Below are 144179 nucleotides of genomic sequence, written 5' to 3' on the forward strand. Positions count from 1 at the left end.
ACACGTTGTCTTCCACTGGCTGGCTAACTTCAAAATTCAGTAATAATTGTGCAATTAATTAGTTTGCATTGTAATTCAGAACCCCAGATATACTCAAATTTTCTATGAATATTTACATCTGCTGGCAACTGGGGCTGAACTATGTTGCACAATGGTTAAGGCACTGAACTCGTATTAGATACTTCTGCCCTCGTACTTTACCAGCTGAGCTAATGCTCTGTCTTTAATGACCTCAATTTCACTGAAACTTTTTCCTTTTGTTGCTTCAAACACAGCAAATTAAGCAATCAGTGCTGTCACAACTTTTCATTTCTTTCTTAACTGTTCCCTGTACATTCCAGCCAGTCTTCTGCCACTTATCATTTGTCATTCAATGTTTTAGTTCTCATTCACATGCACATTTTCTTGTCTCCCATAAAGACAGGAAATGAGTACAGGACATGAAACTTAACAAATAACAGTAGTTTGCACATTTAGTCATGTTTGCAGCAATTTTTTAATATGGCTACTTAACCTAAAAATAAATAAACATACATATATGAATCTAGTATTTTGCTACGAGACTCCTGTTCTATTATAATATGAAAAATATCACACCTAAATAAATACTGTAAAAAACTGAAACATATCACAATTTTTTGGCCATGTAACCTTAGAAGATAACATACAAAGAATGAAATCACAGCTTCAAATATGAACATAACAGCTATTATAAAAGTAACAACAATCTTTGGTACATTAACATTAGATAATGTCATTGTATCATCAGGTAGCAGCTGTACTTGTTGATGGCCTGCTTAGATGCTCTGCCAACCGCTTCTCTGTAAATTAAATGGCCATCACAGAATATTTGTGTGGTATAAAGTTACCTTAAAATTAATTACAAACACTAACTATGCTGTATTGTATGCAATGACAATGTAAATTAAAAACTGTATGAAGGGTGTTTGATATGTCCTTGCAAAGTCTAAGAGATCGCAAAACCGGCACGTATCGAGGTTATGTTTAGTTAGTAGCATTTTTGTAAAGAACACACACCAAGTTTCAGCCATATTGGTCTATTTCTTTGTGTTTGGCATTCATGTGAATCAAGGAAGTCAAGTGATTGCCAAAAATGGACGAAAAAGAATTCTTTATGGTGATTAAACATTACTTTATGAAAGGCAAAACGCCTCAGGAGACTAAAGAGAAGCTTGATAAACAGTACGGTGACTCTGCGTCTTTGATTAGAACAGTTTATACGTGGTTTCAAAATTTTCGGAGTGGTCATATGGGCACAAGTGATGCTGAACGTTCTGGACGCCCTGTGGAGGTTATGATTCCAGAAATCATTGATAAAATCCATGATATGGTGATGGATGACAGAAGAGTTAAGGTGCTGTGGGCATCTTGAATGAATGAGTACATAATATCAATATAATGGAAGGAAACATTCCACGTGGGAAAAATTATATATAAAAAACAAATATGAGGTGACTTACCGAACAAAAGCGCTGGCAGGTCGATAGACACACAAACAAACACAAACATACACACAAAATTCAAGCTTTCGCAACAGACTGTTGCCTCATCAGGAAAGAGGGAAGGAGAGGGGAAGACGAAAGGAAGTGGGTTTTAAGGGAGAGGGTAAGGAGTCATTCCAATCCCGGGAGCGGAAAGACTTACCTTAGGGGGAAAAAAGGACAGGTATACACTCGCACACACGCACATATCCATCCACACATACAGACACAAGCAGACATATTTAAAGACCTGCTTGTGTCTGTATGTGTGGATGGATATGTGCGTGTGTGCGAGTGTATACCTGTCCTTTTTTCCCCCTAAGGTAAGTCTTTCCGCTCCCGGGATTGGAATGACTCCTTACCCTCTCCCTTAAAACCCACTTCCTTTTGTCTTCCCCTCTCCTTCCCTCTTTCCTGATGAGGCAACAGTCTGTTGCGAAAGCTTGAATTTTGTGTGTATGTTTGTGTTTGTTTGTGTGTCTATCGACCTGCCAGCGCTTTTGTTCGGTAAGTCACCACATCTTTGTTTTTTATATATAATGAGTACATAATATTTTGCATAAACATTTGGACATGAGAAAGCTATCCACAAGATGGGTTCTGCGATTGCTCACACGTGACCAAAAACGGAATCGTGTGAAGTTTGCAGCTGTTCAGGAAGAATTTGCAGGACTTCAAGTGTTGTTTCGTCACTGTGGATGAAACATGGATACATTACTATACTCCTGAGACCAAACAACAATTTAAACAATGGGTTACCAAGGGAGAATCTGCACCAAAAAAGGCGAAGATCATTCCTTCGGCCAGAAAGGTTATGGCGACTGTCTTTTGGGATTCGCAAGGGATAATCCTCATCGACTATCTGGGAAAGGGTAAAACTATTACAGTTGAATATTACTCATTGTTACTGGACTGTTTGAAAACTGAGCTGCAAGAAAAATGCTGGAGACTGGAACGCAAAAAACTCCTTTTCCATCACGACAATGCATCAGCATACACCTCAGGAGTTGTGGTCGCAAAATTAATGGAAACAGGATTCCAACTTGTTTCACAGTGCCCCTATTCTCCAGACTTGGCTCCCTCGGACTACTATTTGTTCCCCAATTTGAAGAAATGGTTGGCGGGACAAAGAGTTTATTCAAATGAGGAGGTGATTGCAGCAACTAATAGCTATTTTGCAGACTTGAACAATTCCTATTATTTGGAAGGGATCAAAAAATTAGAACAGCGTTGGCCAAAGTGTGTAAGTCTAAAAGGGAGACTATGTCGAAAAATAAAGGTTTACCCCAAACACATAAGTAGTTTTTATTTTTGCACAGACTTTTCAAATGCTCCTAGTAAGTGAGATATTATCAACAATTATACTGATTCTAAGAAAATAATCTTACAAAGATATAGCAGGGAAATGCGAAACTACCAAAAGGATGGAGTCAACAACATTAAGGTTTAGGGCAAGAGAAGAACAGATAAAATACTTAGTTTATTACAGACACAAATCTAGAACGAGAGACCAGGCAATTCAAGAGAAGCAAAATGAGCGACTGCCAGCAATGATATGATATACAGAATGGAGTTCTCAGTTGGCACTGAGCCTGAATGGTACAGTGATTATGAGATGCCTTACCACCTTGATATTTCATATAAATGCTCACACTGAGGGAACACTGAAAACAGCACAGTGACAGTGCCTTTCAACAGACTGGAATAATATCACACTATGTTTTTGTATGTGTGTGTCAATGCCATTCTATTTTTCTCTCTGCCTTTCCTCTATACATGTCATTTCAAAAATACAACAGCTTCCATTTTTTAGTCTTGATCTGTTCTCTTGCTTTTTTTGTCATTCTTTTATTCATCCTACCATTTTTACCCCATAACATTGCTATCATTGTTAATTTATTGAATACGAAAAAGAACTCTCATTTAACATCATAAATGAACTCACCAACACTGGGGTGTTAAATGTTAATGGACCTCCTTTACTTTTCATTATCCCTTTCTTTGTTTTCCTCGACTTATCACAAACCTAACTTCAGTGCCAGTTCAGAACTACTATTACTTTTGGTAGTAATGGTGTACGAAATGTTCTTTTTGCTGTTTTCCATTTATATATTCTTCTGTTGTTAATCTCATTCTTTTTTTTTTCTTGGCCCAACTAATCTCACTTCATACACCTTCACCAGCATACTAGCATTCACTACTGTATGCCAAGGTTTTATATCAAGTTGAAATGAGGTTTGTATGATATTTATAACCTTTCCTGTCAGTTCCTATTTCTGTAGAAGTGAAAGAATGTTCTACTGCTCTCAGTTTCCTGTTAATTTTTATTTGTCTCAGTTTTGTAATAGTTTCCACACTGAAAAGTACAGTAAACATCTTTTCAGTCCAACAAACTTCATACAGTATTATATCTTAATGCCAAAGGCACAAAAGATTGAGGATTTTAAAGTATTATGGACTACAACAAAACAATTACTGCACTGCTGCCATTAGTAAGCACTCCACTCCATCTGGTGTTTCAAATTACAGTTTTGAATTTTCATACTAGGTGGACCACAGTGGGAAAGGCAATGTTTGTCATACATATCACTTCTTAATACTTTCAAAGATTTTCAGGCCTACTTTCAAACTTGCTCTATTAATTTCTTCTATTCATTATTGAAATTTATTATGAATAGAGCTAAATAATAGTACATACAATAAGATCAGTAAAATGCAGTCACATCAAGTATGTTCCATTAACAATTATTGTTACTTCTTTTCCCAGTTTAAGGTAAATTCCTTTAGAACTGCAGATAATAGCTTCCATGCCATGTAATATCCTTGCTTGACTCTTCTTTCAAATCTGAATTTCTTACAGTTATGGTGAAGTTTAACAGAATCTACAACATTTACAAATATATACTCCTCAGTATGTATATTAAGAGGAAAAAATCAGTGGCTTCTTTCTCGTCGGCTTTTACAACAGATTTTGTTGAAAATTTGTCAAAAGCTTTTCTCAAAATCTTTGAATGTCAGACAAAGTGGTACTTCACACTCATTGCTCAGAACTATAATTTCATTTTCACATCTTGCAAATGGTCCATGTGCTATGTCCACTTCTAAAATCAGATTGTTCCTTTGGCTAATAAATATCTAATGCTTTTTCTATTGAATCAAACGGAAAATTCATTGGAGAAAAGTGTAAATTTAGAAGGAAACTGTTGACTGGCTGAAAATGGAATGCTTGGAACATTTTCTCTCTACTGTCAGTTACGGTTTCATCTTTAATAATAAAATGTGACTTCTACCTAACATAAGTTTCTGTCTTATTTTCACGAACTCATTTTTCTGTCAATTGTTTCCCTTGGTAAATTCCCACTGTAAATTCTCAAATGCATTTTAGGGCATTTCCAGATAGTTTTGTTCAAGTCAACATATTCTAACATGTTCCTATTAGCATTTGTTTGAAACTAATGCCTTCTCTTAAATAGCTGCCTTGTTCTACTTGAGGTTTCCTTAATTTAAATACCATAATCTCAAAGTTTCTTTCCTTCCTTTGAAATTCCAAAGGTTTTACGCACCCCATCTGGCATCGTCATTCCAGCAACATTTGCTTACAGAAATATCTTTGTAAAATAATTGCTTCGTTTCATCTGCTTATGTATATCCATCATTACATATAAAGTTCAACTTACAGCTTGATTTAATTTGGTACCTCTCACTATTAAATAAATTCTCAAAACAGCTGTATTTCTATTTGAGATTTTCTTAATTGAAAGACCATAATATTTTTTTATCAGACAACTCTGTTTCTTCCCAGATTTGTATCCTTTTTTACTCAGGATCATATTAGTACATTATCAGTTCAATATTTAAGGTATGTGAGGCTCATCACACCCTGTACAATTTCTTTATTATTTTATTAAATACAGCAAAGTTTATTTTTAATTCCATTTCCGCTGCTGCTATTCTCGGCAACTTCAATGAACATATAACCTCTGCCATATTGGATAACACACTCAAAGTGTTCCATTGAAGAATAGATCTTTAATCTTATTTTCACAGTCAAATGCCCATTGTCATATTGAAGTCGGATTTGCTATTATTTATGTTTCTGCCTCTTTTTAGAAGCCTTCTATCTTCTACCTCATCATTAGATTCTGAGACAATAATGCACAGATTTAAATGATGTTTTTTTTTTATATTTTTAATATAAGCCTTGCTATTTTCATTGAGATTTCTCCAACATCTCACACCACAACTATATCCCAGTTGATCTTTTTAATTCCCTTCCCACCACTAACCTGTCTTTGGATACAAAAGTTCTTTAATTTACTGCCCCTAAGCACAAATTATTGGAAACAGATGGCTATTTAGCCAAACTTCAAGAAGATAGAAGCAACTGAGCATAGCCCATGACCTTACCCAGATTTCCTCAGTCCACTGCTCCCAATATTCTTCCCCAGGGGCCAGAATATCAACATTCCAGTATTTACATGTTGCAGCAGGGCTACCAACCACCTTACCAATAGCCTGACAAGGGTTAAATACTTTGGTAAGTCATAGGAACAGCATTAAATCTCAGTGGATAATTGCTCATAGCAGATTCAGCACAGGTCTGAGTCCTGGATAACAGTGCCTGGAATCAACATGACTAATTTGCATTCTGACTCTGAAGTGAATAGAATTATTTAGCAATCAGTCAGTCTTTGTGTGATTCATATAGCATCCAAGTCTCTGACTCAAGACACCAACTCACCATCTGTCTGCAGTGCAAGTTGTTAAGCACCCAACCCATATTTATTCCCAACAAAGGCACACATCAAGAGTGTTAACTTAAAGGTACTAACAGCTGTGCTGTACAGAAGTCTGCATTGACAGTAGGATCTGCCTCCACAGAACAACACCAACAATGCTATAATTTTTAAACTTTTAGCTTACATCACAAACATTTCCCAAACAGAAAAAAATAAAAGTTTTTGCCCTGCTCCATTACTTATCATCACACACCACACATCTGCAAATACATAATCATTTGCTGTCTATTTCACTTGCCACTGCTGTAAGGCCCCCCTACACACACACACACACACACACACACACACACACACACACACACACACACACACACACACACACACCATTAACTATTCTGCACAGTTCACATAATTTATATAACACGCCCAGTATGCAAGATATATGAGAAAGAAGAAATACTCTTGCACATTCTGATGCCAAAGAAGGCAGATGCCAACAGGTGAAGATATTTTCTAGATTTAGAAAGAGCTTTTGATAATGCTAACTGGAATATACACTTAAAAATTCTGGAGGAATAGGCCATTTATAGCTTGTACAGGAACCAGATTGTAGTTATAGAAAGTTGAAGGACAAAAAAGATTAGATTAGATTCAGTTTTTGTTCCATAGACCCAAAAAAATGAGATGATTGTTATGGGTGTGGAATATGTCACAAAGTATAACATAAAATATGTAAAACATTTGAATATAATACTTACTATCCTGATCATTTGTCAGGAGATTGTCAGAATGGGTGAATACATTACAGTAAACTGTAACTGCTAATATTTACAGAATTAATACACTGTCAGAATGAATAAATTAAATAAATTTATCAGACACAAAATTCCTAATCTTGACTGTTGTGACAAAATGCTGTCAAAACTTAAATTTAACAGACATTTTATTTAAGCTGGTCTAACAGTCCCTGTTAAGACATTTCTCTATAGAGTAGGTGAACTTGCCTTTCAAAAAGTCTTTCAAACTCTGTTTAAACTGTGCTTCATCATAATCCATGTTTTTTAATGGTTGCTGGCAATTTATCGAAAATGTGTGTTCATGAATATTTGACCCCTTTTTGTAGCAATGTAAGTGATTTTAGGTCTTTATGTAGATTGTTCTTATTCCTAGCATTGATACTATGTATTGAGCTGGTGGCTGGAAATATATTACTTGCAACAAATTTCAATAAGGAATAAATGTACTGAGAAGCAGTGGTTATAATGCAAAGTTCTTTGAACAGGTTTCTACATGATGTTCTTGAATTAACACCACAAATGATCCTTATCACACGCTTTTGCACGCTAGAAACTTTTACTCAGTTTGATGAGTTGCCCCAGAATATCATCATGTATAACATAATAGAATGACAGTAAGCACAGTATGCAAGTATTTTTATATTTATATATCTCCTACATCTGACATCATTCTCATTGCAAATACAGACTTGTTCAGGCGCTTCAGAAATTCTGTGGTATGCCCCTCCCAACTCAATTTATTATAGAGTCGTAACCCAAGAAATTTAACACTGTCAACCTTTCCAATCGGCATGCTGGAAGGAGATCTCTTACAGGTTCTGAACTGCATGTAGTTAGTATTTTCAAAGTTTAATGACAGTGAATTAGCTTTAAACCATTAATTAATGTCAGTGAAAATTTGATTAGCAGCTATTTCTAAATCTGTACTTGATTTGCTACTTATTGCAATATTTGTATCATCTGCAAACAAAACGAACTTAGCATCTGGCAATGTAACACACGAGAGGTCTTTAGTGTACACAAGAAAAACCAACGGACCAAGATGGAACCTTGTGTAGTACCACACAAAATTAATTCACAATCAGATGAAGACTGACTGCTTACTGCATGGGTACTTCACAACAACACCCTTTGTTTCCTGTTAGATAAGACTCAAACCATTTTGCAACACTCCCGGTGACACCACACTATTCTAATTAACTTAAGAGAATGCTGTGGTCCACACAGTCAAAGGCTTTTGACAGGTCACAGAAAATGCCAGTAACATCTAATTTACTATATAATGAAGAGATGTGACTTACCAAACGAAAGTGCTGGCATGTTGATAGACACACAAACAAAAACACAAAATTCAAGCTTTCGCAACCAACAGTTGCTTCATCAGGAAAGAGGGAATGTTTCCCTCTATTATATTCATATCTTTACTATATAATGAATTAAATATATTCTCACTGTAAGTGTAAATAACTTTCTCTATATCAGAACCCCTAAGAACCCCAAACTGTGACTTGGACAATATATTATTTGCAGTCAGAAGCTTAAGGAGACATTTGAACACAACCTGTTCAAATATTTTTGAAAAAGCCGGCTAAAGTGAAATTGGTCAATAGTTTGATGGTACCTATCTATCACCCATCTTGTAAAGAGGCTGAACTTCAGCATATTTTAGCCAGTCTGGAAATATTCCACTGATAAGAGATTGATTACACTTAAGAAAGAACTCAACTCGCATGAGCACTCTTTGGTTAACTTCGTTGATATGTTACCATATCCACCAGAATATTTACATTTTAAGGATTTTATGATGAATGCTACTTCTTTGGGAGATGTGAGTGTCATTTCCATTTTACTGAAGTTAATTTTAAAGACTGGTCTCAGATACTCCATTGCACTGTTCACCGAATCTGATAACCGCAAGCTGACAGTAACAGAAATAAAGTACTTCTTTAAGAGTTTTGCAACACAACATGCACTTGTTACCAATCTCTTATTTATTTTTAGAGCTATCTATTTCCCTTCCTTTTTGGCCTCACCTCTCTCTCTTCACTACATACCATACAGTTTTCATTTTGTTGCCTGATGTAATGATCTCTTTCTCATAACAAATTGCTTTTATTTCTGGATTACTTGCTTCAGTATTTTGCAGTATTCTTTATAATAAATTACAATTCTAACATCAGAGCTGTTCCTAGACAGTAGATACAGTCTCCTTCCTGTCCCACATATCTTCATTCCTTGTGTAATCTTTTGTTTATTTTTTGACTTCTGTGTGACTTAAGTTACCTTTCGAGGAAAGAAATTTTCAAAAGTGGAGGTAACTTTATTAACGAATGCTTTGTACTTTCCCTTTGAATCAGAAGTATTGTAAACATCTATCCAGTTCATTTCTTTGAGCAATTTCCTGAATTTCTCAATTTTCGACTGATTTATTACCCTCCTGTATTCAGATTTAACACATTTTTTTTATCCAGACAAGTTTCACCATTTAACACGAGATGCTGCATGTCATGATCAGATTGCCCATGTACCATTGGTTTTGTGATATGACTTTTGTACCTAGATTTGTCTAAAAAGATATCATCAAATGCAGTCTCAGAGCATTTACATATCCTAGCTGCAAAGTTCACAGTACCTACTAAACTAAATGACAGTGTTACTGACTGCAACAATTGTTCACAGGCAAAGCTTTTCAATAAACCCACATTAAAATCACCAGCAACCACTTTTTTTATGTGAGATGGGACAACAGAGCTTCCAGATTTTTTATGAACAGGTTAAAATTTCCTGAATGTGATCTGTGTACACTTACTATTATAATGAACTTATTATGAAACAGTAATTCTGTTGCAGAAGCTTCTAAGTGCGGCTCTGAGCAAAATTTATTACTATCAATATTCTTGAAATCAAAACAGTTTCTGGCAACTCCTCCTTTCTCCATATTTTCTCTACAGATGTAAGAAGCTAACTTGAATCCTATAACATTTAACATATCTATACTAGTGGTCAGTGATGTTCAGAGAGGCTGATTATATCAACTGGTTTGCTCAACTAATCCTTCAACACAAATAACCAACTCATTAAGCTTACCCCTTAGTCTTCGGGTATTCTGATGCAATAAGGATAAATGATTCTGTGCACTGGCTGAATTACAACTGGATGAACCTAACTTTCCAGTCAATTTTTGAGTATCAAGTTTAAATGAGAGGCTGTCTGCATGAACTGTGTACATTAAAATTTGCTTTCTGGCTGCCTGTTTTATTAATGTGAATGTCATTTTCAGCCTGACCCTGAACATCTTTCATTTCTGCCCTCCCTACCCTAAAAAAACTGCTGTTCTATCACTTGTATCCACTGGCACTTCACACTTGTGATAGTGTCCCCCTTAAATTACTTGCTATTAGCCCGAACAATTTTCCCTTCCCTCTCCTGTTGAGCTGAAGGCCATGCGTAGTATAGTTCCACCTGCTGATAGAGTCAACAGGAACCACACCAATATGAGACCTCATATCTGATCCAAGCAGCCATTCCACCTCTAAATTAACTCTCCTAACAGATGAGTTTAAATGAGGCTGGTGTTGGCGCCTCAGAACAGAAACAAGCCCAACAACAGTATGTCTCACTGCTGGAGCTGAAGCAGCAGTTGAGAAGGTAGTGAGACAGGGTTGTAGCTTATGCCCATCATTAATAAGTATGTACAACAATCAGGCAGTACAGGAAACCAAGGGGAAGTTTGGGGATGGAACTAAAGTTCAAGGAGAAAAAAGAAAAACGTTGAGGTTTGGCAATGACAATATAATTCTGCCAGAGAGAGTGAAGGACTTCAAAGAACGGATGAATGGAATGGACAGTGACTTGAAAGGAATGTGCAAGATGAACATCAACCCATGTAAAAAATAGGGTAATGGACTGTTGCAAAACTAAGTCAGACAAATTAGGTGACAATATATCAGGAAATGAACACTCACCACTGGATATGCAACAAGGTAATAAAGTTCTCTAATTTACTGCCCTACAGGAAAGTTCTCACACTAAAATTATTCTTAGGACCTACAGCTGGCTGAAACCCAAAGTGGGAAGCTCTGAGATATTTAGTGAGTCTTGGAATGTATATTGGATAGACGGATTAGAGACTAGAGGAGGGAGAGTGTTCACTGCAGCTGACAAAAATACTGTCTCTAGTGAGGTCGAAGTTTAGTATGACACTGAAGTTATCTGGTCACGTATAACAAATGTAGGAGAAACCAAGTTAATTGTTGAATGTTTTTACCAGCAACCCGTTTCCACTGTGTCCGTTCTAGAGTTGTTCAAAGAAAGTCTAGGGTCAGCAGCACTTAAATACCCAGATCATGCAGTAGTAGTTGGAGGCGACTTTAACCTACTGAGTACAGACTCTGACGTCCATGGATACATTGCAGAGGGTGGGGGTACAGACAGAGTCGTGCGAAATACTTTTGAACAAGTTTTCTAAAAACTATCTTGAGCAGCTAGCTTGGCAGCCCACATGCAATAGAAAGCATTTGTAGCTACAAACAGAACAGACCTTATCGACAATGTCAGTATGGAAACAGGGATTAGTGATCATGAAGTTAATGAACCAGTCAAGAAGGCTAGGAGAGTGTTTCTGCTAGATACAGCAGATACGTGGTTATTAGTACATCATTTAGTCAATGAACTGGCATCATTTATCTCCAGTAAGATGCATGTAGAGAAATTATGGGCAAAGTTTAAACAAATTGTAAATTGCGAACTGGAGAGTTATGTGCCTAGTAAGTGGATAAAGGATGGAAAAGACCCACCATGGTTTAATAATGAAATTCAGAGGATGCTGAGGAAGCAGAGGTTGTTGCACTCTTGATTCAAAATGGAATGCACAAATGACGGCAAGTGAAGGTTAGTAGAAATTCAGGCATCTTTGAAAAGATCTACGTGCGAAGCATACACCAACTACCATCAAATCTTAGCAAAAGATCTGGCAGAGAACCCGAGGAAATTTTGCTCTTGTGTAAAATTGCTAAGCGGGTCTAAGGCTTCCACTCAGTCCCTTCTTGACCCGTCTGGTAGGACAACTGAAGACAGCAAAACGAAAGCCAAACTTCTAAATTTCACATTCAAGAAATCATTCACAAAAGAGAATCATACAAACATACCTTCATTTGACCATCAGACTGACTCCCATATTGACGACATAGTAATTAGCATTCCTGGCGTAGAGAAACAACTGAAAGATCTGAAAGTAAATATTTTATCAGGTCCATTTTGATTTTTCAAAGAATACTCTACACCACTGGCACCTTACCTAGCTTGCATTTATCAAGAATCTCTCGCCTAGTGCAAAGTCCCAAGTGACTGAAAAAAAAAGCGCAAGTGACTCCAGTATATAAGAAGGGTAAAAGAACGGATCTGCAACATGAAGACCAATATCCTTAATTTCCGTTTGTTACACAATCCTTGAACATATTCTCAGTTCGAAAATAATAAATTTTCTTGAGACTGAGATGCCTATGTCCACGAATCAGCATGGTTTTAGAAAGCATCGCTTGTGCGAAACTCAGCTGCTGTGAATATACTGCGAACTATAGATGCAGGACAACAGGCAGATTCCATATTTCTAGATTTCCAGAAAGCATTTGACACAGTGCCCCATCACAGACTTTTAACGAAGGAGTTAGCATATGAAATAAGTTCACAGATATGTGAGTAGCTCTAAGACTTCTTAAATAATAGAACCCACTATGTTGTCCTCAATGGTGAGTGTTCAACAGGGGCAAGGGTATCATCAGGAGTGTTCTAGGGAAATGTGATAGGACCACTGTTATTCTCTATACACATAAATGATTTGGTGGAGAGCAATCTGCGATTGCCATGGTGTACACAGAAAGTGTCTAAGTTGAGTGACTGTAGAAAGATACAAGACTACTTAGACAAAATTTCCAGTTGGTGTGATGAATGGCAGCTAGCCCTAAATGTGGAAAAGTCTGCGAAGTGATATGAGAGGAACAAGCTTGTGAGAACTGCAGTAGGAAAGGCGAATGATCAACTTCAATGTATTGGGAGAACTTTAGGAAAGAGTGGTTCACCTGTAAAGGAGATCGCACGTAAGACGCTGTTGCAACCTATTCTTGAGTACTGCTTGAATGTTTGGGATACATACCAGTTTGGATTGAAGGAAGATATCGAAGCAATTCAGAGGTGGGCTGCTATATTTGTTACCATAGGTTCAAACAACATGTCAATGTTACAGAGATGCTTCAGGAACTCCAATGGGAATCCCTGGAAATCCTTGTCGAGAAACACTATCGAGAAAATTTAGAGAACCGGCATTTGAAGCTGACTGCTGAACGATTCTACTGCCACCAACATACATCGCACATAAGGACCATGAAGATAAGATACAAGAAATTATGGCTCATACGGAGGCATACAGACAGTAGTTTTTCCCTAGCTCTATTTGTGAGTGGAACAGAAATGGGAACGACTAGTAGTGGTACCCTCCACCATGCACCGTATGGTGGCTTGCAGATTATCTATGTAGATGTAGATGAGTAACTGAAAGTACTAGATGCGTTTTGCTATTTGGGCAGTAAAATAACTAATGATGGCCTAAAAGAGAGGATATAACATGCAAAGTGGCTGAAGCTTCAAAAAAATTTCTCAAAAAGGGGAATTTGTTAACATCCAATGTAAATGTAAGTGTTAGGAAGTCTTTTTTTTAAGGTATTTATCTTGAATACAGCTGCAGTATCCCCACGGTACCACCTGCGAGACAGCCATCAACTATACTGTAAGTTGCCAAAGGTTCGGTCCACTCTGGATACTGAATGAAAACTATACGACACCAACACAAACATACCGCGATGTTTTCAATCAAGCCTCCACCAACTGCCATGGTACTATGGGGAGCCAGCCTCACCACTAGAAGTGTAAGCTTAGACATAAACCGTATTTCCATCACAGGAACTACCTACCTTTTGAAAACCATGTGTCTGCTCTATGCTGCATCTGGTGTCCATCCACTGGGTATGTATTTAGGAAGCCGTACAGCTACTCTACAGTTAGTTTGCAGTTTGCTGAGCAGAAAGGGGATCATCCCAGTGCAGCATCCAAGCCTTTGCTGAGTGCATCTGCCATTCACTGTCTCTCTGGGCTTTGTCTTCAACAGCTCTCAGCTCACCGCCTCACTGGACCTCATCTTCGATCCTTCCTCAACCTCACCGCATCGTATGACCACCTTCAATCCATCCTCAAGCAGCTTACTACTCTGTGCTGACTATGGCCTCAGAGACTTGGTCTATATAAGATCATCCCAGTGAAACTTCTGTGATTGACATTCAGTCAAGAACATTCCAGTGCAACATCTGAATGACTTTTAGCCTGCACCAAGCAATGCAGACCGACATCCCAAGAAACTGAGTTATTGTATTCTGTTCCTTAGAATTAACAGAAGTACTACTGCTCCTTGCTACCTGGGCTCATCAATTGTGTCATGATGCACCCCCCAGTCATGAACACTACGATAGCCTTGTGCAGAAATGAAACACTGATGATAAGCAGTTCAGTCAAGAAGAGAACAGAAGATTCTGAAACAAAGTGCTACAGAAGAATGTTGAAGATTAGATGGGTAGATGAGGAAGTACTGAATTGAACAGAGGAAAACATAAATTTATGATACAATTTTACTAAAAGAAGGATGTGCGTGATAGGGTGCATTCTAAGGCATCAAAGAACTGTCAGTTTGGTATGGGGCGGGGGTACAATTGTAGAGAGAGATCAATTTATGAATAGAGTAAGCAGGTTCAAATGGATATATGTAACAATAGTTATTTAGATGTGATGAGGCATTCAGAGGATAGACTAGTATGGTGGGCTGAAGACCACAACTTATGGTAAACATTAATTTGTCTCCCTCTGGTAACATAATCTGCTCTGTTTACCTATCTTTCTCCTAGCCTGTCTTCTATCCCCCACCTCTCATAGTTCAGCACAATTACTGAATTATATGCTGCTAGCTGAGTAACTGGCATTGCCCGGGTATGCATCTATTCCAATCTTCCACTAGTCCATCTCCTCATTTTCCCATGTCTCTTCGTCTTCTCCTCCCACCTCTCTCTGCTTATCTCTTCCTCTGTCCCCTTTGTCCATTTGCTCCTCCACCTCTCTCTGTTTATCTCCTCCTTTCCCCTCATGGACTGTTCATTCCCTCCTTCCTCCTTCTGACTTCACATTATCATGCTCACCCCAATAGCAGGCTGGTGGTTCTTACCCCCACAGTATTTCTTCCCACAATGTATCAAAATTGGTTGAAATTGTTCCAAGGGTTTAGGATGAACTTTTTACCTATGGGTTTGACTGTGCGCATACATGTCAAATGTATTTCACATACATTTAAAACATGTCAGATGTATTTGTACATGTACTGCACCTGTACCTCTAGCAAATTTCATCCTGCAATTTCCTTGTCACACAGCTCAATGTTTATGAGGCCTTATCTCTTGAACTACATGCTATACAATGATGTAATCTTGCTGTTACATTCAGTGGCATACATGAATACTGTCTGCAGAATATGGTGCAAAATACAGTTAATACTAAAGATGCAATAAGTTAGAACATCACACTACATGTGGCAATTTTACTGCATAAGCAGTGAAAATGTAATAAGTGATAACTTTTTTCCTGTCATCATTTTGTTGGATCTGTCAGCAAGAAAAAGTTCCATAAAGATGTGAAGTTAAGAGTAAAGTTTGTCGAAAGTCTCTAAGGGCTCTCATTCTCAAATACTGGTTGACCAAATTACGGGTGTTTGCACATTGTGGGCTACACTGCCTTTACTTTGATAGGTAGGTGGTCCTTACCTCTGCAGTGATAATTTCCAGTCGATAAGTGATTTGTGTGCCAAGTTTGGTTGAAATCTACCCACTGGTTTAGGAGGAGATGCGGAACATACTACAAAAATGGACATACGCGTGTGTGTGTGTGTGTGTGTGTGTGTGTGTGTGTGTGTGTGTGTTTATTTTTGTTTTCCAAGTCTCCTCCTAAACTACTGGACAGAATTCAACCAAACTTGGAACACACATTCGTTTTTGTCTGGCATCAATCACTGCTGGATTAAGATCCACCCACCTATCATAGTTCAGGAGATATGACATCACATATGAAGTTTTAATACATTTATTCTTTACTACTGAGAAACTCTTACAGTTGAGTCAACTTGAGGAAATCCTTGATACCTGGCAGTGCTTTTGGCAGCTTTCACTGTGAAGCACACACAGCTGTGGGCAACAACAAAAGCCACCTCTTGAGATATGAAGAGGTGTTGCCATAAAGATGTTTACAAAATCAGGTTTTATAAATGCAAAGAAGCTGCACCTAGCATATAGAAGTTGACAGCATCATCCCACACTGAATTTAATGGAGGAGTACAAAGGCCATTTAATTATTCCTTACCGACATCGAATGTAGCACTGCCATCTGTGTAGCTAATCACTGATATCCTTCCACCTGAAATTTTAATCCTATTTCTGAATCTTCCTTTTATTTTCTATATTAGTCCTTTGATATACAGGCTGAACAGTAGATGAGGAAGGCTGTATCCCTCCATTATGTCCTTTTTAATCCAATCAGTGTTCTCTTGATATGCCATTCTAATTGTTTCCTCTTTATTCCTGAATGTATTGTACAAGGGTGACTCCAAAAGAAATGCACACTATTTTTTTTTAATCCATCTTTTATTCTATATGTCTGAAAGTGTTACAGTGTGTAGATACATCCTTTATGAACAATATTCTCATTTCTCCACATAATTTCCATCCCTCTCAACTGCCTTACGCCACCTTGGAACCAGCGCCTGTATACCTGCATGGTAAAACTCTGGACCAACCAATTGGAGCCACTGTTTGGCAGCGTGCACAAGGGAGTCATCATCAAACCTTGTTCCACGAAGAGAGTCTTTCAGTTTCCCAAAGAGATGATAGTCACATGGAGCCAGGTCAGGACTGTAAGGCGGGTGTTTCTGTGTTGTCCATCCGAGTTTTGTGATCGCTTCCATGGTTTTTTGATTGACATGTGGCCGTGCATTGTCATGCAACAGCAAAACATCCTGCTTTTACCAATGTGGTCGAACATGATTCAGTCGAGCTTGAACTTTCTTCAGTGTCGTCACATATATGTCAGAATTTATGGTGGTTCCACTTGGCATGATGTCCACAAGCAAGAGTCCTTCAGAACTGAAAAACACCACAGCTTAACTTTTCCAGCAGAAGGTGTGGTTTTGAATTTTTTCCTTGGGTGAATTTGCATGATGCCACTCCATTAATTGCCCCTTCATCTATGGTGAAAACTGATGGAGCCATGTTTCATCACCTATCACAATTCTTTTAAGAAATTCATCTCCACCATTCTTGTACTGTTCCAAAAGTTCGCGGCGTACCGTTTTTCTTGTTTCTTTGTGAGCCACTGTCAACATCCTGGGAACGCACCTGGCACAAACCTTTTTTAGTGCCAACACTTTCAGCATTCTGCAAACACTTCCTTCGCCTATCACAATGTGGCGTGACAATTCGTTCACTGTGATGTGTCTGTCAGCAGTCACCAATTTGTTAACTCTCTGCACATTGACAAACTGCCTATTGGCTTCTGTCTCGGGTTCTTCGGCCGACGTTCATCTAATGATTTTTCTGACGTTTCGCCAGCATGAGTGGCTGGCATTGTCAAAGCTTCACCCTCCATTGCCGGTGGTGAACTGGAGCCCAGCTCGCGGCCGCAGACTATATGTACCTGGCGCGCCAACGTCCGACGGCTTCTCCGCAGTCATTTCCGGTGCGGTTCTCCTCTTGCTACCTGCGATGGTCATTCGCTGCAGTACAGGAAGCCAGGATCTGTTTACCTTAAGGCTTTCCTCTTTCTTGTTCAAACTGTTCGCGTGTTTTTGTATTTCTACAGCTTCTCTGAACAAGCGTGTGTGATAGTGCTTCTCTACAGCCAGAACTTTTGTGTCGGCGAATTTTATTATGTGGTCGGTCTCATTCAGTGCGTGCTCTGCCACGGCCGATTTCTCCACCTGCCCCAACCTGCAATGTCGCTTATGCTCTTTGATCCTGGTGTTAATGGATCGTCCAGTCATTCCGACATAAACTTTTCCGCATGTGCATGGTATACGGTATATTCCCGGCATTCCAAGTGGGTCTCTTTTCTCCTTCGCCGATCTAAGACACTCTTTGATCTTCCTTGTTGGTTTGAAAATCGTCTTTACACCATGTTGCGCAATATACGGCCGATTCTGTCCATCACTCTGGGAATGTATGGCAGAAAGGCCATACCCGAGATTTCTTTTTCTGGTTCCTTACTTCGCCGAGTGTTTGGCTCCGTTACACTTCTAATATAATTTGTGGAGTACCCATTGCTCCTCAGGACAGTTTCCAGGTGTTGCATTTCTGGTTTGAGGTGTTACAGCTCACATATTCGTCCTGCTCTCGTTACGAGCATACTAATCATGCCTCTTTTCTGGCTCGGGTGGTGGTTTGACAGTTTGTGCAGGTATCGGTCCGTGTGTGTCGGTTTATGATACACGCTGTGTCCCAGGTTTTCGCCGCCCTTGTGACCAGCACATCTAGAAATGGCAGTGTCTTAGGAAGTCACCGAGCTGTTCTTCATCATGGCTCCACACCACGAAAGTATCATTGATGTACCTGTACCACACCTTAGGTTTGCAAGTCACCGAGTCCAGTGCCTGTGCTTCGAATTGTTCCATGAAGAAGTTGGCCACCACTGGACTGAGAGGACTACCCATGGCGACGCCTTCCAGCTGTTCATAGAAATCGCCATTCCACGTGAAATAGCTCGTGGTGAGACATGCGTGGAAGAGCTTTCTGATGTCTTGTGGGAAAATAGAACCGATGTGCTCCAGAGCGTCACTGAGTGGCACTTTCCTAAATAATGAAACAACATCAAAGCTGACCAGGATGTTGTTTGGTGCAAGTTTCAGTTTCTTCAGCTTCTCAATGAAATGTCCTGAGTCCTTAATGTATGTGTCGGTCTTCCCCACATGTGGCTGGAGCAGAGAGGCCAAGTGTTTTGCCAGTTTATATGTCGGTGATCCAGGAGCGCTAACGATCGGTCTCAGTGGAATGTTGTTCTTATGGATCTTGGGTAATCCATACAGCCGAGGTGGTAGGGCTTCTGTGTTGCGCAGGTTTCTCTGTATGTCCATCGGCAGAGAAGACGCCTTGATCAATCGATTCGTATTCCATGTGATACGCTGCGTCGGATCGGCGCTTAGTTTTCGGTACGTCGTCGGATCGAATAGGTCTCAGATCTTTTGCTCATAATCTTCGGTCTTCATTATGACGGTCGCATTCCCCTTATCGGCAGGCAGTACCAATATACTCTTGTCGGCGTTGAGATTCTTGATGGCTTGTACCTCTTCTTTCTTCAGATTGCACGCTGGTGGTTTTGCTCGGCGCAGTACCCTGGCTATTTCAGTGCGTATTTCCTCTGCCCTTTCACAAGGAAGGGTCCGAATGGCTGCTTTGGTGTTGGCAATGATGTCCTCCATAGGTATAGTTCTCAGGATGATAGCGAAATTCCCTCCTTTTTGAAGAACAGACACTTCCTCTTCGGTCAATTGTCGTTCAGTGAGGTTGACCACTGTGTGTGACATGTCGGGAATCGCCTTGTCGGTCTGCTTCCGGCATCTTTCAAACTTTTTCTTCTGTCGCTCGGTGCAGCGCTCGAGTTCGTTCTGCATGCTTCTGTGAGTGATGCAGTCGATCTTGTCCCAGTCGTCTCGATGCATTCTGCTACTTAGTTGATAGAAAATGTCCAGAAGTTCCTGATCCATTCTTGCCAAGTCTCTCCGTGTTGTATGTATTCGCACATGAAGAAAAGCTCATTCCATTCTGTCGTAGATACAATGTGCTTGGGCAGTGGTGAATAGGTGCTTACATCTCAAGAACTTCGGTGTAGCACATTCATCTCGGCACCGTGACAGAAAGGCGAGAGAGGACATATGTCGCGCTTTCTTCTTCCGTCGTTGGTCAAGGCGTCGGTACAACCTGCAAATCTCCTCCCCGTAGAGGCATAATACAAAGTTGTTAAGGCTTTCGTGGCCACTTGTTGACAAACTTCCTTAACAATTTTGTGTCTCTGCACATTGTCTGGAGTGTGTGCAGTACGAGGCCTGCTGCTGCGAGGACAATCCTCAATATTGCCATGCCCGCTTTCATCACGTAACCAGCTTGACCACCGACTAACTGCACTGTGATCGACAGCAGCATCTCCATACACCTTGTGGATGTTTCCCACTGTCTCGTTTTCACAGCACAGGAATTCTATGACGGCACATTGCTTCTGACGAACGTCAAGTGTAGCAGCCATCTTGAAGACATGCTGTGACGGCATCACTCACGGGAACAGGTTGAGCTAAGTTTGAAAACAAGCGGGAAGGATACATCTACACACTGTAAAACTTTCACACATGCAGAATGAAAACTGTATTTTTACAAAAATAGTGTGCATTTCTTTTGGAGTGACTCTCATATATTATATCTCTCAAATTTATTTTTGAGAATGTCAAACATTTGGACCGCTTTACATCATAAAAATTCTTTCTTGGTCAAAAAATAATAGGAAAAGTCTTGATTTTCACAAATTTTGCTTCCATTATCAAGATTTTGTCAGAACTAACACACTGATGATTTACCACCACTAAACTATCAATTATATTTTACATTTTTTCCTGTGTATTATTTATTATTAATTTTTCTGTATATGATTCTTGTAAGCATGAGATATCAAGCTACCATACAATAGGTCTAGTATTTATCGGTCTTACTGTCGTTGAGTGTGTTTGAGCAACATCCCTTCTGAAGTCCAGTGGTATGTATTCAATCTCACAGACTCTGCAAACTAACTTGAATAATTGTTTGGTTACCACTTGCCCCAAAAGATTCTAAAAATTTCACAGCTGAGGTCCAAATCTAATACCTGATCCCCTGTGTCCTACAAAATGTGACCCATTTCTTCTTCTACCAAGTTAGCAGGCAGTTCCTTGCTCTTACAGAAACCCTCAAAATACTCTTACACTTTTCCACTCACTTCTCTGCATATGACAGTGGAATTTATTTTGCATTCTTAACATAGACATCATTGCTTTTTAATCGCACAGAAGTTAATTGAATTTTCTGTATGCTGAATATGCATATCCAACAACAATACCTTTTTCAATTTTTCTCAGATGTGTTTTGCTGCAATTTCACATTGGCTTCCTTCTTCTAATACTAAGGTCACTCCAAAAGAAATGCACACTATTTTTGTAAAAATACAGTTTTCATTCTGCATGTGTGAAAGTTTTGCAATGTGTAGATACATCCTTCCCGCTTGTTTTCAAACTTCGTTCAACCTATTCCTGTGAGTGGCGCTGTCACAGCATGTCTTCAAGATGGCTGCTACACTTGACGTTCGTCAGAAGCAATGTGCTGTAATAGAATTCCTGTGCTGTGAAAAAGAGACAGTGGGAAACATCCACAAGAGGTTGAAAAAGGTGTATGGAGATGCTGCTGTCGATCACAGTACAGTTAGTGCACCTGACACATAGTCAGCTACCTGAGTAGCAGTCTCTGATATGCAGTGCACATCTGACCTATTTAGGGGACCCTACAGTGCTCAACCTTATGGTGCAAGTCCAGGAAGTTGCATCCTAGCTTGCCACAGGACTTTCGAAGTGTATGGTTCAGTCCTTCCACTCGACTCAAAACCAAGGGGCCACGATCAGTTCTGGGGAGATTGCTCCAAATTGTGAGCTTCACTGAAACTCCATGCGCAAGGTTGGTCTTCTCAGCCTTCTCTGCCAGTCAATAGAGTGACACGAGAATGACCTCAGAGCCCAGACAACAGGCATCATTTGTTCCAACATGCGGCACAATCTGCAGCTGATTGCACCTTGTTCTCTCAATGGCTGCCGGAATAACATCTTCAACATGCTGAATGAGACCCCCCAGGCATACACACTGTGTGCACCTAGTGTCCTTTCCTGTCCCTTGCTTCCATTTCCCTAAGGGGTACCTTAATTCGTCATACATCTGAACTGCTGATGATTAATAGATCCATATCCTTTTGCATCTGCCTCCTCCTGACACCGGACAAAATAGGTTTCCCAAAATGAGTGAAATGAGTCCCACTGGCTCAGCTTCAAAGTCAATGAAAGACAGCACTCAAACTTGTTGGATAGGGAGATCAATACAACACTCTAGGTCCTTTCTGGCCCCTGTCCACCCTAGATCTACACTTGACATGTCACTCGCAGTCAAGTGGATGGGTAATGACAGATTCTGTACTTACTGCAGAGGAGACAGGAAAGGATAGTATTTGAGGTATTCTTGTACTGGTATCACACAGGTGCATTAATGACTCTCGGGAGCTCTTCCAAAACACCAATTTGCAGCAGCGCCTATTATTTAACAGTAGTCAGGGCAATCTCCAGCTTATTACAAACATCAAGCAACTTGTTCTGTGTTTGAGAACAGCATTCATAGTGGGCTGCATTTTGGCTGGTGCAATGTACTACAATGCAGTGAACATATAACTTTCAATTAAACCTGCTGATTATCTTTTAATCTGTTGAGCTAAGAAGTTGCTAATTTCCTATAAGAATTCAAGCAGATGCACAAAACAAGATCTCTATTAAGGCAACATGAAAACCTGTGGTAAAAAGTAACGGTGTCCGAAAATGTTTTGATATTAATTACAGTTGTTAGCAAACTCGAAAACAGAGTTAATTTATGACAAATGCAGGTAATATATAGGACATCTCACAGTGATGGGACCAGGCTTTGAGCAGGTATTGTGCTCTACTTATTAATTATCCTTATCCTAGACAGAAAACTTCCATAAATCAGTTCTTTGGACCCTGCCATAACATTAATAGCTTGTTTGCAATCTAACCTGCTAGCAGGACTGAACAATTCTTTTTGTTCCAGTTTTTATGCAGAGCTTTCGAGAATGTCACATAGCCAAGATTTTCTCATTCTGTGCTGCATTGCTTCCCTAGGTAACGCATTCATCAGACCATCAAACATGACTACTACACCAAGTAAGGGCATTGCAGGTGTATAAAACAGCATATCATTACAAAATTCCTAATTCATCTATTAAGTAACTCTGATGAGGATCTCAATAAGTAGGAAGTCAAGTACAGGATTAGATATGGCTGATAATCAAATTTTCACTGACATTAATAAATGGTTTGAAGCTAATTCATTGTCATTAAACTTTCACTATATGCAATGCAGTACCTGTAAGAGATACCTTCCAGCATGTGTAAAATATATGAAGACAATCAGATCAAAGAGGTTGACAGTGTTAAATTTCTTGGACTACAAATCGATAATAAATTCAGTTGGGAAGAGGATACCACAGAATTGCTGAAGTGCCTAAAAAAGTCTATTTGTAGTGAGAATGGCGTCAGATGTAGGAGATATAAATATAAAAAAAAAAAACTTGCATATTTTGCTTGCTTTCATTTTATCACGTCATATGGGGTAAATCATCAAACCGAGCAAAAGATTTTAGCGTGCAAAAGCACGTAATAAGAATCATTAGTGGTGTATATTCAAGAACATTGTGTAGAAACCTGTACAAGGAACTTTGTGTTCTAACCACTGCTTCTAGTATATTTATTCCTTAATTAAATAATTTTGTTGCAAGAAAGTCTCTGTTTCCAACCAATAACTGAATACATAGTCTCAACACTAGCAATAAGAGCAATCTACATAGATACCTAAAATACTTAACTTGGTCTGAAAAAGAGGTCAAATATTTAGGAACACACATTTTCAATAAACTGCCAGCTATCATTAAAAACTTCATTTCAAACAAAGCACAGTTTAAACAGAGTTTGAAAGAATTTTTGAAAGGCAACTCCTCCTACTTCATAATGAATATCTTAACAGGGACTGTTAGACCAGCTTAAATAAAATGAGTGTTAGATTTCAGTTTTGACAGCATGTGGTCACAACAGTCAAGATTAGGAATTTTGTGTCTGATAAATTTATTAAAAAGTGCATAACAATCTTTCATTCTGAAAGTGCATTAATTCTGTAAATATTAGCAGTTCCAGTTTACTGTAATGTATTCACCTATTTTGACAAAACCTGACAAATGATCAGGGCAGTGTTGGATCTATGGAATGAAAACTGAGTCTAATGTACTAGGACGCTCCATACTCAAATTTTGGTCTGATTAATTTTAGGTATGTTAATTCTTTTGTGTCTTTCTAGCTACCTATCAATGTTTATTTGATTCGTTGACTGAGAGACTAATTGATTGGGATGGAGGGGGTAGGGGGGGGGGGCAAGGGACCAAACAACGTGGTCATCAGCCCTTTGAGCCAAGACTGGTGCATCTGGAAGTAGAGATGTCCACTGAGGAAGTTTTCTGATTTAATCAGGAGATTTGTAACAGTAAAAGAAAGAGGCTACAAATGTACAGGACATCTTTTGTACCATCAACAATAAAAGCAACATGAAGGAATTAGGAAAGTCAGCAGGTGGGCATCCCCGGAGCTTGCCATGTGACAAGAAATATCCCATCCACAGCTGTCCCATCCTTGATCCATTACAATCATGAGTGCCAACTACTCAACAAAGTGAGACAAACAGAACTGAAAATTCTGTGTGCCAGAAAAGAGGCAAACCGAAACTAAAAGTGATTAAAACAGAGTAAAAGAATGATGAAAGAGTAGCCAGGTCAAGGAGGTCAGGTCTGGGATTCCTTAGACATAGCATACAGTGGGAGATAGCCCATCTCCAACCACCCTGTCCTTGCTCCGGAGGTAGGTTACAACCTTACAAAGTGAGGATAAAAACCACTTTCATGAAACAAACTTACATCCAGTACAACCACCCTCGAATTGTCTGCCGGTATTAGCGGCAATGGATCCTTAAGTCCGTTTTAGTGTGGAGGACCACCAAGATATGAGCTACAGTCTGTAAGGTTCAACAACCACATGTGGGGGTGACACAAGAAAACTAGCAGTTAACCTGGTATGATCACCCACGAGAAGCAGAAGGAAGAGCGTGACACTGCAACAGTCATCTCAATTGTACAGAGTTTATTAAATGGGGCAGTAGCCCAGAGACCAAAGGGTGACACGAATCACATCAGTCAACAGGTTGGAAACTGCACACTGAGTCAGTACATATTAAAACATGGTCAAGGGAGGCCCGTTTAATACAACGGAGGGCTCTGGTAACGGCTGTCATCTCTGATGTAAATACACTACATGTTCCTGACAACAAATGGTGTTCCACACAGGAGGAGATGTAAATGCATATCCCATCTGATCCACAGTTATGGTGATCGTATATGAGATCAAGATCTGATACCATTACATCAGAAGAGGAAAGATCACCACTTTGGCAAAAAGCTTGTCTACAGGGCTAGTCCGAAAGGCAGACACACGCCCCGATGGTGAACTGAGAACAGTTTCAAAGCTGACGAAGCCACAGAGCCAATAACCTGGCAATCATAGTCCAGTCGGGATGAAACCACTTCTCAGTAAATACATAGAAGAGTAGCACGATTCGCTACAGTAAGCTTTCACATGCAGCTAGTCTTCAGGTGATGAACACGAGGCAGCCAAGAAAGCTTTTTATCAAAAAGGAGGCACAATAAATGGGACTGTGGTGTAACACTAGGTGCTGAGACCTATGTAGAATTCCAGGTCAGGATGGACTGTGGTACAATGGCAGAAATGTATGATTTGCATTTTGTAAGAGAGAATTTGAAACCATGGGAAACAACCAATGCACAGGGCCACCAGATGGCCATTGGAGCTGATTTTCAGCAGAGGCTACCAACTTGGAGCTGTACCAAATGCAAAAGTTGTTGATGCATAATGCAGGAGTGCCCAGTGGCCCAATACAGGTCACTAGCCCACTGATGCCAATGAGAAGAGAGTGATACCCAACACAGATCCCTGTGGGATGCCGCTCTCTTGGCCCTGTGGGGAGCTGAGTAAAGTGCTGATTCTAACCCAGAACAACTGTTGGGATAAAAACTCATAAACGAAAATTGGTACGGGTCCTCAAATGTCCCAGTCATTTAGGGTGAGTAAAATGTGCTGATGTCAAGGTGTTGTAAGCCTTATGCAGGTCAAAAAAGACTGCGGCAAGATGTTGGCATTTAGAAAAAGTCTGGCGGTCTGCTGTTTCCAGTCCAAGCAGATGGTCAGTTGTGGATCATCCCTCCCAGAAAGCACACTGATAGGGAACAAAAGGCCCTGAAATTCAAGAACTCAGCATAATCTGGAGGCAACCATCCTTTCAGGCAGCTTACAGAGTACGTCGGTCAGGCTAATCGACCAGTAAGTATTAAGAGACACTGGGATCCTGCCTAGCTTAAGGATTGGAACAAATATGCTATCCTGCCATTGCAAGGGCAAAACACCTTGGAACCAAAGAAAGATGAAGACCCTCAGAAAATTTTGTCTTTGGAGAACATTTAAGCATTGAATCATCTGATTTTGAATTGAATCAGGGCACGGAGACTGTGTTGTGGGATGTGGCAACAGCCTGATGAAGTTCCCAATTACTGAACAATTAATTATAGGATTAAGCTTGATGGGGAATGGAACATAGGGGAACATCTTCAACTTGCTGCTTCTGCAGTAGAAAGGTAGTCAGATGGGAAGAGGACACTGATTCCGTCACAAAGTGAATCAGTACAAAGACCACATCGTAGGACAAGACCCAGAACAGCTGTTGAACAGTGACAACCCGTAAGACCAGAGGACTTGGCCCACATCTGAGGTGACAAGGCAAACGAGCCCAGGGAGGAGACATGGCAGTCCTAGCATTGCTTCTTACTGTGACTGATTAGGTAGTGAGCCTTAGCATTTTTCCAGGTAGCATCTGGCTCCTTGTTACTACTGCTGATATGGCTAACAGCCACACTTCAAGTAGTCAGAAGTGTGAAAATGTACTGCCCATACCCAACTCAACTGTACATGTGCGAGCCCACTGGCAAATGCTCTAACAAACTTAATGTAAACAGCTGTGATGTCACTCTCATCGGCAGCACTTTATTTTTATGAAGTATTTCATAGACTTCATCCTAAAGCCTTTGACACATTTCGTAGTTTATCAGTTCTTGCCAGCCAAATAACAAAAATTTAACTGAGGACTGAAACAATGAAAAATTCCCTGAATTCTAAAAAAATCCTGAGTTTTTCCCAGTTTTCTCCTGGACAAAAAAATTCCCAAGTTTTTCCTGGATATACACCCGGGTTGCAGGGCTCGTCAGAAATCCCGAGCAGATATTTCAATGTCCTTGATCCATTATGGCACTGGCCAACATAGAGGGGGAGCGGGTATCTGTAGAAAGGGGAATAACAATTGCAGCGGTGTAGATGATGGCATCTGAGACACATTGCACAATCTCATCAATACAATAAGACAGATGCAGTGAATGTAACACCAGAGGCATACAAGGGGAGTTGGTCCTGTGAAATTCCCAATGTGTTAAGACGGTCTGTCTTGCGGTGGCAAAGAAATGACAACATCACCAGAAAGCAATCACTGTCACAAGGTCATCATATAGTGAGCAATGAAGTGAAGCCATAGGGTTAGGAGAAGAGATTGTTAGCTGAAAACATGTCATGGGTGGCACTGAAGCAGGTGGGAGAACCATAATTAAGGAAGCACAGATCATGGTCTGTGAGAAGTTGCTCAATTAGAAGGCTCCCACCAGATGAACTGGTACTTGGTACTCTCCCACAGGTGGTTGTGCACAATGTAGACCCCAAGCAGGAGAAAACAGGTAAATGGGAGGGAGGCAGGGAGTAGAAGTTGAACTGATGGAGTCAATTCAACACAAGTAAGTGACCTGTGTGAATGTAAGTAAACAATGCAAATGGCAATCGCTGAGGTTGTTTGCACTCGCACCGCTACTGCCTCCAAATAGGTACACAGGGAAATCCACTCACTGACAAAACCTGTACGAACCCAAGTACAGATCCCTCCAGATGCTCTCTTGGGATCAGCATGGTCCCGATAGAGCACGCGACAACCATGGGATGTTGGATAATGGTCATCTGTGAAATGCATTTCTTGGAGAGCAATGCAAACCACAGAAGAAGAGGAAACAAGATAGTGCTGTGGCAGGGAGCAGTAGTACCCATTCCATTCTACTGAATGGTCATGTGCCTGGAGGCCAGGTCAGGTGTGAAGGGGCTAAGAGAACCAGTCACACAGCAAGATTACTGCCTGTCACCAATGGGGATGGAATCATGTCCACTAACACAGCTCTGAATTAGGTGCAAAGAAAGAAAGACGCAAAAAGTGGCACATAGGTCACACTGTGCAACATTCCCTGCACAATCTGCACTTGTGTAAAATTTGGAAAAGGAGTAGCATAGCAAGTCAGACCCAACAAGAGGACCACATAGTTATGAATGAAAGTTGCAGAATGCTGGAAGGGAAGAAAATGAGTGACCAAATCACAAACCAGATCCAAGCACCACTGCCACCAAGAAGACATCCAATGGAAAGGCAGTGAAGAGAGACGAAAAAAACAGCAGAAGGACAGACCTCAGCATAATCAAAGTTTCTCATATAGTTCCTGTTTATTATGCTTCTAACATAGTCAGCATAATCGAAGTTTCTCACTACTGCAACACTCAGTTATTTGCATTGTTCACCAGCAATGGAGTACAGTCTCCCTTTTACACATATTTTCCTTGTAAACTGAACAATTTATTTTTGGCATTAATTTTCATTGTATCATCTAGCAACCATTTCCACAATGTGTTGAGATCAAGTTGTAGTGTTAACTTGCCATTACTATGGGAAATCTATTTCTAAACAAAACAGTTTCAGTATTCAAGGTTGACAATGCCAAATTAAGTAAATTACAATGAATAAAATGAGAATAAAACTGGAGACTACAACTGTGAAGCCCCTACAGAAGAATTGAAGTTGATTAATTATCATAAATCATGATACATAGTAATTTTGTCACAGCAATGTTTTGTGGATGTATTTCAGTATATGCAGATTGTTGATGTACATTGAAGTAGGTCAAGTCACACATTTTCAAAGAATGTACATAAGTTACAAATATAAGTATTTGAAATTACATTGTTTGGTATCAGTTCAAGATACTTACGAACAAGTAGTTTGTGTTCTGTCTTCCTAACCAGAGACCGCAAAGATGTGTAAAATATTACAGGTATTATTGCCATAAGTGTAAACAGACACACCAGATACACATCAACTGAATGATTCTTTCTATCACAACCCAGTCTTCCACTCCAGAAGGAACGTGTTCTGTTCATCTGTATAATTAACAGGGAAAGATTGATATATTAATATAGAATCATTTCAAAAATAAACTTCATATAATATAACCTCAACTAACTTTTCACTCATTAAAGATATTTTCAATCTGCTTCCATCTACATGTATAGTGGTCAAGGGGTCACAAAACAAAGATGAATAAGTTTTTACAGCTTCGTTAATCACTGAGGTGTACACACCACTTATTTATTTTTTATGGACCTATGATATTATTCTATGCCAGAATAGCAACTATAGGAGACAAGCTCAGTAATATCATCCTTTTGTACTGTGTGCCATGTTTCAACTGTTTGAATGGTGTGCCACGTGGAAGTTTACTCCATTCTCTACTCTCTGTCAAGAGTGGTATGGACACTTTACATAATTTGCATCAGTATTGCTATTTTCCACCAATAGAAGTGTGAATTTCCAATTTAATGTACAATAATTTGGAAGTTACTTAAAAATGTTGTGGTTTATATAAGGTGCCTCAGGGGGAATGGTCAATGTTCAGGGATATGACTGGAACAGTCATTCAAAGCAAAAGCCTGGTAAACATGAGCTCTAAAATCCATACTGCAAAGAACTATCAGCATTTGTTCAATGGAAGAGACATGTTTCACAGTAGTGAATATGAACAAATGCCCATAGCTCTAGAGGTATTCGCTTTAGAGTTCATGTTTACTGGACTTTTTTTTCTCCTTCTGGTCCACACTATCACCTCTCAAAATACAGAAAGCAACAAGACTGCAATAAAAGATATTCATTTCACAGTTTTGAATGCTGAAGAATTGTTCATAGCTCTTAAGGTATACACATCATAACTCGTGTTCATTGCACGTTTTTGCTTCAAATGATTGTTTCTGCCATATCCTTGAACACTGACCATTCCTCTTCAGATACCTTGTACAAAAATGTAGTAATGACTACTGCTTAAATGTTGATTCTAAAAAGTATGGCACAGATTAATTTATACTTAAAAGGGCATATGAAACACTGTGAAATATGAGAAAATGCTAGTAATCTTATGTTACGGATCAAAATGATGTGACCAAAAACTGTATGAAATGAGCCATTTAAGGGGAGCTGGATTTCATGGTTCGTAGTTAGCACTAGTATTTGAAATTTAGTAACTCAAAAACTGAAGAGACATTGAAATGAAACTTTAACCAAATTAGTATTTTGTGACCTCTATGTGAAAAAAAAAAATTTTAAATCTGGGGACTACGTATCAAGAGTGAATTATTGATTTTCATCTTATTCACTGAATTATGTGTAGTTTTCATGTTAGCTACACTCTACTTCCACACTACTCACAATAAAATGCAAAAACAAATTTTATTCTTTTAATTATTTTTGAAACAGTAAACCAGGTTTGTTTTGTATATTTTTAAGAAATATTTTTTAGAAGTCAATTTTTTCCTAATAATTTAAGGACAGATGACATGCTCAAGCTTAAAATATTAAATACATTTTTGAATAATGTGGTTCACTGTGTAAGCAAGCACTAGATTATTATTCATGCTTTTTTTTTAAGAGATAATGACTCACAAGCATACAAAAATGTTGATTACGGAAAACAAACTAAAGATCTGAATGTCATTTTCTTCTCAATGACAACATGTCAAAACTTTTCTCCTCCAAAACTTTGTTGATTCCAAGTGTCCTTTTCACCGTCTTTAGTTTTTTTTTTTTCTTTGTTATTCTGACCTCCGTCATGCTTTTAACAGCTGTTTCAACTTCAGCCTGTCCACTCATACCACCCCACTTTTCATGTTGTCTTCAGTTTTCGTGCCTCCTCTGTTCATGGTTTTTAATCTGCTTGTTACTCCAACATGAAAACATATTATGGTGTCCATCACACCAATCTGAAAAGCTGACTGCCAAAATAACAATTTCTGGCACGCAGTTCCAAATGCAACAATTGAAGCTTTCATTTGGAGTGTATGTTTTGCCATGTAAACATTTTTCCATGTGTTTAGCGTCTGAAAGATCTCAATATCTTGACTTCAGTTCTACCATAACAGTTTCTGGCATGGGGTGTTTTGTGTATGATTTGTCCATTATACTTGCACCACGAAGTGTTTCCTTTAGGGCAGAGGACTTACTGTGGGTGCTCATCAGTTGATATTCTGTAAAACAGAGTTGCCCAAATTGCTTCTCTCATCTCATTAACAGTCTTGCATGGGACTAGGTCAAGAGAGGAAGGTGGTTTGTTGTGCTGAGGAGGACCAGATGAAGTGAATGGGGAAGGTGTTGAGGTTCTGGAGAAATGCAGACAACAAGTCCTCGTCCTCAGTCCAGATCATAAAAATGTACTCTATGAATCTGAAACAGGTGGGGGTTTGGGATGCTGAATGGTTAGAAAGGATTCCTCCTGATGGCCAATGACTAGGTCGCCATGAGATGGTGGCCTGCGGCTGCCCATTGCTGTACCACAGGTTTTTTTGTACTTAATGCCTTCAAAGGAAAAGTAACTGTGGGTAAGGATTTTAGTTTGGTCATGGCAAGCAGGAAGCAGGATATAAGATCAGAATCAGTTGGGCATTGGGAAAGATAGTGTTCAATAACAGCAAGGTCATGGGCAATGGCAATGTTAATGTAGAGGGAGGTGGCTTCAATAGCGATAAACAGGACAGAGGGTGGTAAAGGAACAGGCACTATGGAGAGTTAGTCGAGTAAAAGTTTGGTGTCTTTTATGAAGAAGGATAGATTAAGGGTAACGGGCTGAAGGTGTTGGTCTGGAACAGCAGAGATTCTCCGTCAGGGAACAGTAACCAGGCACAATGGGGAGTCCTGGGAGGTTGGGTTTATAAACTTCAGGAAGCATTTAGAAGGTAGGAGTGTGGGGAGTGTTAAGGGTAAGGAGAGAGACAGACACAGTGACAGCTTCTGAGATGAGCCAAAGGATTTGAGGAGGGACTGGACACCCTGTGGGATTTCTGTGGCAGGGTTTGCAGGTGGAGGTATTTGACAGGCGATAGAGTCCTCTGGCAGGTAATCTTTATGGTAAATAAACATTGCGGTGGAGCCTTTGTCAGCAGGTAGGCAGGTCAGCATCAATTTTTCAGTGATGGATCGGGGTTCTTATGTGGACTTAAGGTTGGTTCCATACTAACATAGCTTAGTTCCAGTAAAATGGACACAGAATAATAATAATAATAATAATAATAATAGTAATAATAATAAACCATGGTCCGAAAAACTATGTGCCTAGTAAGTGAATTAAGGACAGAAAAGACCCACCATGGCTTAACAATGAAATTCAGAACATGCTGAGGAAGCAGAGGCTGTTGTACTCTTGGTTCAAAAGGGAAGGCACAAATAACGACAGGCAAAGCTTAGTAGAAATTCGTGTGTCTTTATATGAAGTGTACAACTACCATCACCATACTTTAAGAAAATTATCTGTCAGGGAACATGAGAAAATTCTGCTCCTATGTAAAATTGCTGAGTGGGTCTAATGCTTCCATCCAGTCACTGGTGTGGCAGCAAAAAACAAGCCAATGTTTTCATTCTGCATTTAAGAAATTGTTCATACAGGAGAATCGTACAAACATACCATCATTTGACCATCAGACTCACTCTCGTATGGATGACACAGTAATAAGCATTCCTGGTGTAGAGAAATAAATCCTGGGCGTTGTAAATAAATAAGTCAGCAGGTCCAGAAGGAATCCCAATTTGGCTTTAGAAGTAGTTCTCTACAGAATTGGCCCCTTATGAAACTTGCATTTATTGCTGATCTCTTGCGCAACACAAAGTCCCAAGCGACTGGAAAAAATCCCAGGTGACTCCTGTATATGAGAAGAGCAAAAGAATGGATCCTCAAAATGACAGATCAGTATCCCTCACATTTGTTTGCTGCATCATACTTGAACATATTCTCAGTTATTAATTTTCTTGAGCCCAAGAAGCTTATGATCACGATCAGCATTGCATGCTCAAAACTCAGTTTGCCCTTTTTTCAGGTGATACACCACAAACTATGAATGAAGGGCAAGAGGCAGATTCCGTATTTCTAGATTTCCGGACACGGTACCTCTCTGCAGACTGTTATTGGAGGTATGAGCATACAGAATAGATTCCCAGATATACGAGTGGCTTGAAGACTTCTAAAGTATTAGAACCAGTACATTATCCACGAAAGTGAAGTGTTCCTCACAGACAAGGGTACTGTCATGAGCACCCCAGGGAAGAGTGATAGGACCACTGTTACTATATAGTAACACTGACCCGTAGAGAACAGCTTCCCTCCTCTCAATAAAAGTTACAACATTAAGTTTAATCAAACAATGGAAAATTCAGGATGGAATGTAACAATATTACGAAAAGGAAAGTTGCTACACACCATATAGCAACTCTCCTATATGGTGAGTAACAACTTTCCTTTTCAACATTAAGTTTCATAAATATTATTGTTTGGTTTTATTAATTAATCAAAATATGTACTTTAAGCAAACATGCACTTCACCAGGTAGTTAAAGGCAATAAACACTGACACATATAGCTTTTTATTTACTCCTTTTCATGTAGCTGAAACAGTCAATATTGAACTAAAATATGAGGCTGCATCTAAACAGCAAGTGATAATGGCTAAAATTGAAAATGTCATGGGGCATATATATATAAAATAGGGAAACATTCCATGTGGGAACAAAGATGATGTGACTTACCATACGAAAGCGCTGGCAGGTCGATAGAAACACAAACAGAAACATACATACACACAAAATTCTAGCTTTCGCAACCAATGGTTGCTTCATCAGGAAAGAGGGAAGGAGAGGGAAAGACGAAAGGATGCGGGTTTTAAGGGAGAGGGTAAGGAGTCATTCCAATCCCAGGAGCGGAAAGACTTACCTTAGGGGGAAAAAAGGACAGGTATACACTCGCACACACACACATATCCATCCGCACATACACAGACACAAGCAGACATTTGTAAAGGCAAAGAGTTTGGGCAGAGATGTCAGTCGAGGTGGAAGTAAAGAGGCAAAGATGTTGTTGAAAGACAGGTGAGGTATGAGGGGCAGCAACTTGAAATTAGCGGAGGTTGAGGCCTGGCGGATAACGAGAAGAGAGGATATACTGAAGGGCAAGTTCCCATCTCCGGAGTTCTAACAGGTTGGTGTTAGTGGGAAGTATCCAGATAACCCGGACGGTGTAACACTGTGCCGAGATGTGCTGGCCGTGCACCAAGGCATGTTTAGCCACAGGGTGATCCTCATTACCAACAAACACTGTCTGCCTGTGTCCATTCATGCGAATGGACAGTTTGTTGCTGGTCATTCCCACACAGAAAGCTTCACAGTGTAAGCAGGTCAGTTGGTAAATCATGTGGGTGCTTTCACACGTGGCTCTGCCTTTGATCGTGTACACCTTCCGGGTTACAGGACTGGAGTAGGTGGTGGTGGGAGGGTGCATTGGACAGGTTTTACACTGGGGGCGGTTACAAGGGTAGGAGCCAGAGGGTAAGGAAGGTGGTTTGGGGATTTCATAGGGGTGAACTAAGAGGTTACGAAGGTTAGGTGGATGGCGGAAAGACACTCTTGGTGGAGTGGGGAGGATTTCATGAAGGATGGATCTCATTTCAGGGCAGGATTTGAGGAAGTTGCATCCCTGCTGGAGAGCCACATTCAGAGTCTGATCCAGTCCCGGAAAGTATCCTGTCACAAGTGGGGCACTTTTGTGGTTCTTCTGTGGGAGGTTCTGGGTTTGAGGGGATGAGGAAGTGGCTCTGGTTATTTGCTTCTGTACCTGGTCGGGAGGGTAGTTGCGGGATGTGAAAGCTGTTTTCAGGTTGTTGGTGTAATGGTTCAGGGATTCCGGACTGGAGCAGATTCGTTTGCCACAAAGATCTAGGCTGTAGGGAAGGGACCGTTTGATGTGGAATGGGCGGCAGCTGTCATAATGGAGGTACTGTTGCTCGTTGGTGGGTTTGATGTGGACGGACGTGTGAAGCTGGCCATTGGACAGATGGAGGTCAACGTAAAGGAAAGTGGCATGGGATTTGGAGTAGGACCAGGTGAATCTGATGGAACCAAAGGAGTTGAGGTTGGAGAGAAAATTCTGGAGTTGTTCTTCACTGTGAGTCCAGATCATGAAGATGTCATCCATAAATCTGTACTAAACTTTGGGTTGGCAGGCCTGGGTAACCAAGAAGGCTTCCTCTAAGCGATCCATGAACAGGTTGGCGTACGAGGGGGCCATCCTGGTACCCATGGCTGTTCCCTTTAATTGTTGGTATGTCTGGGCTTCAAAAGTAAAGAAGTTGTGGGTCAGGATGAAACTGGCTAAGGTAATGAGGAAAGAGGTTTTAGGTAGGGTGGCAGGTGATCGGCGTGAAAGGAAGTGCTCCATCGCAGCAAGGCCCTGGACGTGCGGAATATTTGCGTATAAGGAAGTGGCATCAATGGTTACGAGGATGGTTTCCGGGGGTAGTAGATTGGGTAAGGATTCGAGGCGTTCGAGAAAGTGGTTCGTGTCTTTGATGAAGTGGTTTGGAAGTGGGTTACGTATTATGCAGTCTCCCATCCTTCATCAAATACACCAAGGCCAGACATACCAACAATTAAAGGGAACAGCCATGGGTACCAGGATGGCCCCCTCGTACGCCAACCTATTTATGGGTCGTTTAGAGGAAGCCTTCTTGGTTATCCAGGCCTGCCAACCCAAAGTTTGGTACAGATTTATTGATGACATCTTCATGATCTGGACTCACAGTGAAGAACAACTCCAGAATTTCCTCTCCAACCTCAAATCCTTTGGTTCCATCAGATTCACCTGGTCCTACTCCAAATCCCATGCCACTTTCCTTTACGTTGACCTCCATCTGTCCAATGGCCAGCTTCACACGTCCGTCCACATCAAACCCACCAACGAGCAACAGTACCTCCATTAAGACAGCTGCCACCCATTCCACATCAAACAGTACCTTTCCTACAGCCTAGGTCTTCGTGGCAAACGAATCTGCTCCAGTCCGGAATCCCTGAACCATTACACCAACAACCTGAAAACAGCTTTCACATCCCGCAACTACCCTCCCGACCAGGTACAGAAGCAAATAACCAGAGCCACTTCCTCATCCCCTCAAACCCAGAACCTCCCACAGAAGAACCACAAAAGTGCCCCACTTGTGACAGGATACTTTCCGGGACTGGATCAGACTCTGAATGTGGCTCTCCAGCAGGGATATGACTTCCTCAAATCCTGCCCTGAAATGAGATCCATCCTTCATGAAATCCTCCCCACTCCACCAAGAGTGTCTTTCCGCCGTCCGCCTAACCATCGTAACCTCTTAGTTCATCCCTATGAAATCCCCAAACCACCTTCCTTACCTTCTGGCTCCTACCCTTGTAACCGCCCCCAGTGTAAAACCTGTCCAATGCACCCTCCCACCACCACCTACTCCAGTCCTGTAACCCGGAAGGTGTACACGATCAAAGGCAGAGCCACGTGTGAAAGCACCCACATGATTTACCAACTGACCTGCTTACACTGTGAAGCTTTCTATGTGGGAGTGACGAGCAACAAACTGTCCATTCGCATGAATGGACACAGGCAGACAGTGTTTGTTGGTAATGAGGATCACCCTGTGGCTAAACATGCCTTGGTGCATGGCCGGCACATCTCGGCACAGTGTTACACCGTCCGGGTTATCTGGATACTTCCCACTAACACCAACCTGTCAGAACTCCAGAGATGGGAACTTGGCCTTCAGTATATCCTCTCTTCTCGTTATCCGCCAGGCCTCAACCTCCGCTAATTTCAAGTTGCTGCCCCTCATACCTCACCTGTCTTTCAACAACATCTTTGCCTCTTTACTTCCGCCTTGACTGACATCTCTGCCCAAACTCTTTGTCTTTACAAATGTCTGCTTGTGTCAGTGTATGTGCGGATGGATATGTGTGTGTGTGTGCGAGTGTATACCTGTCCTTTTTTCCCCCTAAGGTAAGTCTTTCCGCTCCTGGGATTGGAATGACTCCTTACCCTCTCCCTTAAAACCCGCATCCTTTCGTCTTTCCCTCTCCTTCCCTCTTTCCTGACGAAGCAACCATTGGTTGCGAAAGCTAGAATTTTGTGCGTATGTATGTGTCTGTTTGTGTTTCTATCAACCTGCCAGCGCTTTCGTATGGCAAGTCACATCATCTTTGTTTTTTAAAAAATATATATATATCTGTATCTGGAATGTTTCCCTCTATATATATATATATATATATATATATATATATATATATATATATATATATATATATAGAGAGAGAGAGAGAGAGAGAGAGAGAGAGAGAGAGAGAGAGAGAGAGAGAGGGGGGGGGGGGGGAGACTGTGAGTAAAATTGTGTTAAGCACGTAGAAAAATATTCTTCACTCTATTGAAAACTTCCAAGTCCTTCCTTCTTGAATGAAAGAAAAAGAAAAGTATTGAAATATTTTGCAAATATGTGTTTAGGTTAGCTTTTTATTATTTTTATTGTACAACACATTTTTATATATTCCATATCTAACACAGTTTGGGTATCTTATCATTTGACTTTAAATTTGTCAAGATTCTGCTGCTTAAAAAATTCAATTTTTTCACTGAATTATGCTTAAAGAACTATTAGGGTCATGTCTAAAAGTGAATGACCTTTGCTTTTCCAAATATTTTTATTAATATAATGAAAGAACATATTTTGATAGCTTATTTATTTTTCTATGTAGACTCTGTTCCAATTATACACGTCGCAGCATCCCACAAGCTTTCCTATGTCTTCTTCACTCTCAGTAGTTGTCATGTTGTTGAAATATTCACTACCATCCTCTTTCAGTTCATTGTCATCTCCAGAGAGCTTTCCACTAAGAAAGTCCTTCAATTCAGGAAAAAAAAAAAAAAAAAAAAAAAAAAAAAAAAAAAAAAAAAAAAAAGTAGTAGACAGTCGGGGCCACGTCTGGGCTAAGGAGGAAGTTCAAAAACTTCCCACTTAAACTGCCAAGGCAAATCCTTTGTCAACACAGCAGAATGCAATCAAGTGTTATCATAAAGAAATGCAGTGTCGCTTGACAACAATCCACAAGGTTGGTCTGTAACAGCATGGTGTAGTTGAAGTGTCTGACAATGGGCCGTTGCAGTTCAGTCTCTTCCCTACGCATAAAGTCTATGAGTAGCCTCCCCTTTCAATCCCAAGAACCTGTGGCCATAACTTTTTTGGCGCTCAGAATTTATTTGGCTTTGTTTGGTTTCATTGAGGATCATGAATAATGCCATTCCATCGTCAGGTGTTTTGTTTCTGGACTTTTGATGTAAAATGCAAGTAACTGTGTATAAAGACTCCTCGCCATTCTTCTTGTACTGGGTGAGAAAAGTCAGAGGAGCTTCTATTCATTTTTTTATGTTAATCTGTCAAAAGTAGAGGAACCCATTTGACACACACTCTTCTATAGCACAAATCAGCACCAATATTTTGATAAAAAACAGATCATGAAATTTAAGGAAAGCTGAAGATCTGTCAGTCAAAAATGAAATGTTTATCCAATCAAACTTTTTCCACAATCCTTCATTTGTGCTCATCAGTTACGACTGAAGGTTGGCTTGACAGTTCATCATGAATATTCATCCACCCACCATTTTCAAACTGCAGCTTCATTCATCACATTTCCACAAACTTCAGTTATTTGTCTGTAAATTCTGATAAGGTGAGCTTTTTTGCATTTATAAATCTTATTACACTATGAACCTTACACTTAGTGGGATTGTTAATACTGTCACTTATTTTAAAACTGCACAAATGATCAGTAAAACATCATTCCTGCTCACTGCTAGCTTCATACTGGTGTCAATAATTAAGATAGGTCTACGACACAGAGAGGGTGACGAAAGAATCACATGGCTTGTAAAATCAAAATGTTCTCTGCTTTTAGAATGATCCCCATAACAGATTTATAGTTGTATTTTCATAACAGCAGAAATTTATTACATATTGTTTGATTCAATTACACAGACTTTTCTTCCACTGGATTATCCAGTTTGCTACACTCACAAGGGAACCTCCCCATCGCACCCCCCTCAGATTTAGTTAAAAGTTGGCACAGTGGATAGGCCTTGAAAAACTGAACACAGATCAATCGAGAAATCAGGAAGAAGTTGTGTGGAACTATGAAAAAAATAAGCGAAGTATACAAACTGAGTAGTCCATGTGCAAGATAGGCAACATCAAGGATAATGTGAGCTCAGGAGCGCTGTGGTCCCGTGGTTAGCGTGAGCAGCTGCGGAAGGAGAGGTCCTTGGTTCAAGTCTTCCTTCAAGTGAAATGTTTACTTTCTTTATTTTCGCAAAGTTATGACCTGTCCGTTCATTCATTGACGTCTCTGTTCACTGTAATAAGTTTAGTGTCTGTGTTTTGCGACTGCGCTGCAAAACCGTGCGATTAGTAGACAAAAGGACGTGCCTCTCCAATGGGAACCAAAAACATTTGACGGACGGATGGACAGCTAATAATTGTCTGAAAATAAAAAATTAAACTTTTCACTCGAGTAAAGACTTGAACCAAGGACCTCTCCTTCCGCATCTGCTCACGTTAACCACGGGACCATGGCGCTCCTGAGCTCAGATTCTCCTTGATGTTGCCTATGTTGCGCATGGGCTACTCAGTTTGTACATTTTTGCTTATTTTTCTCATAGTTCCCCACAACTTCTTCCTGTTTTCTCGATTGATCTGTGTTCAGTTTTTCAAGGCCTATCCACTGTACCAACTTTTAACTAAATCTGAGGGGGGTGCGATGGGGAGGTTCCCTTGTCAGTAACTATCTGTACAATCAAAATAGGTTAGTGGAGCACTTTCATTTGCTCCTGTGTCACTCCTAAAATAAGTAAATGCTATTTTTTTTCTTTTTACAAGTATATTTTTGGACTAAAATTTATCAAAATTATGCCTTAGGTTATTTTTCCAATTTCTTGTGAAATCAGACTGTAATTTATATTTTGCTACTTCCTAGCACTATGTGCTCTAAAAATTTCAACTTTGGTAATAATGTTTTGTTATAACACTGACCTATACTGATCTTAAAATACTTAGTTTCTTGATTCTTTTTAACTAATACACAATAATTTGGAAGTTATTTGAAGATGTCATTGTTTATGTAAACAAGTTATATGAATATTGCGTAAATTCTGCCCCAGAAATGTAGGATTTGATTAATTTATGTTTAAAGAGACTATGAATTACCGAGAACTACAAGTAGATAAGCGTTACTGCTGTTATGTTAGGTTTTAAAATTACACGGCCATAAACTGTATGAATTAAGCCTAGTTCAATAATTTTTGAATTCCTGCTAGAAATTCAATCCAACTTATATATATATGTATAGAGAACAACCAAACAAGGCAGAAGTGGAGTTGAAGAGTTTATAGGGATATAAGGTTAAAGAATGAGTTGAGAGCAATTGTTGAATGAAAAGTCATTATTAGAAACAGTATGTAATTGTTGCATGGCATTTTGAACTATTAATAGCACTTGCAACTCAAGTCAACAGTACTCTTATTGATGCCTGGTGGAAGTTCTGAGATCTTTCGGGACAGAATTCTGTAAAAATGCATGGCGTAATTATAACAACATACAGAAAGCTCTTGTTGAGAATTACGAATTATTTAGGAATAAAGGAGATGTCTCACTGAAAGGCAGAAGTGCCGCTTCATCGATAGGTACACAAATTAAAGGTATGGAGCTTTGATAGCTTTTGGAATGAACTTCCTTTTTCAAGCTTGTTGCAAAAACATGTGTGCATGTGCTCACACGCGCGCGTGCACACACACACACACACACACACACACACACACACACACACACACACACACACACAGAGAGAGAGTCTACTGGATAGGTGGTGGGAGTACAGTCATTGAAATCTTGCATGTTGAGCTCCGCTGCATGTTGTGTCACTGGGTGGTACCTTGTTTTTGGCAACAGTTTGGTGGTGGCCATTAATTCTAGTTGACAGTTGGTTGGTTGTCATACCAATGTAAAATGCTGTGCAGTGGTTACAGCAGAGCTGGTATATAACATGGCTGCTTTCACAGGAGGCCCAGCCACTGATGGGGTAGGGTAAGCCTGGAAGGGGACTGGAGTAGGTGGTGCTGGGTGGGTGGATTGTGCAAGTCTTGGATCTGGTTCTTCCACAAGGGTATGAACCCTGTGGCAGGGGACTGGGGGAGGGAGTGTTGCTTGTGTACCTATTGACGAAACAGTGCTTCTGCCTCTTGGTGAGTCATCTGCCTTATCTTTACATGGTAATAAATTAGTAATTTTGTATACAGTATAAAGTTTCAACATGTTCAGTTTCATACTATTGTACATGTTAAGTTTCAGGCTGTTCTGCACACTATGTGCATAATTATAAGTACATGTCAATAAAAGGCAAGGGTTACAAGACACAGAATTTATTGTTTATGAAAATCTATAGTGCTGAGAAAAATATATTAGACTGGAACCAGCCACACACATCGAATAATGCCTTAATCATGCAAGCAATCTCATTTCTTGTGTGTATAGCAAGTAAACATCACCAACTTGACCTCATATTTGAAGGGAGAAGAAAGCACAGCATCAGCCCTATCAATTGATCCTGCTTGGAAATTAGGGACATAATTCTGATAGCACACAGTTATGGCCTTCTGAAAGGACAGCTTTTAAACTTTCACTTGCACCGTCATTAAATAAGTAGCATAGCACTATTTAATTATTAACATTGCTGTTGTGTGTTACCTACTTTGGATTTTAAAATGATGATGTTTCGTTTGTGGGGCACTCAATGCGCAGTTATTGGCACCCGTACAAATTCCCAACCTTTGATCAGTCCAATCTTGCCACTTTCATGAATGATGATGAAATGACAAGGACAACACAAACTCCCAGTCATCTCAAGGCAGATGAAAATCCCTGACACCCCCCCCCCCCTTCTCCCTGGGAATTGTACCCGGGATCCCGTGCTCGGGAAGTGAGACACGACCGCGAGACCACAAGCTGCGGACTTGGATTTTTAAACTGGCACTGTTGAAGCAGCAGGAGATGCCCAATTCTTCAATGTGATTGGCAGGATAAAAAGTAAATAAAACATCATTAATATCATTTCATAAGATACTCGTTTTGATTTTCTCTCTCTCACACACACACACACACACACACACACACACACACACACACCAATAAGAGAAATATATACAGGCTGATTCAAAACTGTACACACTTTGTGGAGGTAATATATGCCTCAAAATAAGCATAAAATGTAAATAAATTTTTTGTCTGAAATTGCTTTATTTCAGATTTGTGCAGTAGAGTAGAGACCAATGTGCAAGACAAGCAACACAAACTTAATTCTTCTCAGAAAGCAATGACATGAAGGGACTCGAAATTCAACACAACTACGAAAATTACATTTACCACAGAACATGTTCAAAATGATGTCTTTGTAGACGAAGACAGTGGCTTGCTCTACATCTTGCCACTCTCTGAAGGTTGCAGGCTCTGTTTATCTCAGTCTTCAAAGCTGCAAAGCCATTTCAAATTCACTGCTGTAGTTGTGCTATTTTTTAAATTCCAACACCATACACAAGCTCCTCGAGACGGCCCCAAAGCTAGAAATCCACAGGATTAAGAACTGGAGATCTGGTGGGCCAGGCAACTGGGCCTGCATAACCTATCCACTTATTGGGTAAGTAGCATGGAGATACTCTCTTGCCTCCCAACTGAAATGTGCAGAGCCAACATTGTACATATACTTTAAGTTGGTTCATGTAGCGAGTGTGATATGATGAAGCAGACCACCCAATTCATTATCTAAAAGCTCTCGACACACTCTGCCAGTCAAATGCTACGGATAACATGCAGTCCGAGTAACTGATTGTCCATCATACCACCCCAAATGTTCACTGCAAAACAATGTTGATATCGGCATACTGTAGTTACATGAGGATTCTCATGTGCCCACAAATGACTCACGGTGCCATAGAGTACAATGGACCACACTGAAGTCAGGTAAACAAAGATATTTCACGCCAGAATCATCAGAGCATGTAGAGAGATGTAAAAAGCAACATCGATATGCAGACTGGGCTCTATACATAGACAATGAAAAAAATTTTCCAGGTTTTTGTTGAAACTCCCAGTTAAGAATACACTAACACACATTTGTCCAAGTGAAAACACACTTTCTCCATGTTAAGTGACAGTATACTTTCAATCGGAAGAAGTTTATTAATCCTTTGACTAGTAAAGATATTATACAATGGCTTAGAACTACCTGTCACTTTATGACATGTTTTCGAAAGATATTTGATGTGCAACAACATGTACACTGCATATTTTCATACTATGAAAGTATAAATAAGAATTCAACCAAATGCATTATGTTAGTTTCTGAAGCTCTGAAATTGAGACTGTGATGCAATTTCATCAGCCAAGCATAGCTCACATCACGTTATCTCACCAGAAAATGACCGCAGATGATAGCATATATTGTGCATAGGACACTTGATGTAGTCAGCCAACAGCAACATCATTGTTAAATAGCACGAACACACAAACAGGAAAAGTTCATGGTTTACATTAATATACATGTAATATAGCAAGAAGAAAAGCTAACATTTCACATATAATAATGGTCTTTTTTGCATGTTTTACCCTTTCAGTGATAACAAACACAAATGTGCCAGTAAAATTTTAAATGATGACAAATGTCTGGTTTTCGGGGCCCAAAATTTTTTGAATGGCTGGTCATCAAAGTATTTTGAATGAGAGTCAAATGCTCTGTAATTTACGAAATTCACTGCACATTCCCATGGTTAACATAATTCATCTTGCATAAAAGGAAATATACTTTGAAAGTAACACCTCTCCAACCACTATCCGCAATATTTTCCCACAACCTGCTAGAAACAGTTGCAGCTGCTACAGAGCACCTGAGGACAGGTGTTACTGAGCATGCACAGCTATGACGACAGAGCAAGACCGTGCTTGATGTTTGCTCTGCTCGTACACTTTTCGTCACATCTCTGTTAGGAATTTAATGTTTAGGGGGGCATCAGACGAGCATGTGCAGCAATGTGGCATATTGTTTGAAGTGGGCATATGAAGTTATTGCACTTAGGACAATTAAGGAATGCAAAATTAGAAAGCAGTCCTTAGCACAATATTCGTTTCAAAACTAGACTCTACAACTAATAGTAGCCTTATATTTTGCTATGTGCTGAATTGAACAAGGTGTTCCACCCTCCCTCCCCCCACCCCTACCCCTACCCCCACCCCTCGTACTCGGCAATAGTGTTACTTAACATTTCCACTCAAGTTTACATCGACACAGCATTGCAGAAAGCTAGTAAGAAGGAATACAAATTTCTCGAAAAAATAAAAAGAACAGTTGTTTGTACACACCAGGACTTAGAACAATAACCGATTTATGACTTTTTCAAACTGTATAAAAATTAATAATGTTGCTTGTGAAATAAGGAAATGGTGTAACTGTCGGTTTATATCCTACTCCAGTAGCAAATATGAAGTATCGCAGGGAGTTACAGTGATAAAACACAGTGTGCTACCAGTGTATAATTTACCGAAGAATGGCATTCTGTAAATTTAAGACATAAACAACACAAATTAAGAAATAATGTCAGGCCTAGAGGAGGAACCAGACAAATGTTGAAAGATGTCTTGCAATCAGAAAAGATAGTATTTCATGAAAGGCAGATATTTAAAATTCCGCTAAAGCTTTTCAGTGAGATTTTTGGGATGCCAATTTATTTGGGTCACCATTACTGTATTATCTCATGTTTCATTCTTTATTATGGCATAATGTCATACATGCCAGAAGATGAAAATGTGCACTTCAAATTCAGTGAACAGTTGAAACTAACTAATAGCTTGGAACAAAACACTTCCTTTCAAATAAATTGTCTGCCTGTGTGGAAAAGATTAATAAAAGCCACATTTCCTTAGCAAACAAACAAAAATAAATTCATTGTTCTGCAAAGTGATTAATGCTTGACAGTCAATAACGTGGAAATAAAATGAAGTCAGAAAACCGAAACTAATAGCATATTTTAGTCTTCCATAATTGCGTGAATATATTTTAATTCATTTGATAGTTCCCAGCCAGAGAAATCTGTCTTGTTTTCATCTGTCTTGACTGTAAATGAAGAGAGCAGCAAAATCATGAAACGTACATACGGCTCATGTGGAGACTGCTCCTCCCTACAACTATGACCGCTCTGCACACGTGCAAATCTGGCACCTTGGACGTGCCAGAAAATTTTTTACAGGTAGCTCTGCACATCTCACGAGCCCACTCACATCTGCTCAAACGAACGTAATTCAAACAGTAATGATGTCTTGCTCTCTTAAAGCAGGTTGTTGTTACAAAGTACTGAACAATCTTTGTCCTAAAGCCTTCATAGCACCTAGCTTTCGGCACACACTCTTGTGCACACTGTGTTTTGTTGTTGCAAATGGCACATTTTCTTTGTAATTTAAGTTTTATACTGGTGTTTTTCTCTCTTATGCTTTACTGCTGCAGTATTATTCTGCAGCAGCGAGCTACAGTAAAATTCTTTGTTCGAATATCAGTTCTTACTAGTTAAAATTACAAGAATTTAACTCTAAACTAAAACAATGAGAAATTCCCAGAATCCAAAAAGGTTCCCAGGTTTTTCCAGGATTCCCAGTTGTCCCGGGGCGTATACATCCCTTAGATGAACATGAAATGCCAAAAGCAAGATGTAATGACTACCACAAATGACATTATGCATCATAGCTCAGAAATAAAATTATTTCAGTCAAAATTTTATTTAACATTCTACTCTTAATTTGATGCACATATTACACCCATGAAGCACGTACAGTTACTTTTGAATTACCCTGTATAACTGTAGAATGTCAATATGAGAATATTGTTAAAATAATATGGAACATATATGTGTGTGACATTGGCACATTACACACTCATATTACTTACTACTTTTCTCGTACAATAATGTGTTCTCAAACAAGATTTCCAAACACGTTGGGAAAATGTATCCACCTTCTCCATACTCTTCCTTAGCCTTCAATATTCCACAAACAGAATAGCTCTGGTTGCCACTCCTACATACTGTGCTTCGTACTTGGGCATAGGGCAGTTGAAGTGGGGCAGAGCAAGCACCAAACAAACAGTGCATGCTAGACTTTAAAAACTGTACTTTTATGTTAACAGAATCTTGCATTGCCTTGGTAGAACAACATTATAATAAATGAAAAGCACCAGTTCGCTTTTGTTCTACAGTATTAATTTTTATTGTGTTAGCCGGTTTTTGACTTACAAGGCCATCTTCAGACATTTACTGAGTATTGTCACAAAAGAAGTTACAATGTTTGCAAACAACATTGGAAGAGAAGTAACACGTATAGACTGAAGCAGAAACATACAGTAAGTAACATATTTGACAGTGTGGTGGTAATGCAATGAAAAAGTAAAAAAAGTGAACTGTAAATAAATAAAGTAAGTGGAGTAGACAGGAAAACTCAAACACTTTTAGGTCATAATTGTGCACTATCAGAATTACGGCACAAATTTTCAAGTGGTGTTGATTGCTAGGTCTGATATCTTGCAATTGTGCTTTTTTCTCCAAAAAATACAAAGTCAAGTTGGTGATGTTTCTTTGTAAGTATTGTACTTCTCTGTATTATGCAATGTTTTACCTCAAAACATACACTTGTAAAATTCTCATTATAACTGAAAATAAATTTATTTTAAGTGAAATCATACTATCTTCATTACAGTTAAAACAATTACCAATTAGAGAACTAAAATTAAGGTATAAAATAAGCTCTGGAGATTTACATGTAATAACGAGTATGGCCCTTTAAGACAAATTAAATGGAAATTTCTCAGCAAACTTTTCAAATACTACCAAAATTACCAGATTTCTGTATTTCTAAGGTCTCTATGATGCAAGGCATCTAGGTACTAAAAGAGCGAAATTAAAAATTATATTTCTTCAAAATTGATTTGAAGACATTTCATATACTGTAGAGTACAGACTTAAGATACTACATCATATTAAGAAACTGCACAATACAATCAAAAACAAACTGCTGAAGACATTTCATTCTACTTACAGTATCAACAATATCCACACAGACTCCCATTTCCTGTTCTTTCTTGAGACGATCATAGTAATCATTCATCTCACAATACGACTTTTCACAGTCTGAACATACATTTTTGTCAAATGTTTTATTTGTCACATAATAATGATCTAGAAAACATTTGTGTGTTTTATCGTGGAGATGCTGAAATTCAACTGTGGTGTTTGACAGTTCTTGGGTAAGGCTGCCATTGCTCATTTTCACAAAACAACCTGTAACATAAATTAAGTTTCCTTTACTTATGAGTGTTTACAATAGCAATCAGTTGGTAGCCCATACTGAGCCAATGATTCATTTTTCCTCAAGCAGCATAAAATGCTAGAAAATGGGTTAGAATTCAACTTCTAGAGAATATCAAGGCCATAAAAGATTAATTCAGTAACTCAACTGAACAAAAGTAAAGAGCAGAACCAACTGAAGACTTGTAGATAGTAAGCCACAGAAAACACAGACATGGGAAAATTTGGACAGCATCCAAACCTTATTCTCCTGTGGTATGTGTCCAGTGAGAAATAGGGTCCAGAATGAGATTTTCACTCTGCAGCGGAGTGTGCGCTGATATGAGACTTCCTGTCAGATTAAAACTGTGTGCCGGACCGAGATTCGAACTCGGGACCTTTGCCTTTCAAGGGCAAGTGCTCTACCAACTAAGCTACCCAAGCACGACACACACCCTGTCCTCACAGCTTTACTTCTGCCAGTACTTCGTCTCCTACCTTCCAGACTTTACAGAAGCTCTCCTGGTAGGTGTCATCTTCCTCAGTGGAAGAAATCTGTAAACCAACTACAGATTCAGTCATTTCGTATGCTCAGAAACAGCTGCATCGCCTTCGTCAAGCTCTGATCTCAATCCAGACAATACAGCGGAAAACTTCAGCAACTGTCATTACCAAAGTTAGAGAAGTGGAACTCACAAATCCTTGGGAAATCAAAGTAATGGATAAACAATTCCTTGGGAAACCAAATCTACTGACTGAAACCTGTGAGACATACCACGGAATGGTTGAGATACAAGCAAATAGCACATCAAAATTTATTTATTTATTTATTTATTTTTTGTTGATGTCTCTCACTTTGTTACAATGATTCAAACGTTTAAAACATTACATACACTGAGAAGCAGAAACGAATTGTGGCTATGAATAACGAAGTGGAGAAACATTTACTATGGGCATTGCTTTCATGTCAACCAGCAACCCAATGAAATCTCTTCTATAACAAAAAGTCGCACACACACTCTGTTGCAATTTCAGAGCATTTTTTATCAGACGAATTTCACTTTTATTTACAAAACATCTTCAGGAGTCATTGGTATTTTTGCTTCTTTTTTACATGTTCTGAAGACCACTGCTTTTTCCTTCATTGTTAGTGGAGGCTGAAATTGGGAATAGGTGGGAGTCGGGGCGATGAAAAAAAAATTATATATATTTAAAAAAATCTATGTAATCAGGAAAGGCTATAGAATTTAATAAAGTCATTAAATTTTTTTTTTGATTTTTCCACCATTTATAAGTACCCTGTATCCTTGAGCATTCGAATGGAAATAATATATTGTCGAAATCGTAGTTTGAGTTTCTTAAGGGTTCTGATATAGAGAAAGCTATTTACACTTACAGGGAGAATGTACTTAATTCATTAAACAACAAATTACAGGCTACTGGCATTTGTTGTGACATGTCAGAAACCTTTGACTGTGTGAATCACAGCAGTCTCTTAAGTAAATTAGAATATTATGGTGTCACCAACAGTGCAGCGATACGGCTAGAGTCTTACCCAACTGAGGGGAAACAAGGGTGACATTGTGAAATACCTGTGGAGTGAGCAATCAGCCTGCACCTATTTGGGAATTAATCACATTCCTCAAGATTCTATCTCGAGTGCGTTGCTTTTTATTGTGTACATTAATGACCTCTCGTATGTTACATTACCAGATGCTAATTTTCAATTGTTTGCAGATGAAACAAACACTGCAATAACTAGCAAGTCATGTACAGATTTAGAAATGACTGCTAAACAAATCTTCACTGACATAAGCTAATTCACTGTCATCAATCTTTGAATAGACCCACTATATGCAGTGCAGAACCTGTTAGAGATTTCCTTCCAGCATGTGTGTAATGTATGAGGACATGTAGATCAAAGAGGCTGACAGTGTTAAATTTCTGGGATTACAACTAGATAATAAATTCATTTGGGAAGGGCATACTACAGACATGCTTAAGTGCCAGAACAAGTCGTATTTGCAGTGAGAATTGGGTAAGACGTAGATATAAAAAAAACTTGCATATTCTGCTTACTTTCATTGCATTAAATCATACCGGATCATATTCTGGGGTAACTGGTCAAACTGAACAAAAGTTTTTAGTGTGCAAAAGACTCATATGTGGTGTAAATTCAAGATCGTCATGTAGAAACGTGTTCAAGGAACTTGGCATTCTAACCACTCCTTGTCATATTTATTCCTTAATGAAACTGGTTGCAAGTAATATATCTCTATTTCCAATCAACAGCTCAATACATAGTATCAATACTAGGAATAAGAACAATCTACATAGAGACCTAAAATCACTTACCTTGGTCCAAAAAGGGCTCCAATATTCAGGAACACACATTTTCAATAAATTGCCAGCAACCATTAAAACATAATTTCAGATAAAGCAAAGTTTCAACAGAGTTTGAGAGACCTTTTTGATAGGCAACTCCTCCTACTCTACAGATCAATACCTTAACAGGGCTGATGTGCCAGCTTGTCTGTTAGATTTCAGTTTTGACAGCAATTTGTCACAATAGTCAAGATCAGATTTTTGTGCATGATAAATTTATTAAAAGGCATAACAATCTTTCATTGTGACAGTATATTAATTTACTGTAATGTATTCACATATTTTGACACACTCTTTACATGTGATGAGGGTAGTGTTATTCAAATGTTTCGTGTTTTTTATGTTATACTTTCTGATTTGTTCCATGTCCACGAGAATCATGTCATTTTTGGGTATCTATGAAAAAATTGTATCACATTAATGCCTGGATGATTCTGTTAACTATATTGTGGCCAATTACTACCTCTGATCTTCCTCAATCAGTGCAAGTGATTCATCTCTATTGACCTAGTTGTAGATTAGATTAGATTTACTTTCATTCCAATTGATCCATAGTGAGGAGGTCCTCCAGGATGTGGAACATGTCAGAAAAACAACAATACATGACAAGTATTTACAACTCAAATAAATAAGCTAATGTACTATTCCACAGGTCCCAAGTGGAATGATCATCATTTTTTAATGAACACTATATGAAAGAATCATTTTACAAATACTAATGCACTGAATTTAAAATAAAAAAGTTTTTTATTTATTTATAAGGTAACAAACGTGTAATACAACTACTGTAATACTTATTTACAATGAACACATTACTGCACTGAAATGGTGCAGAAGTTAGATTTTACTTGCACACACACACACACACACACACACACACAAATCAGTTGGTTCTACTGAGAAATTCATCAATGGAGTAGAAGGAGTTGCCCACCAATAAATCCTTTAGGCTTCTCTTAAACTGAATTTCATTGGTTGTTAAGCTTTTTATGGCTGCTGGCAAGTTATTGAAAATGTGTGTTCCTGAATAATGCACACCTTTTTGTACAAGGCTAAGTGACTTTAAATCCTTGTGAAGATTATTCTTATTTCTAGTATTGATTCCATGAATTGAGCTGTTGGTTTGAAAAAGTGATATATTTTTAATGACAAATTTCATTAAAGAATAAATATATTGGGAAGAAGTAGTTAGTATCCCTAGTTCCCTAAACAGGCTTCTGCACGATGTTCTTGAGTTCACACCACATATAACTCTTACTGCACGTTCTTGTGCCCGGAAAACTTTAGCTTGGCTTGATGTATTACCCCAAAAAATAATCCCATACGACATTATGGAATGAAAGTAGGCATAGTTGCATAGTATGCCAGCTTTTGCATTTGTATATCCCCTAAGTCCGACAATTCGCATTGCAAATAGAGATTTGTTAAGATGATTCAGCAGTTCTGTGGCGTGCTTTTCCCAGTCGAATTTATTATCAAGCTGTAATCCCAAGAATTTAACACTGTCCACTGCTTCTATCTGCCTGTCATAATATGTTAGGCACATACTCGTGGGACACCCCTTACAGGTTCTGAACTGCATGTAGGGTGTTTTTTCAAAGTTTAGTGACAAGGAATTGGCTAGGAACCGGTGATTAATGTCCACAAATATTTTATTAGCTGATCTTTCTAAGACTACACTTGATTTGCTATTTATTGCAATGTTTGTATCATCGGTAAACAAAACGAACTTGGCATCTGGCAATGTTGCTGATGAAAGTCATTGATATACACAAGAAAAAGTAAGGGCCCTAAAATGGAACCTTGTGGGATCCCACATGTAATTCGTTCCCAGTTGGATGATGCCTGATAGCTTGATAGCTTGACACATGTCTCTTTCCTAATAACACCCTTTGTTTCCTGCCAGAGATATAAGATTTGAACCATTTTGCAGCATTTCCTGTTACACTATAATATTCTAATTTACTTAAAAGGATATTGTGATTTACACAGTCAAATGCCTTTGACAGATCACAAAATATACCAGTTGCTTGCAATTTTTTAGCTAATGAATTAAGCACATTTTCACTGTAAGTGTAGATAGCCTTTGACAGATCACAAAATATACCAGTTGCCTGCAATTTTTTAGCTAATGAATTGAGCACATTTTCACTGTAAGTGTAGATAGCCTTCTCAATATCAGAACCCTTTAGAAACCTGAACTGTGACTTTGACAGTATGTTATTTGAGATAAGATGGTTATAAAACCGATTGTACATTACTTTTTCTAAAATTTTTGAGAATGCTGGGAAAAGTGAAATTGGACGGAAATTTGATGCTATTTCTTTATCTCCCTTCTTAAACAGTGGCTTAACTTCAGCATATTTTAACCATTCAGGAAATATTCCACTGATAAACGACTGGTTACACAGATAGCTTAATATGTTACTTAAATCAGAATCACATTCTTTAATTAGCTTTGGTGATATTTCACCATACCCACTAGATGTTTTTGATTTTAAAGATTTTATGATGGACATTATTTCTGCTGGGGTAGTGAGGGTCAAATTCATATTATGGAAGTTACTTGAAATGTCTGGTCTGAGGTATTCCATAGCAGCATCTACTGAACCTGACAACTCCATCTTTTCAGTAACAGTTATGAAATGTTTGTTAAAAAGCTCTGCAACACTATGCACATTTGTCACCAATGTATCATTTACTCTTAATGCTATTTGTCCCTCTTCATGCCTGGTTCTACCGGTCTCCTCCTTCACTATATCCCATATTGTCTTTATTTTGTTATCTGATATGACTATCTTTTCCTTGTAATATATTTGCTTTGATGTCCGTATTAGTCTTTAATACTTTGCAGTATTTCTTGTAATGTGCTATAGCATCAACATCAGAACTGTTTTGGATTGACAGATACAGTTTTCTTTTTGTTTTACAAGATACCCCTATTCCTTGAGTAATCCATGGCTTCTTTGTAGACTTTGCTCTAACCTTGGTAAGTTTTGGGGGAAAACAGTGTTCGAATAAGGTAAGCACTTTATTAGCAAAAGTGTTATATTTTTCATTCATGCCATGAGCACTGTAAACATCAGTCCAGTGAATGTCTCTGAGGAGTGTCCTAAAATAATCAATTTTTGGCTTATTGATTACCCTCTTGAGCTCAGATTTAACAGATTTTATATCCTGTTCAATGTTAACTTTTAACAGAAGGAACTGCATGTAATGATCTGAGAGACCATTGACTACTGGTTTTGTAATATAATTTTGTTCATTGGACTTTTCTATAAAGATATTATCAATGGCAGTTTGTGAGCAATTGGCTACCCTAGTGGGGAACTTTACAGTGGGAATTAAGTTGAATGATAGTGTTACTAACTCAAATAAGTTATTATTGGGAGAGTCTTTAAGGAAATCTACACTGAAATCACCAGCAACCACTATTTCTTTGTTTTTGGTTGTTAAATGGGCCAGTACAGCTTCAAGGTGGTTTATGAATAGATTAAAGTTACCTGCAAGTGCCTGATATACACTTAACATTATGAAAGATTTTTTGTGAAATTCTACTTCTGTTGCACATGCTTCCATATGCTGTTCTAGGCAAAATTTATGAATGTCTATGTTCTTAAATTTATGACAGTTCCTGATGAATGTGGTAACTCCTCCTTTCTCCATTTCTGATCTACAAAAGTGAGATGCTAACCTAAACCCTGTAACACTTAAAGGTTCTATATCAGTGGTCACATGATGTTCAGAGAGGCAGATTATGTCAGCTGGATTTGAAGACTCTAATTCATCTATGCAGATAATTAATTCATTAATTTTATTTATCGGTCCTCTAATATTTTGATGCAATAAAGATAGCTGACATTTCACATTGACTGAGTTAAAATTGGGCAGAGTTAAAATATCTGCTGACTGTTGAAAATTCTTAACCAATGGCTGTTTATGCTGATGTAATAAGCTAGAATTATGTTTTTTGGTTTCTTTCTCAAACTGAAGGATTGTCTCAGTCGTAACCTCTCTTAAAATTTGATTTCTTTCTGTCCTCACTATCCTAAAAAAGAGTCTTTTCTGAACCCTATAACCACTGGTATTCTATCACTCATGACAGTGCCTCCCCCTTTAACTTTCCTGCTATTTTCCCAGCCACTTTACCCTTCCCCTTCCTGTTGAGGTGAAGGCCGTGCCTAGTATAATCCCACCTATTGAGAGAATCAACAGGAACCATACCAATGTGTGACCCTGCACCCGACATAAGCAACTGTTCCAACTCCAAATTAACTCTCTTGACAGAAAAGTTCAAATGAGGTCAGTCATGGCGCCCAAGAACAGATACAAACTCAACACTAGTATGCTTCGATGCTGATGCAATCTTTGCCCGGATACTGTACCCAGGATCTCTGTCAATACTATTACCTGCCCCACCCACTATAACCACGGTGTCTTCCTTAGTGAAATCTATGCAAAGTGATCCTGAATCCTCTGTCACCTGCTCCAGACCAGCACTAGGTTTAAAAAAATTGGTGACCTGGTATTCTGACCTTAGTTCATCCTGCAAAAGTTGGCCAACACCTCTTCCATGGGAACTACCTAACAACAACACTTCCTTTCTCTTTACTGATTTCCCTACTTTCTTACTTTTCAATTTGCTGCTGAAAGTTTGCTGTGCCCTGTCTACACCTGCAACTGCTTGATGCTCACCAGTTTCTAACTGAAGCAACAGGTCAAATCTATTTTCCACATTCACCATGAAGCTGTCAGATAAAGTTCTAGGCCTGTTCCTCCTGTTGCCACTTCCCACTTCTCTTTACCCTTCTCCCTCCTTAACCTGTCAAGATCTCCCCTGGCCTTGTCTAACTCAGCCTGAAGGGCGGCGATTTTCCCCTCCTGTTCTAGTATCTTCCTATCTGTACTACAAATCCTACAAAACCACTGATGAGCCTCATTTACTTCCCCCATTCCCACACCACTACAGTCACCCACATGGAAAAAACTACAGCACTCATCACACCAAAGCCCCGACCTAACAATTCTATGGCAAGTCAAGCACATTTCACTCATGATTAACGTAATACTTTATTAAGAATAAGTCAGTTAAATTACAGATAAACACGGAAATATGGTTCCATAAATTTGGCCTATTCGCAACTGTATGTAAATGTAATGTTAAACACTAACTGTCCTTTGTGAATGAGAAAATAAGAATCAGTAAGAGTGAAACTTCCTGCCGGATTAAAACTGTGTGCTGGACTGAGACTCGAATTCAGGACCTTTGCCTTTCGTGGGCAAGTGCGGTCGGTAGAGCACTTGCCCGCAAAAGGCAAAGGTCCTGAATTCGAGTCTCAGTCCAGCACACAGTTTTAATCTGCCAGGAAGTTTCATATCAGCACACACTCCACTGCAGAGTGAAAATCTCATTCTGGAATCAGTAATAGTGATTAGAGATTTCATACCCATGTAATCTTCCATTTGAGTCATGCCCAGTTATTATAAAATGATGTGTCTTTTTTCTATTACTGTCCATTGTTTCTGTGCCACATTTGACTGCAGACAGAGTGTCCTCAACAGTTTTCACATTTAGCTCGTTTTTGACTTCTAGTGGCAAAGATAAGAAAAATGGTGTGTGTCTCAAAAATGACCTAACATTTGACAACATTGCAGTGGAAGGTGGGAATGATTTGTGTTCTTTTTATGCAGAACACTTATCGGGATGTAACAGAGATTTGTGAGAAGAATGGTTCTGTGACACAGTCACTATAAAAATGAAATGCTCAAACACTTGTGACAGAGAACAGTGCCAGAACGAAGTATTAGAGCAACATGAAGAAAGAGAAATTCTCAACCAAACTCACAGTGGTAAAACCTTTATGATGGCTGGTTACGGTAAGCCATAGTTATCAGAGCATGTGATCTGTGAATAGCGTCCATAGAGTGTAATGATACTAAATTATGTACAACAGCATACAGTGTCATAAATGTAATATACAGAGCAAATTATTATTAAATGTACCTCAGTGAAGGTAAATACGAGTGGCCAACTATAGCTATAAATGTACTCCACATATTAATTAGCCAGATAGTTGACATGAGATGCACTGATGTGTCAAAGTTAGGACCAATTTTTAAAATATGTTTTTCCAAGTGCATCCATCCCATATTACAAGACGTGGAGTACATCAGCAGAACAAGAGTGCCACTGAACTGATACATGGTGAAGTTACTAGAGAATGTGCTGACATTTAGTGCCATTGGAGGTCACTCATGTATTCATGTCATCTACAATTGCAAATATAAATACGTAATTTTAATAAATATATAATGATGTATACATGTATAAATTTATTTTTGTTGCAAGAAAAGCTGAAATATTGTCTAGAAACAGAAAGAGCATACGTAACCTTACAAAATTAAAACAATAAGTAAAAGAAGACAGCATACCATTAAGATGGCAACCGAAGTCACGTTTCAAATTCTGTCTTTGTACAACAGCAGATACAAGACAAAATAATCACACAGTAATATTTATCGACAATATGCTCGCACAAAAGAAACCTATTAGATGATGAAATTGCACACTATAGAGACCCCATATGTAGTTCATTATGAAGGTAACAAAGAGGCTATCCTTCTTTAAGTAAATTCAAAATTATTGTCTTTAATATATACTTATAGTGGTAAGCACACTACAGGAGGTCATCTGTGAAAAAAAAAAAAAAAAAAAAAAAAAAAAAAAAAAAAAAAAAAAAAAAAAAAAAAATAACCTGATACATACACAACATGATACATAGCCTGAAGTCTAACTATGATTTTGGACTCTCAGCAACTGTTACAATGGAAAAACATTAAAATCTCAAAACCGAGATTATAATATGACAGCGGTGACAGTGAATGTTCACCAACACATTAAGAGAGTTAGATACAATAGGTATATAGTCATAAGTATGAAATGTTATTAAGGTCGTGGATATAAGCAAGGACAAAATATACGAAGCAGGTACATAAAGGTCGTAGCAAAAAGATTAGTCCATGCATAATCCAGCTTAAGACAGGTGAAACAAGGTAATGTTCAGCCCTAAGGTAATGTGAAATGTTAACATTATCCATAGCTCATGATCTACATGTGGTGACACTAGAAAACTAAAATAGCTTTTTAGTAATTTAGATTCAGTTCTCATTCCATACACCCAAAAATAAGATGATTCTCAGATGGGCATAGAGCGAGTCAGAAAGTATAAAATAAAAATTTGAATATAATACTCACTACCCCCCCGATCATTTGTCTGGAGACTGTCAAAATAAGTGAACACATTACAGTAAACTGGAAATGCTATTATTTACAGTATTAACACACTGTCAGAATGGCATACAATTATGCCTTTTAATAAATTAATCATACATAAAACAGCTAATCTAATACGGGCTCAAGATGGAACCTTGAGGAAAACCCCATTAATTACTTCCCAATCAGATGAAGACTGGTTGCTTACTCCACAGGTACTTCGCAACAACACCCTTTGTTTCCTGTTAGTTAGGTAAGGCTCTAAGCATGTCACAGCACTGCTGGTGACACCATAATATTGTAATTTACTTAAGAGAATGTCATGATTCACACAGTGAAAGGCTTCTGATAGGTCACAGAAGATGCCAGCAGCCTCTAATTTGTTATTTAATGAATTAGGTATATTCCCGCTGTACGTGTAAATAACTTTCTCTGTATCGGAATCCTTACGAAACCCTAACTATGGCTTGGACTACATTATTTGCAGTCAGATGCTTAAGGAGACGCTCGAGCACAACCTCTTCAAATATTTTTGAAAAATTCAGCAAAACTGAAACTGGTCGATAGTTTGATGGTATTTCTTTATCCCTCTTCTTTAAAAGAGACTTAACTTCAGCAAAGTTTAGCCAGTCTGGAAATGTTCCGCTAATAAGAGACTGATTATACAAATAACTTAAGATAGAACTCAGCTCGCATAAGCATTCTTTGATTAACTTTGTTGATATGTTATCATAACCACTAGAGCACTTAGATTTTAAGGGTTTTATGATGGATGTTACTTCCTTGGGAGACGTGAGTGTAATTTACATTTTACTGAAGTTACTTGTAAAGACTGGTCTCAGATACTCCATTGGATTAATGAACCAAATGACCCCAAGTTGTCAGTAACAGAAACAAAGTACTTGTTTAAGAGGTTTGGAAAACTACAGGCACTTGCTACTGATATCTCATTTATTTTTAGAGCTATCCGTTCCTCTTCCTTTTTAGCCTCACTTGTCTCTGTCTTCACTATGTTCCATATAGTTTTTATTTTGTTGCCTGATGTAATTATCTTTTTCTCGTAATAAAGCTGCTTAGATTTCTGGATTACCTGATTCAATATTTCGCAGTATTCTTTGCAATGCATTGCATTGTTAACATCAGAGCTGTTCCTAGATGGTAGATACAGTCTCCTTTTTGTCCCACATGGTAGCTTTACTCCTTGTATAATCCATGGTTTATTTTTAGACTTCTGTTTGATTTAAGTTACCTTTAGGGGAAAACAATATTCAAAAGTGGAAGCAACTTTATTAATGAATGCTTTGTAATTTACATTTTAGTCAGAAGTGTTGTAAACATCTACCCAGTTCATGTCTTTGAGCAATCTCCTAAAATGTTCAATTTTTGACTGATTTGAGATATTTTATCCTGACAAGTTTCAACTTTTAGCACAAGACGCTTCATGTCATGATCAGATAGCCATTTACTGTTAGTTTTGTGATGCTCACCAGAATCCTTGTAACCTGAACTACATGACTGATTATATTCAGTTTTTCTCTATAGCGTGAATACTTACTATCACAACTTGCATCTGACCAGAGGTTGGAAACATAGTGGTATGCACTATATATAACTTCCAAGCGGTCTTGATTGATCAGCTTCGTTTTGCATTTTTCACCATGTTCATCTTTCATCTGTTGGAGGTAAAAAAATAAGCTTAAGAAATTCAAAAAGTTAAACCATACTTACAGAACATTCGTTAATTTTTATAGGTATTCAATTGTGAGATATTTATAGGGAAAAGAGATTGCTGAAGTGGAGGTTAACATATAGATGTCCTCACATGAAGGTTGCTTTTAACAACACAGTGCTTTACAAACCAACTATAGCAGCACCTACAGTTTAATGTGGACCCTGAATCATAGTGCAGCTTTGATATTTTCCCTGCTCATATACAAGGTGTGATTGGAAAGTTTTAAGAATGGGCTTGTATTTGTACAATGGTAGTATTTCCATGCTACTGTGATGCATCTTCTTCAAAATTGTCCCCTTCTGGCTGAACACACCAACTCCAACGGTGTTTCCACTTTTGGAAACATTCCTGGAAATATTTTCCCTGAAGTGTGTTAAGGATGCTCTCCGTATTTGACTGGATTTCTTCAATCGAGTCTAATCACTTCCCTTTCAGTGAAAATTGCAGTTTAGCAAAGAGGTAGACGTCCACAGGGGCCAAATCAGGGGAATATGGCAGTTGTGGAAGCACAGGAGTTTTGAATTTGATCAAAAATTCAACGCTGGAGAAGGCACAATGAGCCAGAGCATTGTCATGGTGTAGCACCCAACTCCTGCCTTTCCAAAATGCAGGCCTTTTCTTCCACACCTTTTTGTGCAAATGCTCAATGGCACATTTATAGTATTTCTGGTTAATGTCTGTCCTCCAGGGATAAATTAATGATTCACAATACCGGTAGAGTAAAAACAAAATCTCCAACATTTCCTTCACCTTCGGCTGACTTTGATGTACTTTTTTCGGTCGTGGTGAAACTGGAGTCTTCCACTGTGAAGACTGCACTTTGGTTTCAGGATCATATCCATATACCCACGATTCGTAACCTGTAATTATCCTATTTAACAAATCTGGGTCATTTTAGTCCGATTAATCAGTTCTTGGTACACTTCAAGTCGGTATTGTCTCTGGTCACTTGACAACACTTTTGGAATAAATTTTGCAGACACTCAACGCATGTTCAGATCTTCTATTAAAATTGACTTATCTGCAATAGAAACAAATTAAGTTCATCAGCCATCTCCCTAATCGTAAGTCTACAATCAGCACACACCAAGTCGCGAACTTTCACATTTTCCATGTTTTTGAGGTGGAAGGACAGCCACACCATGGTTCATCATCAAATGATTTGCGGCCATTTTAAATCTGTTGAACCAGACAAAAACATTTGACTGGTTCATACAGTTATCTCCAAAAGCTGTTTTTAATAGTTTGTAAGTCTCAGAAGCTGATTTCCCAATTTTAAAACAAAATTTCACACAAACTTGTTGCTCCATTTTTAGGTCCATGCAGACAGAATCTGGCAGCAAGCCCTAACAGACCAGCACTCAACCAGCTGCCACAATGAACTGAATAAAGGAAATGCAGTTTCCTGTCAGAGGCATTCAAGGACAATGCAATGACTCACTCCCCACCCTCCGTGTACCTGCCCGCCAAACCAGAAAGCAGTAGCGGATCCATTCTTAAAACTTACCAATCACACCTCGTATAAATCACACTCACAGGCAAAGTAAGCAAAAAGTGAGTGAAAAGACCACAGGACGAATTAAGGAGTGAACCATCAACCTTCAGATTAGTGGTCTGCCATTTATCCCTTAGCCAACAAAACAAATATACATTAGAAATGGTAAAGCAAATAAGGAGTTTAACACTCAAAATATTTTAGAGCTATTTATTTACCCACTTTCTTAGATATACATGATTTTAAGATCATATAGTTTAAGTCCTAGGCTACAGTAACTTTCTCATCCACTTAATTAACATCTTTTGCACAGCATATACTGTATTCACACGAATCTAATACACCATCATATGTACTGTGCACCTCAATTTTAAAAATTATAGTTATAAAAGAAAAAACAATTTTTAAGTGCCTCACTGTTAAGTGACACAAGCATAACTACAAAAGAATGCCTAACTTGATTACCTACATGACAGGCAAATGAATACATCATAAATCACAGGCATTACTCATAGTTCACTAATGTCATCATCAGAGGTATCCTCGTAGAAGTCTACGTCAGAAACAGATTCATTTCTTCTTTCTTCATCATCCTTGGCGTAGTTCCAGAGCACATCATCTTCATTGCCTTCCAGAGTATTTGAAATACAGCATTTCTTGAATGACTTTACAATAATTGGTGCTTTGATGCTTTTACAGGCAGCCAAAACCCAGTGTGCAATAATGTGGAGTGCAGCACGATTAATCTTTCTGTCTGAGTCAGTTCATGATTTGGTTTGCAAAACCACTTTTCCTAATGTTCCTGAACTTAACCTTTGAAAGATTTATTTACACTAATGTCCAGGGGTTGTGACACAAAAGTCACTCCTCCAGGAACAATAATGAGGCCATGGGCTAGGATGTGGATCTCTCTCTCTCTCTCTCTCTCTCTCTCTCTCTCTCTCTCTCTCTCTCTCTTTTTTTTCACATCATCGTGGTCACAAAATGTATCAAGACAAAGCATTGATGGTAGTCCGAAAAGCACTCCAGGACAGAGTTTCCATACATTTTGGAGTCAGTCAATCATTAAAGTTTCAGTTATTCATCCCTTCTCTCGATTTCGAACAATAACATCATCAGGGAACAGTTTTTCATTTTTAGGGATCTTGGGGCTCATTTTCCACATGAAGATTAAGAACGGGAAAAATTTGTGCCCACCTCCTGTGATTGTCAACATTACAGTTATGTGCATCCTGATTTTTGATGGTAACTTCTTTTATCCCCTTCTTATTAATTATGTGGCATTTCAAACCGAATTGGCGTCTCATCAGCATTGCCTACTCGGCCCACCAAAAAATGAGGCAAAGTGTGATGACATACAACTGAAAATCTTGCAGTTTTTTCTCAAGATCCTGTGGAAGTTTTAGCATACTGTTGTAGGGCATTGTAAAGAGAAGCCCACCCATTTCATAAAGCAGTCATCCCATCCATGGCCAACCTTTATCTCATGCCTTAGCATATTAAGAACTGCAGCCACAGCATGATTTATTTCTAATGGTGTCACTAGTCACAGGTTGCTCATTATTCCTCTTTTCGCAGACGAATCCCAAAATTTTTACTTTACTTCAATGTCAGGATGTCTTCCATTGCGAGGGACAGTGAATTTCTTCCTAGTAGCGGTAGTTGCAAATAATGCCACTTTCTGTTTCTTCCACAAGCAAATGTTACTGTCAGCTACAACTCTCATTATGCTTTTCTGTTGCCATATTTTTCAACATAACGTATTACTTTACATTTGAAAGTGAACAATGGATTAAAGTCTGTACTCAAATGTAATGAGGCGAATTTCACTACTATTTTAATGTGTTTTCTCTTTTGTCATTATTTTCTAAATCCTTTCAAGTTTTTAAACTACTTGGGTAATTTTACTTTCTCACATTTAAACAATGGAAAATCTGGGATGGATTAACAAAAATATGAACTGGGATAGAGTAGGTATTTGTTCCCCACAAAGTGCCATTAAGTCCTCCTTCAGACAGATCCTAAACTGACTTATTGCTTAGAGACAATTTGTGGAAGTTGTTTTCATGGTAAGGAGAGAAATGGTTTGGCATGTCATTGACTCTGGAACAGCAAATAAGGCTAGTGACATATTTGCTACTGGAAAGGTGGCAACTCTATGATAGTGTAAAGAGGATAGCACTCAAGTCTACACTGTTTACACACAGCCGGGCACTATCTCAGAAATGCCAAATACGACAAGAAAATTTTAATGGAAGTTGGTAGATTGCCTCATAAATTGTATTCTCACCATGTTGTAGAATACGTGTTTTGTAAATCGAGGAAAACCACCATCAGGTGTCGACGAAGTGCGAAGGGCTGCCTGACAAAAGACTTCACCCATAAAAGGTGGTTGGTTACAGATCTGGATCTTTGAAAAATTTGCTGAAATGGTGAAAGGAAATTTCCTTGTTTCCAAATACTGAAAAAGCCTGTGACTGACCATCCGTTCCAAGAGTTTGCATAATGCTGCCATTAAGCTAATCGGTCTACAGCTGTCTGTATTATGGGTTTTACATTTTTCTTTGCCAGATTTCAATATTGGTACAATAATACTTTCTGTACACTGGGTAGGATACAGCTCTCATCTTGCCACTTCTGGTTAGACACTGTCAGGATACTTTGTTTGCTAGTCACTGAAGTGGTGAAGCATTTGATTGTGTATGGCATCTGGGACTGAAGAAGGATCTCTGTATTGTGCTACAGTACTGTTTAAATTCTAGTCTGTGAAAGGAACAGTATATGACTGTCAAGTGTTGGAAGATAGAACATTTTGTCTGTTAAAAACTGATGTCAAGTAACATCTGACTGAAACTTGTTTGAAGCGGACATTTTGGTGTAGTATGTGGCCAGTTATTAGGCTATCTCGAAAAGATTGGTATGAACTAGGCCCTACTAGGGTAGCAGAGTACATGTAGCACACAAATGCGATGTTCTTAGGATAGAAAAATTCTTCCACATGCCAACTAAGACATATTCTGATTTTAGAATACTATCCACATTAATTCAAGAGAGTAGAATTCATAATGGCACATCAGTGGGGAAAAAAAACATTAATGTCATACTAGCTAACTGCAGGAATGTCTATGGAAACTTCGAAAAACTCTCACTCGTAAAAGGCAACAATGTAGCAGAAGGGTCAGAAACTCTGCTGAAACCAAATGTTAATAGCAAAGAAGTTCTAAATGCCCAATGGAATGTACATCACGAAGCTAGGTTGAACATCGGTGGTGGAGGTATGTTTACAGCTGTAAAAATATGATACTATCTAGTCAAGTTGGTCCAGATTATGAATGCAAAATAGTTTGGGTGAAGATATGTGTTACAGGTGGTTCAAACGTCGTCACTGGATGCTTTTATAGACCCCCTGCCTCAGGAGCAGTAGTGGCAGAACATTTGAGGGGAAGCTTGGAGAATATTTTGCATAAATTTCCTGTTCATGTTATATTACCAGGGGGAAATTTCAACTTCCCAGGTGTAGATTAGAAGACTCATGTGATTAAGGTGAGTAGTAGGGACAGGGAATAGTGTGAAACTGTTCTGTCTTAGCCAAAAAACATCTTAAGCAGGTAATCAGGGAAATGACTTATGAAAATAGCATGTTGGATCTCCAGGTCTCCAACAAGCCTGAACTTTCTGACTCTGTTAGTACAGAACATGGAATCAGCTATCATAAGGCCATTACAACATCACTGAATATGGCTGTAAATAAGAGTATAAAGAAAGGTAGGAAGATATTTCTGCTTATCAGCGACAAGAAACGGATTTCAGATTACTTGAGTGGTCAACAAGAAAATTTCATCTATAGCAACCACAATGTTCGGCACCAATGGACAAAGTTCTAGAGCATTATACAATACATGTTAGACAATTACTTGCCAAGTGAAGTTGGTAGGTATGGGAGAGACCATCCATGGTTTGACGGCTGTGTTAGAAAGTTGCTAAGAAAACAATGGAGCTTCACAGCGAATTTAAACATAGATAAAACCTCACAGACAAAATGGAACAAGCCAACATTAGTGTAAGGAGAGTCATGTGTGAAGCATTCAGCGAATTTGAATGTAAAATTATATAAATATCTTTTTTTTCAAAACTGTTACACTGAGGAAGATTGTATTGTAAGTCCTTCAAATCACTGCACAAATGTAAAAATGACATACATCAAAATAAGTGACCAAGGAATAGAAAAGAACCAATTAACAGAGGATAAGACACTGGACATAACTGTATGAAAATATGAATTGTGAGAGAGGTTGCTCCTCTTCTAGTAGTAGCGTGCTATAAATTGATAGAGGACCAAAACTTTCTACAGATTGGAAAAAAGAGCGCAGGTCATTCCGGTTCTGAAGAAGGGTTGTGGAACAGATGCACAAAACTATAAGACTATACCCGTAACGCCACTTTGATGTACAATTCTGGGAACATATTTTATGCTCACTAATGGGTAGATCACATAACTAATGAGGAGGTATTGAATAGAACTGGGGAGAAGAGAAATTTGTGGCACAACTTGATTAGAAGAAGGGATCAGTTTGTAGGACATATTCTGAGGCATCAAGGGATAACTAATTTAGTTAGTATTGGAGGGCAGCGTGGAGGGTAAAAATCGTAGAGGGAGACCAAGAGATGAATACACTAAGCAGATTCAGAAGGATGTAGGTTGCAGTAGTTACTGGGAGATGAAGAAGCTTTCACAGGATAGAGTAGCATGGAGAGCTGCATCAAACCAGTCTCGGGACTGAAGACCACAACAACAACAATTATGACATTTCTCTGGAGACCAAAATGCTCTCCTGTAGGAATCAACATAGATTCCAAAAACAACAATCATGATAAACTCAGCTCATTCTTTTCATCTATGAAATCCCCGAAAGCAGTAGATATCAGCACCCAGGTTAATGGCATATTCCTTGACTTCCGGAGGGTGTTCGATACGGTTCCACATTGCCGCCTAATGAACAAACTACAAGCGTAATGAGTATCAGACCACTGTGCGATTGGACTGATGAGTTTGTAACAAACAGAACACAGCATGTAGTTCTTAATGGAAGAAAATAATCAAATGTAGGAGTAAATTTGGGGGTATCATGAGGTAGTGTTATAAGACCATTACTTTTCACAATATAGTCCCATGAGACTCTTTGAATGTAATGCCACTGTACACATAAGTTGTAATGCTAGGAAATTGTAGCGAAATGCAGAAGGAAGGGAGATTACAGTTTAATATCCTGTCAACATGGAGGATGTCAGAGATGGAGCACAAGCTCGGGTTGTGGCAACGATGGGGGGGAGGAATCAGCCATGCCTTTGCATAAGAATCACCTCAGCATTTGCCTGTAGCAATTCAAGGAAATTGCAGAAAACCTAAAACTAGGTGCAGAATTAAACAGCTGGCCTCCCAAACGTGCTGAGGACTGATGCTTGGTGCTGGGACGGCAATTGACCCTCTACATGAACAGCTGTAACATACTACAAATAAGTAGGCACAAATGCCCATTGTTGTATGATTACACAATTATGGAGCAAACAGTAGAAGCAGTCACATCCATAAAATATCTAGGAGTATGCATACAGAGCAATTTAAAGTGGAACAACCACATAAAATTAATCCCAGATAAGACAGATGCCAGACAGGATCATTGAGAGAATCCTCAGGAAATCTGGGCCACCAACGAAACAAAGTACCTTACAAACCCTTGTTCAACAAAAGCTTTAATACTGCTCATCAATCTGGGATCCATATCGTAGAAGAAATGCATAATAAGACTCAAATAAGGGCAGTCTCATTGCAGGTTCATTTAGTAAGTCTGAAAGCATCATGTGCCAGGCAACTCCAGTGGCAGATGGTGCAATAGAAGTGTTCAGCATAATGCTGCAGTTCAATGTTATAAGAGCATAAGATTCTAAAAGAGGCAACCAATATAACGCTTCCTTCTACATATATCCTGCAAAAATATCACTGAGGTACAAGTAGAGCTATTCTAGCTCACGTGGAGAGTTACCACAAACTCTTCTTCCTGAGAACCATTTGTGACTGGAAAATGAAAAGTGATAGTGGTACACAAAGTACGCTCCTCCACAAATCGTAAACAAGATGTAGCAGTAAAATTAATGCACTTTTGCTCATAATCGTTTATATAAAATGACATTATTTAGCTGAGGGATTTATTTTGTCACCATAAAGCTTTTCATCTACTTTTTATGGCGTCACGTGTTTCCTGAGACCATTTTTACACAAACTTGTTCTGAGATGGTCCAGAACAGCTGGATACCAATATTACATTGTTTGTGCCATAGGTAATCAAATTTGTTGTTCCTTGCACTACCTCGCCAACATCCTTTTCATGGGACTTAATGACAATGGCTTTAAAGTATTTATCCCAGGTGGTTTTTCATAGGGAACACCAAAGCAGTATGCTAGTGGGTCTCAAATGTTGTGTCAATAAAGTGACTGCGTAATGGTTGCTGTCACACAAAATACTGAGGCCGGGCCATAGTACCACACAAGAAAGACAGACTGTAGAAAATTAAGCTGATTGCAGAAAAGATGCCACAGATGCCATTAAAATGCAATGGTATTCCTGTATTCACCAAACAAAAGATAAAACACAGGGTGAGGCACTTGACTACTTGAACTCTACTACTTCTATAATCGCTACCACAGATAAATATCAGTGTCAAAATCATCCAGTATGATAAAGCAATGTGTAACTGATGTAACGTATCATCTTTCTCCTGATAGGACATATCTATATCAAATGTTTTTTTATTCCAGTCTTTGATCACAATATCAATTCTTTTGATGATGACCAGTGGGACGATGGCAGTGGGAGACATATCATGATGTATGTAAAGCCCTCTAGTGGTTAAGTACTTATGATCAGTGCGTGCCTACATAATGCCCAGGCAGCCGACCCAACAGAGGGCACTGATCACTGATCTGTCTTTTCTTTAGCTGTCATATAGACATTTTATCTTTGATATGTAATTTATAGGTTGCTACAGGCAATGTATTACGTATATTAATTTTTGACCGCAAATTCACCATAAAAGTGTCAAACCTATTATCTTTATATATTTCCTTTTAATAATTTTATATGGGTAATTGTATTCATCTTTTACTGTATCACAATTGGTTTCTATAATAGTTGCAAAACTGATCGGGTGGACAACGTGGCCTATTCCACACCTGATTTTAGATCTATGCGACGATGCTGTACTGAGTATATTTATTTGTTTTGACGATGCCGTTACAGCCTCATCACTTTAAGACATGGTGTAAAAAAGGTGTGTTTTACCATATTTTATCTGTACATTTCCCTGGTTGTATGATAGTATATTGTGATATGTAATGCTGCATCGTGTTGAAGGACTCACTGCCACTAGGTGTATATATTTTATATTGTAGATCTGAGGATGGTCTTTACTGACTGAAACTGGTCATCATCAAAAGAATTGACATTGTGATCAAAGACTGGAATAAAAAACATTTGACAGTATTGGATCACTGTTCATATACGTGACTATGTCACATCTGGTGAAGCATATCTCTATCTGCTGGGAGAATACGATGCAAATCTTTAAAGCAGCTAGATTCAATAGCTATGGCCTCTATTTGGCGCCCAGTAATACTAGTTTGTTAAAATTAGATGATCATACCAATGTGTGAATGCCTTTTGAAGTCCTCACTGAGTTAGTTCACTTGTTTTCAATAAAACATGGTGGTTGCATGTCAGATTATTCCAATAACAATGATTCTTGCAGTACAAAACATACAGTAGAGAAGAGGGATATCACCAACAACTTCAATTCAGCAGGCGGCACTTATAAGCATTACAGTTCCACTGTACCATCACTGAAAGACAGGGTGTTGGACTAGCTGAAAGTGAATGGTACTTCGGTCAAGTTGCTGTTCCTTCACAGCTTCATGCATGACTGGTGCAATATCTATATCAGTAGGCAGATGGACTGTAGGGGAAGATTCTACGTCAAAAGTTACTGTCAAAAAGGTTTCTGATTTAATGTTTTTCCTTCCCTTCTCTCTCTCCATCAGGAGATTTTAATTCTTGTAGATGCATCATGTTTACACTTAGTATGTGCATAACACTTCACATTGTAAAACTAATAGTGACACATGTCCCAGCAAAATTAGATAATAATTTGTTGCTTAGCAAAACTGTCTTATGTTTGGGAATTAACATATTGTATGCTTCGTCATTGTGGAGAATGTCAGGAACAGATGCCCTGAAACTATATCTGGAAGATGCAATTGAACTTGAAAATACTAATCCTGAGGGCACAATTCAATTTAAGTGATGAAGTCACATTGACCAGGACGCACATGAAACAATACAGTCAATAGGGGAAGGAAGGATTTATTAAGAACTAGTAATCCCCAATTTTGGCCCTTTCTAACCATCACAATTGTTAAGCAATAATGTAAGTATATGATTGAGAAAATCTCAAATTTGGTAGCTGGTTATACTGAGGGGCTTCCCTGAAAACTACTCCTTTATTGTTCAGGATGCAGTTCAAGAATTTCACTGGCAAAACAGTCAAGTTATACTACAACCATTTGTCACATACTTCCAGAATAATAAAGAATTTAAACAATATAAGTTACTGCATGATCAGTGATTAGTTAAAACTCCATAAAGCTGTAGTGCATGCCTATTTTATTGTCCAAATCAACACACTTAAATGCCTTATAACGGAACTAAAACACATTCACTATTATAGTAATGGTTTCCACTGCCTAAGGCACACATTTTAAGAACTTTCTCAATATTCAGAATCATTACAGGGATTTTAACATCAGTGAAGAAGATCAGATTTTTCTGTTCTTCTCATGTGGCTCAAACAAACCTGTGATCATTTCTGCCGCCCTTCTCTGTAAATGCTAAAGTTTCCACTAATCTAATCCAGTGCAGCTCCAAACTCAATCAGTACTCTAGGATGGGTCACACAAAAGTTCTGTAAGCAATGCTTTTTGCATACTGATTGCATTTTCCCAATATCTTACCAATGAATCTTATCAATAGCTAACTGAATATTTGTGCAGTCTTTTTCTGACAGCACTTTATTATGGATAATTACATCCTCTGCAGAAAGTCTGTGGTTACTATTAATATTGCTGGCCAGGTCACTGAGATGCAATATAAATAGCAAAGCTCCCAACACACTTCTCTGGTTCACACTTGAAGCAACTTCTAGTCATGAAGGTGATCCCACATCCAAGGTAACACACTGACTCCTACCTACCAAGAAATGCTCAATCCAACCACAAATTTCACTTTATATTACATATGAGTACTTTCACTAACACATTTTGGTGCAGCACTGAGTCGAATGGTTTTCAGAAGTCAAGAACTACTCCATAATCCAGCTGCCTTGCTCCATGACAAAGATAAGTATCTTAGTAAAACTTCACAAAAAATTGAACATGGTTCAAATGGCTCTAGGCACTATGGGACCTAACATCTGAGGTCATCAGTTCCCTAGACTTATAACTACTTAAACCTAACTGACCTAAGGATATCACACACATCCATGCCCAAGGCAGGATTCGAAGCTGCGGCCGCAGCAGCAGCAGCAGCGTAGGTTCCGGACTGAAGTGCCTAGAACTGCTCGGCCACAGTGGGCAGCTAAAATAGAAGAGCTCAGTGAAGAGCAATGAGATTTGATATTGCTGTGATCCAATGCAAGCTTTCCAGAAGATCAAGAAAGAGCTACTATGTGTGAACATCAAAGACATTATTACTTAAAAGTTTTTGAAAGCCATCACAGAACTTCTTGTGATCCTGTAAAAAAAAACACAAACAGTTAAAAACCTTTGAGGTCAAACTGCTTGTCTTTGTCTAAAACATTAAGTGCTATAAGAATTTATGTAAAACCAGGCCAAAAACTGTGCACAACATGTCATAAGATTTGTGAACAGAAAACTAACATCAGTGATAGAAATGAAAGAGATGTAGATGAGCAGGAGGTGACATTTCATGAATCAGTACTAAACAGTAAAAGTACAGAGGATGTAAAATTTCACTCCATTCAAAATCACAGCAAGGCTTCATGTGGCAAAAACAAGGAAAAAAATGAAGCATGTTTTGGAAAGAAAAGTGTGCTGGGCATTAGACTGGAGTATCTAACATTCTAACCACAGAAAGCCCAAGATTTTGATGCCATGGAATTGTTAATGAAAGAAAAAGTGACTGGTGTAAGAGTACCTGAAAAAAAAAAATTAAATTTAGGTTCACCCTCTTGGTCAAAAGAAAACAATGCCAGAATTCAACGTTAGTGAGAATGTGACTTAACAAGTAAGAAAACTGAAAACAGAAATGGGTATTTTATCAATTCCGAAACCAAAAATGGGGAAAGTTCTTGCTGATGAAGTGGTGAAGATTATCACTGTTCTCTACTAGAATGATGAATGTACTCAAATATTACCAGGGACAAAGTTAGCATTCAGAAGAATGTACAATGCAAACGGACTCATCCTTTGCAACTTAAAGAGAACTGTACTCTTGCTTTAAATGGGAGAGTCCAACATTAACATTGGTCTTTCTAAACTTTGTTCACTAAGACCGAAGTAGTATACTTTTGCTGGTGCTGCTGGCACTCATTCAAAGAGAGAGAGAGAGAGAGAGAGAGAGGTATTCACCAAAATGCATAACTGCTTTTGGTTGCAGAACACACTGAAGAAACATACAATGAACTTACAAAATTTCTTGTACGTAACTCTGAAAACTACGAATGCATGCTTAATCACTGTGATGATTGTCCCATAGATGACAAACTGTCAGAATTATTAAAACAGAAGTTAGCTTACAAAGATGCTGATGATGAAATTGAGTTCAGCCAGTAGATAAGCACAGACCATCGGGCAGAATTGGTTAAGTCCTGCAACTGTTGGTGAATACATATACCTGTAGGTAACAAAATTACAGGCACTTAAACAATATTCATTTATATCTAAGTCTCAGCCAAAATTATTGAAAAAACTGATAGAAAATCTAACCCCAGAAAAAGCGATTCTGTTTATGGACTTTGCAGAAAACTACAATTTTGTAATTCTGAACAAAATCCAGAGTTACCACTGGACAAGAAGCAGCTGTACAATCCATCCATGTGTGTTTATGTGGTAAATGAAGGGCATAAATTGGTAATGGAGAACCACTGTTTTGTAAGCAGCGACATGGAACATGATGTAGGATTTGTAAATGCTGTCCAGAAAGAAATTGTTAAGTGGCTGGCAGAGCATTACCCACAAGTGAAGAAAGTGCATTATTTCATTGATGGATGTGCTGCTCATTATAAGAATAGGAAAAGCTTTAAAAATTTGTGTGCGCACAAAAACAATTTTTCTATCGATGCTGAGCATTCCTTTTTTGCTACTAGCCAAGGTAAATCGAGTGCAATGGTTTGGGACGAAGTATAAAACATGTATTGAGAAGAGCTAGTCTTCAACTAGCAAATGATGCACAAATATCAAATGCATCTGGTTTTCACAATTTCTGCAAAGCTCGTACTGACAAGCCGCCCCCCCCGCCCCTGCCCCCACTTCTTAGAGAAATCCAATGTAAATTTCCTATGCAAGAACCTTGAGAAGAGATTTTTGACAACCCACACAATACCAGGTACCAGCAATTTTCACCATTACAAACCACTTTCTTGTGATTATTTAGAGATTAGGAGAGTAACTTCTTCTGAAAAGCCTTCCTTGATTTTTTTTTAATTCAATGAAAATGCCTCACAATGGACATGCACTCATCCTCAAAAAGCTTCTTTTGTAGCAGCTGGACATGATGACAGGCGGTACTTTGTCCTCGTAAGAAATATCTGCGATGAAGATGTTGAACTACTTTTTCTCCACCCACCTGGACCAACAGTGTCATTCTTTTGGCCTGAGAAACAAGACTATAGTTTTGTGTCTTTGGAAAACATTTTACATGCTGTTGGTGTGCCTAAATCAACATTATTAGGCTGAATGTATTACTTTAATGTAAAAGATACGAAGTTAACAGAATGTAATTTGTCACAGTCGATTAAAGACAGAGATGTTTTTAAGAAGTTTCGAGGATCTTCATGCTGAAAATGTACATTTTAAATTAACATTAGAGTGGCTAGAATAATTGTTGTTTAAAGATGCTAATTTGACAAGCTAAAGAAAGTTAACCCGTGAAATGGAAATGTTTCAGTTAAATTTATAACTTTTGGCTCTGTACTTTCATGAAGCAGCCTTACTATGTGTTGTCAGTTTACATAATCTGAATATGAATGACCTTCTGAACAATGATGTGATACATGCTAAATGGACATCCAATATCTATCAAAACTCAGGGTGCTGCTTCTTTTCTCTTTCCTTTTTAAATATCTTGTATCAGCTATCAGAAAGTGTTTTACATATTTAAAAATCACTGTTCGGACCACAACAGCTTAAGTTGATTTTCTATATTCCCGTAAGTTATTAATTTTTTTCCAATAAAGATACATCCCTTCTGTGATATCTGGGGAAGTATGTCAGTGATGTGTTGAAAATAAGATACTTTCTGTTATTATTATTTTTGTATGAAGTAATGCAACCCAAATGACAAATTTAAGTTGAGGCATTTATGTTTGTAAAATATTTCCATTTTTCCCCCTCAACTTAAATGAAGTATGTGGAGAAATTTTGCAATGACTATTGCCATGCAGAAAGCAACAGGTAAAAAAAGTTTCATGAAAATCTGAATCAGTTGGTGTCACGTATGAATGATCTTACTTCGAATTATTGTTTTTCATCACAGTACAAAGTCTCGTGATTTCAAATTTATTTGTGTGTCCATTCGTAGAAAACCCATTAATAACTATTTTATTACAATGTGTAGTGTCCTGGGAATTATTTAAGACCAATTATAAGTTCTCACCAGGTTGGAGAAATGTGATATATGCATTATTCAATGTATCTGTCCTTTTTCTGGAAATTGGAAAGTGACACACACTAATTTTTTTGCATTGTTCTTTCTTTCTACTTTCTAGCTTTATTGTTTAAATAATTACATGTCTGTTAAGTATGTGCTTCTCTTAAATTATGAAAGAAAATTCCAAATCAAAAGCTTCATAAGCATCTGAGTTATGGGCATTTATGTAGATAAGTACCGTAATTTTGCATTGGCATTCTTGCTGAGCCCAGTTATCAGAATACCACTACATTTAAATTTTGATATAAAAAAGTTCTTCTGTTATAAGTATAAGAAAATATGCAAAGTTTCATGAGAATATGAAATGATGGGTGACATTACCTGCGTGATTTGATGTGGAATGGCCCCTGTCACCTATGAAAAATGTGAGTTGGATTTTGCATGAGCAATTTTTTCAGGTTCTATGCTAGCTGGTACTGAGTAGGTCATTCAGTTTCAGATACCTCACTATGATTAATGGCAGAATATGTTCATAGGTTCTGTAACAGATTTCAGTGCTATTTGGTGGTAATTCTGTGGAACGCTTCTGTCATCCTTCTTACAGATGGCTTTTATTATTATTATTATTATTATTATTATTATTATCATTCCCATGAACCTACTATGCTGTCATAGTAGGAGGAGAGGTGATACTCCTACGTGGCGCATCCCAGGTGGCGGATAGGGAAGTCCTCACCGGTTTACTGGCGGACTTGAGTGAAATAAAATAGCTCTCGCGGACCAAACACACCCTCTGCAGTTAACAACCGGAGTTGTAAATCGGAGCTTGCTCCAACTAAGGTTGACAACCTTCGACAGTCAAAAATGGAAAGGTCTTTTAGGAAAAAAATTCCACCGTCCTGCTCAAAAAGGCAGGAAAAGGCTACATCGGATTCGGTGGGTAGTCAACTAGAAGACAGCAACGAATCGGAGCGTTTGCAACCATCCAAATGCACACTAAAACACAAAAAGAAGATTAAACATGAGCAAATAAATTATATAGCAACACACAACATAAAATCACTACTTCAGACCAGAAAACTCAAGGAGCTCACAGATGAACTAAATAAACAAAAAATTTTAATAACAGGAATCCAAGAAATGAGAAACACCACAGAGGACCCATTCGAATCACAAGGATACAGAATTTATAATGGGAAACCAGGACCGAGGGCAATGAAACAATGTCCCCAGTTTGGAACAGGGTTTTTAGTAAACATAAAAATAATAGATTCAGTAACGGATTTCCAAGCAGTATCACCAAGAATTGCGACTCTAAGCTTTAAAACAATGAATAAAACCTATACAATAATAAATGTTCATGCCCCAACAAATGAAAAAAATTGTCTAACAAAAACAAAGGAAGAGGTAGATAAATTTTGGGACCTTCTAGAACAGACTGTGAACAGAGTAAATAAAAAGAATGTAAAAATCTTATTGGGAGATTTCAATGCTCAGTTGGGAAAAGAAAGGAAATATAAAGATATAATTGGAAAATGGAGTCCACATAAATTTACAAACAAAAACGGTCAAAGACTTGTGGAACTCTGCAGAGAACACAACCTTATATCTAAATCAACATACTTTAAGAGGAAGCCAAGTAAACCTAAAACATGGAAAATCCAGACTGGAGGAAGGGCGAGTGGCAGCTAGACCATGTCTGTATGGACAAAAATTTTCATAAGGAGATCCACAATGTTAAAGTACTGAGAGGAGTAGACACAGGCTCAGACCATTACATGGTTAAAATTAAAATCAAATTCACACCGTTAAAGAAGAGGACCGGAAAAACTAATAAAATAAAAAGGAGGTTTCACCCACATCAGCTAATTAAAAATAATAAGTACCAACAAATAACACAAACCATCAAATTAACAGATGATCTAGAACAACTAGTGCCTAATCTTAAAAAAGAAGCAGAGAATCTAGCTCCCTTGAATCCACGAATGAAAGATGCATGGTGGACATCAGAATGTGACAAATTCCATGAAGATAGACACCAAGCATGGTTAAAGTTTCAAACACATAAAACTGAAGAAAATGCCATCAACCTAAAAAATGAAAGAAAAAAATTCACTCAAAATATTAGAAGAATCAAGAGAGGATTTCATAAAGATATTATAAAGTCTATAGAAGGTAATTATCATAAAACCAACTCCAGGAACTACTACAAAATCTTTGGGAAACAACTACAACAATATGAGGCCCCTACACTAATACTGAAAGATGAAGATGGAAGAATGACACACAGTAACAAGGAAAATGCAGAAATCATGGCAAAAGCATTTTACAAACTTCTGAATTGCGAGGAACCCAAAGAACACTTACAAATCAACATAAATACCCCAATAAAAACCAAACCTAACAAACTAGACCCTCCAACTTTCCAAGAAGTAGAAGAAATTCTTAAAGAACAAAAAAATTATAAGGCATGTGGAGAAGATCAGGTTTTTGTTGAAATGTGGAAATATGCAAGTGACACAGTCAAGACCTCCTTACACATGGCTCTAACAAAAATTTGGGTAACAGAACAATTTCCCGAACATTGGACCACAGCTATCATCCACCCACTACACAAAAAGGGAGATAAGAGCAACCCAGACAACTACAGAGGCATCTCTCTCCTAGATTGCACATATAAAATTCTATCCAAGATCCTATATGAAAGAATCAAGGAGCAATTAGAACAGGAGTTAGGGGAATATCAGGGAGGTTTCAGACCATGGAGAAGCTGTGCAGAGCAGATAATTAGTTTAAAATTGATTATGGCATACTACAAGAAACGGAACAAACCTCTGGCAATAACATTTGTAGATTTTAAGAAGGCATATGACTGTCTTCACAAACCTTCAGTATTAAAAATTTTAAGAAATCTAGGACTCCATCCAAAACTAATTAAAATAATACAACTCACTCTAACCAACACCAAATCAAAAGTGAAGTTTAGAGGAGAAATTTCGGAACCATTCCTCATAAAAACAGGCTTAAGACAAGGTGACTGCCTATCACCATTACTTTTCAACTGTGCACTGGAATACATAATGAGAGAATGGTACAAGGACAATCCAAAGAGGATAAGAATTGGAAGTGTAAAAGATGATATTAGCTTAAACTGCTTGGGATTCGCTGATGATCTTGCTCTCCTAGCCAACACCGTTCAAGAAGCCAGGCAACAAATGAAATCACTACAGGAAATAGCAGAGAAAGTAGGCCTTAGAATATCATTTGAAAAAACGGAGATTATGCTAACTGATCCACCACTTGCAAACCAAATTACAATAGGAGAACAGGAAATCAAAATTGTTGATAAATTTAAATATTTAGGCGAAATAATAACATACAATCTAAATGAAAAGCCATCATGGCAAAATAGAATAAAAAAACTGAACTATGCAAATTATATTACCAAAACTACATACAACAACAAAAAACCTATCTATAGATGCAAAATTAAAACACTATAAAACAGTTACACAACCAGAAATAACATATGCAGCTGAAACTATCTTCAAAACAACTAATACAGCAGAAATTGACAGAATACTAAAAATAGAAAGAAGAATAATTAGGACATGTATAAATAAACAGTATAAAATAAATGGACATTGGAGAATAGCATCAAATGAAACAGTATATAAGAAAATAGAACCAGTCATGAGCACAATCAGGAAGAAACGCATCTCATTCTTTGGACATCTGATGAGAACTCCAGAAAACAGAATTAGTAAAAAAATAATACAAAAATTGTGGAATAGCAAGAGCGACATTAAATGGATCACAGAAATTAAGGAAGATATAAAAGAACTTCAAATTACAGTAGATGACCTAAAAAACAAGACAGAGAAAACCAGAATACTGCAAGACCCGCAAACCAGACTACAAATGAAAATCAATAAAAGGAGTACAGGAAGAGTTGTCTCAGATGAAGAAAGAAAGAAAATATCTGAAAGAATGAAGAAATATTGGGCAGACAGGAGAGCAAAACACCTTTCATATAAGAATAGCCTCTAATAATTATATTACCTAAATATATTAAGTTATTGTCGAACCAAATTGTATCTATGTGTAACAACTTGTTTAGAACTTTGTATTTTTGACTACAGTGGTCCAATGAAGGCCATAAAATAAATAATTATTATTATTATCATTCATGTATGGGCCCAATAGGACTACACAAGGTACAATCAACCAATGTCACTTTTGATGGTTAGACTTCCATTGTGCTCAAATTTGTTTCATGCTTTCAGAATAAAATCTCTAATTCATCAGAGCATGGTGTTTTCTAATTTTCCTCTGACCAACTTTCCAGTTACACATCTTTTGCCTGAATGGTTTTCTATCTGTAATGCCAGTCTGAATTATACCATCTACTTTAAGATCCTCCTAAAACACAGCGAACCATTTAATTGGCTCAGTTTTGACCTTACTTCTGTTTTCGCATAATTCTACTTTTTGTCAGCCTAGTGGGTGCCATTCACATAAAATTTAAGTCTGTTTTCTCCTGTCACAATGTATGTCTATTCTTCTATTTCCTTATTACTTCTCGGCCTATAAGTTCCTCCATCAGTAATTTTGGGGCCTAACATTTTCCTAATCTTTTTTTCTTTCTTTTGAATTTCTTCAATATGCCTATTTCAACTTAAAATTGGATTTTCTGTTTCATAAAGACATTCAGCTTTGATTAGTGCTGTAATGCCTAAATTTACTGAATTTAGAAACTGATTTTCATTATAAATATTTGTGTTAACCTGAATGCAGTTGCCACATCTCGACAGCGAAATTCATTTGCAGCTTTTCCCAGAGCATTTTCTTGAACGATTTGCCACAAGTATTTAAATTGAGAAACCTTTTTTATTTTTCCACATTTTTTTGTTCAACAACTCTGGTGCTTGTTTATTGCACGTCATATATTCAATTTTTAATTATATTTGAGTGCCATTTTTCCACAAGTTCTTTAAGAATTTCAGTTTGTTTTTGAGCTGTGGTAACATCCTTCGTCACAATTCCCAGATCACCTGCAAAGGCAAGGCAATCTACTCTAATACTACTTCTACCTAAATTGATTGATTGATCTATATTTTGACATGATTTTTGCTCTTGCCACTCTGTAATAACATTTTCCAGAACACAGTTAAACAGTAATGGGGAGAATCCATCTCCCTGTCTAACACCAGTCTTTATATCAAATGGTTCAGAAATTTTTCCCATGAATTTAACTTTAGAGCTAGTGTTGATTAGCATTTCCTTACTCAATGTTAGAATTTTACTATGTAGCCCTTGTTCCTTTAAAATCTGGAAAAGAGATTCATGACCAACTGAGTTGTAGACCTTTTTAAAATCCACAAATTTATGTACAGTATTGTTACTAGAAATCCTTTGGTTCCTAAGGATTAGTTTTAAATTAAGAATTTGTTCTGAGCAGTGTCTCTTTGGTCTAAAGCCTGCTTGGTATTCACCAATTTTAGGTTGAAGCTGTTCTTGAGCCAGATCAAGTAAACATTCTTAAAGAATTTGGTATGTGTCCTTGAGGAAAGAGATTCCTCTTTAATTATTAACATTGTTCTCTCCCATTTTTTATGCAATGGATGAATTAGAGCAGTTTTCCAGTTCTCAGGTACTTTCTCAGGTTCCCAGATATGTGTTACTAGTTGAGCGATGTCTTTTATAGCGTTAGGACCTGCTGATTTTTGTGGTTCTGCAATTTTATAGTCTTCTCTGGGTGCTTTACTGTTTTTAATTTGTTTAGTTATTTCAGTTTTCTCAGCTTCTTTAGAGTTAAGGTTGGTGTTGTTGGTTTGGTGTGGTTGGAATTTATTTGCTGGTTCTGGACAGTTTAATAATTTTTCAAAATAATTAGTAAGTACCTTACAATTTTCCTGGTTGTTAGGAGCCCAACTGTCATTCTTATTTTTGAAGCAAAGGCTTTGAGTTTGGTAACCAGTTAGTTTTGTTTTTAAAGTTTTATGAAAGTTTCTTGTATTGTTCTCTTGGAAGTCCTTTTCGATTTCTAAAAGTTGGGCATTTTCAAAGTTTCTTTTAGTCTGTTGGATTAATTTAGATATTTCTTTTCTTACAGTTAGAAAGATGGTGTACATATATTTTCAGTTTTCAAATCCCTCATGTCTAGAGTTTGTGCTGTTCTGATGAACTTTTCTTTAAGGCTTTGCCAACTGTCAAGTTTGATTTTTAGAGTTTCGGTTATTTTAGCAGTGTCAAATTTTGGGATAACATTTTTTGTTTTGAAGAGTTTTTGAGGTAGAAGTTTTCCTTTTATTCGCATTAAATAATGGTCAGAATCAATATTAGCCCCTTTCCTCACTTGGACATTTAACATTTTTTTGTAGTTGTGTGTTGAGTGGTCTCCAACGTTTTTTGTTTAGAAGAGTTCATTTTAAAATCTGTTGACGTGATTTTAAGGTCAAATTTTTTTACACATTTCGTCAAATCTTCGGCTATTTTGGTTTGTTCATTTATGTGCAGAAAAACCACCTACCAGTTTCTTATATTTTTTCTCTTTACCTAACTGTGCATTAAGATCACCCATTAAAATTTTAACACCATTTGAGAGCACTTTCGAGGTGATTCTTTCTAACATTTCCCAAGCTTCATTAACTTCTTCAGGTTTTTTACGGCTCTCCTCACTGACTGGCATATGAGCATTAATTAAAGTGTATGCTTTATTTGCACATTTAATAGAAATTGTCGTTAGTCTACTATTAATGGGTATTACCTCTGTTATTGAATTTAAAATATTTTTGGAGACTGTAAAGCAACTCCCAGATGTGGTGTATTATTAAGTATTCTTTTATCAGTCTTACTTTTAAAAAGATAACTGCTGAAAACCAGGGTGTTATTGTCCGACATGTGTGTTTCCTGTTCTATTAATGTATCTCTCAATTTATGTTTACTTGGTTGCAGAAGTGTGTGTATGTTAAGTAGTGCAAAAACTGTGTTTGTTTTGCTTTTAAGTTGCCCAGAGGACTCCGGCTTCGTCTGTTGAATCACATCACATTTTAACCTGGCCACCCCAGAATCCAAAAGACCAGTTGTGCCAGTGATACTGGCTGTAGGTTGACCACCTGCGGTAATTGTGATTATCAAAATGTTCCTTGATGACTGTGCCTGGAATCACGTGGGGTTGTGTAGACTCGCTGAGGGAACTCAAGAGTGGTAAGACTGGAGAGGTTAGTTCCAGAATATAAATTTCAGCTGCACCACTGGTGAAAAGACACTGATCACTCTGCCACTTGCTACCATACAGACAGAAAGTGGATTGGGTTTTATTTTGTTTGGTTTTTGGTATTACTTGTACAATGTTTTACACATAAGAGATCTACAGTATATTTTGGCTGAGAGATATGGTAACTTAGTTGCAAATTCTCTGGCAATTCCACTGAACCATGGGGCTTCGTTCAGATTTATATGTTTCAACTGTTCACCAACATCACTGGCACTAATCTCTACATAAACCATCTTTAAATTGGGGCAGTAATTATATGCCTTCTTTTGTAAAGAAACATTTGAAAATGGAGTTAAACATTTCTGCTTTTGCTTTGCTGCCTTCGGCTGTAGTTCCTGTAATATCAAAGAGTGGGTGGACACTGATTTTATTGCCATTGGCTGCTGCTACATCAGTCATTGCAGCCTTCATCAACTGTCCAATTGACTGCCAAATATGTTTCACTCAGCATCTCTTAACATTATAACTATAATCTGTTATAAGTGTCAATACCATTGCTCAATATTATTGGGACCTGCAATAATACTGAACGTGTGTGGGTTAGGTTCAGAGGTTGTAAAATAATACTGATGGGATAAAAAACTGCAGTATTTCGTATAACCTGAAGAATATTGTGCCATCTGGGAAATATTGTGCCATCTTTGGGCAATATTGACAGTATCCTTGCAGTCACTTAAGTCTCTTGGCTTCTTTGTATTCACTTGTGTTTATACACTAAAATGAGCTCAAAATAAGAAGACAGATCACATCAGAACCAGAAAATTAATAATGATTGTTATGAGTTGTTTATCACCACACATACAGAACTGTAGCATACAGCTACAAGAGAGAATCTCTTTCTTTAAATTTGTTTCTTTAAGTTTAAAATTTAGAAATTTTTTGTTCTCAACTCTTCATTTACTTTTTTTTCTTCTGCTTGCTACAAAGTAAAGAAGCAAATACCACAGCAGCAGTGTCTTGATTTTCCAACATTTCAGACCAGACAAACAGTGCACAACACTAATGAACATTTTTACTGAGCAGTCGACGGGAAATATTGAAAAATATTACTGAACAATAATATTGACTCTGTACAGTGTGCTTAGCACCTATTGTGGTTAAAGTTGTGTTTCTTTAGCAGGTTCTTTACAGATACCGTATACCATGGAGGGCCTGTCCCTCACGAATTGTTCTATAGGGTAGCTATCTACAATTCTGGCCATTCAAATTGCAGCACCATAAAGATGACATTCAACAAACATTAAATTAGCTTGAAGTGCACAACATGCTTGGATATGCAAATGATTAGCATTTCAGCTCAACTGAGCGAATTAGGAAGGTGTAAAGGTATCTACAATCCATAAATATGGAAAGATTATCTTGCTAGTTTCTCATTCATTAATTGCATTTAAATATTGTTTTTTGTGTAAGAAGACTGCATCATGCCTAGTGTAAAAAGAAGAAATGTCTACAAGCATGAGCTGGAATTCGACAGTGGCTAGATTGTTACATATTGAGTCTGCAGCTTATCATTTCGCGATATTGCTAAATGCATTGTCTGGTTCCGACGACTGCAATGTGAATAAAAAAATCAATGGATTCTGCAAGGCTGCATCAGTACCATGCACTGTCTCAGTGGCCTCTCATGCCAAGCACCCCCAAAGTATACAAATGCTGTTTGCTCGGCCATGCAGGATTGTAGAGCCACATCACAAACCTTTAGTTGGGATACAGGCTTCTTTGCAGTGTCTACAGTGTGGCAACAAGGAGACGTGAGCCAACAACAGAGTACCTTATGACAACAATGGAAACAGGAGTTGCACCAAATAGTCTCTTCGGAAGTGTCCTGGTTCCATGTACAGGATCACAATGGAAACACACATTTGGCAAGCCCTGAGGATACTGAACAATTCCATATGGCATTCCTGATCAACACACAAGCAAAGTACCTAAATACCTGCTGGGCTGAAGTGCAAGTTACGGTGTCTGTGGCTCTACCATTGTGTTCACACCTTGTTATCTTTAGTCACAGCCAATCAGGTGATAGTACACAGCTGCCACAGAGAATTTCTATGACTTATAATCTTTGCTGTCATAAATATCGGACTGTTCTTTTCCGAATATGTAACAATTTCTGCTTACATTGCTGTAAGTGAAAGGAACAGCAATGAAATTTATAATTTTGATGGTTACACTTATCTGGCTGTTTTTGGAATACCTCACAATTTCTTAGGTGGTGCTTAGGGTGGGACCTGAGAGGGCACATCTCAACCCTCACTATAGCGGAGAAGGGGGGGGGGGGGGGGGGGGGACAACACTTATACCCACTGCTTGAAAATATTGTAATATAGTCATGTACTTTGTATTTTAAAAATTTTGAAAAAAAATATTGTTTTTAATAATTTCTTATTCCGGGTTCCATAACTGTTTTAAATTAATCAGTAAAATTTAACCCAAAAATTTAACTCACAGTAGTGAATGTGACTTTTCACAACAAATCCCATATTTCTATTTTCAGGTTCAGGATTCTTCTTATATATAAGTATCTTTAAAAAGTATGTTGTGAATAAAAGTCAACAACGGTTAATGAAATTTGTATTTTTTAAATTACCCCCCCCCCCCCCAATGCGGTGAAAACAATGCGAAAAATGCACTGGTATTCCTAAAATTGTGCTAAAAGATATTTTCATATTCTGGACCCTACTTATACAGCAGTAACTATTTAAAAAGTGTATTGTCAATAAAAGTTAACAACAATTAACACACTATTTTGTGGTGGGCATAAAGACAGCCCCCCGGATACTCCACGTTATCAAAAATTGATTGATATGCTAGGGTTAAATTATTTAAAACTAAACTCCACCCGAACAGGCTATGAAGGTCAAACAGCTGCCGTGTTATCCTCAGCCCAAAGGTGTCACTGTATGAGGATATGGAGGGGCATCTGGTCAGCACACCACTCTCCCGGCTGTATGTCAGTTTATGAGACTGGAGCTGTTACTTCTCAATCCAGCAGCTCCTCAGTTTGCCTCACAAGGGCTGAATGCACCCTGCTTGCTAACAGTGCATGGCAGACTGGATGGTCACCCATCCAAGAACTAGCACAGCCCAGCAGCACTTACCTTTGGTGATCTCAGAGGAACTGGTGTTACCACAGTGGCTAGGCAGTTGGCAGGGTTAAATTATTGATGTGAGTGAAATGAGCAGCAAAGGTGCTTACAATCAGTTTTATCAAACTTTTCATGTTTTTAGTAGTATATAGTGAACTCAGATTGTGGTGAGGGGGCGGTTGCCTAAAAACTCAACTCAAATTGCTGAAAGTGAAATAAAATAGCTGCTAATTTCTTTTACCAACCATGGGACACTACAGACAGACATTATAATTAACTATCCAAACCTCACTCACGATCTGTCATGTTCACTTTTCATCATTCATAACATGAACTATTAACAACAGCTGCAGTATGCAAAAAGGCATAGACATTGTAAGTGGACTTTTACCACCTGCCAGGATTATTTGCAGGGGGGATGCAACGGATACATGACGCAATTACCTACGGTTTGCACAGCCAGTAATTTGATAGAAACTATTACTTTTCTGATTGTGTCAAGGCTTTCGGCTGTACTCTATTTCGAGGCCTCTATCACATTATCTTCCAGCGAGACTGCACGTTTCCTGTGCTGTGCTGTCCTGCCCTGCCTAAATATAGTGTTGTGTTCGACTGTTGCCCTGGCCAGCATGTTGATCTGGATCTCCCTTGCAATGAAAACATCTGGGCACAGGTTGCAAGATGCTGGCATGCCACCACTTGACAGGAATTCGAATGATGAAATCAGACACAGTGTTTCAATAGCACAGAGTGATGTACCCTTATTTATCAGCCAAGCTGTGTTAGACTCTATGCCCAACTAGGTTACATTCAATGTTGCTGTTGGAGGTGGCAGCTCTGTCTGCCAAGTTTCACTTCCTGTATACCACTCAAACCGCCAACACATTTAATCACGTATTTTTCCTGCTACACTAAGTGCACAACAAGAAAATATGTATGGCCAGCAGTGTAATAGTGTTAAGTCAATTATCGCTCAATGCTTGAGCCACGGCTCCTCCACATTCTCTCGCCAGAGCTAAGTGTTTCAAAGCCTTCCTCGAGGAATAATTTTGTGCTAATTGATAAAACAAGACTTCGGAATAACAGTGTGTGAAACAATAGGGTACTGTTTTGAGACCAATAATGATTTGCACACTAGTGCAACATACAAATATATCAACATTACTTAACTCTACGATGGCCATTGTGTAGGTTGTGTCTACAGCAGAAATTAATACAATGGAAAAATTTGAGAAATTTCATGTGATAACACCAATTAATTGTTTATGTCCTCTATCGCAACTGTTCAATCCTAAATCAAAATGCACTTACAGTGTTGGCAGCTCTGCTGTTGGCAATTTTTTTCTGTTTATGATTACTGATTAAGCCAGTATGGATTGTAATTGGTAACTGTTTTTCATACGTATTTCTCAGACATATTGTGTATTTTTCTGAATATGACAGGATTTCCTGGGGTATTAACAATATTTCGAAAAGGACAGATTGCTACTCACCACACGGAGGAGGTATTGAGTCGCAGACAGGTACAATTAAAAGACATTTACACATAAGCTTTCGCCCACAGCCTTCGTCAGAAAAAGAGAAACACGCACTATTCATTCACGCAAGCAAGCATACCTCACACACACACACACACACACACACACACACACACACACACAAATGATCGCCAACACCAGCAGCTCAGGCCAAAATGCATCTATCACGTGGAATGGAAGCACCAATCTGGAAGGGTGGAGAAGGAGAAGGAATAACAGTGTACAGGTGGGGGGAGAATGTCGACAGGCATAGAGCCAGGATGTTGTGGGACAGAGAGTTGGGGAAAACAGACTGAAAAAGGAAAGGATCGGGGAAATATGGGTGGCTGCACAGGCAGAGGTCAACAAACAAAGAGGGTGGGAGATGAGAATGGGGAAGACGTGATAGGAAAGAGAGGGTGGAAAGTGTTGGGTGGAGGTTTCAGGAACAGCATATTACCGTAGGTTGTGGCCAGAATACTTACGGAAGAGGAAAATGTGTTGCAAGGGTAACTCCCATCTGCACAGTTCAGAAAAGATGGTGGTGAAGGGGAGGATCCTTGTAGCTCGGATAGTGAAGCAGCCATTGTAATCATGTTATGTTCAGCTCCATGTTGTGCCACAGGTGGTCTACTTTGCTCTTGGCCACAGTTTAGCAGTGGCCATTCATCCTGATAGACAGTTGGTTGGTAGTCATACCAATATAAAAAGCTGTTCAATGATTGCAGCAGAGATGGTAAATAACATGGCTGCTTTCACAGTTGGCCTGGCCCCTCATGGGGTATGATAAATCCGTGACAGAACTACAATTGGAAGTGCTGGGTGGATGGGTGGTTGGTTTAAAGGCAGGAGAAGAGAACGAACTACGAGGTCATCGGTCCCTTGTTCCTTATAAAACAATGCCACAAGTGTAAGAATAAAATGGACAAAACATATAACACAAAACAGAAAGAAAGGAAAAGCCACAAGAACGAAGTGAAGGCAACGATCACTAAAAGGAACAAAAGAGGACATGAAAACACAGAGAGACACTAGAAACAGAAGAGAGTAAAGCATGAAAGCACATTACAGTGGCTGGCCAACCACGAGAATAAAAAGGGAAAGCCAGCCACTCTGCAATACATTAAAACCCCCACCCTAAAAGCACTAAGGTGGAGGACACACAGGGACAAAGGACATGTGCTAAAACCTACACAGAAGTATATAACCCACTCACACAGATAAAACGTAAGACTAAAGCTGCTGTGGAGGCATTGTCACCCAACACCGATGGCAGGGTGCTGGGAAAGTTAAAGTCTGCCGCACAGTGGCTGAAAGTGGGCAGTCCAGCAAGAGGTGGACAACTGTCATTTGGGAGCCACAGCGACACTGAGGTGGGTCCTCGCAATGGAGTAGGTAACCACGCATTAGCCATGTATGGCCAATACCGAGCCGGCAGAGGGCAACTGATTCCCTGTGAGAGGCCTGCATGGGAGACTTCCACACATTCATAGTCTCCTTGATGACATGTAGTTTGTTGTGTGTGCTGATATGCCATTCTGTCTCCCAAAGCCAGGAAACCCTGAGGTGTAAGACAGAATGCAGGTCAGCTTCGGAGATGTCTATCTCCAGAAGCCGTTTCCGCGTTGCCTGTTTGGCCAGCCTGTCGGCAAGTTTGTTGCTGGGGATTCCGACATGTCCTGGGATCCACACAAACACCACGGAACGGCGGGACTGTTGCAGGGCATAGATGGACTCCTGAATGGACGCTACCACAGGACGGCGAGGGTAGCACTGGTCGATAGCTTGTAGGCTGCTCAATGAGTCAGTACACAGGAGAAATGACTCACCAGGCCATGAGCAGATGTACTCAAGAGCACAAGATACGGTTGCCAGCTCTGAAGTGAAAACACTGAAACCAACTGGCAAGGAGTGCTACTCAATATTTCCTCCATGAACATATGCGAAGCCTATGTGACCATCAGCCATTGAGCCGTCAGTGTAAACCACTTCAGAGCCCCAGAACACATCAAGAATCAAGAGGAAGTGACAGCAGAGAGCAGCAGGGTTAACGGAGTCCTTAGGACCATGAAAAAGGTCCAGACGAAGCTGCGGACAAGGCGTACACCATGAAGGCGTACGTGAATGGACCGCAAGTAGAGGTGGTAAAGGGACGGACTCCAGTTCGGAGAGAAGGGACCACATGTGAACCGCAATCGTTAGACCCGATTTGGGCCGCCGATGCGGGAGATGGACTGCCGCGGGCGAGAAAAGGAGACGGTAGATCGGATGTTCAGGGGAATTATGAATGTGTGCTGCGTAACTGGCGAGCAGTTATGAATGTGTGCTGCGTAACTGGCGAGCAGTTGCGCACCTGTACGCTGGTCACCGGACTTGTCCTAAAAGCTCCTGTCACTAACTGAACCCCACAGTGGTGCACAGGGTCGAGTAAATGCAATGCTGAAGGCACTGCCGAACCATAAACCACACTCCCACGGTCAATTCTGGATTGGACAAGGGCTCTGTGGAGCTGCAGCATTGTACAGCGATCTGCTCCCCAATTGGTGTTGCTTAGGCAACGGAGGGCATTGAGGTGCTGTCAGCACTTCTGCTTAAGCTGACGAAAATGAGGGAGCCAAGTGAATCAAGTGTCGGAAACCAGTCCTAGAATTATTATGTCTCCACTACATTGAGTGATTCGTCATTAAGGTAAAGTGCGGGTTCCAGATGAACGGTACAACGTCGACAGAAGTGCATGACACACGACTTTGCAGCTGAAAACTGGAAGCCATGGGCTAGAGCCCATGACTGCGCCTTGTGGATGGCTCCCTGGAGGCGCTGCTCAGCAACAACATTACTGGAGCAGCAGTACGAAATGCAGAAGTCGTCTGCATACTGAGAAAGTGAGATGGAGGTCCCAATAGCTGCTGCTACACCATTAATGGTCACTAAAAATAGAGAGACACTCAATACAGAGCCCTGTGGAACTCCATTCTCCTGGATATGGATGGAACTATAGAAGTCACCAACTTGGACATGGAAAGTACGGGGCGACAGGAAGTTTTGGATAAAAATCGGGAGTGGTCCCCAGAGACCCCACTCATACAATGTGGCAAGGATATGATGTCGCCAAGTCGTGTCGTATGCTTTACGCAAGTCAAAAAAGACGGAAATCACGTGTTGCCGTCTGGAAAAGGCTGTTCAGGTGACAGACTCGATGGACACGAGATTATCTGTGGTAGAGCGACCCTGGCAGAAACCGCCCTGACATGGAGCCAGCAAGCTACGTGACTCCAGGACCCAACCCAATCGCCGACATACCATATGTTCCAGCAGCTTACAAAGAACGTTGGCGACGCTGATGGGCCGATAGCTATCCACATCAAGCAGGGTTTTACCTCATCTCAGCACCAGAATGACGGTGCTCTCCCGCCATTGTCATGCAAAGACGCTATCACACCAGAGCTGTTTGAAGATGACAAGAAGAGGTGCCTTGTAGTCAGAAGAGAGATGTTTAATCATCTGGCTGTGGATGCGATCAGGCCCAGGAGCTGTGTCGGAGAAATGTGCAAGGGCACTGAGGAGCTCCAACTCTGTAAATGGGGCATTACAGGATTCACTGCGGTGTGTAGTGAATGAGAGGATGTTCTCTGACGCAGATGCTTGAGCAAAGTGCTCAGCAATCGCGTTTGCCTTGGTACATAACTCACCATTTATGGTAACACCAGGGACAGCTGTTGGGGCCTGGTACCCGAAAAGACGTTTGATCTTTGCCCAGACTTGGAAGGTGACGTGTGGCACCCAATGGTGGAGAAGTATCTCTCCCAACACTCCTCCTTCCATTGTCTGACAAGGTAGCGAACACGGGCACAGAGCCATTTAAAGGATATGAGGTGCTCAAGGGAAGGGTGCCGCTCATGCCGCTGTAGAGCTCGCCGACACTCCTTAATTGCTTCAGCGACTTCCGGCATCCACCACGAGACTGCCTTTCGCCTTGGGCACCCTAAAGAGCAAGGGATTGCGTTTCTGCCGCAGAAACAATTGTGCTAGTTACCTGCTCAACCATCACATTGATGTTACCGTGTGGGGGAGATTCAGCGGTGACAGCAGAAGTTTAAGTTCCCCAGTCCGCCTTGTTCAAAGCCCATCTGGGCAGGCGTCCATGCACCTGACGCTGGGGCAGAGACAGGAAGGCGGGGAAGTGGTCACTACGACACAGGTCATCATGTGCTCTCCAATGGATAAATGAGAGAAGTCCTGGGCTGCAAACTCATAAATCAATGGCCAAGTAACTACCATGAGCCACACTGAAATGTGTGGCGGCCCCAGTATTTAAGAGGTAGAGGTCGAATTGCGACAGTAAAGTTTCGACATCTATGCCTCGGCCAGTAAGCATGGTACCACCCCACTAGGGGTTATGGGCATTAAAATCTCCCAGAAGTAGGAAAGGTTTACAGAGTTGATCAATTAGTGCAGCTAATACATTCAGGGGTACTGCACCTTCTGGAGGGAGATATACATTGCAGACAGTTATTTCCTGCGGCGTCCTTATTCTGACAGGCACAGCTTCAAGAGGGGTTTGAACGGGAACATGTTCACTACAGACCAAGTTTAGGACATAAAGGCAAACTCCATCTGACACTCGATTATAGTTGCTACGATTCCTGTAATAACCCTTCAAGCCGCGGAGAGCAGGGGTCCACATTGCTGGCAACCAGGTTTCCTGGAGGGCAATGCAGAAAGCAGGTGTAAAGCTTAACAGTTGCCGTAGCTCAGCCAGATGATGGAAAAAACTGCTGAAATTCCACTGGAGGATGACATCGTGAGACTGGGAAGGTATGGAACATTCAATGAGGCAGTTTACGCATCATAGTCACCTGCCGCCACCGATTTATTGCCTGAGCAGTCTATATCCATCGTGTCTGAGGGTCTGGCGAGATCTAGGTCCTCAGCGGACGCCAAAATCTCCACCCCTTCCTCAGACGCAGAGCTTGTAGGTAGCGGTGGTGTGGGTGCCAACGCAATTTCCTTGGTCTTAGGGGGTTTTCTTTGCATTTCTCTCACTGCTCCTTGGGTTTCCCTGGCTGGGAGGACTTCACTGGCTCAGTCTCCGGGACTGAGGATGAGCACGAAGCCCTACGCTTTTGGGCTCTTCAGCCACTGGTGGGTGTCGTCTTTCCCACTAGAAGAAACCTGGGAAGGGAGTGACACATGGGACCCCTTCCAAGCGAAAGAAGCTGAAGACATGCTTCTCCAGCTTAGAAGTGGGGCAGACGTCCCCGATGGTTTGGGGGGGGGGGGGGGGGGGGGCGCTCCCAAAGTAGGTGGTGCAGGAGCAACAGGGAGGGAAATGGCCCCCACCATCAAAGGGGCAGGTGTAGTCTTCTGGCTCTGAGAGGTGACTTGGGTTGGCGGAGCTGATGGTGCCAGAACTGTTGTAGCAGTGGTGTAAGACGATGTCATATGCACAGGATGTAGATGTTCAAATTTTCTCTTACCCTCAGTGTCGGTCAGTCTGTCCAGGGTCTTGTACTCCATGATTTTTCTTTCTTTCTGGAGAATCCTTCAGTCAGGCAAGCAAGGCAAATGGTGCTCTCCGCAGTTGACACAGATGCGAGGCGGGGCACATGGAGTATTGGGATGTGATTGGAGTCCGCAATCTCGGCATGTGACGCTGGAAGTACAGCGGGAAAGACATATGGCCGAACTTCCAGCACTTAAAGCACCGCATCGGGGGAAGGATATAGGGCTTTACATCACACCAGTAGACCATCACCTTGACCTTCTCAGGCAATGTATCACCCTCTAAAGCCAAGATAAAGGCAAGATAAAGGCAATCTGATTATCCTTCAGATCCCAATGGACACACCGGACGAAATGTACACCTCGCCGCTCTAAATTGGTGCGCAGCTCATCATCGGACTTCAAAAGAAGGTCTCTGTGAAATATGATACCCTGGACCATATTTAAGCTCTTAAGGGGCGTGATGGTTACAGAAACATCCCCAGCTTGTCACAAGCAAGTAACTCCTGTGACTGGGCAGAGGATGCTGTTTTGATCAAGACTGACCCAGATCTCATTTCGGACAAGTCCTCCACCTCCTCAAACTTGTTCTCTAAATGCTCAACAAAAAACGGAGGCTTCCTCATCATGAAAGATTCCCCATCAGCTCTTGAACATACAAGGTAATGGTGCGAATAAGATCCACTGCCATCCTTAGCCTGACAATCCTCCCATGGTATGGCCAGGGAGGGGAACGATTTGGGGTTGTACTTCTGTGCATTGAATTGAGCTCATGATCGCTTAAAGACTGCTGGTGTTTCACCACCAGCAAGAGATGACGGACTAAGCTTCATCGCGTGTCACCCGCCCTGATGCCACCCACTCTGACCAAGGCCCTCCCCACGGGCGCCACCCAGCTGCAGCAAAGCCCACCTGGCAGGATGGCTGTTGCCGGGAGTCCCGATGCCCCTGGGAGATGGGCATCTACCCCTTGGCACATGTGAGGAGTTAACGACGCAGGCATCAGCAGACTGATCCCTGTGTAGTCAGGGGGCTACAACCAACAGGGTACATGGTGGCCCCACCACAACAGACTGGCTACCATGCTGGATATCAAGTGTAAAGAAGTCCATGGTCATTGTCGTCGCAGAAATCAACACTGCATAGTGCATGGTGGAAAACACACCCAGGAAGGTTTCCTTGCCCGAGTTATGGAGAATGGGCAGGACTGCAATGCGACAATGAGAAAGTGGGCTAAAGATCTCAATGCACGATGGACACCTTGTAAGGCGCCCTTCCCCAAGTGGCTCGCTCTTCGGGAAAGTTTTGAAGCGTGGAGGTCAAACCCTACAGGGGACCATCACATAAAGGCCGAAACATGTGAAACTACTTTTAGTCGCCTCATACGACAGGCGGGAATACCTTGGGCCTATTCTAACCCCTGGAGCTAGCAGGGGGGTGTATTGGGCAGGTCTTGCACCTCAGTCTTCAACAGGAATATGACCCTTGTGGCAAGGGGTGGGGTTGGGAGTGGCATAGGGATGGACTAGGATATCGTGGAGGTTGAGTGGGTGACAGAACACCAGGATTGGGGTTGCGAGGGGAAATACCACAAGAGATCTGTCTGTGGACTAGGTCATGGCATAGTGCCTGTCTGTGCAGGCCTTGGTGACACCCTCAGCATACTGGGTGTGGGATTTCTTGTCAGTGCAGATATGCCATCCCAGGGTGGCCTGGCTCTGTGAGGGGGAATTTTTAAGGGTGACGGCTGTCAAAATGCAGGTACTGTTTGTGGTTGGTGGGTTTAATGTGGACAGAAATGTGGATGGAGCCATCAGAGGGAAGGACGTCAACATGTAGGAAGGTGCACGCTGGGTTGGCGGAGACAAGGTGAAGCGGATGGAAGAGAAGGTGTTGAGGTTGAGGAGTCATGATTATGAATATGATATCAATGAACCTGAACCAGACAAGGAGTTTGGTGCTTTGGGAGGCTAGGAAGGTCTCCCCTAGATGGCCCATACAAGGGTTGCCATAGAGTGCCATGTGGGTGCCCACGGCTGTGCTGCAAATTTGTTTTTATACTTTCCCTTCAAAGGAGATACAGTTGTGGGTTAGGGTAAAGAAAGTAAGGTGTACGAGGAATGAGGTAGTGAATGTGGAGTCTGAAAGATGTTGGGAGAGGTAGTGATCAGTAATGGTAAGACCATAGGCTGAGAGGGATGTCGATGAATGGGGAGGTGGTGTCAAACAGTGACGAGTAGAAGGGGATGGTTGAGAGTCGGTGAAGGAAGTGGTTGGTCTCTTGCATGTGGGAGGCTAGATTATGGGCAGCTGATTGAAGGTGTTGGTCAATGAAGGCTGACATTCTTTCCGAAGGGGCACAATAACCAGCCACAATGGAGTGTCCAGGATTGTTGGGTATGTGCCTTCACATCCATTCTAAAGAGGTGTTCTGTCCCCACACAGCTTTCACAACTTCCTAATCCATACCTATGCCACTTCCAATCGCATCCCCTTGCCACAAGAATCATACCCATGTGGAAGACCCATGTGCTAGGCCTACCCAATCCCACCATCCAGCACTTTCTATTCCAGTACTGTCACAGTTTCATCCTACCACATCAGACGTCAGGCCACCTGTGTAAGCAGCCACGTCATTTACCAGCTTTACTGCAATCATTGCACAGGTTTTTCTATTAGTATGACTACCAACCAGCTGTACACCACAATGAATGTCTACTGCCAAACTGTGGCCAAGAGCAAAGGACTGGCACAACATAGAGCCAAGCATAACATGCTTGATTTCAATGGCTGCTTCACTACCTGAGCCATGTGGATCCTCCCCTCACCAGGAGCTTTTCTGAACTGCACATATGGGCATTATCCTTATAACACATTCTTTGCTGCCATAATTATCCTGGTCCCAACACCATCCACCCAACAGTTTTCACTCCCCCTGTCCTACCACCTCCTCCATATTCTCGTCTCCCACCCTCATTATCTGTCACCCTCTGCAAATGGACCCACCCATCTTTCCTTGCTCCTCTCCTTTTCCACTACGTTTTTCCCCACCCCTCTGCCCCACAACCTCCTGATGCTGTGCCTATTGGCATTCTAGTCCCTGTGTACTCCGCCAGACAGCACTCTTCTCTTCTCCCCACCTGTACACTCCTATCCCTTCCGTTCCACACCACTCCAGATTGCTGCTTCCATCCCAGGGCGTAGCTGCACTCTGGCCAGAGCTGCCGGAGTTGGAAGTCAGTTGTGCATGAAGTGTGCTTGTTTGTGTGAATGAATAATACGAGTTTCTCTTTTTCTGACAATGGCTGTGGCCGAAACCTTATGTGTAAGAGTCTTTTTAATCATGCCTGTCAGCAACTTAATGTACCATCTGTAGCAATCTATCTTTTCATAATATTGTTATTTCATCCTGGACTTTCCATTTCTTAGGATAGTGTTTTGTATTCTAATGCTATAGTTCGGTTGTGAACTGGCAAAGCCAACAAATATAACTGGAGGAAAACTGGCTATAATGACAAATTGGTCTGTAACATAGTCCAATAATTGTTTTGAAAACTTTTGCGGGCTAGTTTTAAAATGTTCCGATTTCCAAGGTTGTGGTCATGCAGGAACCAAGGAGTACAATTTAAATTTTACAGAATACTCTGCTTTATATGACGACATTCTACAGATTACATCCCATTCTGCTGTCACATAATTTTGTACACTTCACATACTGACAACCATTATTGAACACTATTTTCTCATTGGTTCTGACAATGTCTACTCATCCAACTCATCATTTGTGATGTTTACCTCCAATTATTCATCGTATTCATCTCAAATTATTCACTGCACAAACAGTGACCAACTGCAGCACGCAATGCAAAAGCTGACAATGAGGTAAGTTCACTTTTACCCAACCATTCTTCTGATCTGCTAGAAGAGAAGTTCGCTGGACTCCAGAACACAAGATAATGAAAATATTTCCAGCTCAAATGGGAACTGACTGGGTGACTATCATACGCCAGAAGAGGCTATTAAAGATATGAGTAATAACTTCAGTTTGTTTGTTGGTTGGGGTTAAGGGGCTAAACAGCTAGGTCATCAGTCCTTCGATCCAAGGGTAGTCCATCCAGAATTAGTACTGTTTGCGAATTGTGTGTTCTGATGATGAAAGCAGGTAGGTGGGATAAGACCGAGCCATTGAAGGTGAGACTGATGCCAGAGCAGAGAAAAAATTGAGTCAGGCTGATATGTAGGCCAAAGCAGACGAAGGGTCTCCCAGGCTAATGATAAGAAAAGCCTACTCCACATCCAACCCCTGTCCAGAACAAAGAATGTCTTACCGTCAGCAGATTCAGAACAGTGAAAGTGAGAAGGCTAGAAACGTAATCGTATCAGTTGGACTGTCAATAACAGAAGCACGAGAAGAGCTATAGGTAAGGCAGCAGGTGGGCATCCTGAGCTCTGCACACAAGAGGGGTTGTCCCACCTCTGCTCCAGTCATTAAAGAGCACCCAGTATCCAAAAGAATGCTACCTCTAAAATAGTTTAGGATGTAGCAGAATAGGAGACACAAACCATATCTAAACGTGATTTAAAGAGAATAAGATACAGATGAAAGGGGCAAAGGGGACAGGGTCGAGGGTCCCCCTGACCAGCATGCAGCAGGAGATGCCCCAATCCCAACCACGACACCCTTGCCCTGACTGTACCTGAAAACCTTATGTCTGGAAATAAAAACCACTTTCATGGAGAACTAGTTCAACCATCTATTAATCATCAGCTAATATCTGAGGCGAAGAATTTGAAAGCCCATGCTTAGCAGGGAGAGCCAGAAGAAAGTGGCATCCACCAGAAAATGAGCTACTGTCTGTAAGGCTCCAAAGTACAATGTGGGGGCGGCTTGTTATGTAAAATAAAACTATGGGTTAGTCCTGCACAACCAATGTGGGGGCAACATAGGATGGTGGATTCCTTATACGAAAAATGGAAGGAAGAGTGCTACGCAGCAATAATCTCCTGGATGGTTTGGAGTTTATTGAAGGAGAGAGTAGCGAATCAGATGTCATTCCATCTACAAGTAAGCAGAGGTTTTATACACACCTGCAAATCAGCATGTGGGGTCGGCAAAGCAAATGGCAGGTGAGTAGTAGTTGGTCTTCTAGCCAAATGACAGTTAGTTAATTCCCTGGGATACCAACATGATTCAGAACTCAGGGAAACAAAACTGAACACTTAATATGACCAAGTTCTTTGAGGCTGTGATGAATAGCTAAGACCCAAGGATGACATGAGCAACATCAGAAAATGACCTGAGGACTACTCATTGAGTCACTACATATTAAAATGCAGTTACGGGACGCTCCAAATCTACCAGCTTCACTGTGAAAACCCTACATGTTCTGGCCACAACAAATGGAGTTCCTGACTAGAAGGAGATGTAAAAGCATATCTTTTCTTTGTAGTTAGCAGTAGTGGACATCAGAAGATCCCAAGGGAGATCCCAGCAGAGGGGTCGAAACATCAATCATTTTAGTAGAAATATGATGCGGCCTAATAACCCAGAGGATTTTAACTACAGTGACAACGACCACTGGGGGTGCAGAATTGCATATCCTGACTTATTCACAGTTTCAGACATGTCAGTATAAAAGATGGTACCACCCTGAAACTCCACAAGAAATGAATGTAACAGATGCTGGAAGGTCACGGGAGTGACAGACTAAGACCTAGAAATAGATTGCCCTAATATGTAGCCTGGGATACAAACCTGGGGGGGGGGGGGGGGGGGGGGGGGGCTGCGAGCAGAAGAAAACATGGGGAGTCCATTTCTGGGAGCAGAGGTGGAGGTCCTGGCTGACGGTTGTGAGCTGCATTCCACCCGGTAATCCATTCGAGGGAAGGTATCAGGAGGCTGATGTCTCTCGTACGCAAAAAGAATGGAAATGAAGACACAAGATCCCCACCTTGACAAGGAGGCTGTCTAAATGACTAGTCCACAGGGCACCAGTGGCCAGCCAACTCCATGATGATGGACTATGTCTTAACAATTTCAAAACTGAAGGTGCCAACGAACCATAAACCTTGCAACCATTGTTCCGGTCGCGATGAGGCAAGGACCGGTAAATACAGAGAAGAGTAGCAGTGTGATATGCACCCCAAGAGTGTTAAGCTTCCACATGCAACTAGTCTTTTTTATCAAAAAGGAGGCACTAAAATGGGATGTACAATAACTTCCACATTCTGGGTCCCCGAGTAGAGTTCAGGATCAGGATGAACCGTGGATGACAACAGAAATGTGTGACCTGCATTTTTGCAAGAGAAAAATGGCAATTATGAGGAAAGGTCCACACAGAGACCCATCGGATGGCGCCTTGACACTGGTGTTCAGCAGAGGCTACTGAGTAGCAGCTGTACCAAATCCAAAAGTTGTCAACATATAGTGCATTGGTGACCAGCAGCCAACAGGTGTAACTAACCCACGACAAAGAACTATGTGACACAGTTCTCTTGGACCCTTGAGAGAACTGAGTGAAGTACCAGCTTAAACTCAGGACAAACACTGGGATAAAAACTGATGTGAAGCGTTGAAAGCTCCACACATGGAGGATAAGTAAAATGTGATGGCACCAAGCAGTGCTGTATGCTTATGTAGTCAAAAAACATTAAATGAGGTGCTGGCATTTCGAAACAGCCTGTCAGACTGCTATTTCCAACTGAACCAGATGGTCAATTGTGGATCACCCCTCCCAAAAACAACAACGATAGGGGTCAAAATAACATGACACTCGAGAAACCAGCATACTCTGCAGGCTATCACCCTTTCAAGCAGTGTGCAGACCATGTTGATGAGGCTAATTGGTTCGGTTTTTACCTGGTTTAAGGTTTGGGATGACAATACTACTCTGTCATAGCAAAGGGACAATACCTCCAAGCAAAATGCGACTGAAGACCCTGACTAGATGTAGCCTTTGAGTAACATTCATGTGTTGAATCATTTGATTATGAACTGACTCAGGGTCTGGGACCGAACTGTCAAATAAGGCAATAGCCTGAAGCAGTTCCAAGTCAGTTAAGAGTTCATTATAGGTTACAGCTTGGTGGGAGTGAAACATGTGAGAATGTCTTCAACTTACCATTTCTGCCAATGCTGTTGCAAAGTTGGTTGCAAGTTATTCCGCAAAAAACTATGCATCGGTACACGGATCACTCTGAAGGCCCAGACGACTACAGAAGTTGAAGGGACATATGTTCCCAGAGAGGAGATGTAGTGCTCCAGCATTCTTTCTTCCTTTATTTAGTTAGAGAGCAAGTCTTAGCACAAAATTGCTTGAAAGTGTTAACATTGGTCCACAAAGGCTGTTGCTTTAAATGTAGTAGGGCCTTTCGGTGATTCTGAACGGTTATGTTGCACTGTCTGTTCCACCATGGTAAGAGCCAATGGTGTAGGGCTCCTGTGGACATGAGTATAACAGTTCCCGTAGTGTAGTTTATCCTGTCAAAGACATCTTGAACAATTTCACTTATACAATCTAACTGACAGCAGCAAAGGTAATGGCAGAGGCATGCAACTATTTATTTACTCTTCAAAGTACATAATGTGGTAGTTGGTCTCTCTGTTGGTGGCAAGAAAGTGACAGGATCACTGGAAAGTGCCACTGCCACAAAGATCAGCATTTAGTGGCCACTGCAGTGAACCAAAAGACAGGAGGAGGAAATCGTTAGATCAAAATCTGACAAGGGCCATTACCAGTTCTGAAGTGGATCCATCACTGAGGAGAGACCGCTCATGGTCGGTAAGAAGCTGGTCAAGTAGCAGGTCCTTACCAGGTGAAGTGGTACTCCTCCATGGGGAGTAGTGTGCACTGTTATCCCGAAGTATGAGAAAATGGGGGAAAGTTACTGGCTTAAGGTGGTTAGCACAAGGTAAATAAGTGGCCTGCCTGGAGATACATAAACATTGCAAATGGTGATTGCTATTGCTTCCAATGTGGTTCGTAGGGGAGTCCAATGCTGTTATCGTTGGGACCTTGTTGGATGTCTTGAACAAAATGTATGCACCCCACTCCTCATCTGTTTGGAGAGTAAGGCCTAGGTGGAAGATGATTACTTGGACAGTATTCAGGCCATGAGGTGAAGGGCGGGGAGGGGGGGGGGGGTGCAAAGGTCGACATAATAAAGTTTGCCACCACGAGAAAGTCAAGAAGAGAAGGAAGGATAGTCAGTGAGGAGACAGGAGACATTGTAGCACAGAAGGGAAAGGTGGTGCTTGGGAACCCATGCTTACCACACATGTACTCACTGATGGGAACAAAATTTCAGGCATTGAATTGCTTAAGAAAGAATATGGCTTCGGAATAAGAAAGAAACCTAACCACATCCTGGTAACTAATTGAAAGTGTGCTGGTTGACATAGTCACAACAATGAAATATTAAGGCGTAAACTTTTGCGAAGCAATGTGAAATGGAATGAGCACATACAATCATTAGTAGGGAAGCCAAATGACCGACTTTGGAATTTTAGGAAAGTAACTCACCTATAAAGCAGTCTGCACATAGAGCATTTGTGCAACCCATTCTTGAGTACTGCTCCAGTGTTAGGGATCCCCGTCATTTGTGCAAAGATACTTCGTAAATCCCTGGACGGGAGAAGTAGTTCTTTTCATAAGGAGCTACCAAGAATATGTGGAGAACTGGGATTTGCAGCTAACTTCTTAATGATTCTATAGCTGCCAACATACATTCTATAAGGCCAGCTAAGCAAGGTAAGAGAGATTGTTTGAAGGCATATAAAGAGTAGTTTTTCCCTTGCTACATTTGCATGTGGAACAAAAAAGGCAATGACTTGTAGTTGTAAAATGTACCATCTGCTATGCACCCATATGGTGGCTTGTGTAGTATGAACACTTAGTCACGCTTGGGAACCTGATGAACCTATGGCTGACCTTCCTTGGCCATCTGACATGACCTTTTGGTGACAGTGGTCACCATTCTCAAATATAAGCCAAATTTTTGTGCCATGGATGAAACAACACCATAATGAAAACAGAGATTTTCTTTTTCAGCTTTTAATTGATTATACTTGTGAATTTGAAACATGATGTCAAAGACAGGCAAAATTTCATGCATTTGATATTTTTGGTAACTTTAAAAGCTGATATCATAGTGAATATAGTTGTTGCAAAGTTCATAATTCACTAATTTTCTGATAGGCAGTCAGTCAATACATTGAACAATTTACTGACTGCCTGTTGAACTATCTACCTAGGGGAAACCAAGCTTTTTTTAAAAACATTCTTGATTACTGTAGGCACTGTAGAGTTAAGTTGCCTACAATGTATAAAATACACCTTGGAACACCATAATTTCTTTGTAATTCCAGATGCAAACTTAGATATCTGTTAATAAAAATGCTTTTGTTAATTCTTTTGAACAACAGTTCCAGAAGGCAAGTTTTCTAAGGTGTATTGTGATTAATTCACTGTTTTTGTAAAATCTTTAGTACTTTGATCACAAAAATTTAGTTGTGTTCAAATGTGTGTGAATTCCTAAGGGACCAAACAGCTTAGGTCATTGGTCCCTAGACTTACATACTACTGAAAATAACTTATGCCAAGAATAACACACACACGCATGCCCGAGGGAGGACTCAAACCTCCGGCGGGAGGGGCCGCGCAGTCCGTGACAGGACGCCTCAAACCGCGCAGCCACAAAATTTAGCTGTGCTGTAATATAAACAAGCCTTTTAACATAATAAAAAAAATGTATTTTGTCCCATTCTGCCAAACTGAAAAATAAATGTCTAGAACGTTAAAAAAAATTATAAATGATGTTGTCAATGGAAGCATGTTTAAAACATTAGAAGTGCTACAGCTGGAATCCAGAACAATGGCAGTTGAGTTTAGGCTCATTCTGCGCACCTATGTCACACATTCTCTGGCTACCAATGGGCGTTCTGTTCTGAGTGCTCTGCTGGGAATGTTATAGCCAGTTCGAGCATTTAACGTGTTGTAGTCAGTTATTTAGTGATGATGGTGGTGGTGGCAAGCGACAAATTCTACATAAGCAAATGCGAGACATAATTTGCAGGATATATGCTTTCTCCAAGTGCAAAGCACGTTTATAGCCATACCGCAACAATGCAAGCCTAGTCTGTCGCTATCTGCCCGACCTGCCACTGTGAATCTCACATATGCCATCAATCATCTTAAAGCTTTAACTCTGAAATTCATTTTTTATGACTAATGTTCTTAACTTTACTAATACTTTCATCACACTTTGGTTTTAAATACAGCTCAAGGCATTCTGGAGATCTCTCATACTTTTACCGCCCTACAACGCTCAACGTTAAGAGTTGCTTTCTGAATTGCAGTTATGCATTCCACTAATCATTTTCAAAAAACTTATTTCAATCCGTGCTACGGCTCTTTCACACTCATTGTTCCAGAGTGACTCCTTTTTCAATAATCAGAAAAAAATCACGTAACTTCATGATGCTGTACGGCAAGAATAGTGAAATAATGCAAATGTCGCAAGAATGCAACAGATGAAAAGAATAACGTGTTACATATAAAAGCACCAAACTAAAGGCCAGGTAACAAACGAAAAGAAAATGATAAACCGAAGAAAAAAAAATTCATTAACAAAAAAGTGACAAACCGGATGTTTCTTATATATTTTTTGAATGAAACAAAGTCCAACAAAATGACAAATGTGTTTAACAGTAAATAAATGCAGCTTCTATTGAAAAGGATTGTTTTAATTTTTTAAAATTTACCTCCAGTATCTTAGTGTGGGCATCTATTACTTGCAAATACTCTTTAATGCATGTCTCGCACAATGTTATAGGCCGGGAGTAATTTATAGCACAAAACGTAAAATTTGACGTAAGTCTCGCAAAATCCTGTAGCAGAAGGGTACATCGACTACTGTCAAATTTATCCATTTCATCGGCCCTAAAAGAAAAGTACACGGGTTAACAAGATACAGCATGCCTCAGTTTTCCTTTTGTTTTCCATCTATGCTTTCGTAATATTACCTAGCAAGTGTAAGCAACGAACAAAAGTTAATCAACGTGAAAATATATACAACCATTTCACTTCGCAAAACGAATTTCATGATACACTGAACCACACACATTACAACATCAACGTACGTTATATACATCATCACGTGGTTGGTTGGTCACAGCGTTCTGTCAAAACATTTCAGAGATGATCATATGCTACAGTTACGGCCCCATATAATACAGTCTGCGGAACAAAAGAGTGTAGTTCTGTGAGAGACTAGTTTGGAGTATAGGTCGGTGTAGAAGAAACGACTTGTTTGCAAAATCTCTGCGCATAATACATCTGAGGAGGCAGATCGTAGCATTTGGACAAGAGATCTGTAAACTGGAGTTGGAGATTTGAGTAACATTGCTCCAATCTCTGCGCACAAATGATATGTGAGCTGATAGATCGGAGAGTGTAGACAGGAGATCGCCGGAATTCTGGAGCCCGGGTCGTACTTGAGAAAGCTGTTTGCTCAGTCCAGAGTATTTTGTCTTTGCGTACACAGTGAATTCTAAGGCGAGTGATGTCTGTCAGATCTTTAGGGAACTCATTGTTGAATTTATTAAAATATATAGGAGCCACACATGTTTGTGGAAAGTTAAGCTCAAGCAATATAGCGCCAGAGAGAAGTAGGCAGCTGCCTATAATTATTTAACAGAGAAAATAAGAGCAATTGACCATACGGCAAACACAGAAACTGTAATTTTTGAAAAAATGTTGCGGATTTATGGTTCAAATGGCTCTAAAGCCGTCGGCACACTGACCGTGCTGTCGAACGTTAACGTTGAGCGTGCCAAGTTCAACGTGCTGCTGAACGCTCAGGAATGATGCGACTTGTGCACACGGTACGTGGGCCCCAACGTAGTATACGCGATCGCAACGCACTCCAGCGGCAGTTGAGCGATGTTTCTAGTTCGTAAATCACACTGTTTACTCAACAGGCGCGCGTAAAATTCCAACGTTAGCAGTATTAAAATGCACATTTCCTCCATCGTCCGCGAAAAGGAAAGTACCATGTCCAATCAATAAGGACAGAGACATATAAAATTTCCATTACAAACAGTGCGGTACAAATTTGGAATACTTCTCCGCATAAGATAAACATTATTTCATCATTCCCACTTTTTATTAAAACCCCAAGATCAGTCTTACTCAATCAATGTTCCTACCCAATGGCAGAATCTTTGCAACATGTGAATTACGAAGCGAAAAAGAAAAGGAGCAAAATATCTTTATGGAAGTAGCGCAAACTGTCCTGTAGATTAAGCCAATCGAACAAAGTCACCCCTCAAGAAAAGGTGAACTTATATTTACATAATATCAAATATCATAGTATATACTTATATTAAACTAATAATAAAGTATCAGAACCTAATAAAAACGCTAACGTTAAGAAGTAAAATACGGATGTGTCAAGACGCGAACCACCACCCCAACTATCAACCAAATACCAGACAGTTACGCTACTCATTACGGTAATCCAACGACACCCAGGCGCTTCTCGCAAGTAATCCAAATACGTTTCCCGTTGCATAAAACGTTATCGTAGATACGTTACTAATTGAAATTTAATTATAACAAATTGTACAAGAACAATGTGTTTGGGGTGGATCTTCAGTGTGTCGCTGCCTTCAAATAGCCTACTGTCATAATACGCAAGTTACAATAATTCTTTTGCCATGAATATGATGTTTCTCGTTATTTTATTGGAACGAATCACAGAATTAACAACGGGTTTTCCAATGATTCTCAATTTGCTGGTGCTCAGATACGGCATATAGACATATAGGCTTGAAATGAACGCCAATATGGCGCTTCACAACTCTGTACTGAAACTGAAGGGAGACGGAGACGGAGAATGCTAAGTTCACCGGACTTGGATACGATGTGACGTCATTATGTCGTATACACGCTACATCGAAAACGATAGAAACCGTATATCGACTAGACTTTTGTGAACTTTCGAGAGGTTGTGACAGGGAAGCGCTGTGCTCTGCGCCATTCGTTTAGATGTGTTTTGCGTTCCTTGCGTTTAAATCGTGTATTGTACTGTATTTGTGTCCTGTGCGTTGTTTTTCGTTTGCTCGTCTCTAATTATGTGTTCAGCATTCGAGAGACTAATGAGAGAAAAGCTGAAAGAGTTCAGCATCGACGACGACGAGCAATTGCGTGGTTATTGTGAATCTCAAGCAGAAATTGATGTACTTCTGACCCAGCTGAAGTGCGTCGGTTATTCGTACTCGGTGAGAAGAAGCACTCAGCAGCCAAAATCTTTAGATGCGTCAAGACACTAACCTTTGGTTAAGATTACATTGAGAAATCCACTTCCCCTCGTATTTCATTTCCGGTCGACGATTTTTCTTCAGCAATGCCTCATATTTTTCTTTTTAAGTTCGAAATTCAATCATTCTACACACCAGTCATTACTGGACACTAAGATACCTGTATCTGCGGTCCGAGTGTAAAATTACTTGGAATTATGGTTGATAAAAGACTATCTTGGGATGGACATATAAATTACTTAGCTAACAAACTTGCACGAGTTCTCTTTCAGCTATATAAATTAAGAAATAAAGTCAGCAAGAGTATGCTGCTACAATCTAATATGTACTGACAAGACCAATTGTATGAACTCATACTAAAATATTGATAATAAATAAATATTATTTTCGGCGTAAGCGTTCAATACAACAATCACACAATCTAATCTGGTCGGGACGTAAGAAGACTTCACTTTTTTACGAAACGTGTTGTCCGTGGTGTTTTCAAGGCCACGGTCAGGAATATTTCTATTAATATCCAGCTCTTTTACTTTTATTTTGGCGAAATACATATACGCTGCCACACTGAGCTGTTATCAGAATCGCACGTGTCAAAACAAACCACTAGCTGACGACAGTTTAGAATCTCGAACGTTCGTAAAAGTCGATAGGTGTGTTAATCGACTAAAGTGTCTATACGTGATAATGACGTCACATCATATCCAGGTTGGGTGAACTTAGCATCCTCCAAGGGAGACGGCGTGCGTGTGACGTAGGTGGCGTTGTGTCATCTCATTGGCCAACGCTCAGACGCACGCTCAGAATATCTGACATGCCAGATATTGCTCTGCACGTTCGGAAAGACTCCCGAACGTGCTATTCCACGCTATGACGTCAGAAACTCGGCACGCTCAACGTTCAGCGTTCGGATGCACGGTCCGTGTGCCGACGGCTTAAGCACAATCAGACTTAACATCTGAGGTCATCAGTCCCTGCGGACTTAATAAAAATATTCAATTCTACCTGCTTTGCACTTAGAAATCTCTCTCATTCCGTTACCCAGCATACTTTCGATTACTACTGTCCCACGCCAATAACATTGTTGCAATTTTTTTAAAAACTGTTTAATCTACAAGAGAGAGCAATCAGACAACCTTGTTAAGTTGATAAATTGACGTCTTATAGAAGTGTCTTTAGGGATAGAGAGTTTCTTAGACTTGTTTATCAATACATATACTCTTTAATGGGACATGTGGCTCATAAAAAGATTGAATTAAGGTTAATCGTACAATTCACAACTTCAATAGTAAAAGTAAAACTTTCTATACATCTAGTGGCTAGCGTTGCTGCTCTTCTTTGTATATGTCACAACACTTGAACAATATTCTAGAAATGGTGATTTGTAAGCAATCTCCTTTGTAGACTGGTTGCACTTCCTCAGATTTCTACCAATAAACCGAAGTCTACGACCAGCTTTTGCCACAATTGAGCCTATGTGATCATTCTATTTCATACCCCTAAAAAGTTTTATGCCCAGATATTCATATGAGTTGGCAGATTCGAGCTGTAGCTTATTAATATTACAATCAGAGGAGACAACTTTTTTTCGTTTTGTAATGTGCAAAATTTTACATTTCTGAATATTAAAAGCAAGTTGCCAATTTTTGCACCACTTTGAAATCTTATCAAGAGCTTACTGAATATTTATGCAGCTTCTTTCAGACAGAATTTCATCATAGATAATGCTTCATCTGCAAAAAGTCTGAGGTTACTGTTAATGTTGTCTGCAAGGTCATTGAAACAGCAAGGGTCCCAACACACCTCTCGGGCACACCTGAAGTTTCTTCTATATCTGACGATGACTCTCGATCCAAGACAACATGCACCGTCGTCCCCACCAAAAAGTCCTTAATCCAGTCACCGAATTTCGCTTGATACCTCATATGATCGTACTTTTGACAATAAACATATGTGGTACTAAGTCAAAAGTTTTTTAGAAATCATGAGCTACTGTTTCTAATTGACTGCCTTGATCCAAAGTTTTCAGTATGTTATGTGAGAAAAGTGTGAGTTGGGTTTCACATGGCCGATTTTTCGGAATCTGTGCTGATTGGAATTGAGGAGATCATTCTGTTCAAGATACCTCATTATGTTTGAGCTCAGAATAAGTTCCAAGATTCTACAACAAATTGATGTCAAGGATATTGGATGGTAGTTTTGTGGATTACTTCTACTGCTCTTGTTACAGACAGATGTTACCAGTGCTTTTGTCCAAGAGCTGGGCACGATTTTTTGTTTGGGGGATGTACAATAGATTATAATTAGAGGAGGGGCTAACTCAGCCACAATATCAGTGTAGAATCTGATAGGGATTCCATTGGACCCTGTCACTTTGTTCAATTTTAACGATTTCAAATGTTTCTCAACACCACTGACACAAATACTTATTTGATTCATCTTTTCCGTCGTATGAGTATTAGATTGAAGCAAATCTCCTGGGTTTTCCTTTGCAAAGGAAAATTTGAAAACAGAGTTAAGCATTTCAGTCTTTGATTTGCTACCCACCATTTCAGTTCCTGCCTCGTTTGCTAGGGACTTTGGTGCCACTAAACACATTTACATACAACCCAAATCTCTATGGGTTTTGTGAAGTCCCATTTGACAATGTTCTACTACTGTAGTCATTGAAGGTATCACACATTACTCTCTCGTCAGCCAAACGCGTTTCAATCAGCATCTCTCTGTCTACAGCCCCACATTTTGTTTTATATCTGTTATGTGTAATGTCTATTTCTTTAGAAGTTTCTTTACAGTGGCTGTATACCATCAAGGGTCCCTCCCATTATGAACTGTTCTACTGGCTACATATCTATCCAGTGCATGGCCAACTATTCTTTTAAACTTGGCCCATAGTTCTTCTACATGTGCTCTTGAACTGAGCTGAAAATCTGAAGTTGCTCATTGAGTTATGATATTACTGATTTTTCATCTAGTTTATTGAACATATATATCTTTGTGCTTGTTTTAGTTCTTCTTCGTACTTTGTTAATCATTGTCACCACAACTGTGCCACAGTCACGGATACTAGTTTTGATGTAGATATCCTCAAACAGGTCAAGTCTGCTTGTACCATTAGATCCAATATATTTCTATTGTAAGTGGATTTCTATTTATTCTAGATAGTTTCAGAGGAGGCATTTAGAAATGTTTTACAGGATGTTTTATCACACTCACCACTAACAAAATAGTAATTTTCCCAATTAATTGTTGGGTGATTAAAGCCTGCACTGATGATTCCAGTATGATTGGGAACTTAAATACAAGTGAACTGAGGTTTTCTCTAAAGCTTACAGTTACCCCAAGAGATGAGTCTCGTGGGTGACAGAAAGATCCAGTTGTCCTCATATGTCCACCCCTGATACTGAGTCTTGCTCAGACAAATGCAGCTTCAATTTCTACTTCTGTGGATTTGAAAGTCTTGTCTACTGCAACAAATGCACCACCTCCATTACCCATTTACCTATTCTTTCGTTATATGCTTAAATTTCCCACTAACATCTCGCTACTGTTACATGAAATTTTAACCAGCTGCCTGTGTCTAAAATTATGTGAGCTTTTCTGAAACACTTCGAACTCTGGCACTTTGTTGCAAATGCATTGGCAGTTAATCACTAGGATTTTGACATTCTCATCTGTGGGAGGCATTTCTTTGGATCTTGCACTAATACTTCTAGATTTCCCACAGCTATCATTATCCAGATTGGATGGGAGTCGCCTAATCTAAAAGGACACAACCCCTCCGACCCTCCCCCCCCCCCCCCCTGCATAGACAGCTACCTGAGTACCAGCCTCTGATATGTAGTGCACACCTGACCTATTTAGGGGAACCCTACAGCTCTCAACCCTATGGTGCAAGTGCAGGAAGTCGCAGCCTAGCTCGTCGCATAACTTCCAAAGTCTATAGTTCAGTCCTTCCACTCGATTCAGAACCAAGGAGCCACGATCAGTTCTGGGGACAATGCTACAAATTGTGAGCTTCCTTAAAACTCCACGCATAAGGTTGGTCTTCTCAACCTTCTCTGTCAGTCGCTGGAATGACTCAAGAATGACCTTGGAGCCCAGACAACAGGCATCATTTGTTCCAGCATACATCACAATCTGCAATTGGTTGCACCCCGTTCCTTCTATGGCTATCATAATAGAAGAGATAGAGAAGATCCAATGGAGAGCAGCGCGCTTCATTACACGATCACTTAGTAATCGCGAAAGCGTTACGGAGATGATAGATAAACTCCAGTGGAAGACTCTGCAGGAGAGACGCTCAGTAGCTCGGTACGGGTTTTTGTTAAAGTTTCGAGAACATACCTTTACTGAAGAGTCAAGCAGTATATTGCTCCCTCCTACGTATATCTCGCGAAGAGACCATGAGGATAACATCAGAGAGATTAGAGCCCACACAGAGGCATACCGACAATCCTTCTTTCCACGAAAAATACGAGACTGGAATAGAAGGTTCAAATGGTTCAAATGGCTCTGAGCGCTATGGGACTTAACATCTGTGGTCATCAGTCCCCTAGAACTTAGAACTACTTAAACCTAACTAACCTAAGGACATCACACACATCCATGCCCGAGGCAGGATTCGAACCTGCGACCGTAGCAGTCGCGCGGTTCCGGACTGGGAATGGAAGGGAGAACCGATAGAGGTACTCAGGGTACCCTCCGCCACGCACCGTCGGGTGGCTTGCGGAGTATGGATGTAGATGTAGATGTAGAATAGCCTCTTCAACATGTTGAATGAAGCCCCAAGGCATACACTCTGAGTGCACCTGGTATCCTTTCTTGTCCCTTGCTGCCATTTCCCTAAGAGGTAACATCATTCTCTATATGTTTCAACTGTCAACGATTATTAGGCCCATACCGTTTTGCGTGTGCCTCCTCCTGACATCAGACAAAATAGGTTTCCATTAAACAGGCGAAGTGAGTCTTACTGGATCAGTATCAATTTCAGTGAAAGATAGCACCTCAGACTTCTAGGTTATGGGTATTGGTAAAACAGCCTGAGTCCTCCCTGGTTTCCATCCACCCTGTACAGGATGCCTAGATCTACCACTGACACGCCACTTGCAGTCAAGTGGACTCGTAATGACAGATTCTATACTTTCTGCATAAGAGACAGTATCCACAGGAGAGGATAGTACTTGAGGTATCTCTGGTACAGGCATCATAGGTACACGACTCTTGGGACCTCTTCCAATTCATACACTACTGGCCATTATAATTTCTACACCACGAAGATGACGTGCTACAGACCTGAAATTTAACCGACAGGAAGAAGATGCAAATGATTAGCTTTTCAGAGCATTCACACAACGTTGGCGCCGGTGGCGACACCTACAACGTGCTGACGTGAAGATAGTTTCCAACCCATTTCTCATACACAAAAAGCAGTTGACCGACGTTGCCTGGTGAAACGTTGTTATGTTGCCTCGTGTAAAGAGCAGAAATGCGTACCATCACGTTTCCGACTTTGATAAAGGTCGGATTGTAGCCTATCTCGTATGCGGTTTATCGTATCGCGACATTGCTGCTCGCGTTGGTCGAGATCCAATGACTGTTAGCAGAATATGGAATTGGTGGGTTCAAGAGGGTAATACGGAACGCCGTGCTGGATCCCAACGGCCTCGTATCACTAGCAGTCGAGATGACAGGCATCTTATCCGCAGGTCGTGCATCCACGTCTCGATCCCTGAGTCAACAGATGGGGACGTTTGCAAGACAACAACCATCTGCACGAACAGTTCGACGACGTTTGCAGTAGCATGGACTATCAGCTCGGAGACCATGGTTGCCGTTGCTCTTGACGCTGCGTCACAGACAGGAGCGCCTGCGATGGTGTACTCAACGACGAACCTGGGTGCACGAATGGGAAAACCTCATTTTTTCGGATGAATCCAGGTTCTGTTTACAGCATCATGATGGTCACGTCCGTGTTTGGCGACATCGCGGTGAACGCACATTAGAATCGTGTATTCGTCATCGCCATACTGGCGTATCACCCGGCGTGATGGTATGGGGTGCCATTGGTTACACGTCTCGGTCACCTCTTGTTAGCATTGATGGAACTTTGAACAGTGGACGTTACATTTCAGATGTGTTACGACCCGTGGCTCTACCCTTCATTCGATCCCTACGAAACCCTACATGGCAGCAGGATAATGCACGACTGCATGTTGCAGGTCCTGTACGCCTTTCCTGCAATTTCTTTTCTTTCTCGATACACAAAATATTCTACTACTCACCTGGCCAGTACATTCTCCAGATCTCTCACCAATTGAAAACGTCTGGTCAGTGGTGGGCGAGCAACTGGCTCATCACAATACGCCAGTCACTAGTCTTGGTGAACTGTGGTATCATGTTGAAGCTGCATGGGCAGCTGTACCTATACACGCCATCCAAGCTCTGTTTGACTCAATGCCCAGGCGTATCAAGGCCGTTATTATGTCCAGAGATGGTTGTTCCAGGTACTAATTTCTCAGGATCTATGCACCCAAATTGCGTGAAAATATAATCACATGTCATTTCTAGTATAATATATTTGTCCATATTTTATACTAGAAATGACATGTGATATATTATATTTGTCCACCCCCCCCATGAACCATGGACCTTGCCGTTGGTGGGGAGGCTTGCGTGCCTCAGCGATACAAATAGCCGTACCGTAGGTGCAACCACAACGGAGGGGTATCTGTTGAGAGGCCAGACAAACGTGTGGTTCCTGAAGAGGGGCAGCAGCCTTTTCAGTAGTTGCAAGGGCAACAGTCTGGATGATCGACTGATCTGGCCTTGTAACAATAACCAAAACGGCCTTGCTGTGCTGGTACTGCGAACGGCTGAAAGCAAGGGGAAACTACAGCCGTAATTTTTCCCGAGGGCATGCAGCTTTACTGTATGATTACATGATGATGGCGTCCTCTTGGGCAAAATATTCCGGAGGTAAAATAGTCCCCCATTCGGATCTCCGGGCGGGGACTACTCAAGAGGACGTCGTTATCAGGAGAAAGAAAACTGGCGTTCTACGGATCGGAGCGTGGAATGTCAGATCCCTTAATTGGGCAGGTAGGTTAGAAAATTTAAAAAGGGAAATGGATAGGTTGAAGTTAGATATAGTGGGAATTAGTGAAGTTCGGTGGCAGGAGGAACAAGACTTCTGGTCAAGTGACTACAGGGTTATAAACACAAAATCAAATAGGGGTAATGCAGGAGTAGGTTTAATAATGAATAGGAAAATCGGAATGCGGGTAAGCTACTACAAACAGCATAGTGAACGCATTATTGTGGCCAAGATAGATACGAAGCCCACACCTACTACAGTAGTACAAGTTTATATGCCAACTAGCTCTGCAGATGACGAAGAAATTGAAGAAATGTATGATGAAATAAAAGAAATTATTCAGATTGTGAAGGGAGACGAAAATTTAATAGTCATGGGTGACTGGAATTCGAGTGTAGGAAAAGGGAGAGAAGGAAACATAGTAGGTGAATATGGATTGGGGGACATAAATGAAAGAGGAAGCCGCCTGGTAGAATTTTGCACAGAGCACAACATAATCATAGCTAACACTTGGTTTAAGAATCATGAAAGAAGGTTGTATACATGGAAGAACCCTGGAGATACTAAAAGGTATCAGATAGATTATATAATGGTAAGACAGAGATTTAGGAACCAGGTTTTAAATTGTAAGACATTTCCAGGGGCAGATGTGGACTCTGACCACAATCTATTGGTTATGACCTGTAGATTAAAACTGAAGAAACTGCAAAAAGGTGGGAATTTAAGGAGATGGGACCTGGATAAACTAAAAGAACCAGAGGTTGTACAGAGATTCAGGGAGAGCATAAGGGAGCATTTGACAGGAATGGGGGAAAGAAATACAGTAGAAGAAGAATGGGTAGCTTTGAGGGATGAAGTAGTGACAGCAGCAGAGGATCAAGTAGGTAAAAAGACGAGGGCTAGTAGAAATCCTTGGGTAACAGAAGAAATATTGAATTTAATTGATGAAAGGAGAAAATATAAAAATGCAGTAAGTGAAACAGGCAAAAAGGAATACAAACGTCTCAAAAATGAGATCGACAGGAAGTGCAAAATGGCTAAGCAGGGATGGCTAGAGGACAAATGTAAGGATGTAGAGGCCGATCTCACTAGGGGTAAGATAGATACCGCCTACAGGAAAATTAAAGAGACCTTTGGAGATAAGAGAACGACTTGTATGAATATCAAGAGCTCAGATGGAAACCCAGTTCTAAGCAAAGAAGGGAAAGCAGAATGGTGGAAGGAGTATATAGAGGGGCTATACAAGGGTGATGTACTTGAGGACAATATTATGGAAATGGAAGAGGATGTAGATGAAGATGAAATGGGAGATATGATACTGCGTGAAGAGTTTGACAGAGCACTGAAAGACCTGAGTCGAAACAAGGCCCCCGGAGTAGACAATATTCCACTGGAACTACTGACGGCCGTGGGAGAGCCAGTCCTGACAAAACTCTACCATCAGGTGAGCAAGATGTATGAGACAGGCGAAATACCCTCAGACTTCAAGAAGAATATAATAATTCCAATCCCAAAGAAAGCAGGTGTTGACAGATGTGAAAATTACCGCACTATCAGTTTAATAAGTCACAGCTGCAAAATACTAACGCGAATTCTTTACAGACGAATGGAAAAACTAGTAGAAGCCAACCTCGGGGAAGATCAGTTTGGATTCCGTAGAAACACTGGAACACGTGAGGCAATACTGACCTTACGACTTATCTTAGAAGAAAGATTAAGGAAAGGCAAACCTACGTTTCTAGCATTTGTAGACTTAGAGAAAGCTTTTGACAATGTTGACTGGAATACTCTCTTTCAAATTCTAAAGATGGCAGGGGTAAAATACAGGGAGCGAAAGGCTATTTACAATTTGTACAGAAACCAGATGGCAGTTATAAGAGTCGAGGGGCATGAAAGGGAAGCAGTGGTTGGGAAGGGAGTAAGACAGGGTTGTAGCCTCTCCCCGATGTTATTCAATCTGTATATTGAGCAAGCAGTAAAGGAAACAAAAGAAAAATTCGGAGTAGGTATTAAAATTCATGGAGAAGAAATAAAAACTTTGAGGTTCGCTGATGACATTGTAATTCTGTCAGAGACAGCAAAGGACTTGGAAGAGCAGTTGAATGGAATGGACAGTGTCTTGAAAGGAGGATATAAGATGAACATCAACAAAAGCAAAACAAGGATAATGGAATGTAGTCTAATTAAGTCGGGTGATGCTGAGGGAATTAGATTAGGAAATGAGGCACTTAAAGTAGTAAAGGAGTTTTGCTATTTGGGGAGCAAAATAACTGATGATGGTCGAAGTAGAGAGGATATAAAATGTAGGCTGGCAATGGCAAGGAAAGCGTTTCTGAAGAAGAGAAATTTGTTAACATCCAGTATTGATTTAAGTGTCAGGAAGTCATTTCTAAAAGTATTCGTATGGAGTGTAGCCATGTATGGAAGTGAAACATGGACGATAAATAGTTTGGACAAGAAGAGTATAGAAGCTTTCGAAATGTGGTGCTACAGAAGAATGCTAAAGATTAGATGGGTAGATCACATAACTAATGAGGAAGTATTGAATAGGATTGGGGAGAAGAGAAGTTTGTGGCACAACTTGACCAGAAGAAGGGATCGGTTGGTAGGACATGTTCTGAGGCATCAAGGGATCACCAATTTAGTATTGGAGGGCAGCGTGGAGGGTAAAAATCGTAGAGGGAGACCAAGAGATGAATACACTAAGCAGATTCAGAAGGATGTAGGTTGCAGTAGGTACTGGGAGATGAAAAAGCTTGCACAGGATAGAGTAGCATGGAGAGCTGCATCAAACCAGTCTCAGGACTGAAGACCACAACAACAACAACAACATATTTGTCCAATGAATACCCGTTTATCATCTGCATTTCTTCTTGATGTAGCAATTTTAATGGCCAGTAGTGTAGATTCACTGCAGCTGCCAATCATTTGACTGTAATTAGGGCGATTTCCATCTGCTTGCAAACGTCAACCAACTCATCTCGTGTTTGAGAACAGCATTCACAGTGGGACTGCGTTTTGGCTGGTGCAATGTATTACAGGACAGTGAACAAATAACTTTGAGATAAGTCCACTGATTATCTTTCAAGGTTTTGAGCTAAAAATGCTATTTCCCTATTAGAATTGAAGCAAATACACAAATTGAGATTTCTATTAAGGCAAAACAAAAATCTGTGGTAGAAATTACTTGTTTCCTAAAACGTTTTGAGGTTAATTATATTGGTTAGTAAAATCGAAAACAGAGTAAATTTACGATGAGTATAGATTATATATAGGGCTGCCCCTCTTTAAGGGAAAACTAAATGTAACACAATATGTTTGTTAGAGTATTTGCTACAGCAACTAAATTACAAACGCCGGTTTGCTGCAAATTACTTGTTAATTATGCAAAGGACAGTGGTAGCTTCCAAAAATTCTTAAAATCGTACGTTTATTTGCGCTTATATACAATAACATTCAGTGGTGATGTAATCTCTGGCAGTACCATTGAACCACAAACGCTGATTTGCTACGAAATTGATTACATATCCAAAACACTTGTACCTGGAAGTTCTCAAAAAATATCCTATAACCTATTTCTCCTGCAGTTCAACGATGAAATTAGACAAAGACTGCTTTGAACGGTGGTAGGCCTACTGTTCCAAAAATTTGTAATAAGCACAGTGAAGTTTAGGCCGACAATCGATGATAAGCAATGAAAGAGTATGCAGAAGCGACACGAACAGTAAAATATGCGAATCTAGAACTTCACGTCGGCACACAAATCTTGTACACACGATCTCACACAAAGGAAAATTCCGAAGTCTGCTTTCATATATAAATGAACAACACTGAAGTTTAAGCCTACAATTGATGATAAGCAATGAAAGAGTGTGCTGAAACGACACGAACAGTAAAATATGCGAATCTAGAACTTCATGTCAGCACACAAAACTTGTACACGCGATCTCATACAAAGAAAAATTCCGAAGTCTGCTTTATATATAAATAAACGTGTGTATTACATGGATCTCTCTCTTTTTTTTTCACGCACACGCACTCCGCTGCTCGACTAGCTGCGGCTCACTTCTTCGCTAGCTAGCTCGCCTACATCATTAGCCGAACGAAATGTCCGGATGCGGAAAGGGAGGGAAGCTTGCTGCCGCACTGGTATTCCTGATGGTTGTTGTCGGGATAGATCGCGGCCGCAAAAGACAGTCGAAGAAGAAGCACACTGTGCAGCAGTGCTTTAAATGTCAGCAGATGGGGCAAGATGCGAAAACATGCAAGAGCACTGTTGCCGAAGCGCACGACACACGCACCTGCCCCAAGCCGCGTGGTGTAGCTGCCAAGCGCGTGGACTGAGGCGGTGCTCACGCCGCAAATTCATGCAGCTGCAATTACATCAAGAAACATAGATGTCAGGACGCCGTAACACGCCCTGGGGCGATCTCTTGCGACAAGACCCCCCCCCCCCCCCCCGACCAATACAGCGAAGGAATCGGGCCGCGCCGCCGTGAAGCCGCCACCGACGACGCTCTGGCCGGTTTCCAGGTCGCCCTTATGGCCGAGGGGACCGCCATGAAAGAGGAGCTCGCAGCCGTCCATTGCCAGCTGCAGCAGCTGCGAGACGAAAGGCGAGCGCTGAAGAAGACGTCTATCCCCGACACCGCCTCCCCTGTGAGGCGGCCGGCGGGGGTAGACGCCGCAATGCAGACGTCCACAGCCCTGCCTCCTGCATTTCTGCAGGAGGCAGAGCATACATTGATGGATGTGGAGACGCCCGCTCTCCCTCCCGTTGCAGTCCCACTGTGAATGCTGTTCTCAAACATGGGATGAGTTGGTTGCCGTTTGCAAGCAGATGGAAATCGCCCTGATTACTGTCAAATGATTGCAGCTGCAGTGAATCTATGAGTTGGAAGAGCTCCTAAGAGTCGGGTACCTATGATATCTGTACCAGAGGTACAAATGGTTCAAATGGCTCTGAGCACTATGGGATTTAACTTCTGAGGTCATCAGTCCCCTAGAAGTTAGAACTATTTAAACCTAACTAATCTAAGGACATCACACACATCCATGCCCGAGGCAGGATTCGAACCTGTGACAGTAGCGGTCGCTCGGCTCCAGACTGTAGCACCAGAGGTATCTCAAGTACTATCCTCTCCTGTGGATACTGTCTCTTATGCAGAAAGTATAGAATTTGTCAATACGAGTCCACTTGACTGCGAGTGGCGTGTCAGTGGTAGATCTAGGCATCCTGTACAGGGTGGATGGGGACCAGGTAGGACTCAGGCTGTTTCACCAATCCCCACAACCAACAAGTCTGAGGTGCTATCTTTCACTGAAATTAAAACTGAGCCAGTAAGACCGCAAGCCCAAGAAGAGACACCCACTGAGTCTTCCTCGCCATATGAGGAAGAGATGGAGGAAGAAGACCTGCCCAAGTGTCTGGCGCCCCCAGTCGAGTGCAGCATACAGCCCTTCCTAAAGAAGATCAGGTCGTCTCTTAGGGACGGGACATAACCCCGTAGGGTCAATCCTTACGCATTCATGCCAGCGGACACCCCAAGCCTCCCCTTTTGCACCAACTGTATTACATGTGCCACATTCATGACATTTTGTATGATGTGGTGTCGAGGCGGAAGGTACAGATAACACAGGCCAACGAAAAACTTTTGTTGAAAAACTGTTTTTACTTTGATAGCTGGCCTTTATAGATTTTTTTGGGCTGAATCCAAATCTAACCGTAGTTTTTTTTTTATCACCCATAGTTTTCGAGCAATATGCTTTTTATTGCTATACGGTAAATGCTTCATTACAACATAAGCATGGTTTGTATTTACAGTAAGCTACTTAAAACAATGATACGTGTTAACAGAGGTTTCACTTGTCAGCTGGAATTGGTTTGTATTTTCTTTCTCTTTTTTCAGGGTGACTGTTCAAAAAGTGAACTTTCAGGCTCATCAAACATCCTAAAGTTTTAAACTTCTTTATCATTGTATCATGGCTATAATAGAAACATATTCTGGATCTTTTTCATGTCCTAAGAACTTTGTAAGACTTGCCTGAATGTTACCCATGCTTCTTTCTCATTTAAGGTCACTGTGGATTCAAAGTTAACATCAAAACATCAATTTTCTAATGTCAGGTCCGACAAAGACGCCTTCTTTTAGTTTAGCTTCTGAAAGGTGTGGAATCTTTTGGCAGAGATATTTAAAACATGGTCCATTTTAGGCAAATCCTTTACAAACTGTTTCATTAGGCCTAACTTTATATGTAGAGGTGGTAGGAGTACGTTTTTTGGATCTACAAGGTTATTTGGCACTATTTCTAGGTTTCCATAGCTTTCTTTCATATGTACAGAATGGCGAACAGGTATAAATGCATATGTGTTACCATTGTGTAATAAAACAGCCTTTGAACTGGTTTTGGATGAATCAATAAACAGCCTCCAGTCTTCCTTTTTGTATTCAATACCAACCTGATTCATCAGACTGGGAATGCCTCAGCAGTACAGTAAATCACCTTCCTGTTGAAAAATCTTGGAAAATTGCTGCTCTCTCTTTCTATACATGTATAAGCTGGTTACAACTGCCAATAAGTTCTTTTCTTTTAATCTAGAGCCAGGCAATTCAGCTTTTTCTTTCGTTATCCCAGATCCCTAACCAAATAGTTACACTCAGTCTAAGTAAACAATTTGGGCTCTAGACCTTATGTATTACTATGGAATCCATCTCATCATCTGGTTCATCTAAATCACATTGTACATCAGAAAATACTTCTGTTGGAATAGAATTTAAGTCATCTGGTGGTTCAGGAACCGGCAAATCTGCACCATGCCCTACTGGTCAGATGGCAGATGGAAGGTTAGGGTAGCTTATTACCTTCTTGGCCAGTAATATCATCACTGCAAAAGTAGCAATCATCAGAATGGTTTCTTGGCTCCCTCCATTCCTAATAAGTTATTTTTTATTTGTATTTATTTGCATGTAGGATGAGGAATTTACTATGGATCTTATATATACATATACACCTGAATAATTGGTACAGTAATTCTATTCTTAGTTATAGCAACTGCATTTATAGGATATGTTTTACCTTGAGGTCAAATATCATTTTGAGGTGCAACAGTAATTACTAATTTATTATCAGCAGTTCCATATTTAGGAACAGATTTAGTTCAATAGGTATGAGGGGGATTTGCTGTTGATAACGCAACATTAAATCGATTTTTCACATTCCATTTTGGATTACCATTTATAATTGCAGCTATAGCTGCAATTCACTTATTCTTTCTTCACCAAACAGTGTCTAATAACCGCTTAGGACTAAACGGAGATATTGAAAAAATTCCATTTCACCCATACTTTACTTTCAAGGATTCTGTTACATTCGTATTAATAACATCATTATTAATTATGTTATGCTTAATTAATGCTTACCTCCTAGGAGATCCAGATAATTTTGTACCTGCTAGTCCATTAGTAACACCAGTTCATATTCAACCAGAATGATATTTCTTATTTGCATATGCAATTCTACGATCAATTCCTAATAAGTTAGGAGTTGTTCTTGCATTATTCTTATCAATTAGAATCTTAATAATTTTACCATTTTATAATAAAACACCATTCCAAGGTATCCAATTCTATCCTATAAATCAGATTTTATTCTGAATCATAGTAGTTGTTGTATGCTTATTAACATGAATTGGTAAATGACCTGTTGAAGAACCTTACATTATAACAGGGCAAATCTTAACAATTATCTACTTTACATACTTCTTAATTAATGTCCATGTTGCAAACGCATGAGATAAGCTAATTAAGGAATAATAAGTTAATTAGCTTAGGAAAAGCATATGTTTTGAAAACATAAAACTAGAAGTTTAACTCCTCTATTAACTTTTCTTAAAAAATTTCACTAAATAAGTGAGATAAATAAAATCTTTAAACCAACAAAGAATATAAAAAATTTAAAGATAAAGGTAAAAAACTTTTTCAAGCTAAGTATATTAGCTTATCATAATGGAACCATGGTAATGTACCCTGAACTCAAATAAAGCCAAAGGATATAATAGCAAGGTTAATAAAAAATATAAAAGAATAAAAATCACCACCTAAAAAAATTAAAGCTAATAATATTCTTATAAATACAATTCTAGTATACTCAGCTAAAAAAATTAAAGTAAAACCACCTGCACCATATACAATATTAAAACCTGAAACTAACTCAGACTCACCTTCGGCAAAGTCAAAAGGAGTACACTTAGTTTTGGCTAAACAAGAAGCAAAGCAAGCTAAAGATAAAGGAAAAGAAATAATAACAGATCAACAATAAAGCTGATAATTTATAAAATCAAACATGTTAAAACTACCAATTAAAATAATTAAAGATAATAAAATTAAAGCCAAACTAACTTCATATGAAATTGTTTGAGCAATAGAACAAAGAGAACCTAATAAAGAATATTTTGAATTAGAAGATCAACCAGCAGTCATAACGGTATAAACACCTAATCTAGTGCAACAAAAACAAAAACCCATAAGAAAAAGAACATATATAAGTTAAGTAAGGGAAAATTACTCAAACAGCCAAAGAAATTATTAAATTAAAAACAGGAGAAAAATAATAAAGTAAATAATTAGATATAATAGGAATTTGCTGCTCCTTACAAATCAACTTAATAGTGTCACTAAAGGGTTGTTGGATTCCTACAAATCCTACCTTATTTGGATCCTTACGAATCTGAATATAACCTAAAACCTTACGTTCCAATAAAGTTAGAAAAGCAACACTAATTAAAACACAAATAACTAATAAAAGAAAATTTAAAATAAACGTAAATAAATCATAAAGTATCAATACTATTTGTAGAAAAAATCTACATAAATGAATTCTAAATTCAACACATTAATCTGTCAAAATAGTAAATTAATTAATATTAATCAATATAATAAAAATATTTCAACCATATGGTCCTTTCGTACTAATATGGATTAATAGTCTTAGGATAGAAACCGACCTGGCTCACGCCGGTCTGAACTCAGATCATGTAAGAATTTAAAGGTCAAACAGACCTAATTACTGGGCTCCTGCACCCAAAATTTTTCTTAATCCAACATCAAGGTCGCAATCTGCTTTCTCGATATGAGCTTTCAAAAACAATTACGCTGTTATCCCTAAGGTAACTTAATCTTATGATCATAAATTATGGATCAAAACAACAAACATAAATCAATGATATAATAATGAAGAGTTTATTTATTCTTCATGTCACCCCAACAAAACATCATCATTAAATATAGAAAGACAAACAAAAAACTATATAAAAGTAAAATGTTAAGCTCTATAGGGACTTGTCGTCCTAAAGAAGAATTTAAGCCTTTTGACTCAAAAGTTAAATTCAAAAATTTATTAAGAGACAGTTGATTTTTCGTCAAGCCATTCATTCCAGCCACTAATTAAGAGACTAATGATTATGCTACCTTTGCACGGTCAAAATACCGCGGCTCTCTAAAAATCTGCTCGGTGAGCAGCCAGACCTCAAAGTATTTCCAATAGGACATGTTTTTGATAGACAGGCGGAAATCAATTTTGCCTAGTTCCTTATAATAAGTTTACAAGGTAAAAATTTTATACAAATAAATATACTAATTCTATCATTATTACAAAAATTCTAAAATTAGATTAATAATCTTAATAAAAAACCTAAAATACTTATAAAATCAAAATAAAAAATAATGAACTAAAACGTAATCTTAAAGATAGCTGGTTTAAAGCTTACTATTATATTTTTATAAAACAAATTATAGGTTATTAAATTCAAAGCTTATCCCTTAAAGAATAAATAAGTTAATATTTATACTTAAAAAATTAAATAAAAACAATTAACTTCAAAAATTAAAATTTTTCTTAAGAAACTAGATATCTTAGGAAACGATTAACATCTCATTTCTATAAATAATTTAATAATAATTATGATACATTAACTATAAATTATTTATAAATCAACCCAAATCGAGACAAGTAAAATAAATACTAAAATTCTGATAAATCCTGATACAAAAGGTACAATAAATAAAATCTACTTTAAAAAATTTAAAATAATATTTCATAAAACACTGACATTACCAATAAACTGTAATTTAAAAAATCAATTCTATAAAATATACTAAGACAAAATTCAACAAAATTATTTATATTAAATAATTAAATAAACAAAAAATAAATATAATAAAATAAATAATCAAGATATCCTGATTTGCACAGAAAAACTTTCAGTGTAAGTGAAACACTTTACTAATAAGTTATATCTTGAACCTCTTCCTAGATACACTTTCCAGTACATCTACTATGTTACGACTTCCCTCATCTAAATTGAAGCTACCTTAAAATAATAAAAATAGAATAATCAATAATGAGAGCGACGGGCGATGTGTACACACCTCAGAGCCAATATCAGTTACATTAAATAAATTAAATTAATATCAAATCCACCTTCATTAACAGTATTTCACTATCAAATCCATTATAAACAAAAATCTATTGTAACCCATCTCCTCTTAACTATAAGCTGCACCTTGACCTGAAATATTTTATAATTATAAATCTTGAGAATTATAACTCTAGAAAGATTCTCTGATAACGGAGATATATAGAAACAAATAAATTAAGTAGAGTAAATCGTGTATTATCAATCACGGGGTAGATTCCTCTGAATGGAATGAGATTCCGCCAAATTCTTTGAGTTTAAAGACCTTAACTAAAGTACCCTGGTAAATATAATTAACATTTAAAATAACAGGGTATCAATACTAGTTTATTATTTAAATTTCACAGATTCATAAAAAGAGCTACAAATAAATTTTAACATTACACCTTACAAATTTATATTTTAACCCTAATAATATAAACTGTTTTAACCAATAATATTCACTTGTATCAGTCGTGTAATCGCGGCTGCTGGCACGAATTATGCCGATACTAAATCAATTGCTAAATCCAAAAGCACTTGATAATTAAATCAAATTACTGCAAAAAGAACATTTAGTTTAACAAAACTTACATATAATACAAAGAAAAAGTGAATAAACAAGCAAGAATAAAACTTTTAAGAACAAAAATAAGAAATTTAAAAATTTATCAAATTAAGAAAGAATAAAAGATTCAAATATTTAAAGAAAAAAAGAAAAAAATCACAAACATTAACAAAAAAAAAAAAAGAAACGAACCCCCATATGACCACAACTACTTCTCTATTATATATAAACAAAGATTAATATGGAACATGTATACCAATAAATGTATTATATTCTTTCTTATTTAATCTTTCTTTTCACTAATAATAAAGAAAGATTAAATAATATAATAAATATATTTTATACAATTATGTAAATTAATCTAATATGTTATTAATATAAAATCAAGTTTATATTAAGTTAACTTAAATATTTATTAGTTAAACAATCTAATTATAAATAATTCTTTAATTATATTATTATAATTAATATAATTATTTATATTAATATAAACTTTTATATATAAAGTTATTAATTTTATTTACTATATCCAATTATAATAATATTTAATAATAATTTACATATTAGATATTTTTGGACCATTTTCTCAGCTGTTCAACAAACACATAAAAATGGTTCAAATGGCTCTGAGCACTATGGGACTTAACTTCTAAGGTCATCAGTCCCATAGAACTTAGAACTACTTAAACCTAACTATCCTAAGGACATCACACACAACCATGCTCAAGGCAGGATTCGAACCTGCGACGATAGCAGTTGCGCGTTTCCAGATTGTAGTGCATAGAACCGCTCGGCCACTCCAGCCGGCAACAAACACATAACATACCCTATCCAGCGTCCAAGATTTATCTTGATCACCAAGCTCATATCCAAAGTATGACAGATAAACCGGTTTAACAAAGTCTGTAATGTTTCTTTCGTGTTTTTTAATCACCAATTCACCACAAACATAACAAAAACTGTCAGCAGAGTTTTTACATCCACGATTAGACATTGTACTGAGCACATGTACAGGAAATGGGAAAGTGAGGTTGGGTTGACAGTAAACAAAACACCATCTGTTAACTCAAAAATAGAATCGACCTTTTTTTAGAGCAAATGTTTTTCAGCAGTACTACCATAATAAATTAACTGTAACATGTGAAGAAATGGTGGGTGATACATTTTTTAAGTATCAAATTTCGATTTCCCACTTTAAAAAACGTATGAATAAATTACTTTCAACAAAAAAGTTTTCCATCGTTGCCCTGTGTAGTCATCGCCAATCTGAACTTCACCACCCCATCCACTGAGTCTCAGAGAAGTGGGTGAAGGAGGAGTGGTGATCAGTCAGGAAGAAGCCTGCCCCTTAAGATCTTGCAGCCATCACCTACTTCAACAGACTGAAGAAGTGTAGAGCCATGACAATTCACCAGAGAAGGTCAAGGAGGAACAGCAGCTAGGATGCTTACCCTCCATTCCACTCAGACTCTACGATCAGTCCACTAGTTAGTGCAGTGCAGTACAGGGATTTTTTACTTACATAAACTTCTACACTGGCGTGCCAAAGAAGAATACTGGAGCATGAATTTATCTCGGTCAGCACCGCTAAAATGTGCAGTACCAACAAACATGTCTTCTGCCTGTTACAGCTAACAATGCACAGCATTACTCCAGGTGCCATTTCCATGAGGATGAGTCTCTTTCAGCTTCTTCAGACATGTGTTATATTAAATAATTTTGTCTCCATATCCTCTGGGGGAGGTATCTAGGAAAAGATCTGAGCTGGAAGGCAGATTTTTATGCAGAAAATTTTCACTTGAATAGAAACAAGGGACGCTGAGATTCGGAATGTAATGCCTCTGTAAGGTGAAATATCAACCGTCCTTTTACTACTGTATCACAGAAGGAAAGCTGCAGTTTGATGTTTGGCCAATAGAGCAGCAATTAGAGATATAACACATCTATCGCTGTCCATTTAAAAACCTAAACCTCCATTCACATAAAATGATATTGGGAAAGTAAGATCGGCATTGCAAGACACGTGTTCTCACATCCATATTCCCTAATATGAATACCATGCATTATCTGTGTAGCCTAACACTACAGAAAAGTAAGACTATGTCTCTCATCAAAATGTGTGAATTATGGCCATTCATAGCCTAGACACGTCAGTATTTCGTTACAATAAATTATATCTCATAAAACAAACATGTAAAACACTAACTAACAAAAGAAGGAAACAATAAAAGTGCATTGTTGTAGAAATGTTTGACAATATCAAAACGGGAATAAGTAATTTGATGCAAACAGCTTGACATTTATGCTAAGTGTTCCTCCTTAAAACTGGTAAGAAGCCAGGAAAATCACCAAAAGCTCTTGGTGTTGATAAAATGTGTGTCGTCACCTAAAATAAAACGCATGGCTGAAGTCAAGTTATTATTTCCCTCTCCTCAGCAAATTGAGTGTTTTATTTCAAAATAAGATACAATGAGACTTGTACGAGGTGGTTTGATGTCTTAAAATATTCTCCTATGAGGGATCTATGGTTGGTCGCCAAGCATAGTGGGCGCGCGGATTAAGGCGCCATGTCACGGATTGCTCACCCTCTCCCGGCGGAGGTTCGAGTCCTCCCTCAGGCATGGATGTGTGTGTTGTTCTTAGCTAAAGTTAGTTTAAGTACTGCGTAAGTCTAGGGACCAATGACCTCAGCAGTTTGATCCCTTAGGAATTCACACACACATTTTACACTTGGTCCAGTGATCCTCCAATTTTTTCATTACTTCGAAAACATAAGTTCTCTTAAACTCTGCAAAATACTTGTCGACTACAACTATCACTTTCTCATATTATGAAAATTTCTTCCCAGTTCTCCAAAGTTTCAAGTAAGGCAACAGGAAGAAATCACTTGGGATTAATTCTGATGAAGAGGGTGGATGAGGAATCGGTTCAAAACCTAACTGTTGCACTTCCGCCTTTGTTATTGCTCATGCATGGGATGGTGCGTTTTTCACGGTGAAAGCGTACTTTTTTGCCTGCTAACCCTCGTCTTTTCGCAGCCAATGAAAGTTTCAAGCGATCAAACAATGAAGTATAGTAGAGTCCAATTATGATCGTGTCTTCTTTCCAAGTAATTCAAGAGAATTATTCCTTGGGAATCCCAGAAAACAGTGGCCATCACTTCACCAGCTGACAAGATGGTCTTTGCCTTCTTCAGTGCACTTTCACCAGTCTTTATCCATTGTTCTGACTGCCATTTTGACTCTGGTGTGTAATGATGGATCCATGTTTCATTAACAGTCACAAATTGGCGCAAAAAATCTTGCAGGCAACGATTAAACATCTCCAGACATTGTGTTGAAATGTTTTAGCAGATGCGCTTTTGGTCGGCTGTGAGCAATGATGGCACCCACCTCGCACACAGTTTCTTTATAGCCAATTCTCCACGCAGCATGTTACGCACTCGCTCAGTTGAGATCCCACAGTCCCAGAAATCTCACGAATTTTATTCGGCGTTGCTGCATTACCATATCACATATTTTGTTAATGGTTTCCTTTGTGGTGACCTTAACTGGATCGTTCGAGCATTCTTCGCCTTTGGAGCTTGTATGACCACATTTAAACCCATTAATCCAAAAGTAACTGATCTTCAATGATGGTGCAGAGTCTGTGTGATCTTCATCCAATTCTGTTTTGATTTGTGCGACAGTTCAGCTCTTCAAATGAAATTGTTTGATTACAACATTAAAGCTGCTTTCGTCTATTTTCAATCGCATTCGAAACACTGATCAATATTGCCAGCTGTCAACAATGAACTGAACGCGATAGATTGTTGAAATTCTTTATGTGATCCTTGGAATGATCGAGCTTATCAATCATGAAGGTACAATAAAGACGTTCCAGTCTTTCGCAGAGATTTACCAGACTTATCAAACTACCCTCATACACTGTTTGCCCTGCCTTCCAGTGGTCCCTCTCACCGAAAAGGGATCCCATTAGCAAAGCTCAGTCTCCTATGCAGAGACAAGGCGGAATGATTCCAGAGTATCTGAGAGGAACCACATTAGGAAGATGATGTTTCTGATGGTCGACTGTTGTCCCTCAATGACAGCAACTCCTCTTGTCAGAGAGTCATTTTAATAGGAAGGTCACTGCACAGAGCATGACATTTCTCTGAGACACAGGAGCTGCATAGAGAAAGCTACTGTCTGGGAGGCGCAAACCAAGGGTTTTCATGAGATGCTACTGTTGACACATTCGAAACTGTGGTTTGAAATCTCATCTAAAGGGATGGTAAAATATTTTTTCTTCGTCGTCACAACTGTTCATTGTCCAAAGTTCATGTTATTATGAAAACCAGCGCTGGATAATTGAGGTATTACATAAATACACTCCTGGAAATGGAAAAAAGAACACATTGACACCGGTGTGTCAGACCCACCATACTTGCTGCGGACACTGCGAGAGGGCTGTACAAGCAATGATCACACGCACGGCACAGCGGACACACCAGGAACCGCAGTGTTAGCCGTCGAATGGCGCTAGCTGCGCAGCATTTGTGCACCGCCGCCGTCAGTGTCAGCCAGTTTGCCATGGCATACGGAGCTCCATCGCAGTCTTTAACACTGGTAGCATGCCGCGACAGCGTGGACGTGAACCGTATGTGCAGTTGACGGACTTTGAGCGAGGGCGTATAGTGGGCATGCGGGAGGCCGGGTGGACGTACCGCCGAATTGCTCAACACGTGGGGCGTGAGGTCTCCACAGTACATCGATGTTGTCGCCAGTGGTCGGCGGAAGGTGCACGTGCCCGTCGACCTGGCACCGGACCGCAGCGACGCACGGATGCACGCCAAGACCGTAGGATCCTATGCAGTGCCGTAGGGGACCGCACCGCCACTTCCCAGCAAATTAGGGACACTGTTGCTCCTGAGGTATCGGCGAGGACCATTCGCAACCGTCTCCATGAAGCTGGGCTACGGTCCCGCACACCGTTAGGCCGTCTTCCGCTCACGCCCCAACATCGTGCAGCCCGCCTCCAGTGGTGTCGCGACAGGCGTGAATGGAGGGACGAATGGAGACGTGTCGTCTTCAGCGATGAGAGTCGCTTCTGCCTTGGTGCAAATGATGGTCGTATGCGTGTTTGGCGCCGTGCAGGTGAGCGCCACAATCAGGACTGCATACGACCGAGGCACACAGGGCCAACACCCGGCATCATGGTGTGGGGAGCGATCTCCTACACTGGCCGTACACCACTGGTGATCGTCGAGGGGACACTGAATAGTGCACGGTACATCCAAACCGTCATCGAACCCATCGTTCTACCACTCCTAGACCGGCAAGGGAACTTGCTGTTCCAACAGGACAATGCACGTCCGCATGTATCCCGTGCCACCCAACGTGCTCTAGAAGGTGTAAGTCAACTACCCTGGCCAGCAAGATCTCCGGATCTGTCCCCCATTGAGCATGTTTGGGACTGGATGAAGCGTCGTCTCACGCGGTCTGCACGTCCAGCACGAACGCTGGTCCAACTGAGGCGCCAGGTGGAAATAGCATGGCAAGCCGTTCCACAGGACTACATCCAGCATCTCTACGATCGTCTCCATGGGAGAATAGCAGCCTGCATTGCTGCAAAAGGTGGATATACACTGTACTAGTGCCGACATTGTGCATGCTCTGTTGCCTGTGTCTATGTGCCTGTGGTTCTGTCAGTGTGATCATGTGATGTATCTGACCCCAGGAATGTGTCAATAAAGTTTCCCCTTCCTGGGACAATGAATTCACGGTGTTCTTATTTCAATTTCCAGGAGTGTAGATGCACACGCAGAGTAGGCTTCAAACGGACTGCAAAAATGTGTAACTGTTACGATATATCACCACTGAATAGGAAGTTTTTCATCTGGTACAAACTTTAATGGAGAAACTTACGTAATGGAGAAAGTGGGATAAGAGGAAATTTCAAGTGCAATATCTCTAGTTCCTTCATTCAACTGCATCACCAAACATCTTCAAAGGATAGACAAGTGCTGAGCGGTCTAAGGCGCTGGAGTCATGGACTGTGCAGCTGGTCCTGGCAGAGGTTCGAGTCCTCCCTCGGGCATGGGTGTATGTGTTTGTCCTTAGGATAATTTAGGTTAAGTAGTGTGTAAGTTTAGGGACTGATGACCTTAGCAGTTAAGTCCCATAAGATTTCACATACATTCCCTAGACAAGCAATCTCAAAGGTTTTGTGGGCAGAAATGTGGCCATGTGATACATCATTAAAACGATCTTGATAATTAGTTTTTATGGTCAGAATTCTCAAAAAACAAATTGGGAACAGCGTTTCTATCAACAAACAACAGTATGGCCCATGACACCATCACAAGGCCAACGACGAACACTGAGCATGCATTAACTTTCCAGATATTATATATTTTGATCTACATCTGCATAGATAATTCACAAGCTACATTACGGTGCGTGGCGGAGGGTATCCTGTACCACTACTAGCCATTTCCTTTCCTATTCCAATCGCGAATAGAGCGGGGGAAAAACGACTGTCTATACGCCTCCGTATGAACCCTAATTTCCATATCTTATGTTCGTGGTCTTTACGCGCAATGTATGTTGGCGGCAGTAGAATCGTTTGGCAGTCAGCTTCAGATGCCAGTTCTCTAAATTTTCTCTGTAGTGTTTCTCGGAAACAACGTCGCCATCCCTCCACAAATTCCCATTTGAGTTCCCAAAGCATCTCTGTAATACTTATGTGTTGTTCAAATCTACCAGTAACAAGGCTAGCAGCCTGCATCTGAATTGCTTCGATGACTTCCTTCAATCCAACCTGGTACAGAACCCAAACACTCGAGCAGCACTCAAGAATCGGTCGCACCACCGCCCTACATGCAGCCTCCTTTACAGGTGAACCACTCTTTTCTAAAATTCTCCCAATATACTGAAGTGAACCATTAGGCTTCCCTACCACAGTTCTCAACTGCTCATTCCATTTCAGCATTACTTCTAGATATTAAAATGACTTGACTGTGTCAAGCAGGACACTAGTAATACTGTGTCCGAACATTACAGGTTTGTTCTTGCTACTCATTTGCATTAACTTACATTTTTCCACATTTAGATCTAGCTACCATTCATCACGCCAACTAGAAATTTTGTCTAAGACGTCTTGTATCTTCCTACAATCACTCAACTTTGACACCTATCTGTACAGCACAGCATCACCAGCAAACGACCGCAGATTTTTTGTCCACCCAGTCCGCCAAATCGTTAATGTATATAGAGAGCAACAGCGGTCCTATCACACATCCTTTGGGCACTCCTAACGATACCTTTGCGTCTAATGAACACTCGCCATCGAGGACAACACACTGGGTTCTATTACTTAAGAAGCCTTCGAGGCACTCACATATCTGAGAACTTATTCCACATGCTCGTACCTTCATTAACAGCCTGCAGTGGGGCATCATGTCAAATACTTTCCGGATTTCTAGAAATATAGAATCTACCTGTTGCCCTTTATGCATTGTCCACAGTATATCATGTGAGAAAAGGGTAGGCTGAGTTTCACACGAGCGATGCTTTCTACAACCTTGTTGATTAGTGGACAGAAGCTTCTCAGTCTCAAGAAAGTTTATCATATTCGAACTGAGAATATGTTCAAGGATTCTGCAGCAAACCGAAGTTAGGGAGATTGGTTTTTAATTTTGTGGGTCCGTTCTTTTATCTTTCTTATGTACTGGAGTCACCTGCACTTTTTGCCAGTCGGTTGGGACTTCATGCAGGACTAGAGATTCAGTATAAACGCAGGCTAGGCAGGAGGCTACCTCATAGAGTACTCTTTGTAAAATCTAACTGGGATTCCACCCGGACCTGGTGATTTGCTTACTTTCAAATTTTTCAGTTGTTTCTCTAAGCCAGGGATGTTTATTACTATGTCGTCCATACGTATGTCTGACCGATAGTCAAATGACGGTATGTCTCCTGTTTTAATTATTTCTTGAAGGTGAAATTCAAACTTCGGCTTTCGTTTTGCTATCTTCAACTGCTACACTAGACTGATCAACAAAGGACTTAATGGAATCCTTAGACCCGCTTAGTGATTTGACATAAGACCAGAATTTTCTCGACTTCTCTGCCAGATCTTTTGCTAAGGTGTGGCGGCGGTGGTTGTTTTATGCTTCGCGCATAGATATTTTCACAGACAAACGAATCTCTACTAACCTTCGCTTGTCGTCGTTTGTGCGTTCCCTTTTGAATCGAGAGGGCAACAGCCCCTGCTTCCTCAGGATCGTCCGAATTTTGTTATTAAACCATGGTAGGTCTTTTCCATCCTTTATCCACTTACGAGGCACATAACTCTCTAAATCACGATTTACAGTCTTCTTAATCTTTTCCCATAATTCCCCTACATCCATTTCGCTGGAACTAAGTGATGCCAATTCACTGTCTAAGTGAGATGCTAAAACTACTTATCTGCTCTATCTAGCACATTCTCCCAGTCTTCTTGACTGATTTATTAACTTTCGCATAGTTGCTACAATGACATCATGATCGTTAATACCCGTTTCTGTACTGACATTGCCGCGCGGAGTGGCCGAGCGGTTTGAGGCGCCATGTCACGGACTGCTCGGCCCCTCCCGCCGGAGGTTCGAGTCCTCCCTCGGGCTTAGATGTGTAAGACTAGGGACCGATGAGCTCAGCAGTTTGGTCCCATAGGACTTCACACACATTTGAACATTTGTCCTGACATTGTTGACAGGCCCGGTCTGTCTGTAGCTTCAAGATCTAAGATATTTCCATTGAGTGTGGGCTGCCAAGATAGCTGCTCAATAAAGTTTTCAGAAAGCGAGTTCAAAAGTATTTCGCATGACTGTCTGTCTCACCCGCCTCCCTCCCCCCCCCCCCCCCTCCCCGCCACCCATCCCAGCAACGTATCCATAGATATCAGAATCTATACTCGGTAGGTTAAAGTCGCCTCCAACTACTATTGCATGATACGGGTATTTACGCGCTACTGACCATAGACTTCCTTTGAATGACTCTAGAACTGACACAGTGGAATCGGGTAGCCCTTAAAAATATCCAGCAATTAACTTGGTTTCATCTACACCTGTTATACGCATCCAGATAACTTCACTGTTAAACTCAACTCAATAGGAACAATATTTTTGTCAACCTCAATGAACACTCCTATGGCCTCTAATCTATCTTTCCGATATACGTTCCACGACCCACTTAGGGTTTCAGCTGGCTCTCAGTCCCAAGAATAATTTTAGTGAGAGAACTTTCCTGGAGGGAAGTAAATTCGCGACCTGTATTATGAACACCTCTATAGTTTACTGATAAAATTGTGACATTCGAAGTGTCTTTATTCTGAACACTGTTTGACTTCCCTTGTTGCATATCGAATGGCGAATGTTTATTTTCTCGTACTTTGTCACCCACTTTGTCTGATTTAGTTTTGCTACAGTCCATTACCCAGTTTTTTTTTTTTTTACTTGTGTTGATATTTGTCTTACACATCCCTTTCAAATCACTATCAATTTCATTAATCTCTTTTCCAAAGTCCTTATCTGTCTCCGACAGAATTACAATGTTGTTGGCTAACCCCCTCACCCCACCCATATATGACTGTACTAAGAATGTATCGAAAACTGCTACCATTGTTAACAAAGCTACTTCAGAATAGGGAAGACACTCTTTCGGATCCCAATTGTGTTTTTCCTCTACCTGTAATACCGAAACTGTCAAGTAATGTTTAAGAGCTGTGTTGCAGGGAACTCATAGATAGTACTAATGCAACTTACCATCCCACAATCTAGTAGATTATGTAGATTATCCAAACAAACGCATTGGTCAGATCCATTGCTAGGTTTTGCGCTGACTAAGACGTTTCCCTAGTTACGCCTCCTCAAAGATTACTATTGTTGACACAAAATAAATTTATCACTCTCCTTACGTTGCATACCAAACTCACATTATGAGTTTTGTTATCTTACAAGAACTGCAGCAAGTAATGGTGTTCAATAGGCAGCTTCTTTGAACACAATATGATGTGAACGATGGGAGTCCGTTGCAAATAGACTTCTCAGGTGCATGATCTTTGTAGTAATCGCCCACAACATTATGATATCAGCTCTAACACAATATTCATTTACCTTTGTCCCGAAAGTCGCATTGATTAGCAAATCTTTGAAAATCTGCCTGAGCGAGGAGACACCAGACGCAGCATATGGGTGACTCACACCCAGTAGATAACGAGCAGGCAGTCTATTAGTTCGATCTCTCATTCCGCAGAAATACGAGGCAGCGTCAATCTGTAGATGATATGGATAGGTTTTCAACAAGAACTCATAACTGCATTTGCCAAAAAAATAGATTATAATCGACCTTTGTGGTATGTACAATTAGCAATGCTAAATTATCCAGAAAAAATAAGGGACAGGGTTAATGTCACATAACACTGACGCAAATGATATGCAACATATCAGTTTTGCGATACACCTGAAGAGAAGTATTATGCGAAAAGGATCCTGTGATTGTTCTAGACCTCCAGCATAATATATCAAAAATAGTCTTCAAATAGAATCTGCATTCATAATAAGATACATTTTACGGATGTGCTTATGTGATGCTATGACTTTGTAGTTTCGTGTATCATAACAAAGTGACTGGAGTGAACTGTGTTCTACAAAGTCGCAAAGTGCAACAGACGATGGGTGGTCTCTCGTAGTTCGTTACAGGCATGAGGTGTGGTGGCACTTGCAGCGTCTCGCTCCTCATGTTTCATAGTGCATGCAGCATCACTCTCCTAAGCGGACGACTGGCATTCCATCATTGGAACTGCTGAATACAGTAGTACGCCGTTGCCTTCACCCAACCCTTAGCTGACTAACCCAGGAGGGATGGGAGTGGAGGAGGGTGTGGGCAGGGGGAAGGATGTTCCTGTTTAACGAGAGGGCTTCAGACTGCAAATGGCTATGCAACTTCACATTTATCAAATTAACAGATAACAGCCAGATATGGAAGAATATGAGTAATGGGAAGGATCAAAAGATGAGACATTTGATTGTTGGAGGCGAGTAACGTTGCAGTTATGCACGAAGATGATAGATTGGAGCCTTTATGGATAATTTATCGTTGGTTATAGTTCATAGTTCGAATAGATCATAGGAATGGTTACACATTCTGGGAAGGATAGACTGTTGAAATTATCTTAGAAGAGGATATGAGTAGTAGGGCAATGGGGGTACGAGCACATTGTAATGGTGTGGGGTGCATATATCCATGGGCAAACTTGATTCATTTATGACCCCCTCTCATTAACCTATCCCACACCTTTTTGGAAACCTCCAACCCTCCCCCTTGCCCTCCCTGATACAAGCACACTTTTAGGCCTGACTTATTCGAATAGCCCCCTCCCACTCTATCAGTTTGATTGACTAATTAATTAAATAAATAAATTACCTAACCTCTCCCTCACTGGGAAATCCGCCAGCCCCACCCTCCCACAAGCCACCTGGAAATTGGTGGGAAAAGGACTCAGTCTATGCTGGAGAGGGGGGATCTGACGATGGCAAATTCAATAACACAGCAAAGGATATATGGTTTATTTATAAAATTCATTTCACGGAGTTTGATATCTCTTATTCATCATTCTCTGCCATAATGGAAGGTGCAGGATTTGTAAACCACATTGAAAAGAAGTAATTAAATAAATCCATTTTTTTCTTATCACTTAAGAAATATCATCACGAAATCAACATCAACATAACTCACCACACGTAGTTACACTGCTAAAAATTTTTCCTCACAGACTGCATGTCATTGTGTGGCCAAGCCGCAATCGCTTCTCCAGACTGCACCAGACACCGGTGTCCAAGAAACAGCACTATGCCCACTCAGTCCCCATGAACACTATCGGCTGTGCACTGTCAGCTGGCTCATGCAGTGCACAGACCAGAAGTTACACTGATCCTCGAGCAACCCTTTGATATTTGATACTTGGGAAACCACCTGCACTCTCTCTCAAATGGCTATATTCTGTTTGTGTGTGTGTGTGAACCAACCTGTTCAAACCTGTCGACCAAGGTATCCCCAAATACTGAAATCTAATTGGTTTCTACCGAATTTGTCAGCAGAACTTTAGTCTATATAAACCCTATTCCCTCCACCTCCAGCCTCATTCCGCCATTGTTCATCAGAGTCTCAGGTCGTCTTCTTGCTCATGTCTATGCTACCAGTTTTTAGTTGGAAAAATAAGGTGGTCAGTGGTATCAAGCACCAGTGGCAATGCCAGTGGCAGCAAACGCTCAATGCAGTTAATATCCAAATCGGCAACTGTAACTTTTTCTTGCACTAAGTTTTTGCAGTATTATATATATTTCACCTTATTATTTCAGCATATATCCACCAAATTCTGTATGAAATGAATGCTGAGATGCATCAGTACCAGCAGCAGCAGCATCATAACCAGTATATATATTTTTCTTTGTTACCTTAAGAGAGAGTTCGAAAGTAAGGTGGCATCTTGTGACAGTGGTAGATCTTAGTATGAGCCACAAATGAGTTTAATATTATAGTCCTTTGATGCATGACATGACAGATAAGGAACGATATTTTTCTACTTGATGAAAGAATACTTGGAGGGAATATAGTCTATACTGCACTCCTGTAAGGGATTTTCACAAGTAACGATACTTAAGTGACGCGATTTTTTCTATCTTCGAAAATAACTCGCATAAACTGGGGGAATTTACATTTCGTGTGAGAAATTCGAGGTGAATGGTCAACAACATCGCTGTCTCGGACTGGCTAAAGTAGATATTTTAAACTGGCTGGTCTATGTGCGAGTGGAATAGTTTAGAACTGCTGTATGCGTCCAAGCTGCAGCTGCGTGTTTTGCAGTGCACTGAGGCTTTCTGCAATGGCGGTCTAGAGGAGGCAGCAACGAGAAGTACCGGATTAGCTCAGCCTTTGGCGTGTACAAAGGATGCGCCTACTTATATGATCCTGCCAGCAGCAACGAGGGCTGGCGAAGTGACCAGTGTGCTGGGTGAGCGCTGCGGAAGCGAGCGTGTGTGCGTTATGTGAGATAAGATTCAAAATGATGGACGTTTTCACTGGGCATATTGATAACATACGAATTCCTACCACTCCAGTCATCCCTGGACGCCTTCCATGGCCAGGGTTAGTGCACTTTGGCACACACGCGTGACTATGACTGTGATTGTGGCTGCAGTGGAAATTTTCACTGACATCTGTTTGTCGGCGTTGGCGGTGTATATGGAGATGGGGGGGGGGGGGGGGGCTGTATGTGGACCTCAGGACAGGAGCATGTGGGGATGTGTGAGTGTTACCAGCTGTCTCCGACATCTAGCCTTGGCAGCTTGTTGCTACAGACTGGATTGTGGTTTAAGTGTGTCATGTTTAGTGCTTCTCTAATACATTGCAGTGGGCTCTGTCTTGCAGAGGTATTTTCTGTTTTCTCTATTCTATCATACAGTAGAACCTTCCTGCTTCTTTCTGAATGTGGTGAAAGGAACCACTTAGGATGTCTATAGTACTTTCAAAAACCCAATTGTGACGTCAAATTCCCGATTTATCAATTTATTGTCTCCGATAGTTGTATTGCGTGCCGACATGCGTTCTGTGCGGGTGAGAATAGTCAGCGCACGAGTGGGTCTCTCTCTCCCAGATAGTGCAGACAGGGCTACCCTGGAGTCGGATGATGGTGCGTTTCTCGCGATCACTAGCTTGTGTGATCGTCAGGACTTTTTTTCAGAATATGTATTCAGTGGAAACGTTATGCTGGAGGAGGGTGTTGACAAGACCTTAGATGTATTCAGCACTACGATCTATTTGTGACGGAAATTTCGTTACTTGATTTACATAATGTTTGCATGTGCTACTCAAATGTTGAAATACTTTTTATTATGAAGAAGGATCATTGTAAGGTGCAATTGTGTGTTTTCAGCGATCTGTTTGATTCCTGTAAATTGTTAAACCATTAATTTGACAGGGTAGTGCAATTGGACTATTTCACTCTATTTTTGATATCGAAATTGCGTCAGTTTTCCCTTTGTCTCCAGCATTAGCCAATAGGAATACAGAATTCTGAGAAGAGATGGAAACCTCCATCTTCTTGTTTGGAGACGTTGGTTCACACCGACAAGCATGGGGTGGCTTCTTGGGAGCTACAGAGAAAGGAAGCCATTCAACAGAATGCAGCCACTTGATGCTTTGTTTAGGGGCTGTGAGCTCAAAGTAGGCCATTATCTGGTCCGTGGTCGGTTGTATCTAGTAACATGATCTGTAATAAGGACATTGGGCCGTTTTGATTTTCGTGCCAGGGCTCTGACGACAGGCACACATGAGCGAGAGCCCAAATTGTGGCTACCTAATCGCACTTCATTCCATTCCCTTGTGATTACAGCTATTATGTCATGGGGAATAAGTGCGGCGAGGGCGGGGGGGAGGGGGGGAGGAGGGGTCGGCAGTCAAAATGTCTGCCCAAGTGGAGAGCCCCATCTCCCGCATAGTGATGAAATAAAGACTATGTATCAATATATCATTGACTTTGATTTGAATTTCATGTTGTGAGATCCTTCTTCTCCAGCGCAGTTGAGTTTTTTTCCTACCAATTTTCTCTAGGATGGGTGGGGAGGGGGGAGAGGGGTAGGGGGTTGGTACGTCCTCTGGTGTTGGCGCTGTGCATTAGCTTAGTCGATTTCTACATGTAAAGGCGAGTGCACACGGGAAAATTTTCCAATAAGACGAGACCTTCCATCTGCCACAGTGTAACTACATAAATAGGACATGTAGTTGCTGGATGAGAGCTTTTCCCACGAAATAAAAGTGAGATCCAGCCCCTGCAAATTGAATTTTATAAATAAACAGTATATCCTATGCTATATAATTGAATTTCTTGTCGTGAGAGCTTTTCTCTCCAGCACAGACAGTAGCTTAGAGCCCATGGCGGAATCCATTCTCGGTCTGGAATTTGCCTTGGAAGGAAGGTGTCTCACATGCATCAGTATTCCACAGGGATTTAGCTGGTAAACGCTGCTTTGTTTGCGGTTTGGTCCGCAGGTTACAATGAGAAACAGAGAAATAGCATGCATTTCAAAGGGAATATCTCGGATGCTTTTGTTCAAGGAATAGAATGACATCCAGTCTGTCAGTTGCGAAGCCCAAGTGAATGCCTGCACATGGCAGTGCTGCTTCTCAGGCAGCCCCTGAAAACTGAAGTTTTTATTACTAACAATATAACCTCTGCTATGGAATTGAATTTCCTGTCATGAGATGCTTCCTCTCCAACACAGAGCCGCCAATTTCCAGGTAGGGGAGGGTGAGAGGTGTGTGGAGGGTGGGGGCCTTACCAGAGGGGAAGGCAGTTAATTAATTGATCAATTTAATTAGGTGGTCAATCAAACTGATAAGAGTGAGAAGGTGCTATTCGAATAACTCAGGCATGAAAGTGTATCTGCATCAGGAAGCAGGAGGTGGTAGGGCAGGAGGTTTCATGAGGGGCTGGGGGGATAGGAATGGGGGAACAATAGGTTAACAACCTGTCAGTCAAAAGGAAGGATTATCCCAAGGTGGTCATTTAACCTGTTAATCAAAAGAGAACAATAGGTTTTTCCCCTGAATGCATACTTGCCCCTGATCTAGGCAACACACACACACAAATTGTGCTCATGTCACCCTTGTTCCCTTACTAACAGTTTGTTCAGGGATTAGCACAACTTCCAGTCTGTGCACAACACAAGCCAGCCAGTAGTGCACAACCGCCAATTGTCACAGGACCTGATCAGACATAGTGTGGTCTCTTGGACACCAGCGCCTGGTGCACCCCAGAGAATTGGTCAGGGCATAGGCATGCAATGCCCTGTGGTGAGTGTGAAAGGATTTCAACGGTGTGAATACATGAGGCGAGTTATGTTGACGTCAATTTCATGGCGGTATTCCTTGTGTGATCAGAAAGAAAGCGATCTATTTAATTACTTCTTTTAGATATATTTTACAAGACCTGCATTATCCAGTACAGCAGAAGATAATGATTGAGAGAATTGAATTTTATAAAGAAACAGTATATCCTTTGCTGTGTAATTGAACTTCTGCCACGAGATCCCTCCTTTCCAGAACAGACTGAGTCCTTTTCTACCAATTTCCAGATGGGGTGTGGGAGAGTAGGACTGGCGGATTTCCCAGTGGATTGTGGTTAATTAATTTATTGATTTAATTAATTAGTCAGTCAGATTGATTGAGTGGGACTGGGGTATTCAGATACCTAAGGCCTGAAAGGGTGCTTTTATTGGCGAGGGGGAGGGGGGAGGGTTGAGGTTTCCAGAGGGGTGAGGGAGAAGGATGGGGAGGGGGAGGACTAGGGGGTTTCTCAGAAAGACAGATTATTCCCAGGAAGTCATAAATCAGTTAACAGAACAATAGGTTAAGGGGAGGAGGAGGGGGTCACAAACCAATCAAGTTTGCCCCTAAATGTATGCAACCTGCATTAACAAAATGCGCTTACACCAACACCCTACTATCGATATGCGGTGTGTGGATATGTAAGGGCATCTGTTCCTATTAACTAAATTATCCACCACTCTGATCACTGTTGCCTCCATTGAAAGTTCTTGAGTCCAGGCTCAATTTGTACAAGTAGCGTTGGGAAATGTATCAATGCTCTCTTTCTATCAGACTGAAGTGCCTGTTTTGTTGTTTTATGCCATTTCCTTGATTATAACTATTTTACAGTATGACACAGCCTTTTCATTAGTTTTAAACTTTTGTGAGACTCTTTATTTCTTCGACGGAAAATTGTAAATTTGCGAAAGATCGACAAAACGCTCTTAAGACTATTAATATAGAACACCTAAAGAAGGTAGACAAAAATATGATACCACCAAAAACGTAACACATTACCATGCCTTATGCGGTGCAGAAAAACCGTTGGCATTCAAATTAGCGTCCAGTCGCCTCGGAATGGACAAATACAAATATTATATGCTTTTCAAGGGAATCTTATACCATTCTTCCAGCAAAATAGTGATCAGTTCAGATACCAATGATGGAGGTGAACAGCGGTCACGCATCCTTCTCTCGAAAACAGACCACAAAGGCTCAATAACAATGAGCTGTAGTGACTGTGGTTGTCGAGGAAGGTGCGACAGTTCATCCTCGCGCTCACAAAACCAGTCCTGGACAATGCAGGCTGTGTGGACAGGGGCCTTGGATCACAGCGTCACCACTGGGGAACACATATAGTACCATGGGACAGACCTGACGAGCCGAAATTGTCACATAATCCTTGACAGTAATGCGACCTTGCAAAGTAACGGTGGGTCCCATGAAATACCACATGATATGGGTGCCCGAATCATCACCAAACCCCCAACATGTTTTGCTCTTGGGACGTATTCCTGGCCAGAAGTTCGAAACAGTGTGAAACAAGACTCATCCGGCCAAATGACTGTCTTCCATTGCTCCATAGTACAGATTGTATGGTTTCGACACCACATTTTCCTGTTATGAGGATTTGCATTACTGATTAGCGGTTTTGGAATTTCAGCTCGCCCTGCAATGTCCTCCCTTCGTGTTGTTTTGGTGCTACTGACAGGGTTCGCAGGTACAACATTCAGTTCTGCAGTGACTTTTGCAGCTGCTTTCTTCTTACTTTTTGTCATGATCCTCTTCAATCACCGTCTGTCACAATCACTCATAACCACTTTTGTCCATATGTGACTTACCGGATATTGTTTTTCTGCTTTCCCTGCATACGGTATAAATCTTTGATATTGTGTCTCTTGAAATGCCGAACACCTATGCTACCTCGGTTACAGCACCCACCATACGAGCACCATCATTTTGCCCACGTCCGAATTCATTCTAACATAATGCACTCACGACTACACAGAACGTTGTTATGAACACAACTGACACTTGTAACGTATTGACTGAAGTATGCCATTGTTAAATCACTGCATAAAAAAGGGGATACGTCTGACGCCAACAACTACCGCCCAATCTCTCTTCTGACTGCCTTATCCAAAATTCTTGAAAAAGTAATGTATTGTAGAGTAGCTTCACACCTTTGTAAAAATAAAGTTTTAACGAAATATCGGTTTGGTTTCCAGAAAGGTTTTTCAACGGAAAATACTATATACACTTTCACTTATGAAATTTTAAATGCTCTGAGTAACCGAAAGTCACCCGTTGGGATTTTTTGTGATCTCTCAAAGGCTTTTGATTATATAAATCATGGAATACTTCCGTGGTATGAATGGGACAGCACTCAAATGGTTTAAATCATACCTAACTGGAAGAGTGCAAAAAGTTGAAATAAGCAGTTCACATAATATGCAAAAAACTGGTGATTTCTCAAACTGGGGAACAATGAAGAATGGTGTGCCGCAGGGTTCGGTCTTGGGTCCTCTGCTGTTGTTAATATATGTTAATGACTTGCCATTTTATATTCACGAAGCTGCAAAGCTGGTACTTTTTGCCGATTATACAAGTATAGCTATCACACCCAACAGACAAGAATTAACTGGTGAAATTGTAAACGATGTTTTTCAGAAAATCATTAAGTGGTTCTCTGCAAATGGGCTCTCATTAAACTTTGACAAAACACAGTATATACAGTTCCACACAGTAAATGGAATGACACCATTAATAAATATAGACTTTGATCAGAAATCGGTAGCTAAGGTAGAATATTCAAAATTTCTAGATGTATGCATTGATGAGGGGTTGACCTGGAGAAAACACACTGAAGATCTGCTGAAACGTTTGAGTTCAGCTACTTATGCTATTAGGGTCATTGCAAATTTTTGTGATATACATCTCAGTAAATTAGCTTACCACACCTATATTCATTCTCTGCTCTCATATGGCATCATATCCTGGGGTAACTCATCATTGAGTAAAAGAGTGTTCATTGCACAAAAGCGTGTAGTCAGAATAATTGCTGGAGCTCATCCAAGATCATCCTGCAGACACTTATTTAAAGAGCTAGAGATCTTCACTGTAGCCTCACTATATATATATATATATATATATATATATATATATATATATATATATATATATATATTCACTTATAAAATTTGTTAACGATCCGCACAAATTCAAAAGTAATAGCCGTGTATATGGCTACAATAGTAGGAGAAAGGATGATCTTCACTACTCAAGGTTAAATCTAACTTTGGCTCAGAAGGGTGTAAATTACACTGCCACAAAAGTCTTTGATCACTTACCTAATAGCATCGAAAGTCTGACAGATAGCCATATAGCATTTAAAAGGAAATTAAAAGAATTTCTTAATGGCAACTCCTTCAACTCATTAGATGAATTTTTGGGTATAGTAAGTGGGTAATTTCCCCAACACCACCAAAAAAAATATTATGTGTCATGTAATAGTTTGTATAATATAATATCTTGTATATACACCTTTTATTAACCTGACACATTCCACATCATTACAAAGTGACGTATTCATGATCTATGGAACAAGTACTAATCTAATCTAATCTGATTGGGGACATTGCATGGGCGCCGTGCACGGTGAAATAAAAGAGCAGAACCTGCAGGCTTGGCTAGCATCAGCATTTACGTTCAAGCATGCATTTCTCGTGGTTCTCAAATTTCTGTCCAAACTCTGTAATTATAGTCACTGATCCTTGGGGATCGCATTTGTGTTGATACATTTCAGGCGAGAGTTGTGAAGGCGCTGTCAGAATTATAATGGACGATGTTAAGTGCGTTATGCTGTAGAGTGGTGTGTCGAGTGTTGGCAGTGTTGCTGGCACAGTGTAACGTTAACAGTCTCGACACTCTGTCTCGTTTTCGTTATCCACTGCGATAGCAGTACGCTAGGCGGCCAGCGAGCTACAGTTCTGAATGCGACATCAGATGAGTGCGAACAGTATGGTTTACACTGATATGTAACATGGTTTTTACAATAGGGAGCGTATGTAGTGCCATAAAAATCAGTAACAAGTAAAAATGACAACATATTTGCATTTCTTTAGTTTCCTAAGGACTCTGGGAGGTATGAAACGGTACATTACAGGGCAGTTTATTTACGATTCCCTTATAACATACAAATACTTATCGAATAATGATATTTTATTTTAAGAACAAATAAGCTGCTAGTAAATACCAGAAGACTTATCCTTTCGGAGAAAGGAGTCGTATATCTACCCAACAATAGGAAATGTTGTTCGCTACACTTCCAGAGAAATCAGCGAATATGGAACGAAGGAAAATTGTATGAAATGTAATAACTACATTATTTAACGTACCTAATAAGCCACCACAATTAACACAGAAGAAACCAATTCTATAATTCTTCGTTGATCCATTATGGATCGTGGGACGACGGCTGGCATGAATTTCTTGATGCAATAATTTACCAACAGCCGTATACATTGTAGAAACAATAAAATAAATTTCTACAATACATCCGGCTGTTGGTAAATTATTACATCAAGAAATTCCATTATTGTCGCTGCATTTGAGCCATAAACGGGAAGAATCTTTAATACATTCGTTTTTGAAGCAAAAGTAATTTCTTCTTCTTCTGTAGTGGTCAATCCAAGGATTGGTTTGCAACAGCTACAATGGCGGCTTGTCTCCATTCTGTGCGTCTTTCAGCTTTTCTCTTCATTTCTTTATAGGTATCACATCCCACATCTTTCACGATTTGATCCATGTACCTCAGTCGTGGTCTTCCTCTTGGTCTTTTTCCCTCGACATATCCCTCTATGATTGTGTTCAGGAGTCCTTTATGTCTTAATAGATGGCCTGTAAATTGCACTCTTCTTTTAACAATGAAACTCCAGAAGCTCCTCTTCTCACCTGCTCTTTCCAGAACCACTTCGTTTGTGACCTTGTCGATCCATTTTATTTTGAGCATGCGTCTATAGCACCACATTTCAAAAGAATTTAGCTTCTGCTGTTCCTCTGTCCTGAGAGTCCATGTTTCACACCCATAGCATGCCACACTCCACACATATGATTTCAAAAATCTTTTCCTGGTTTCAAGGCTGATGCTCTTAGATGTTAATATGTTTTTCTTCTTGTTAAAAGCAGCCCTTGCTTGAGCTATTCTACTTCTCACTTCTGCCTTGCTCCTTCCATCCCTGGTAATATTACTGCCCAGATAAGTAAATTTATCAACTTGTTCAAGCGGTTCATTGCCTACATGAACTTGGACTTTCACTTGATCTTCTTTGTCGCATGCCATTACTTTTGTTTTTGCTTTATTAATTCTCATATTATATTCTTCACCCATAACTTTATCCATTCTATTCAGTAGGACTACAAGATCTTCTTCACTTTCAGCCAGGACAGCTATATCATCGGCATATCTTATCATATCTATTCGTTGGCCATGAATTGCTACACCTGTCTGTGAATTTTCCCTTACTTTTTTCAGCGCCTCTTCAATGTATACGTTAAAGATAACAGGGGATAGTGCGCAACCTTGTCGGACACCTTTCCGTATCTGCACCTCTTCTTGTTTTGTCCGTCCATGGATAACTGCTGTCTCGTTTTTGTACAGGTTCCATATCATTTTTCTATCTTTATGGTCAATTCCTACTTTTTTGAGTATCTCAAACATCTTATCCCATTTAACATTATCAAAAGCTTTCTCTACATCTACGAAAGCTATGTATGTTTTCAGGTTCTTATCTAGTCATTTCTCTATTATTACTTTTAGAGCAAATATTGCTTCTCTGGTTCCTCTATCTTTCCGGAATCCAAACTGGTCTTCGGAGAGTGTAGCTTCGACTTTTTGTTCTATGCATTTTAGGATAATTGAG

At 39.8% G+C, this 144179-nt stretch overlaps 1 protein-coding gene and 1 non-coding gene across 2 annotated transcripts; both read right to left on the reverse strand.

Moving 5' to 3' along the window:
* Window positions 1-561: 561 nt before the first annotated feature.
* On the reverse strand, window positions 562-102152 carry LOC126418749 (osteopetrosis-associated transmembrane protein 1). The gene is made up of 6 exons (XM_050085674.1): window positions 101963-102152; window positions 101702-101879; window positions 58946-59063; window positions 47485-47726; window positions 29197-29365; window positions 562-821 (listed from the first exon to the last, which is right to left on the reverse strand). Exons 1-6 carry the CDS (start codon window positions 102091-102093, stop codon window positions 766-768), a joined length of 894 nt encoding a protein of 297 aa, XP_049941631.1. The 5' UTR covers window positions 102094-102152; the 3' UTR covers window positions 562-765.
* Trnas-uga (transfer RNA serine (anticodon UGA)) lies at window positions 48103-48177 on the reverse strand. The gene has a single exon. It is a non-coding gene; the product is annotated as a tRNA-Ser (tRNA).
* Window positions 102153-144179: the final 42027 nt, after the last annotated feature.

The sequence above is a fragment of the Schistocerca serialis genome, chromosome 9 (assembly GCF_023864345.2).
Source record: "Schistocerca serialis cubense isolate TAMUIC-IGC-003099 chromosome 9, iqSchSeri2.2, whole genome shotgun sequence".
NCBI classification, from domain to species: Eukaryota; Metazoa; Arthropoda; class Insecta; order Orthoptera; family Acrididae; genus Schistocerca; species Schistocerca serialis.

Excerpts from the sequence above, each read along its gene's own strand:
- LOC126418749 (XM_050085674.1), bottom strand. The coding sequence starts at position 102,093 with ATGATGTATATAACGTACGTTGATGTTGTAATGTGTGTGGTTCAGTGT. Across the intron at positions 47,727-58,945 it reads GTCAGATGCAAGTTGTGATA|GTTGTTTTGTGAAAATGAGC; the intron begins GTAAGTATTCAC and ends TTTATGTTACAG. Across the intron at positions 822-29,196 it reads AGAACACAAACTACTTGTTC|AGAAGCGGTTGGCAGAGCAT; the intron begins GTAAGTATCTTG and ends TTTAATTTACAG.